General features: G+C 44.9%; 2 protein-coding genes across 2 annotated transcripts in view; one reads left to right on the top strand and one right to left on the bottom strand.

The window, feature by feature from the left end:
• LOC311230083 (uncharacterized protein) overlaps nucleotides 1–1,803 on the bottom strand; it is a 2,807-nt gene extending 1,004 nt beyond the window's left edge. Inside the window, exons 1-2 of the mRNA XM_084316233.1 lie at nucleotides 1,725–1,803; nucleotides 524–672 (exon numbers count right to left, since the gene is read on the bottom strand). Coding sequence (XP_084172359.1) covers nucleotides 524–672; nucleotides 1,725–1,785 — 210 coding nt within the window. The 5' untranslated portion in view covers nucleotides 1,786–1,803. The remainder of the gene's footprint in view (nucleotides 1–523; nucleotides 673–1,724) is intronic.
• A 62,510-nt stretch (nucleotides 1,804–64,313) lies between these two features.
• ccdc3b (coiled-coil domain containing 3b) lies at nucleotides 64,314–118,927 on the top strand. The gene is made up of 3 exons (XM_084317032.1): nucleotides 64,314–64,970; nucleotides 93,994–94,168; nucleotides 114,236–118,927. The coding sequence occupies exons 1-3, from the start codon at nucleotides 64,615–64,617 to the stop codon at nucleotides 114,530–114,532; spliced, it is 828 nt and encodes a 275-aa protein (XP_084173158.1). The 5' UTR covers nucleotides 64,314–64,614; the 3' UTR covers nucleotides 114,533–118,927.
• Nucleotides 118,928–144,179: the final 25,252 nt, after the last annotated feature.

Here is a 144,179-nt window from a genome sequence, read left to right as displayed (position 1 = left end):
GATTGGATTTGTTCACCCATGTAGTCGACATGTCCACTTAAAATAAATGTAAAGAGATTATTTTTTTCTAAAATCACAACATTGCTACGACCTTGGGACAGTACAGTCATAATGTGTGAACAAGAAAACAATGGGACTACTGTATATTGATGATGTCATCATACACCAATCTTGGAGCTGCTGTATTTGAGCTGCTTGTGAATGTCAGACTCAGCACTCAATTTTAATCAGGGGATATCGGAACATGGCCACAAGTTCTGCTTGATAGCAGTAGGACTGTAATCAAGTAAATATCAAGCAAAAAAAATAAGGGAAAAAAAGTCAGTCTCTGTGAAGCAGCTGCAGGTTTTGTCTCTCGATGACATCACAGATAAGACGTTTTTTTTTCTTTATTGAGTTGTCAAATGCTCACAAAATAATAGCATATAGAATAACAAGAATTCAGTTTTTAGGGAGGACGTCGCTCCTTGAATATACAAAATATAAAAAGAACAAAGTCAAAGTCATGACTGAACTGACTCACATCGTAGTCTAGGTTCACCTCCGGTACCTCGTCCATCTCCCTCTGAACTGACGAGTCCTCTGAACTGCAGCTGGCGTCAGAACACTCCGCAGAACGCTTCTCTCTCAGCGGCCGCAGGAAGTCTGCCGCTGAGGATTTCTTCAGCAGAGCTGCAAAACAAACAAATAGACAAATGTATAATTGAACCAGAATATCTCCATGACATTCAAGGTCAGCAAATCGTCCCCATGACACCTGAGGCCCCAAAGGAGCTACAATTATGAGATGATAGACATGTCCCTATTCATGGTGTGTATTTAATATAACCTAGAAATCTGATGAGGCTGTGATCCTCCTGCCCTGTTCAGGACCACAGTGGTCAGATGAACGCGGGTGAGAAAGTGTGGGAGCCAAACGTCCCACCTAGTTCCCTTCATCAGACAGTACAGATGTAAATCTGGTACAGTGTTTCTGGAGGTATTCCAGCTCATGGTTCTATTGTACAACTGGAATGCCCTCGTCACTAAGGCTGGCAATACAAGTTGAGAATGTGTTTGTTTAGTGCTGTGATAAAACACATACCTGTTTTACACTATCTGATATCATGCCAGTCATTTTCAACAGTTGATATTGTGTGCGTGTGTATTGTCTTGAACTACATTCAGTTAAATTATTAGTTTAACTACATTTCACTAACTACATTTAGTTGGGTGGTTGTTTTAACTACCTTCTAATCCTAGGACCCCCCCCCCCCCCCCCCGTAGTTAATAACTGTTTTTTGATCATGTGGTTTAAGGTAATTAATTACACACAACTACATATATCCCCCAAAACTAAAACGTACTCCCTGTCCCCACCTTAAAAACACACTCTCAGATGTGCCCAAGTGAGGATTGGCCTGCATTAGTCACTAAATTAAACACACCTATACACTTTACTCTGTGTCAGTTCAGTTGTTGCTCTGTGTACCTATAGGACATTCCGGACTCACACTGTTCTGGTTTTGCACAGTGTAGTTTGGCTGTAGTTTAAATACTTTTTCAAATTATCTTTTGTTTTACAAATAAAAGTATAGTTAAATGTAGTTTAGTAGCAGTAGCTAGTATGTTTGTTAAACTACAATTTTGGAGTAGTTTCCCCAACGTTGGTCTTGAAGCATGATCAATAAAGTTGTGGCCAGTTGAAGCGTATAGTGTGAAAAGGCTGGATGTGGACATCTTACCTCCGTGGCTGATGTAGGTCATCATGAGAAGCAGCAGCACCATATCCACACGAAGCCCCATAGTCTCTCAGTGTTGTGACCCTAACAGCCAGCAGCACTTTGTGTTACCTAAGGACTCACCACGCCCCCACCCCCTGCCTCCACCATCTCAATAACATGGTCCAGAGGAGAGCGGGGACCATGCCTGGATTACCAACCGGGCATACCGGGCAAACGCCCAGGGGCCCAGGTTTTGTGCCTAGAGATTAACCTGCTCCTTCTCACAGTGCCCATGCAAGCAAGGTTTCATTTGAGAGGTGCCCTAGTAGGCTACAGGGGTCCCCAATCTTTTTTGCACCACGGACCGGTTTAATGTAGGTATTATTTTCACCGACCGGCCTTCAAGGTGTGGCAGATAAATACAGCAAAAATAAAATAACACGACCGGCATAAAAACTAATGGTGCATGAAAAATACAACTCACCATAACGCTGAATCAGTGGGAGCCCTGGGCTTGTTTCTCTGCAACGACATGGTCCCACGTTTTTTCTTTAAAAAAAACTCCAAAGGATTATCTTTTAATCCAGGGTGCGGTCTCCATTTTCCGAAGCAGTTTTGAAGGCTTCATTGCTTCGTTTGCTAGCTTGTCACCACATATGCAGAGCGGACTTGGTGCGTGAGAGTCACCTGTTGTGATAAACCCGTATTTTAAGTATGACTCCTGGTATTGTCTGTTAAAATAAGCGCTCTTTTTCTTGGAGGTCGTAGGCTCCTCTTCTGGCTCCTCAGTTGGCCTTTTCCCCTTTGCAAAGAAGCTCTCCAAAGAATTTCTTTTTTTTGTGCTAGTTTGCAGGCTTATTTTTTGAGTAACACGTGACCGAGACAAGAGGCACAGGCGAATGTTACGTCAGAGAAAATTCGGTCCCTTTTAAAAATAAAACACCTTTCAGACTCTAATAATCAATACAACGGAAATTATATAAATTATTTATTCTTTCTGTGCGGCCCGGTAACAAATGCCTCACGGATCACGGTGGTTGGGGACCACTGCCCTAGTAGACTGTAGTACAAGGGCACCAATTCTGACAGATTTCAAAGGACCCCCTAGTTATGGGTGGTAGAGCAGTCGTCTGGCAATCCGGAGGTTCCCCGTTCGATTACCGCTCCTCCCGATGAGCAGGTTGGCACCTTGGATGGTTGCCTCCGTCGTCGGTGTGTGAATGTGAGTGAATGTGTGAGTGAATGGGTAAAATGTGAATAACAAATAAAAGCGCTATATAAAAAAGCAGCCATTTACCGCATGCCATTCTTATCTCCAAGAGGCCCTTCGACTCCAGCAGCTCCCTGGTTCGACCTTGGTCCAGGAATTTGTTTTGGCTGACTGACTGGCAACCTTTCTTCCAGCCACGTCACTTTAAATTTGATTTGAGTAGAGTGAAATATAACTCCGTTTTAACAACTCCGTCCAAATGACTGAATGCATTAGTCCAAGTGTCCAAGTGTCTTAGTCAGTTCATTTTGGTAGGTCCTGTGCGCGGTAAACAGATCCAAAATCTTCTTACGTGTGTGAGATAAGATAAGATAAGATAAGATCAAATGGATCTTCATTCATTCCTGTGGGGAAATCCGCGTGTCAAAGCACCAAACAGGAGAGGGAGAGAGGAGGTACATGCCGGGTCATAGAAATACAATAATATATTATAAGAATAAAAATATAGTAGGAAAATAATAAACAAAAAATACTAAAAGTGTGAACTGCACTGTATCTCTTTACAGGTTAGACATATATATATAGTCATACTCTATCAAGACATTATATAGTCTATGGCTGAACGTGCTCCTCATCATAGCTCCTAGGAGGGGTTCTCCAGGATAGCGTCCAGCTTCTTTCTCATTCTCCTCTCCACAACCACCTCCAGATTGTCCAGTTTGACTCCCACTATATGGAGCTAGCCTTCCTCACCAGCTTGTCCAGTTTGACTCCCACTATGGAGCTAGCCTGGGCCCTGTTCCTCGTACCTGGCTAACTGAGTTAGCCGGATAATTTTCAGGATAACTTGACTTAAGCCAGATCTTTCGGTTCCCCGACGCGTGATTGTCTAAATCACTATGGCAACAGATCGAAAAATTTGAACCTGCTGCAGAGCAGGTTTAGTTGAGTTAGCTGGATATAAGCTGGCCACTCCCTCGGAACAAAATGGCAGCTCCCTTCCTCAGAGATTGATTGATTGATTGGAAACTTTATTAACAGATTGCAGAATGGGGTACTACAATACAGTACGGCTCAATACACACAATTAAGGGGATGCAGACCCAGAGAAAGTCTTTCGTCTTGTTTACATCAGGGTCCCACATTTTCAATTCATAATGACATTTATGACATACACATACAGATATACAGATATATATCATGACATTTATGACATACATGACATACAGATATACAGTACTGTTACATTTATATATACAGATATATATCATGACATTTATGACATACATGACATACAAGATACAGTAGAGATCCTAACAGAAACTATATACATTCGAGGGGGAGGAAACTGTACATTAGGAGGGGGTTGGGTGGGGGGGGGGGGGGGTTTGGACATTTACGGGGGCCAGTTTCGAATTGCAGCCTCCCGTAGGTGCTCTTTGAGGGCGGTTTTGAAGGTGGGTAGGGATTCACATTATTTTACGGCTGTGGGTAGGGTGTTCCACATTGTTGTGGCATAATTGCGAAACGTGTTTAGTCCCTTGTTTGAGCCGAATCTGGGTTGAACATGATTTGTGGAACTCCCTCTGGTGTTGTGGTCGTGGAATTCATTGACCTTTGGGAAGTATTTCGACATGTACATGCGTATCTTAGTGGTGTAGTTTGTAGTGCATCTTGTAGACAAGGCCCATTGCAAGCTGCTGTACTCTGTCGTCTACTCTAAGCCATCCTAGGATGTCAAAATGTGCAGGGGTGAGGTGGGTTTTAGGAGTAAGGTCAAGCCGTAGTCTGACCAGTTTGTTTTGTGATGTTTGTAGTCTTGTTTTTAGTGCCTTTGAGGTGCTTTGGTACCATGAGGTGCAAGCATAGTCGTAGTACCCTTGAATGAGTGCTCCTGTTAGACTAGTGGTCACCAACCTTAAGCCCAATATCATTTTTTTTTTGGTGAAGGCAAGATCTACCTATTCAAGATTCAAGATTCAAGATTCAAGAGTTTTAATTGTCACGGCATACAGGTATACAATGAAATGCGGCTGGTCTTGCCCGCGACGATGTGCAATACAGTGGTACAACATATAATAGAATCCAATAAAATACAGTGGTACAACATATTAATAGAATCCAATAAAACAGTGCAATAAACAGGTACATGGTGTGCCATCTCGGTATCTGTACATTAGTATTTACAGAGCATATAGGACATGCTAGTTAGCTTTAGTAGTGCAATACACTGTTCCTGATGTTATACTATTTTAAGTGGCCTTTCCTCTGGCCATAAGTGTGCGTGTGTGCGGCATGAGTGTTAAAGTGGCTGCTAGTGTGTGAGCGTGCTCAGCGTGCGTGTCGTGTATGTACTTGTGTGTGGATAGTTCAGTTTCTGTGTCTCTCGATGTTCATTGTTCAAGGCTCTGATGGCCTGGGGGAAGAAGCTTAGCCTAAGCCTCTCCGTCTTAGTCTCTAGAATTCGCAGGCGTCTGCCTGACCTCAGCAGCTGGAACAGGCTGTTATTGGGGTGGTGGGGGTCTTTCATTATCCTGCAGGCTCTGGATTTGCACCTCTTGTTGTATAGAGCCTGCAGGGGAGGTAGCGCAATACCCGTGGTACGCTCGGCTGAGCGCACCACACTCTGTAGGGCCTTCTTGTCCTGTGCCGTGCTGTTCCCATACCAGGCAGTGATGTTTCCGGTCAAGATGCTCTCTACAGCTCCTGAGTAGAAGGACTGAAGTATCTTCCCCGATACTCTGAACTTCCTTAACTGTCTCAGGTGGTAGAGGCGCTGCTTCGCTTTCTTTACTACTGTGCCTATGTGTGTTGACCATGTCAGGTCCTCTGAGATGTGGACCCCCAGGTACTTGAAGCTGCTCACCCTGTCCACGGTAGCCCCGTTAATCCTCAGTGGTGTGTGTGTCTCCCGCTGTCCTCTCCTATAATCCACGATCAGCTCCTTGGTTTTACCAATGTTCAGGAGCAGGCTGTTGTCCTGGCACCAACGTTCCAGTACCTCAACCTCCTCCCGGTAGGCCTTCTCGTCGTTGTCCGAGATCAGCCCCACCACCACCGTGTCGTCGGCGAACTTCACAATGGAGTTGGAGCTGAACTTGGCCACACAGTCGTGTGTGTAGAGTGAGTACAGCAGGGGGCTTAGAACACAGCCCTGGGGGGACCCGATGCTCAGGGTGATGGTGTTGGAGGTCTGACCCCCCACCCTGACCGCCTGGGGTCTTTCACTCAGAAAGTCCAGTACCCAGGCGCTCAGGGCGGAGCTCAGGCCTAGCTCGATCAGCTTGTCCACCAGTCTGGTGGGGACTATGGTGTTGAACGCTGAGCTGTAGTCAATGAACAACAGTCTCACATAGCCCCCCTTCTGACGGTCAAGGTGGGAGAGAGTGCTGTGCAGTACCTGGGAGACAGCGTCATCAGTGGACCTGTTTGTCCTGTATGCAAATTGCATAGGGTCCATATCGCTGGGGAGAGAGGCACAAATGTGGTCCTTGACCAGCCTCTCGAAACATTTCATGACCACAGAGGTGAGTGCCACCGGTCTGTAATCATTTGGACATGTTGGGGAGGGTTTCTTCGGTACAGGGATGATGGTAGACATCTTGAAGCAGGCAGGGACTACTGACTCCGCCAGTGATTGATTAAATATGGCGGTGAACACCGGGGCAAGCTGGTTTGCACAGGACTTAAGTATGCGTCCTGTTATACCATCTGGGCCTGCAGCCTTCCTGGTGTTCACCTGCATAAATGCTCTTCTCACACTGTGTTCCGACAACGAGAGAGCGCCCCCGCCCCCCTGCGGTTGCCCCCCCCCCTCCACAACAGCCGGTGCGCCAGTGACGTCACTAGCCAGAGGGCTAGCGGCGACACTGTCTACACCGAACCGAGCGTAGAAGGAGTTGAGTTTGTCCGCTAGAGAGGCGTCGTCGCTCCCCATTGCGGGGGCGCTGACTTTGTAGTCAGTTATTGTCTTCAGTCCCCTCCACAAGCCTCTTGTGTCGTTTTGTGCCATTTGTGTCTCCAGTTTCTCAGCATATGTCCTCTTAGCAAGTTTAACAGCCTTGCGCAGAGTGTAGACTGAAGCCTTGTATTCTTCCATATTTCCTGACTCTCTGCCCAGGTTATAAGCCGTGGTGCGTGAGTTTAGGGCTGTTCTTATAGTGCTGTCCACCCAAGGTTTCTGGTTTGGGAAAGCCCGCGCCGTCTTTGTGGGGACAATGCCGTCTGCCACTGTTGTTATGTAGCTTACAACGGTATCAGCATACTCGCTGACGTCACTGGCGCTTCCTTCAAACATGTCCTATTGAAGCGTTGAGAGAAAAAGACAGCCAAGATTGTACTTTAAACTAAATGACTTTTATTTGCCTGTATTCTAATTACATGCAATGCTTTGGTCCAACATTAAAACGTCAAAGTAGAACTGTAATATGTACTTTCTCAGTCAGTGCTAAGTGCAGTCATCGTATGCAGCATCACTTTTCACATCAAAACAAAAGTAGAACTGTCATATTATTAACATTGACAAACATATTTACAATTAACATTTTATAAAGTAGAACTGTAATGTGTACTTTCTCAGTCAGTCCTAAGTGCAGTCATCTTATGCAGCATCACTTTTCACATCAAAACAAAAGTAGAACTGTAATGTGGACTCTCATATTATTAACATTATAATTGTAAAACGTTTGTCAAAGTAGAACTGTAATATGTACTTTCTCAGTCAGTGGTAAGTGCAGTCATCTTATGCAGCATCACTTTTCACATCAAAACAAAAGTAGAACTGTAATGTGTGTTGTGTGAGAATTTTTTTTCAGCAGAAGTCTCCACGTGTGCAGTCAACCAAAGTAATTAGCATTCGACATATAAAGAAAAAGACACGACCACATGGACTGAGTTTCATCTAGGCTAAGGGGCGTTTATTAGTGCGCATGCTCTTTTATATCACAACACCTTGTCTGTTGTACGCATGTACTGTGATGTCATACAGGAGCAGACACATGACTTTGTCCACCAATACAATATGCTCAACACTCCCACTCAAAGACATGTTGATTGCTCTCTCTACAGTGTTACACAAAATCAAAAATACACAACAACACCATCAACAACATCAATAAAATAACTCCGGCGTTGTTCAATTTACACCTGCAATTCACATTTCTCCCCCGAACAGATATCCTTTGAACTTGTCAAGTTTAGCCTTTGTCAGAGGCTTGGTTAGGACATCGGCTACCATGTTCTCAGTCAGTGGCGTCCTTTCAGTAAAAGGCAAGGTATGGCGAGGAGGGGGGGGGGGGTGAAGGGGGGGTTTCCCCCCCCTGGTAGATTTTTTTGTCAAATCAGTTGTGCAATAGTCACTTTTGGTGAGTTGTTTCTATACAATTCAGTTATATGACATTTCGGTATGACACAGGACTACACAAGCATTTTTAGTATAGAAATGTGTCAACAGACTAAAGCAGGGAACCACAATATTTTGCATACGAATTATGCAGAATGTAATATCATAACTGTCTATTACTTTTCTTGCAATTGAGCCAATTTTCCTTAGGTATGGTTTTGAGGTGTGTGTTCAACAGAATGTAGTATCAAAAACACATTCACAAAAAGTATGGGTTACTGAATGCTGAACTGCACTATTATAATCACTAAGCCAGACCTTACCTGTGTCCCTGTATCACTTGTCTCTGCTGCCCTTTGATAAAAAAACGTCCCTATGTCCATTTTCCTTTTTTTTGGGCATATTTCAGTTAGTCACAGTAAAAGTCACCTAAAAGTGAGATAATTGACAATATCAAAACATGCTAGGGCTGTACCGAATAGTTCGAAGCTTCGTTCATAATGTTGACATTCGAATTCTAAATCAACATAAAAAATTGTAAAAAATTTTTTTTTTTTTTTTTTTTTTACATTTTTATTTGCCAAGGTATGGCGAGTGCCATACCTTGCCATACCAAATGGACGCCCCTGTTCTCAGTAGGACAATATTCTATAGATATCTTCCCCTCAGCATGTGCAGACCGTATAAAGTGATACTTGATGTCCACATGCTTGCTTCTCTGTCTGCACACAGGGTTTTTGGATAGAGCTATTGCTCCTTGGTTGTCCTCGTATATCTTTACTGGTACAGTACATGTGGGCTATTACGGTCTACCCCTTTTAATAACTGTACAAGGTACATGCTCTCTTGAGTAGTAGCCGCTAATGCCATGTACTCCGCTTCGCAGGTTGAAAGCGCCACTGTTGGCTGCTTCCTGCTTTTCCAGGATATAACTGGACCAGTTTCAGTTAAGCTGAAACAATATCCAGTTGTGCTTCTCCTATCATCTTGATCGGCTGCCCAATCAGCATCACTGTATCCCTCAAGCTTTAGGCTTTCCTCACTTTTCCTGTAATGTAGCTCTTGATCTATAGTACCCTTTAGATACCTCAACAGGTGTTTTGCTGCAGCCCAATAGCTGTTTTGGTTCTGCTAAGTGTTGTGACAGTTTACTCACCACCAGCTCAGATCAGGCCTAGTACATGTCATAATGTATATCAAGCTACCTACTATCTCTCTGTATCCTGTTGAATCCATAACTTCTCCCTCGTTGTCAAAATGCAGCTTTTGCTCACATGGGGTTGACCTCGGTTTGCACTCTGACATGACAAACCTCTCTAGCATCTTTGCTATGTGTCTGTGTCATTTTGATCTCTGTGTGAAGTCAATACCTAGGAAGTGTTTGATTTCACCCAAATCTTTCATTTTAAACATCCTCTTCAGCATCTATTTGACGTCACTAAGCGAACTGGTGTTATTTGCCGCTATAAGTAGGTCATCTACCCAAATCAACAGAATGACCCTTTCGTTTTCAGACTCTCTGTTGTAGACACAGTGGTCAGCATCATTTTGCACAAACCCATTCTCTGTAAGGTGATCATGCAATAACTTGTTCCAGTTTCGCCCCGATTGCTTTAAGCCATACAATGACTTATTGAGTTTACACACCAAGTGTTCTCCTGTTTTTGATTTCACCTCAAAACCTTCAGGCTGTTCCATGTACACCTCGCAGTCTATTGGTGCATGGAGATAAGCGGTTTTTACATCCATTTGGTGTAAGATAAAATCCCCCTGTACAGCCACCTGAATCACTGCTCGTACAGAAGTCATATTGGCAGTCGGTGAAAAAGTCTCCTTGTAATCAATACCTTCTACTTGACCGTAGCCCTTTGCTACATATCTGGCTTTAAAAGTCTCAGATCCATCTGGGCTTTCTTTTACTGTATATACCCAATGACCTCCCACTGCTTGTTTATCCTTCGGCAGTGTGGTCAGACTGAAGGTCTCATTCTCTGTTAAAGAGTTCATCTCCTCTTTCATCGCATCAGCCCACCTTTTGGACTTCTTAGAACCTACAGCCTCCCTGTATGATTTAGGTACGCCATAAGCCACCCTGTAGAAGTAATCTACATTTTTGTTTTCATCTTTACACTCAGCCTTACACTGATACTCGCCTAAGTATCCTGGAGTATTCCTTAGTCTAGTGGGATAGCGTGGTGCACTCTCTCCCTGTTCTTTTTGAGTACCGTCTGTCTTGGTCTGACTAGCCTCAACAGTTTCTACACTTTCGGGCTGTATACCCACATCAGACTCTCTCCGACTATGGTTGACCCTTTTTGGCTCTGCTGGTGTCTCTGTTGGTGTTGCTGGAAAAATGTCCCCATAACTGTCATCCTCCATGCTACAACCTGTCTGAGTCTGACTATCTGTGCTACCCTTGGTGATACATTTCACCAGTCTATGTTTCAGGACCGTCCCTGTCTCAGGATAAAATACTCTGTATGCTGGACTATATTTGTCGTATCCCACAAAAATACCCTTTGCACATCTAGAGTCTAGCTTCTTCTTATCCTGCTTATACACATAGCATTCGGAGCCAAATATCATCATGTTGGACAAGTTGGGTGTTTTGCCAGTAAAAACACGGTATGGGGTCTGCTCTATAGACGCCTACAGTAACACCTGTTACGGATCTGTGCTGCTGTCTGTACAGCATGTGTCCATAGCTGTTTGGGGAGGTTACTCTCCAATAGCATGCAGCGAGACATCTCAAATAATGTCCTCCAACCTCTCTCGGCAGTTCCGTTCTGGTGAGGTGAGTAGGGTGCACTTGTCTCGTGCCTTATCCCGTTCCTCCTAAGTAAGGTTTGGAACTCATGCCCGGTGTATTCACCGCCATTGTCTGATTGTATGCACTTAATTTTCCCATAGGGAGCAATATCCGCTATGAATCTTTCAGTAGCTTTTGGTGTATCGCTCTTTGCTTTGATAAAGTAGGGAAAAATCATCCCACTATAATCATCAGTAAATTATATGGCATATCTATATCCGTCTTTATCTGCTGGTTCTATTGGACCGCATAGGTCTGTATGTACTAGCTCTAGCACCGCCTCAGCTTTGGCATCTGCCTGTCTGTTCCTGCTTTGAGTGAACTTGCCCTGTGTACATACTTCACAGTTATTAGACTTATCATGTTTCCCTTTGATAGACATCCCTTCAACCACTTTCTCTAATTTTGACACATCCTCAAAATTACAGTGACCAAGTATTTTATGCCATGTCTGGATGTCATGACAACCATTGCATTCATCAGTATCTTCATCATCTACTGTACTAAGGTAATATAGCCTACCATACACATCCATTTTGAATTTGGTACCATCGTGATGAACCAGCCAGTCATCACCATCTTTGAAATGAACCACAGTTCCACTAGATGTCGCCGCTTTCACCGAAAAAATTTCTTGTGGGAAAGATGGGATGTAAAGCGCTCGTTTGAGCCTCGTCTTCACTCGCCGTCCCTCGCTGTCGATTAAAGTCACTTCGGCGTCTCCCCTCATCTTCGCCATCCCGGTCGCTTTTGTCCCATCAGCCAGCTCTATCACGTGGTTCTCCGGTCGAAAGTCCTTATCGACTGTCTTGAACTTCGCACGGTCATTAATCATGTGGGTCGTGGCGCCACAGTCGACCATAAGACCTTTCTTATTTCCAGTCTGACAGTAACCCCTTCAACACCATGGCAATCTGCAACCCGTCACTGATATTTTCTTCTGCCCTTCTCAAAGACGTGAATATCGTCTCTGCTCGAATAACGTAGTCAGTGACCGTCTTGTTGCTTGCTTTGTGGAGGGAGGAGAGTTCACAGTACAGACTCACGACACGTGGTTTGTCCCTGCCTGCGTAGTGCTCACGGAGTAACGCCAACGCGCTTCTTCCATCCCCTGTCGCGTCTCTCATTACTAGAGATAAACTTTTATTATCCAGACACTGCACTAGTTCAGCATATGCTTCTGCATTCTTTGCTGCGTCTTCTTCAAGTACTTCTTCGTCATCATGGTGAATCTCCGGCTCTTCCAGGATAATTCCACTGAGCCCACACAGTTCCATGTGCGCCAAAAACCTCGTCTCCCATAACTCGAAGTTTTTCTCGTCGCCGTCGAATAACAATTTACGGGGTCCAGTTTCGAATTGCAGCCTCCCGTAGGTGCTCTTTGATCCCATTATACCATTCTGAATTAGAATCTTTTAATTTTTTTGCTAGATGATTTCCAGAATGTATTGATTTCATAGAATGTGTGAAATAGGCCTATAATTAAAAACAATTAAAATACAATAAACTGGTAAAAGAAATGCTTTTGAAATGTAAAATAATAGACCTAAAATGCTCATAATAAATCATATTCAGCCTATGGATTTCCTATACTGCACGACACCTGTTTGAGCTGCGGGATGAGGCGCGCTTGTTTCTGATGGAGAATGCGTCCCAGATCTTTGCCCACCTCCGATGCCGACTAGATATAAATTGAGGGGGAATACGCACAGCTATACCTACCTATTCGAAAAAAACATTATCTGCACTGACTTATATAAAAAATAAGTACAGATCATGTCTGAATGAATGTGGAGGATGATCTCCGAGTCGCTGTCTCCAAAATTAAACCCAGACTATGCCCATCCATCTCATTAGGTGCATTGAACATTATAGCCTTCTAAATGAAACACGCTATATGTATTCATTTTATGGTTGTTTGATTATTGTGTTATTTTGTGTAGTTATTGTGCGTGTTAAAAGCCTCCAATGCATATGTGTGCGTGTGAACGTTTGCATGTTTCAACCACCTCTATAATAGTGGGGGTCGCGGCTCTCTGACACCGTTATTTCGGGGGTCGCGTCCTGAAAACTTTAGGAACGATGTATTTATTATATTACATGATACCTAAGCGCATACAGTACAGATATCCTCATAAGTATCTATTAATTCGTATCAATTAGATATACTCTTTATCTTTGGGCTTGTTTTTGTATACTTATTCTGAAAGAGTTGAAATAATTGTTTTCGCTAGCAAGATCTCATTCGATTATTAAGTTAAATGCATAATCTATAGGCACATTTAAATAAATATAATCTGATTGATTGGGGTAATGAGGGATTTAAAATGTGCCTATAGATTATACATTTAACTTGTCAGCGAGGCGGCTATTGAGCCGTACTGTATTGTACCCATTCTGCAATCTTGTTAATAAAGTTTTAAATAAATCAATCAATCAATGCCGTTAGAAAATCAGGATTTCTGCGATCGACACCTGCTGTCTTTTCAGCTGAGGCGGCCGCGCGCACTTATCCTGAGTATCAAGTCTGGTTCGAATTAACGAGACTGAATCAGTGTTCGAGGAACAAGGAAAGCCTTGATTCAAACATCGGGTTAATTGAATCTGGATAATGGGACTTTTGATCGACTTAGTTGAACCAGGTACGGGGAATAGGGAAACAGAGTGGGCAACATGAACAACATGACAGAGAATACATTAAACATCACTTTCAGAGCTGACCTTGTTTACATTTTTACCCCGTTCAATGCCACCATCCACTTCAATGTTAGCGTTAAAAACGCCTAATCTATGTTTTAAATTATGGCTATGTGTCTAATCTGCCCGTCGCTTATCAATGACTCGTTTGCAGTCAACATTGTCAAAGCGGATTGTTTTTGTATCGGTTCATTTTCGTTTTATATCATTTTGAAAAGCCCTCGTTTTCAAGGAAAATATAAAGATTCCATGATAAAAGACATTTACTGGAATATTCTAGAATACACAAAAACGTTGTCATTTTTCGGCCTATTTATGAATCGTTTTCAAATAAACGCTAGATTATCGATAGTATATGTGTACATATGCACGCTATCGCGAGCTGAAAAATCGGTTCTCTTATTTCCTCATCAGCGATCACAGCCAAACAGCCACATCACACATAGGGCAAAAGCTTATATCTCCGTGAAAACAGGTCTGATTATCCTAAGACTGGTAAAATAGATTCCTTACCTGAGATCAGATGTTATCCAAAAAGAGTATTCCAATTCCTGATCGCCATTCCAAATATCGATCACGCTTATTGATTGATTATTCCTAATCAGTCTAAGCGACTGACCTGCAGTTACACAGGGATAGATGATAGGGGGCGCTTTTTTCCAATCTGAGCTCCTGTAGGGGCTGGTGTACCAACGGGAGACTCGGTTGATGAAATATGAATTCAGATCGCTAATAAACGAATAAAACGATATTTGTCGTCGTGGGCACCCAACGGGGGGGGCTGATAAAACGAGTTATGTCGTCCGTAGCACTGAAAGGGTTAAGGACATATTGAGAATACAAACATGAATGGCCACCAACAGCGGCAGTAGCGGGAAAAGTCCACTAGATGGCGGCACAGGCTTAGGGATAGGAGCAGGATGAGTAGGGAGCTGTCCAAGAGAGGCTGAGGGAAAGGGGGGTGCAGGGAAGGGTCTCTGAATTGGCGGGGGCACGTGGCCAGGCTGAACAGGCGGATTGTGACAGAACCCCCCCCTCCCACACACCACTCTGGCCTGTAGCCTACCTTCCAGTCTGTCCTTGTAGCTGTCCTTGGCTGCTCTAAGCTCCTTCTTGAGCTCCTTCTGGACAGCCTTGGCCCCTCGCCACGAAAGCCCTCTTTTTGCTATTCAGCAGGGTTTTAATGTCCCCATTAATCCACAGCTTATTATTGGGAAAGCAGTGTACCTTTTTAGTGGGTACAATGCTCTCCTCACAGAACCTGATGTCGTCTGTAACACAATGGGAGAGTCCATCGATGTCCTCACTGTGAACCCCCTCAAACGAGTCCCAGTCTGTTGTTCTGAAGGAGCACTCCCCCAGCTCCTCTTGAACATCAACAGACCACTGCTGGTGACTGGCTGTCTACTGATCATGCATTTACAATACGCACTTGTGTGTGTGTGTGTGTGTGTGTGTGTGTGTGTGTGTGTGTGTGTGTGTGAGTGAGTGTGTGTCTGTGTGTCCACTCTAATCCACTCTAGGTAGTTGGAAGGCATCCAATGAGAAAGCTCTAATTACCCAAGTGCTTCCCCCTGTTACCTATTAGGTGAGCTTTGAGCAGGTTTATGTCAAATTAAAGTGTTGGAAATCACTGGAAAGTTCACGTCATAGTTCAGTGCTTATCACAGCGTTAAACAAACTAGAAGTGGAAATCAAATATTCTGCTTTTATATTTGGTGACAAGAGTATATCACACGTGTATGACCGAGCTTCACGTGAGATCTGCAGTACATCCAGTGGTTCTGTACACACTATACACAGCGCTTAGCACTGTTGCCTCACAGTAAGAGGGTCGTGGGTTGGAACCCCCGGCGGGAGGCCTTTCTCATTCTGTGTGGAGTTTGAGTCTGTGTTCTCCACCTCGTGGGTTTCCTCCAGGTACTCTGGTCTCCTCCCACATAAAGACATGCATGTTAGGTACATACTCCGGCTGTTGCCCCTGACCAAGGCACTGGCATTAGAACTGGAGTTCTGATGCTAATGCTGGACTGTGCCGCCCACTGCTCCTAATGGGCAGAGGAATCCTTTCCCCACGGGGATTAATAACTTAACTCACTGTTCAAGATATAAACCTGTATTTTATGATGAAGGGATTTTAGAGGTTTGGCTCCCACGGTTTTTCCACCTGTTTTCACCTGACTGTGTGTTGCTGAGCATAAGTGAATGACAGTCTCACCGCTATGTGAAAATGTGGGGGTGGACCCAGTCCCAGATGGCGTCTCAGTTAAATGGGATTTAGCTGTAGATGTAATTTTCTTTTTAGGAAAAGAGAAAAAAAAAGTTTCCAAAATGTTAAGTTGAACATTTGAATCACGGTGGTTTTACTCATCTAGCAGGCTGTCATATGAAATTACAAAGGTTGTATTTTGTCATGATATCAAAATATGTGACGTTCAACACAGATATCATTAGTAGTTAGGCCAACTAAGTGACTAACTAGACTAAGTGACAGGAAAGGGTAGAGAGAGAAGAGAAGTTAGTTAATGTTCATTTGTTAGGTCTTATATGGGACAAGACAAACAAAGTATCCGTTTCATTTCCACATATGGTATAGCTTAGGATGCTCTTCTCCCAGAATCTTTCATCTCTTTATTTACATGAGCTACAACCTACATTGGTACAACAATAACATAGACTGTTATGTGACCTTTAACCTCTGCAACATTAATATTCACAGGAAGGGACAGAGGAGGACTGGAGACAGAGATAACGATACCAGACGTGTCACATGTTTCTTACAATTACGTCCATGACCCAACTCCCATTCCACTGAGATTGTGTCTGGGTCCACCGTTCTGCATATCACTAAAGCTCTCTATTAAATACACACTCTTGATTCAGGAATATGGTCATGTGTTCAGGTAGCGTCAATACTTTTACCAACTAACTTGCATTTTTCCGCGATCTGATTGGCCACTGACGTTTCTGGTCATGTGACATCTGCGCCAATCGTGTGACGCCTGTTTCTATCACTGGTTAAGCTTAGGCACTCTTTCGAAATTGGTTAAGGTTAGAGTTTGTCTTAGAGCAGGGCGATAGAACACCAGCCCTGATTCCAAACTCTAACCTTAACCAACTTCGAAAGAGTCGCCTAAGCTTAACCAGTGATATAACTAGGCGTTAGGTAGTTTGCAGGCTGTTAGAGGCGGAAATAGGCGCGGAAATAGGCGCAGAAACAGGCGTCACGCGATTGGCGCACATGTCACATGACCAGAAACGTCAGTGGCCAATCAGATTGCGCAAACTGAACGCGGAACTGGAAGTTAGTTGGTAAAAGTATAGACGCGTTCAGGTAGCCTGGTGGCGTCTATTCGAAAGGCAACCGGTTCATGCGTTTTGCGAATCTGATTGGCCACTGATGTTACTGGTCATGTGACATGTGCGCCCTATCGCGTGACACGCCCATTTCCGCCTCTACTAGCAGCAAACTACCTAACGCCTAGTTTATCACTGGTTAAGCTTAGGCGACTCTTTCGAAGTTGGTTAAGGTTAGAGTTTGGAATCAGGGCTGGCGTTCTATCGCCATGCTCTAAGACAAACTCTAACCTTAACCAACTTCGAAAGAGTGCCTAAGCTTAACCGGCGAAATAACTTGCCGTCACACGATTGGTGCGCCCAGAAACAGCAGTGGCCAATCAGAGCGCAAAACGCGAACGCGGAAGCATGAACCGGTTACCTTTCGAATAGACGCAGCCTGGTGTTTGTATGCTTTGTGGGGCTTTGAAAATCATCATGGAGACTATTTCCTGATTTTAAAGGAGCAATCTGCAATTGCAGTATGGCATCCTCTGTTGATTTTGTACATTCATTGTAATTTAATAATAATAATAATAATAATAATAATAATAATAATAATAATAATAATAATAATAATAATAATAATAATAATAATAATAATAGATTTAATTTATATAGCACACTTTAAACTCAGTGAGCTCTCAATGTGCTTCACAGCAGAAGGAAAACAAAATTAAAAATAGAATAAAAAGGTTTAAAACAAGAAAACATTCAAATGAATAGAAATTAAAAGATAAGAATAAAAAGGTTTAAAACATTAAAACATTTTAAATGAATAAAATAAAAATTTAATTAAATAAAATAGAATAAACATAGGAGCAGATAAAAAAAAAAAAAAAAAAAAAACAGGCCCAATTGGAAGGCAGAGCTAAACAAATGGGTTTTAAGGCCTTGAAGGCAGCAATGGAGATTGAGGCCTTGATGGACCCCGGCAGCTGATTCCACAGGCGCGGCCCCAGTGCGGAAAAAGCATGGTGCCCCATGGTCGACAGCCTAGTGTGTGGGATGGCGAGGAGGTTTTGGCTGCCAGACCCGAGTGACCTGGACGCAGGTTGATGGGAGATACTGAAGATATTTTTTCAATCTAAAATGTATTGTCTACCTCAGATGAATAACCATATAACTCTGTTTTACATTTTCAGAGGAACAATGTTTCACTCATAGTTTCAGACAGTAGAGGTTGAGTAGTTTTTGTCTAGATGTATCACATTCTGTAAGTAATCCAAAATATTTCAAAACGGATTTATATGGTTCTTCGGTGCAGGGTTAAATTTTATACAACGTCCTCAAATCTATGCAACACACCGGTTATTAGTTATTTCTTTCCCTGGACGGCTGGACCCAAACTGGATAGTAGATTAGGTAGGCTACTGCTATTTGGGGGCGACAGTGGCTCAGGAGGTAGAGCAGATTAGCACCTTGTATGGTCACCTCTGCTGTCGGTGTGTGTGAATGTGTGAGTGAATGGGTGAATGTGAGGCATACGTTTTAAAGCGCTTTGGATAAAAGCTCTATATAAATGCAGTCCAGGTAGGCATGTTCCTGGCTCCAAAAAGCAAATTGATTAATCAAAGCTAATTTATAGCAGAATGCTATTACATCACAAACTGCAATAATTCTGAACAACTTGTTTAGGCTTGTTAATCTGAGGATCAAACCCTGGCCAAATGGCAAGGCACATCCATGTCATTCCCCCCCAGCCAAATCCATACACTATCTAGGCAAAACCAATTTTCCATAATATCTATAATATTATAATATAGGCTATTATATACCTCTTTAACACACAGATGAATGCCACATGACAGCTACTGTAAGTATGAGTTGTACATTACTTTTACAGCTGTACAAAATCTGTTTATATTTATTGTAATGCTTGATTTTAAGAAAATGTTTGGTCATTCTGCGCAGCTTGTCTGAAAAGTCAGCTCAAGGAGTATCAAGGATACTCTCTTTGGTCTTATGAACCTATAACTAAATACTGTATAAACTAGCACAGGGGGATACAATATGACATACTATTTACTATTTACCAGAGAATGACAGACATTCTCATTCTGTCTATTCAATATTTGAGTTGCATAGGATTTTAAACCTGTCCTATTTGGCCTATATACTGTACATTGACTTTATATTGTGGTGACACTGCCACCTAGTGGCACATTTGGGCACTATTTTATGTGTGCTACATTCTGTTTGCTAACATGACATGTCACATCTGTACTAAAATAATATGAACTCCATATTACCACATATTACCAAGGATTTATAAACAAACTCGTTTTATGGTTAAATGTTTTATGGAACATGGTAACTTGATCATAAACGCAAACAAGGTAATCTGTAATAAAGCCTTACTTAATAGTTTACAAATGGTTTATAAATTGTTAGAGCTTGAAACACTTACATACTGTGTTATAAACTCATTCATAAATAGATTTGAAACAAATTAAAAACGAGTTCTACATTATTAATGCATAGTTTAAAAAAAGTTATTAAAGGCTATAACTTCATGGGACATGCTCAAGTTATTCATAAACTATAACTATTTTGAAATGTCTAACATATTAAAGGGATAGTTCACACTTTTTTAACCTTAAACCTATGTCCTACTTACCAATGATGACCCCATTTACTTTGCATTCGTTTGTGGCCAGGCGGCATCTTGCTGAGGGCAGCATGAGGAGGCATACCCCCCCCCCCCCCCCCCCCCCCATGAATGGTGACATTTGCGCGATCGGTTTTCTATTGCTCATTGCACAGGTAATTTAACCTTGTCGGAGTGTGCTTGCTTCCTGTTTGTGACTGTGATCTAGGCTGTGCCTGGGAAGGTCCCACTAGCCCTTTTCACACAGAACTCACAGAATTATACCGCAACATGGATTCCCTTTTTCTCCCCAATCTGCCAGCTTTGAGATGCAGCGTCGATAGAGACACTGGAGACGCATCATGGATAGAATAGATGCAGTGTGGATAGAATAGACGCAGCGTGGATATAATAGACGCTGCATGGATAGAATAGACGCAACGTGGATAGATAGAATAGATGCAGCGTGGGTAGAATAGATGCAGCGTGGGTAGAATAGATGCAGTGTGGAATAGATGCAGTGTGGATAGAATAGATGCAGCGTGGATAGAATAGTTGCAGTGTGGATAGAATAGATGCAGCGTGGATAGAATAGATGCAGTGTAGATAGATAGATGCAGTGTGGATAGAATAGACGCAGTGTGGATAGATAGATGCAGTGTGGATAGAATAGACGCAGTGTGGATAGAATAGACGCTGCATGGATAGAATAGATGCAGGATAGAATAGAATAGACGCATTGTGGATAGAATAGAATAGATGCAGCATGGATATAGAATAAACGCAGCATGCATAGAATAGATGCAGCATGGATAGAATAGATGCAGCATGGATAGAATAGACACAGCGTGGATAGAATAGATGCAGCGCATTCTGAAATAGGTATCCAAAGACGCACGCATGCAATGAAAAATATTATCAAATTTACATGCATAATGATAATGATAATGATAATGACATGCATAATGATAATGATAATGGCATGAATAATGATAATGATAATGACATGCATAATGATAATGATAATGACATGCATAATGTTATGATAATGGCCTGCATAATGATAATGATAATGACATGCATAATTATTTCACACTCTGCATACACAGACAACACACACACTCAATTCAATGGGCATGAGAAAACATGAGTTTACATTGCCAAAGCAAAAGTGGAACAATACAATCAAAAATCTTGTTAAATGTTAAATCTTAAAATGTAAAAAAATAAAAAATATATATATATTTTTTTAACTACATTTTGCTTTTGTTGCTGGTCGATTCTCCTCAGCTTCTCTCTGGTACTATAAGAGAATTAAGATAAATATAACACTTTTAAAACCCTTTGTTTATCTTTAGATCAGACATTTAAAAATAACTAAATGATCTAATCTTAGAAATTAAGTAAAGTTAATAGTACTGCATGTTAAGCATAACAGATTGATTGATTGAACATTTTATTAACAAATTGCAGAATGGGTACAAACCGTACAATACAGTACGGCTCAATACACACAATTGTTAAGGGGATGCAGACCAGAGAAAGACTTTCGTCTTGTTTACATCAGGGTCCCCCATTTTCAATTCATCATAACATTTGACATACAGATAAACAGTACTGTTACATCCAGCCATTTATGACATACAAGATATACAGTATTTAAGAGACAGAGTTTCTAAAAGAGAGTATATACAGTTAATTTACTTCTGACCATTATAGTCAAAGTATTTTCGTATGAACTGAAACTCATAAGACCACATAAGGCTAGCATCATTCAGTTACAGCTATATTGGCCAACATTAGCCAGCTATCTAGCCAGCTACTGCACCACGAACTGCCAGCCAGCCAGCTGGCTACCTTAACCCACAATACAACAGCTATCCAGCCAGCTACTGCACTACGAACTGCCAGCTTGATTGATTGAAAAGCTAGCCAGCTGGCTGATTGATTGATTGATTGATTAATTGAAAACTATTAACAGATTGCAGAATGGGTACAATACAGTCAGGCATGCAGTGGTGGTCAAACACGGTTAAACGCCGTTTAGGTTACGTCACTGAGGCAGAAGTGCGCGCATCCTATTATTATGCAAAGTCTAGGTGATAAGTGCCGGCCGGGGTATACGGCGCGACGACACAAAAATGACTCGTCGCGCCGTATACCCCGGCCGGCACTTATCACCTAGACTGTGTGTGTGTGTGTGTGTGTGTGTGTGTGCGTGTGTGTGTGTGTGTGTGTGTGTGTGTGTGTGTGTGTGTGTGTGTGTGTGCGTGTGTGTGGAGTGTTGGGCGTGTGTTATGTGACAAAAGACCGCCCGTCTCGTCCCCAGCTCCGCCTCATGAAAGAGGAGAGAGACATGTATGCGCGTGCGCGTGCACGTGGCGTTTTGGCCTTGGCCCATATTACGACTGCACCACTGAATACAGTACAGCTCAATACACACAATTGTTAAGGGGATGCAGACCAGAGAAAGACTTTCGTCTTGTTTACATCAGGGTCCCCCATTTTCAATTCATCAGGACATAATATATGACATACATGACATACAGATAGACAGTACTGCTACATCTATACATTTATGACATACCAGATTTGCAAATACAGTACTGTTTGTGATACAAAAAGAGTCCAGAAAAGAGAGTATATACATTTGACGTAAAAACTGTACATTGGAGGAGGTTGGGTGGGGTTGGGTGGGGTCGGGGGGGTTGGGTAGGAGGGGTTGGGGGGTCGGGGGGAACACTGTATAACTGTACAAGCAAAACTGTACATTGGAATATTGACAACCATACTAGGTAATTTACTGTACATTGGAGGGGGGGGGCGAAACACTGTACAAACAAGCAAAACTGTACATTGGAATATTGACAACCATACTAGGTAATTTACTGTACATTGGAGGGGGTTGGGTTGGGACATTTACAGGGGCCAGTTTCGAATTGCAGTCTCCCGTAGGTGTTCTTTGAGAGTGGTTTTGAAAGTGGGTAGTGATTCACATTCCTTTACAGCTTTAGGTAGTGGCCACCCCCAATCCAGCCAACGGTACAAATTACGGTCTCAGCCAATCACATCGATTTGTACAGTTAGTTAGCTAGCCATTCCATTGCGAATTAAAAGGTAGGCCAGTATTAGCTAGCTAGTAGCTAACGTTAGCCAACCGAGAACGATAGCTAGCTAACCAACAGCTGCAAGCCTGCAAACAACAACGCCGTTGATATAATGAGCTATCCGTAGTAGGGCTGACCTTCTAATTTTTTTGGGAATTCGAAGCTTTGGGGCCGAGATTCGATTTGAATTCGAAGCTTCGAGATACTTTTTTTAATTTTATTTAATTTTTTTATATAATATATTTTTTTAATGTTGTGGGACTTGTACAGCACTTTGTTCAACTTTGTCAGTGCTGTAAAGTTTAAACCTTTTTAAATCTTAGAAAAACAAAACACTTTGCTTTCATGAAATATTGTAAGACGTCATTTGAGGCTTTATAAAAGCACCACAATGAACACAAATCTGTCAGTGCCGAGTCCGGCCTCATCTTAAATAACAAACAGCATTGCTTGTTGTAGTTAACAAAGAGAGGCAGAGTTGATTTTGCAAAAAAATTTATTCTTTTAAATTTTTTTATAATCACATTTTATTAATCGAGATCTACTTGAAATCAGCCCGCAATCTACCTGTCGATCGCGATCGACTGGTTGGGCACCACTGGCCTATACCATAATGCTGGGATGTTCCTTATAGACAGACAGGGAGCTGAAACCATAGATATATATCACTAGATGACTCACCCACGCTGCTGGCCAACGGAGACCGACGTTGCCACACGGTGGCCATCTTGCGTCGTTGGAGCACACCCACTGTTACGGATGGTGTCCTTATGTATATGTATATGGGAGTTATGTATATGATCTGTTGTATATATAGGCATGTTTTGTTTGTTGTTGTTGTTTTGTCTCCCTCTTGTGTCTACATATCCCCATTCTCAGGTGTCTCCCAGTCTCAGTTCCAGCAGCAGCTGGTCAATCACCATCTCACTCCAGCAACCGCAGCAGCAGCAGCTGAGGCTCGTCAACAATCAAGCTCCACTCCCCTTCATATATCCCATTGTGTGCAGTGTTAGTTAGCTCTCTGGTTGATGGTTGTGGTAACTATCTCTGTGTCGTTTGCTATAGAGCCGTGGCTCTTTGGGGGTATGTTGGGTAGAGCTGGTGAAGGCTCTGGCACTTTGCGCTGTTAGTTAGTTTAGGAGATATCTTTTGTGTTCAGCATTATTATAAAACTGTGGCTTTTGGAGCATTATTGTAATTGTAGAGCTGTGTGCTTTTAAGTAGGACCTTTGGTGAATAGTTCTTTATTGGAATCCTTGTGTATTTTGGTGTTTGTAGTACATTTCTGTATTAATCCCAGTATATTTGTTCCCTTGTCACCCAGCCTATGGTGATTCCTTTTTTCTTGTGTATTAATATTTTGTTTTGCACACAGGGACATTGAGGACAGGAAGATACCCTGGGTCTACATTTTGCATCACGTAGGTGACCTGATGTTAAAGACACCAGCTTTAGAGTGAGCACCACCACCTGTACTTTTGGGCGCCAGCGCCTGGGGGGTTCATTTCCTTTTGGTATTTCATTTGGTGCCACTAGGTAGTCCTCCTTGCTCTCTGTGTTGCTGAGTTTTTTTTGTGTTTGTAGAAATAAATACTATTTTGCAAATTGTTTCCTTGGTTTTGTGTCACTGCACCCTCACCTACTCTGTCTGTGGCCTTGTGTTGCGTCTCCTTACTGGGGTACGTAACACCCACTCATAACATGCATGTCTATGGTGCATGTACAAATAACCATAGCTTGCTCAATTTTCAACAGTTTGGTTTGTTAAAAACGTCAGATGTAGTTATCATACTGCATACTTATAAACTTATAATGGACTTTCATATGAATTATTATTATTTTTATCTTTTTAGAATTCTTAGCCACGTTTTAAAATTCTTAGCCAGTTTATTAAATTCTTTAGAATTCATATTTGAATTCTTGTAACGTTTGGGTCTTTTACTCTATCCTAGGAGTGAAAGCCCTACACCCATCCTGGAGTACTTCACCCTGTCATTTGTTCTGATTGTTCCTGATTGCCAATTGTCACCTGTTGTGTGTTGTGTCTCCTTATAGTAAGTAGAAGTCAGATATCTCCTCGTCCTTTTTTATTGTTTGACATTTAGTTATTATTTCTCATGCTTTGTTACTTTTGTGTTTTGGTCTTATGACCGATTACTGCTCTCTAGTTGTTCAACAATAAAGAACACTTTTTTGAGAAGAGCAACCACCATCTCAGCCTCCTTCTTCCACTCTGCAAATTGAAGTCAATATTCTTACCTACTCGTAACAGAAGAACCGACCATCATGTCCTCAGCAGATGGAATCCGGGAGGAGCTGGAAGCGCAGAGGATCGAGCTGGGCATCGTTGCCCACCGCCAGCGGGAAGTGGAGGTCGAGCTTGGTCGCTTGGGGGCTCTCTCCATTGACTCCCAGACTACAGTAGCATCAGCATTAGCAACGGCTAACACAGAGTTAGCACAGGCTAACACAACCGCAGCCGCCGCTGTAGTGGCCAATAGGGTATATCTGCAGAGCCACAGAGCCCAACGTCTGGGCGGGGCTTCGTGGCGTGGACGGGTTTGAGGCGGGGCTTCGTATTGTGGCCTGGATAAGTATTTGCACTACTGCGGATGAGGGAGGGGGGGTCTCCTCTCTCTCTTTTGTCTTGTTTACATCAGGGTCCCCCATTTTCAATTCATCATAACATGACATGCAGATAGACAGTAATGTTACATCTAGACATTTATGGCATACCAGATCTACAAATATACTAGACATTTATGACATACAAAAAAAGTACATTAACCTGGCACACAACATACTTGTTCACATGTCATTTTTCTTTCACTCTAAAGGAAATATGTCTCACATACAGTAGACCCCCCAGTAGCCTACTTTGTGGAGACGAAGATGATGAGTACCAGTCTTCTCCTCAGACATATAAAATCAGTTTTTCAATACAAGTACGACTCAAGACACAGAACATTAGTATGCAAAATAAAAAATTAACACAGATTTGAGTGTGAATGAAAACTTTATTTTAAAAGATTGCAGAATGGGTACAATACAGTACGGCTCAATACACACAATTGTTAAGGGGATGCAGACCAGAGAAAGACGTTTGTCTTGTTTACATCAGGGTCCCCCATTTTCAATTCATATCGATTCATATGGAAGAAAAGAAGGAATGTTTCGAGGTCAATGAAAGAGGCCGAGGAGAAGAAGTCAAGATAAGACCTGGTTTATGACGTCCGTACCCATCGCAACTAAGGACGGGACAGTATCTGACTGTCTGAAGATAAGATGGATGGCCTCCCCCCCCCCCCCCCCCCCCTCCCCATCCTCACGCAAACCTCCCCCCCACGAGCACGACTGGCGACGTGCACGGAAGGAGGGGCGGATCCCTCGACTGCCTCACACGCCCAAAACCCTAAGCCACTACCCTCTCCTTAACTCCCACCTCCCACTCTCCGCCCTCCCTCCCATCCCCCAAATTCCCTCCCCCGAGGGTGCTTCCTGAAGCTCACTGACTTTCGACATAAATGAACATTGTATCAACAAATGTGCTTTGTTTTGTATTAATTTAGGGTTGTGCCATTATTATTATGCAAAGATAATAATTGTGATTAATTCTGTAATGAGTTGTGTGTTTCTAGCATCCTTGACACCCAAGGACAACGATGGAAATAAGTCAAGAGGCTTTTACGTTACTATCCTTGACAGCAATGTAAGCTGGATTAATGATCTGTTTATGTTGTGGAGTCTAAATAAAAACCTGAAACCTGAAACCTGACATAGGGACATACAGGTATTTAGTACCGATACATGTGACATATACGGTATTCAAATATACAGTACTGTAAGTTGCTGAGCCACAGTTTCTAACCTGTAACATATTCCTCAAGAAAAGGCACAAGGGTAGATCAAGGAGAACACTGTCGTTGAAGTTGTGTAGACCATCTTTCCATTCCTGGTAACGGTAATGCATTCTACATTGTTTGCAGTATTTGTAGTAGGTGAAAACATCTAGAGATGGAAATATGCAGCATTACACTTGATACAGTACTTTCTCACATGGTTGATTAAATTAACACTGTACATTTCAATATCATAATCAAAATACCTTGAATAATTTTGGTGCTAGTCAGGATTTTGGCCTTTGTAGTAATAAGGACAGGATCTGAGAGGGGCACATTGTCAAATGCATGACATAACAGCAAGGCATCACCTTACCAGTGAGTGCATAGATTCAAAGAATAGAATGTTCATAGTATTCAAGTCATTCCAGGGGGTGAGTACTCCAATGCATGTCGTGCAAAAATTTGGGGTGGAAAACATTGATGTTGGTTGTGAGTCACAGGAGTGCCAAAAAAATATGAAGTTGGCATGGCTGAGTGGATTCAACTCCTTCAAGTGTATACATCTGAGGTCACTTGACTACTGCACATCCAACGCTCCCATTGAAGTGCTAGCCGAAGAAACGCTCTCTAGGATGGTGAAAGAAAAATGGTTTGGTGAAGATAAGAAGAAGGACTGCCTTAATCATCAAAGCCTAGCCGTAGCCCAATATGTACCACTTTCTGTTTTTTCTAAAATTGCAATCCCTCCGTCAAAGAAGTACATTTCCGTATATGTGCCCAAAACGTCATGGTATAGCCGGCTTGGAAGAGTCATGGTTGTGTACGATACCAAGATCAATACGTGGCACTGTCCATGCGCCAAACCCAAAAAGTCATGTATCCACAACCACAAGTACATAGCAAAATGGCACTTGTTTCAAACGGACAGTCAATTGTTCAGGACAGCCAGAAGCACAGAGTTGGATCCAAGCACTGTACCACCACATGCATCACAGAATGAAGGTGATTGTGACATGTACTATATCCACCGAAAGACAAACTGCAGAGCATGGTTGAGTACATGCAGGAAAAAAAGATGATCCCCGCTGTGCTCCCAGAAAACTTGAGGCTTCCTTCAGTGGAAACTGTTTATCCACCATGCCTAGTTCTTGAGGAGATGATGTGCCAGCGATGCCCAGACAATGTGCCCCTCTCAGATCCTGTCCTTATTACTACAAAGGCCAAAATCCTGACTAGCACCAAAATTATTCAAGGTATTTTGATTATGATATTGAAATGTACAGTGTTAATTTAATCAACCATGTGAGAAAGTACTGTATCAAGTGTAATGCTGCATATTTCCATCTCTAGATGTTTTCACCTACTACAAATACTGCAAACAATGTAGAATGCATTACCGTTACCAGGAATGGAAAGATGGTCTACACAACTTCAACGACAGTGTTCTCCTTGATCTACCCTTGTGCCTTTTCTTGAGGAATATGTTACAGGTTAGAAACTGTGGCTCAGCAACTTACAGTACTGTATATTTGAATACCGTATATGTCACATGTATCGGTACTAAATACCTGTATGTCCCTATGTCGATATGAATTGAAAATGGGGGACCCTGATGTAAACAAGACAAACGTCTTTCTCTGGTCTGCATCCCCTTAACAATTGTGTGTATTGAGCCGTACTGTATTGTACCCATTCTGCAATCTGTTAAAATAAAGTTTTCATTCACACTCAAATCTGTGTTCATTTTTTATTTTGCATACTAATGTTCTGTGTCTTGAGTCGTACTTGTATTGAAAAACTGATTTTATATGTCTGAGGAGAAGACTGGTACTCATCATCTTCGTCTCCACAAAGTACTGGGGGGGGTCTACTGTATGTGAGACATATTTCCTTTAGAGTGAAAGAAAAATGACATGTGAACAAGTATGTTGTGTGCCAGGTTAATGTACTCTACTATTTTTGTATCACAAACAGTGCTGTATATGTACAGTTTATTCCCCCTCAAATGTATATACTCTATTATTACTATATATACTCTACTATTTTTGTATCACAAACAGTGCTGTATATTTGTAGATCTGGTATGTCATAAATGTCTAGTATATTTGTAGATCTGGTATGTCATAAATGTCTAGATGTAACATTACTGTCTATCTGTATGTCATGTTATGATGAATTGAAAATGGGGGACCCTGATGTAAACAAGACGAAAGTTGTGCATGTCATAAAGGAGAGAGAGAGAGAGAGAGAGAGAGAGAGAGAGAGAGAGAGAGAGAGCGAGCGAGCGAGAGAGCCCCCCCCCCCCCCTCATCCGCATGCGCAGTAGTGCAAATACTTGTCCAGGCCACAATACTTGTCCACGCCACAAAGCCCCGCCTCAAACCCGTCCACGCCACGAAGCCCCTTCCAGACGTTGGGCTCTGTGGCTCTGCAAATATACCCTACTCGTAGTGGCAGCAGCCGGGGCACCGCCCGCAACCAGGAAAGAGGGACTGGTACAACCGCCTATCCAAGGAGAGGTTCGGGAGCCCCGTCTTCCGTCTCCAGAGAGCTACGGGGGAGCTCCAGTGGGCTGCAGGGAGTTCGTCACGCAGTGCTCCTTGATATTTGAACTGCAGCCTTTTACTTTCCCTACTGACGTCTCCAAGGTAGCATATATTATTATGCTGCTAACAGGCCGTGCTCTCTCCTGGGCCACTGCGGAGTGGGAGGCTTGCTCTGCGATCTGCACCAGCGCGGCTACCTTCACCCGGGAGCTAAGGAGAGTCTTCGACACCTCCCGGGTGATTTCCATTTATGAGGCAGGCGGACGGCTCACGTCCTGCCGACAAGGTAGCCGCTCTGTGGCAGATTATGCCATTGAGTTCCGTATAGTGGCCCGGGAGACGGGTTGGCAAGAGGTCGCTGTCTGTGTGCTGTTCGTACAGGGGCTCGCTGAACAGTTGCAGGATGAGCTAGCTTCTCGGGAGCTGCCCAAGAACTTGGACAATGTCATCAACATGGCCATTCGGGTGGACAACCGGTGCAGAGAGCGAGGTCGGGAGTCGTCTTTACAGGTACCCTCCCGCCCTCCTCTCGGTAATGAGACATTCTTTCATCATCCACGAGAGAATTTAGGTGACGAGCCCATGCAGTTGGGAGCCATGCGCTTATCCGACGTTGAGAGGCAACAACGTATAGACCAAAAGCGCTGCTTTCACTGTGGCCGCACCGGCCACCGTTTCAATAACTGTCCTGGCCTATCGGGAAACGGGAGGGCTCGCTAGGCTGGGGAGGGCTTGTAGCGGGTGGGCATTTTTCTCCTGTCACCAAACATTCTTGTATTTTTTTTGATGTCACTGTTGGGTGGGGTGGTCATATTTAACAGGCACAGGCCTTAGTGGATTCTGGGGCAGCGGGGAATCTTATTCACGTTGGTTTAGCCCGGGAGTGGGGGGTCCCTCTAGAGAGGTTAGAGGAACCGATTCCGGTTCAGGCTCTTGACGGCCAACCACTGGGTGATGGCCTTATTACTGAGCGCACAGCGTTGGTGCGTCTCCAGGTGGCCAGGGGTGAGTGGGAATTGTTAAATTATTTTAGTTGTTTTTTCTCCTCATTCGCCTATTGTTTTGGGTCACCCTTGGCTGGCATCCAATAACCCGTGTTAACTGGTCGACGGGTGAGCTTTCGCTGGAGAAGGGCGTCGAGCCAGTCTCCATCGAAGGTTCACCCACTCTTCCTTCTTCTTTGTCTCCCTCCAGGATGGCTGTAGACGTTGCAGAATCTGCCTCTAATCCTAACCCCGATTTAACGGAGGTCCCAGAGTTTTATTGGGACCTGGCTGAGGTGTTTAGCTAAACTTGTGCCAATGAACTGCCACCTCATAGGCTATACGACTGCACTATCGATCTCCTGCCCAGTACCTCTCCACCTCGTGGTCGCATGTTCTCTCTCTGTCGCCCAGAGACGCTATCCATGAATAAATATATTCAGGAAGCACTGGCTGCGGGCCACATATGTCCTCCTGAAGATCACTACTACTCTTGGAGAGCCACAGTTCACTGCTTTCAGAGCGAGCCTCAGACGGAAGGTGCTCGACGACCATAGGCACGTTGCTTGCCCACTGGTGGACCTCAAACCCTCCCGTCTGTAGGTGGTGGCAGAGTTCATCGATGAGCCGCTTGGCCTCTTCAGCAGAGTGTGTGCTATGCAGACAGTTGTCAACATAGAAGGACTGCTCGACTGTCTTTATCAAGTTGGAATTGCCCTCTGTGTCGTTTTGGATGTGTTGCTGGAGGGCATAAATAGCGCAGCAGGGACTACAGGTTGTCCCGAATGGAAGTACCTGCCACTCATAGATGTCCGGCTCCTTCTCCCTCTCCATGTTCCTCCAGATAAAGCGCAGCACTGGCTTGTCAGTAGGCAGCAGGCGGATCTGGTGAAACATGCCTTTGATGTCACCACTGACTGCCACGGCGTGCTGACGAAACCTGAGGAGGACACCAAGCACGGTTGGCCCGAGTGTAGGTCCAGGAAGCAGAAGGTCATGGTACTGGAATGAACAGTTAAAAACAATCCTGTCCTTACTGTTGTGGGTCACCATATGGTGCGGAATGTAATAGGATTCTGCAGACTGGTCAGCTTCTGCTGGGGTTATCCTTGCCACATAACCAGCCTTCTCCAGTTTCTGTATCTCATTACAGTAGACCTCAGCTCGTTTTGGGTCCTTGGTAAGTCTTCTCTCTATGCTGCGGAGGCATGGCAGCACAGCTTCCTTAGGAGCATGTAGTGGAGTAGCATTTGCTTGCCGAAGCAGGGGAGTAGCGTAGTGCTGGACTCCGTCGACCTTGACCCTGGTGGTGAGTGCTTGGAGCACGACCATGGCTTGCTGATCTTGCTTGGAGCGAGTGACTACCTTCACACTGATGTAAGGGAGAGTGTCGACTTGCCAGAGACGCTCAACGTTCCTGAAGAGCTCTGTGGCTGGAGAGACGGTGGCGATGTGGAGGCACTGTGAAGAAGATGTAGTCTGGGCAAGGTTTGTAGGACCCTGGAGTGACCAACCTAGTCGGGTGCAAATGCCAACAGGACCGCCTGGTGGGCCTGCACGTACAGGCTGTACTGGGATCAGAAGGTGTGGCATATCTGAACCAATCAGAAGTAATGGCTGGGCATGGTCGACTGGTGGTAAGGGCAGGCCGTGGAGGTGCTTGTAGCGTTTCTGTAGTGCAGCCACAGGATAAGAGTGTTCGGCCACGGCATAGGTCTCCAAGGCTTGGTCCCCGTTCCTCAAGATGACCTTGATGACCTTTAACATAACCTGTTGTGGACGGTTGGGCCGGTCGAGGTATACCTTGGTGGGTGGTGTAGTGACCATGCAGACTTTGGTTACACCCTGCTATATGGAGTCGTGCAGAATGGTAAGGTGCTGTTCTTTGCATGTATTGCATGGGCGCTTCAGAGTACATGCTTCGGCAGAGTGGTTGCGGCCACACTTCCAGCACCGTTTCCCCTCTCTGATCCACTTCACGGCCTGGCTGGTAGATAGCATCTTGAAGTCGTCACAGGCATTTAAGAAGTGCTCCTTGTTGTCACAATAGGGGCAATACGGCTTGGACTTGAAAGGGGGTTTGTAGCGAGTAGGCTCTGGAGTACTAGCAGCTTCCCCAGCATTGAGAAGGATGGTTGTGGTCTTCTCCTTCTAATGAGTGACACGTTGGTCTTGCTTGGCTGGCTTGGGTGCGTCGCACTGATAAATCGCTGCAGCTCGACTTGAGAGGCGCTTAGCTTGTGACTTCATCTGAAGCCAGGCTGCCAGGTCAGGCAGGGTGTATGTCAGGTCTGACCCTGTCCGGAGAATGCCGCGGCTGAGACAGTATTCGATGAATCCGTCCCTGACTGAAGGAGGCATCTTGCTTAGGAGCCGGTCGATGTGGGATCCGCATCTCAACTCATACCCGTTTTGACCTTCAAGTGTCCCAAGCATGCCCACCAGAGACTGGATGGACAGGGCGAAGGAGTCGAAGGCTTCAGTGTCACCAAACTTGATGGTAGGTGAGTTGAGAATGACACCTAACTCTGATTGGACGAGCTGTCTGGGTTGACCGTACTTGTCTTGCAGGGCTTGCAATGCAGCGGTATACGGTCGAGGGTCATACATGTAGGCTCTGGCTAGGTGGAGAGCACTGGGGAGTTTCAAGTGGCCGAGGAGCACCTGGCACTTATACTGTTCAGGCAGGTGCCCGCGACTGCCCATCAAGTTATCCAAGGCTATCTTGAGTAGAGCAAAGTCACTTTCGCGGTCACGTTCAAAGACTGGCAGCATCGGCTGTGGGATGCCGTAGGGAGAGGTAATCAGCATCTCTGATCCTGGGTGCTGTAAATGCCCTGATATAATCTGTGGTGGGATAGGAGCCATGTGGGGTGCAGCAGGACTCACATTCTGGTATGGTTGAGCTGCAGTAGAGATGGTCACACCATAGGTAGGACTCTGGATACTGTGTGTAGCTACAGAAGCTTCATGTGAGATTGTAGGTTGCTCGATTGAACCAGGCATGTTGGGAGCTGGGTACCATGACACAGGGGGGGGCAGCAGAGCGAGACATCGCCTGTGCTGGATGGTGTATCACTGGAGTGATGGCGGCTGGATTAGCTGGCGGGGGATGCATGTTCTGTGGTATGGTAGGAAGTGCTAGAGGCACAGGTGCCACTACGTGGTGCTGTAGTCCAGGTGGTGGATAGGTCGGCTCAGATACTGCTGCAGGCACAAGAGGGGGTGCAGGGTGTAGATGAGAGATGGGTTGATGTGGTGAGCCTGCAGGAGCATTGGCAGGTGGAGCATGCATCACAGGTAGGGAGTAGAAGCTCCTGGGAGACAATGCACCACTACGTGGTCCCATCTCTGACTCTTGAAGAAGTGAGGTGACCAGTTTGGCTACTTGAAGTTCCTTCTCCTTCTTCTTAAGCCGCCTCTGCCTGTCAAGGTGTTTAGCAATAGCTTCCCGTGCATCTTGTGCTTCCTGCTGTAGGCGTTGTAAGCGTTGACACTCCAGGTCGGCGTTGCAGTCTTCTTGTACCTGGCACTGTAGCTCCTCAAGCTCCAGGCAGTGGATGTGCTCCTGAAGGATAGCTTCCTGGACTGGTGAGAGAGCATGTTGTGGGTGTACGCTTCCAGATTAACGATGGGAGTCAGCACCTGACCTTATGGTGGGTCTAGGAATTGACTGATGTGAGGACCTACTACCTTCAGATGGAGCCCTTGCCTCACTCGCCGGGTGTCTGGATGTGATCGACGGAGGTGGGTGCTTGCTTCTCATAGATGGGGTCCTCGTCTCGCTAGCCCGGCGCTGTGATGCGTGCGATAGGGCCTTTGGAGGTTCATCTTGTGGTTGAGGTTCATATCCCACTTCGAAGTCACGTAGGTGGCTTGGTAGGTGGCGCTCTCTCTGCGGATGAGCAGTGGTCTCTGTGGTGTCCTGGTCTGCCATAGCGTCTTGAAGGAGCTCTATCCGGTTCGAAGGACCAATGAAACGGAGGGCTAGGGCCTCCACAGGTGCGTTTGATAGAGCTGGCGGACACTATGGGGTTGTGACTCCGATTAAAGAATCACAGAGGCGTGCTGCAGTTAATGATTTGTATTTGGGAATTTGCGTGTGGTTGTCTACAAAGGAATACAATACAGTATACATTAGTAAACACAGTAGTGACGTACATAAACATAATGTCATAAACATGTGGTCTATAGCTACAATAATATTCATTAATAATATAATGCAACTAGTTTGATTGATTGATTGAAAACTTTATTAACAGATTGCAGAATGGGTACAGTACAGTACAGCTCAATACATACAATTGTTAAGGGGATGCAGACCAGAGAAAGACTTTCGTCTTGTTTACATCAGGGTCCCCCATTTTCAATTCATCGTAACATATGTGACATACATGACATACCGATAGACAGTACTGCTACATCTATACATTTATGACATACCAGATTTGCAATTACAGTACTGTTTGTGATACAGAAAGAGTCCAGAAAGAAAAGAGTATATACATTAGACGTAGAAACTGTACATTGGATTGGGTAGGTGGGGGTGGGGGGGGACTGTACATTGGAGGTGGATGGGTGGGTGGGGGGGGGGGGGGGGGGTTGGGTAGGAGTGGGGGGAGGGGGGGGGTAGGAGGGGTGGGGGGGGACACTGTACAACTGTACAAACAACACTGTACATTGGATTATTGACAAGACCATACTTGGTAATTTACTGTACATTGGAGGGGGTTGTGTTCGGACATTTACAGGGGCCAGTTTCGAGTTGCAGTCTCCCTTAGGTGTTTTTTGAGAGTGTTTTTGAAAGTGGGTAGTGATTCACATTCCTTTACAGCTTTGGGTAGGGCGTTCCACATTGATGTGGCATAATTGCGAAACGTGTTTAGTCCCTTGTTTGAGCCGAATCTGGGTTTAACATGATTTGTGGAGCTCCCTCTGGTGTTGTGATCGTGGTATTCACTGACCTTTGGGAAGTATTTTGTCATGTACATGGGTACCTTGGTCGTGTAGTGTATCTTGTAGACCAGGCCCATTGCAAGTTGCTGTACTCTGTCGTCTACTCTAAGCCATCCTAGGTTGTCAAAGTGGGCAGGGGTGAGGTGGGTTCTAGGAGTAAGGTCAAGCAGTAGTCTGACCAGTTTGTTTTGAGATGTTTGTAATTTTGTTTTTAGCGCCTTTGAGGTGCTTTGGTACCATGAGGTGCAAGCATAGTTGTTACAAAGGGTCAGATTAAACCGAATATATATATTTACTGATTGATATATATTGCATAATATTTGTATATCGTTTGATATCCCTTGTGTATTCTTTGTACATATACACGGAATATCCCTTTAACCTAGTACAGACCATAATATTCGTTCTCCTATTGGACAGCGTCTCCTAGGCGCCAGCGACCATGCCCCCAATGCCGAGTTCAAAGCCACCGTCAAGTCTGTACATGCCCGGCTTTGCCCAGGAATACGAGACAGAAATAAGGTTGGCACTAGATTATTCCCCGTACATATAAATATGGCGCAGGTGAATACAGAAGTAGTTCAGTTCAGTTCAGTTCAGTTCGAGTTCGAGTTCGAGTTACCCAAGTGAAGCCTCACCCACGATACGACGTGCGGTGAAGTAGGGCCCGTTTTGCCCCAAAATAGAGTCTTGTATTATCCTAATACGTTTGTTCAACGTATCGTTCGCTCCTTACTAGTAAAGCCTTCATCACGAGTCAACGACCAAGTGAAGTGAGCAACTGTGCGTCTAAATAGAGCACTTATAGCCGCGTGCGAATAGGATAGTAAAGTGTCAGAGCCTAGTTGAATAACGTCAAGTTCAACTTAGTTAATGTGAAGTACCGCGCACCGGAGGATCTACACCGGTGAATGCAGAGCCCTTTTCCGGCTGGATTATTATTATTATAGCTTTGGACCAGGCTGTTGGAGCGGAGAAGAATCGTCTACACCCACTGCTGTGGGATCTACCCGTGAGGAACATCACTCGAGCCCGTCTCTATTGGAGAGGCTGGCCGGCTTTCACCTGTGCTGCACGCATACTGGGATTACAGCTGCTGCTTTTCGTCTGCCGATCAGGGAGTAATATACCGCCTCCCATCGCAGGAGCTTATTGAGTCCCCGCTGATCCAGACTTTGCATTCGAACATTTCCTCCCCCTGCTGGCTTACAACCGGTGGGAACCCCCTACCAGAATCTCCCGCTGCCTCCCCAGAGTACTATAGATATAATTCCTAATATTTCAGGTTGTATTCTTACCTCCTGCGTAACCAGAGAATGGACATTCATTATTGATTTGCCTACGCACATTCCTTTGCCTTATAAGCGCATTCAAAGTAAAATAGAGAAGTATATTATGTACCTTTTGCTGCAATAAATACTTAATTACAACTTTGTGTGGAACCGATTTCATTGTAGGGAAGTGTTCATCATCATATACTTGTGTACGGTATGGCCAGTAGTAATGTACATAAGACGGTAGTGGTTTAATGATACCATACTTATTAATACAGTCAGGGAATTGTACCCCTCAGTTACAATTGGTCCTTCGAGCCCCGGATAAGAATTAGCGTAATATTAATATAATATTAATATTAACATGGCCGATGATGAACACTCCACAAACGGTTCTCCTAAGCTAGATCGCCCGGAGCGCAGACGGCAGCCACCTCTTCACCTAGAGGACTACGTTGTCAGTCCAATACCTAGCTTTAAAAGGAAGTTAAATACGGATAAAGTAACTAAAGCGGATAGTAAAATTATGTCCAACCCTACCGACCAGGCTACCCCGCCAGTAGAGACCCTAGTGGGTTCTCTAACGTAACTGACCAAGCTCACGGGGGGGACCAGGAGGGACATGACATGACTTTACCCACCGACAACGCCAACGGGACAGTCCCCGGAGAGCTCCAGGATAAAGAAATCGCTCCAGGGACGGAACCCGACCCACTACCAGAAGAGAAGCGCGCCCAGGAGACGGACCTCGAGGCGCGCCCAGAGAACAGATCTCCAACGAGCACTGCCGGAAGCCGATCACCTCCGCCGGTGTCTTCCCCCAGCGAAGCGGACAAGATGCTGGCGCAGGCACTCATCGCCACCCTGGCAGCCTCCACCGAACGCGATCGACTTCAAGCGCAACAGACGCGCGAGCGCGAACATTCTGCAACCGAGCGAGAGCGCTTCCAGGCGCAACAAAGGAGTGAAGACGACCGCATAAGACTGGAGACCAGACGCCTTCAGACGGAAGAGAACATTGAAAGAAGCCGCGCCGATGCACAGCACGCCGCCGCCAATGCACAGCGCGACGTCGCAAATGCACAGCTCCACGCCGCCCATGCCAGCGCCAATGCCCAGCGCGACGCCGCCAACGCACAGCGCGACGCCGCCCAGGCCAGCGCCAATGCCCAGCGCGACGCCGCCAATGCCCACCACGAAGCAGCGCGCGACGCAGCCCATGCCCAGCGCGAGGCAGAGCGCGACCGGCTGCAGGCGCAGCTGATGGACAAATTGGTTGCCATGGCGACACCCCCTCTCTCCGCACGGAGCTCCCGGAGATCGTCACGACAAGGGTCTAGGACGCATTCCCCTACCCGACCAAGCGACCCGGGACCCCGCCAACAGGAGGATCCTGTCCACGTCTCCGAACCCCCTCCCCGGCCGGTCCATACGAGACCCAGCAACCGGGAAGAACCGGACCACGCCGAGAGACTGAACAGAAGACTCCAGGTCCTAGCAGAGGAAGAGGAAGAGGAGGAATGTCAAGCCGACCAGCAGCAACGTACTCTGGACCAGGAGGCCCAGTACAGCCCCGACCAGCAGCAACGTACTCTGGACCAGGAGGTCCAGTACAGCCCAGATGTCAGCCCCGAGGCCCTGCGCTACAAACCCCAGACTCAACTCACGGGTGAGTTTGACGCACCGCCAGCCCCGAGGAACAGCACCTGGGTACCCGGCCCTTGGTACCCACCAAGTACCAGCCCAAGACGACACGTAAGAGGAGACTCGCCTAGGAGGCCTCTCCCCCAACGCTCACCGATGTGCCAGTCATCCATGGCATCGTACCTTGGCACACCGACGTTCCCGGACTTCACACACGAGAACAGAGCACAGTACACAGAGCTACGAATGTGCTTAGAGACTATGCTGTCCGACGTACCAGATGAACCGTACAAGTATGCTATCCTACTCAAGCACCTGAAGGTGCCCAGAGCGCACAATATAGCGCTGGCATATTCCAGCTCTACTACCCCATACACCGCGGCTCTAGTAGCCCTCGACCAACGTTATGGACGCATATGGGACTATGTGATACAGGAGATAAGAGACATTGACCGTCTCCCCCCAGCCAGAGACAACAGAGCATTAGATGACCTCTCTATCAAGGTACAGTCCCTGGTAGGGATGCTGGGGTCCCAAAAGGAAAAGGGGATCTATGAACTGTACGCTAACTCTAATGTAGAGAGGATACTAGAGAAGCTCCCTCCCGCCCGACAAGAGCGCTTTCGGCGGCAGAGAGACCACCGCGACCCCACCGGCCAGAGGCATCCCTCCTAGACCTATCTGAGTTCCTCGCCAGGGAAGTCAGTAGCCTACGACTCGACACGTTCGTATGGAGTGGACCAAGCCCAAGACTCGGACCTCGGGGAACAACAGATAACCGCCGGTTGGTGACCGTTATGCACCAAGCCGAATCAGTACCACAGCACAGGAACCACAACACCCCCTCGACGAAAGAGGACCAGTGGAAGATTGAGTGCCAGTACTGTGAGGGAGAACATCGGCTGTACCAATGCGACACTTTCGGGAAGCTGACCACGGACGAGGTGAGTCAGTGGATCAAGGACCACCGCCGCTGCTTCCGCTGCGCGCGCAGCCACCTAGCAGCTGAGTGCCGCTTGAAGAAGAAGTGCAGCAGGTGCGGTGGCACCCACTTGGAGGTCCTGCATGACATCAACAGGCGTCAGCCAGGACAACAGAGTGGGCCCGTCGCGGTAATGTACCATGCCGAGGCGGTGGCACCAGTACCGAAGAGCCACCAGACCGCTCCCTACTGTACCTACTGCGACGGCGGACACTGGCTGGCACAGTGCGCCGAATATAAGACACTGAACCCCGTCCAAGTTGACCAGTGGCGTGAGGCGGCCCAGGCGGGCGCCGCTTACCGCGCAGCACTGTGCAGAGCCCACCAGAAGATCCAAGGCAACCGACCAACAGGAGTGCTCCACATTGACCAGCATAGCGGGACCCCCCGAGTGCTCCTCAAAGTGGTCAGAGTGCTCCTGAGCTACGAGGACAAGGTCCTGGACACTTACGCCGTCCTGGACGATGGGTCTGAAAAGACTCTCCTCCTCGCTTCCGCAGCAGCCCAGTTGGGCCTGCGGGGTGTCAAAGATACCATGACCATACGCACCATCAGAAGGGACCAGAAGACCATAAAAGGTGAAAAGGTCTCCTTCAAGATGGCAGCGGTGGACCAGCCCGAGAAGCAGTATAGTATAACCAACGTCTTCACCAGCCACGACATAGGCTTGTCTCAGTACATCTACCCCATCCCACAGCTGATGGCTAAGTATGTGCACCTACGTCAACTACCTATACCGCTTATCGACGGCGCCACACCGACCCTGCTCATCGGCTCCGACCACACGGACCTCATTCTCCCAATTGAGGCGGCCCACATCGGACCCAAAGGATGCCCAGTCGCGGTTCAGACCCGACTGGGATGGACGCTCCAGGGCCCCCTCTACGGACTTGACAGTCAACCCACGTCTACACGCTGCCTACACACAAAGGCGAGCGACACCGGCCACTCCCTCGTACAGCAGAGGCTATTGACATTAAGCGAGAGGCCTGTGAGAGAACCGTGGGCACAAGAGGGAGTTCGGAACTCCACCCCCCTCAGCTGCGCTCCAGACGTAGCTGACCTCGAACCCAGCACCCCAAGCGACTCCTTGACGGGGCGGCCGGCACCGGCCCCTCCTCAGACGGGGTACAGAGCAAACAAGAGAAACAGACAGAGGAGGAGGAGGCACAGCCAAGCACAGATCAAAGCAGTCTCAGGCCCGCTTCCTCCTAAGCCCCCCTTCATCCCGTCCAGTCGTCATGACCATAGACCAGTCACTACCCCGAGCTGCGTGGCCGGCCGGCCGCGTACGCAAAGTGACCACTGGTGCCGACGGAAAGGTCAGAGCGGCAGAATTGCTCGTCCAAGGGCGGACCTACAACCGACCCGTGGCGAGGCTGATAGAGTCGCCAAGGCTCCCCGACTCGCTTAATGACGACCATGACCCATGACTTTGTGAACTGCCCTACCCCTCACAACAGACATTGAGTAGTGGACAGTGCGGTTAATCTGTCTCTGCTTAGCTAATTAGGTGGGACTAATTAGGAGGCGGCTGTTACAAAGGGTCAGATTAAACCGAATATATATATTTACTGATTGATATATATTGCATAATATTTGTATATCGTTTGATATCCCTTGTGTATTCTTTGTACATATACACGGAATATCCCTTTAACCTAGTACAGACCATAATATTCGTTCTCCTATTGGACAGCGTCTCCTAGGCGCCAGCGACCATGCCCCCAATGCCGAGTTCAAAGCCACCGTCAAGACATGTCTGTACATGCCCGGCTTTGCCCAGGAATACGAGACAGAAATAAGGTTGGCACTAGATTATTCCCCGTACACAGGGACGTGCACAGGACTTTAGAGGGGCAGGTGCTCAAAGGCTGAAAAGGGCACTACACTTGTGTATATATATTAAGCGAGCGCGCGTAGCGCGCGAGCGGGATTTTTAAGGGCCCTTTTCGGGCGGGGGGCCCCCTTTTTATGCTTTTTGGGGGGTTTTGGTGATCAAATATTGAATATTGAACTATAATAATCAGTGCAGGAGCTCACTTATCCTTGAAAGACACTTTTATCACTGACTTAAAAGGCCCATACATCTCCATAAATGTTCAGGGGGGAGGGAATAAGTGCTTACCCTACAGACCCCAAGAAGTGCTGTATATTCTGTATTGTTTAATGCATTTTTTATTCCAATCCCGATTTGTATTTGAGATTCCCAAATCCCATCGGACTTGACTTCTTTGTGTCCCTCAATGAGTGTAATACCAGCATTCAACAGCGGTTTCTATCATGATCATCATCACCACCCACGCTATGCATAAAATATATAGGTCCGCGGAGAGGCATGCTGAGGAGGCCGTGCAAACTGCAATGGAATATGGGGCATCTCTCTCTCTTTACCTAATATTTTGATTCTATCCTGACATTTTTCAGTTGGAAGGGCAGTCTATATGCGTAACAGTAAAAAAAAAAAAAAAAAAAAAAATTATATTTTTTTTCAAAAAGGGCACTTTTTTGATGAGGCTCAAAAAGGCAGGTGCTCAGGCACCCCTTGGCCTCTATGTGTGCACGTGCCTGCCCGTACATATAAATATGGCGCAGGTGAATACAGAAGTAGTTCAGTTCAGTTCAGTTCAGTTCAGTTCAGTTCAGTTCGAGTTCGAGTTCGAGTTACCCAAGTGAAGCCTCACCCACGATACGACGTGCGGTGAAGTAGGGCCCGTTTTGCCCCAAAATAGAGTCTTGTATTATCCTAATACGTTTGTTCAACGTATCGTTCGCTCCTTACTAGTAAAGCCTTCATCACGAGTCAACGACCAAGTGAAGTGAGCAACTGTGCGTCTAAATAGAGCACTTATAGCCGCGTGCGAATAGGATAGTAAAGTGTCAGAGCCTAGTTGAATAACGTCAAGTTCAACTTAGTTAATGTGAAGTACCGCGCACCGGAGGATCTACACCGGTGAATGCAGAGCCCTTTTCCGGCTGGATTATTATTATTATAGCTTTGGACCAGGCTGTTGGAGCGGAGAAGAATCGTCTACACCCACTGCTGTGGGATCTACCCGTGAGGAACATCACTCGAGCCCGTCTCTATTGGAGAGGCTGGCCGGCTTTCACCTGTGCTGCACGCATACTGGGATTACAGCTGCTGCTTTTCGTCTGCCGATCAGGGAGTAATATACCGCCTCCCATCGCAGGAGCTTATTGAGTCCCCGCTGATCCAGACTTTGCATTCGAACATTTCCTCCCCCTGCTGGCTTACAACCGGTGGGAACCCCCTACCAGAATCTCCCGCTGCCTCCCCAGAGTACCATAGATATAATTCCTAATATTTCAGGTTGTATTCTTACCTCCTGCGTAACCAGAGAATGGACATTCATTATTGATTTGCCTACGCACATTCCTTTGCCTTATAAGCGCATTCAAAGTAAAATAGAGAAGTATATTATGTACCTTTTGCTGCAATAAATACTTAATTACAACTTTGTGTGGAACCGATTTCATTGTGGGGAAGTGTTCATCATCATATACTTGTGTACGGTATGGCCAGTAGTAATGTACATAAGACGGTAGTGGTTTAATGATACCATACTTATTAATACAGTCAGGGAATTGTACCCCTCAGTTACAATAGTCGTAGTACCCTTGAATGAGTGCTCCTGCTAGAGTCTTCAGGGTATTCTTGTTTACCAGTGAGGAGATCCGGTACAAGAATCGAGTTCGTTGGTTGACTTTTTTTATTACATTGGATGCCATTTTGTCACAGGAAAGATTTGCCTCTAGGATGGAACCCAGGTAGGTAATATCTTCTTTCCTTGTGACAATATTGTCACCCACTGTAACTGAGAAGCCGTCGGTCTTGCTGAGTTTGTTATTTGAACCGAAGAGAATGGACTCTGTTTTGCCCATGTGTAATGATAGTTTGTTATCAGTAACTAAGACAATCACTTAACCGGAGTTATTATATAACCTACATAGACTATGCAGGGAAATTACTCATGCAGTACATGTAAACAATATAAGTAGGCAGACTGTAAACCAAGTGTAAAGATACATTCAATTCACTAACAGTAATGAGTGAGTTATATTTATGTAGCCTAGGCTAGCTAACATGCAGCTAAGCTAACCAACATAGCATAGCAGCATCTCAATAGCAGAGAGAAACAACATCGACAGAAATGGATCAATGTGAACATACTGTAAGTGTAGAGTAAGCTGAATGAATGAATTAGGCAGGAACTAAACATAAATACTGTACTTACGTCTGTCATTGACGCACACTTTCCCCAAAGGGACAGAAGTAACTACTGCCTACCGTCAGACACCTGAACTGAGACCAAACCTGCGCGAGGTTAGAAAAAACTCTTAAAGGGCCAGTAACCTTATCAGCAGACCAGAATGTGACACTAGCTGGAGCACATCACACTGAACGATTACACTGGCATAAATCAATTACCCTTTCCTGTCAACAACAACATATTAAAGGGCTATTACAGAACAAAGTAATCTTATTAACAGGGGCTTTCCTACAACGCTACATATCCACGCCGCTATACAGAGAACGAGATCACGGACGACGGTGTTGACAATACCATTGAACATTCTTGTTAAAGTAGTTTGGAGATCCAATGCAAACCTTGAATTATTGTAACCATTCAGTGTTTTTGAGCAACAGCAAGAGTTATTAAGAAGCAGTTACTGTGTGCCTTGGTTAATAAACTTGCAAGAGAAACCAGGAGCGCATCACTGGACATCCATTTCTACCAAGAAGGGTACAGTTGGGTTGATACCAACTCGGGTACATAGAACATAGTATCTTTATTATACTACAAACGTCAGGTGCCGTTCGTCGGGGGGGATACTGTAACGTTTGGGTCTTTTACTCTATCCTAGGAGTGAAAGCCCTACAGCCATCCTGGAGTACTTCACCCTGTCATTTGTTCTGATTGTTCCTGATTGCTAATTGTCACCTGCTGTGTGTTGTGTCTCCTTATAGTAACCACTGTCTCCCTTCTCAGTTGTCAGTTCTTCAGCAGTGTTACTGTGAGCAGTCGTCCCGAGGAGAAGTCGGATATCTCCTCGTCCTTATTTATTGTTTGACATTTAGTTATTATTTCTCATGCTTTGTTACTTTTGTGTTTTGGTCTTATGACCGATTACTGCTCTCTAGTTGTTCAACAATAAAAAACACTATTTTTGAGAAGAGCAACCACCATCTCAGCCTCCTTCTTCCCCTCTCCAAATTGAAGTCAACATTCTTACCTACTCGTAACAGCCACTAGCTTTCGCCATCTGCACTGTTTGGCGCTAGCGTTAACACATTGACTGCCACGCTTCTATCCATCAATGTATGATCACTGCCACCAGTCTAAGCCTATGGAGATGTTCACCTTCTTTGCAGGGCTATAACTTTTTAAATTGTATTGCTAAATTGACATTACTATGGCCCATTCAACATCGATTATCTATCGTTCAGGATGTAGGAACGTTATACTTTTTCATTCATAGATTCATACGAAAATACCGTCTAGAATATAAGTATGTTTTTATCGTTTTCTGCAGTAATTCCTAGAACGCTAGTTATAGGCCTAAACGCATAATATAGATTATCGATTGCAGTTTATTCGCGATACACGCTATATTAAAAAATCCAACTGAATACGATCCTAAACGTTATGACTCATCATGCGTGGATGAAAGGGGGGGGGGGGTTGTTTATAATTCCGTGATCGTCAGTAAATGCTTTATGTAGTATGGGTGATATATTGATCAGAGCGGTTTGCATTGAAAAGAATAAACAATCAAGCTGAAAGTAACGTTACTGTCCTCTTACCGTTCGCTGATAAGACTGGAGGAAAAAGATCCCACTTATTTGACGTCGATCAACTAGATCCATTTCCGGTTTGTATGTAAGTAAGTATTTATAAAGCACCTTTCATACATGTCATGTAGCTCAAAGTGCTGTACACAATTATAGGCATATATAACGATAAAAGCAATAAAGTCATAGTGATCAGTTAAGATCAAAAACACGCCTTCAGCTCAGAAGCTGAGGCGTGTCAAAAACTTTTGAAAAACTGGAGGCGTGTCTCCTATTGTACCCATTCCTTCATCTAAAAAGTTTGAAAGTTTGGGAGGTCCGCAAAAACACGCCTTCAGCTCAGAAGCTGAGGTGTGTCAAAAACGTTTGAAAAACTGGAGGCGTGTCTCCTATTGTACCCATTCCTTCATCTAAAAAGTTTGAAAGTTTGGGAGGTCCGCAAAAACACGCCTTCAGCTCAGAAGCTGAGGCGTGTCAAAACTTTTGAAAAACTGGAGGCGTGTCTCCTATGTACCCGTTCCTTCATCTAAAAAGTTGGGTCCACAAGGCTTATCCTAGCCTCATGGATCCATCAGGTTTTTCCAAGCCATAACTATTTGTAAGCTAGACTGTATAGGTACGTTTTTAATTTTCCTTTAAAAATGTGTATAGAGCTGGTGTTTCTGATGTGTGTTGGTAGTGTGTTCCATAGTTTTGGGGCATAGTTGGCAAATGCCATACTTCCTATCCTTTTTTGGTTTTTGGGCGTGTCTAGTAAACCTGTGGTGGATGACCGTAGCGTTCTTGAGGGCAGATAACTAACTAGGGAATTTGCTATGTATTTTGGGCCTTGCTCATTAAGAGCTTTATATGTTAGGAAAAGGACCTTAAAATCAATTCTATGAGTTATTGGAAGCCAGTGCAGAGTGGCCAGGACTGGAGTGATATGTTCTCTTCTCCTTGTATGAGTTAGTAATCGAGCTGCAGAGTTTTGGATAAGCTGAAGCTTCCCAATGGTTGCTTTGGGAAGACCAGTGACCAGTGCATTACAATAGTCAAGCCGACTTGATACAAAAGCATGAATAAGTTTCTCTGCATCCTTTTTATTTACGAAAGGTCTTACTTTCGCTATGTTTCTTAGGTGGAAGAATGACGTTTTCATGGCCTTATTTATATGAGACTTAAAGGTCAGGTCTGAGTCCAAGATGACACCTAGGCTTGTAACCTCAGTCTTTACATAGGATGACAGACTCCCCAGGTTTTTACAAAGCACTTCCCTTTTCGCTTTTGGGCCGATCAATAGGATTTCGGTCTTGCTTTCGTTTAATTTTAGGAAGTTATTGTTCATCCACTTGTTTATTGCTAACAGACAATTTGTAATGGACTGTATGGCTGTAGTGTTATTTGGTTCTGCGGAGATATATAGTTGTGTATCATCAGCATAACTATGGAAGCATACATTGTGGTCTCGAATGATGTCCCCGAGGGGCAGCATATATAGTGAGAAGAGTAATGGACCAAGGCAGCTTCCTTGTGCGACTCCAAAATTGCTGTTATGTTCCTCGGATACATTGTCTCCAAGCTTAACATAGAACCTTCTCCCCTTAATGTATGTTATGAGCCAATTTAGTACATGATCGGAAAAGCCAACCAGTCTTTCTAGACGACTGATCAAGATATTATGGTCAATCGTATCGAACGCTGCACTAAGGTCCAATAGGACAAGAATTGAGACTTTGCCAGCATCGGTGTTTAGCCTGAGGTCGCTAACTATTTTGGTAAGGGCAGTTTCAGTGCTGTGATTTGTTCTGAAACCTGATTGTAGTTCATCCATGATGTTATTATCTTTGAGAAAGGAGTTTATTTGTACTGAGACTATCTTTTCTAATATCTTGCTGATAAATGGAAGGTTCGATATTGGCCTATAGCTTTTTAGTTCGTTTACATCTAAGTTTGTTTTCTTTAGTAGTGGTTTTACTACAGCTGTTTTAAATGCATCTGGAAAAGTGCCTGTTTGAAGAGACATATTTATGATTTCAAGGACATGATTTGAGACACTATCAAACACCCGCTTGAGAAATGCTGTTGGTATAGGATCGAGGCAGGAGGTGGCGGAATTACACTCAGAGACAATCTTACAGAGGTCAGGTAATGTAATACATGTGAATTCCCCCATAGTTATCTCAGGTGGGGTTTCACTCATAGCCAGATCCATATCAGCGGTAATGCTTGCTCTAATCAATGATATTTTTTCATTAAAGAAAACTGCGAACTCTTCACATTTTGTGGCTGATTGCTGCGGTATATGGGGGGGTGGTATGTTAATCAGTCGGTCAATGGTGGAAAAAAGTACCCTCGAGTTACCCATATTTTCTGAGATCATTTTGGAAAAATATTCCTTTCTCGCAAGTTGTATTGCCTTATTGTATGCGCCCATGGCGTCTTTGTATAAATTAAAGTGAGCTGTGAGTTTGAGTTTCCTCCATTTTCGCTCGGCTATCCTACATTTTCTCTTGTTATCTTTAACATTGGTTTTATTTAGCCATGGAGAGATTCTATCAGTTTTTACCTTTTTAACCTTTAGAGGGGCAACAGTATCTAACACAGTTGACAAGGTGCTGTGGAAGTTTTGCACTTGCTGATTTAAGGAGGATTTACTGCATTGGTCGTATGATTTCATCATACTAGAGAATTTTGCTTCAGCTCTAGCGTCCAGAAGCCTTCTGTGAACTAGGAATTCGCTTCTGGTCTTATGTAATATTAGGCTTGTACCATAGAACACACAATAATGGTCAGAAATTGGAATTTGTTTTACTGATATATTCTCAATGTTTAGCCCTGTTGTTATTAGTAGGTCCAGAGTGTTGCCATGTTGGTGGGTGGCCTCGTGAACATGTTGCATCAGTCCAAAACTGTCCAGTAGGTTCAGAAACTCACAACCCCTGGGGTCATCCTTTTTGTTGATATGAATATTTAGATCTCCATTAAGAATGATTCTATCATACCTGGTAATGCAGATCAATATGAGTTCTGAAAATTCCTGTATGAAGAGTGGCGAGTACCTTGGTGGTCGATACAATGTCACACATATTACTGGCATTTCTGTTTTCAATACAATAGCAAGGTATTCAAATGATAAAAATGTTCCCAGGTCAATATCATTGCACACAAATTGAGTGGAGATGATTGCTGCTATTCCTCCTCCCCTCCCACTCTGTCTGTTTGATTGATAGAATTTAAAATTGGAAGGGCAGGTCTCAATCAGTGTTGCTACACCAGTGATATTGTCTAACCATGTCTCTACTAAAAACATACAATGTACACCATGTTTTACTATGAGTTCATTTATCAGAAATGATTTTTGTTTCAGCGCTCTAACGTTGAACAGTGCTAGTTTTAGCTGTACGGGTTCTGTAGTGGGGTGTGAGATAGTCTGTGGTTGAACACTGATATTGATAAGGTTAGATTTACATATGGGACGTGATAATGAGTAATTGATTAGTCTTTTGGTGATCAGAATCGGGATGACACTCAACGTGTTTTTTTGTAGTTTAGGCTGCTTCTGTATATAGTCTACAGAGCTAGATATGGTTGGTTGTCAGGCCAGTGATGCTATACTTTGTATGACGTTATGTATTAGCACATTTACCCCTGATATGTTTGGATGGATGCCATCGGGTCTGTAATGGTCTTTCCTGGACCAGAGCAGATCAAAGTTATTTATATAGCAAAGTCCTATAGTAGTACAGTGGGTCTGTAGCCATTTGTGCAACCAGAACAGACGGCTAAATCGCTCAGATCCACGACCTATGGATGGAATGGGGCCAGACACAATGCATATTTTACCCAGGCTTTCAATAGTGAGTATTAGTGATTCAAAGTCAGATTGGAGTTTAACGGATTGTCTAGCCATTACGTCATTTGCTCCGATATGAATAATAACGGTGTGGGCGGACGGATATCTCTCGATGATTTCGGGAGTACACTCCAGTAAGTCAGTAACTTTTGGCGCAATAAACGGCCAAATCATATCGATTATTGAGTTATGGCAGCGATCCACAGAAGCGTAGCTGGGGGGGGGGGTAGCTTAGGATGATTCCAAGGGCCCAGCACTGGGGGGGGGCCCAAATTTTTTTTTTTTTTTTTTACTAGACATCACTCAGGTGTATTATTGATGCTCTCATTGATACTATGTTTGTTTCTGAAGTGTGTGTGTGTGTGTGTGTGTGTGTGTGTGTGTGTGTGTGTGTGTGTGTGTGTGTGTGTGTGTGTGTGTGTGTGTGTGTGTGTGTGTGTGTGTGTGTGTGTGTGTGTGTGTGAGATATATAGAGAGAGAGGGGGGGCTTTGGTAGACTATTGCATTGGTCCATTCATCGAAGATGAACGCAATGCGACATCCTTTACTAGGCTCACCCACCAACAGTGCAGGTGCTGAACTGCTGATCCGAATGTATAGGTAAAAACTATATTATGCGTTTTCATCAACAAAAAAATTGCCAAAAACAATTCCGCACGCGCGCCTACGTGCGCTCGCATTCACTGGGGGCCTACAAATACATTCTTTCATGGGGTCCAGAATCTGGAGCTACACCCCTGGCGATCCATATACACGGATGTGTGTCTAGAGTCCCGCAACAATATGTGACTGCCGGACGGATTTCCCAGATGCACCGAGATCACCAGATCCATTTCCGGTTGCAATTCGCCCGATCATCCACCAGGCGGCGGTATTGAAGCGTTGCACGGTTGTGCAGAGTCCCACTGTCTCAGCAGAGGCTGGGTGGCGGAATTATGAATACCATGGCGAAAAAATTAAATATGATCTCAATAACGTCGTACGCCGTGGCTTGGCAGAATTCGCATGACCAGCAAACCCGTCGTACAACGTTATTGGCGGTCAATGTGTTAATGACCATTTTAGCGATGTTTGCAGACCCATCGCGTGTTCTGTATTATAGCTATCGAGACAATAGTATAGTATAGCTCATTTTACAGGCATTGTTCATAGTCCATTACTGACTAATCAGTTCATTTCTACACACAGTTTGTTACACGCTACACGCTAGACATCGCCCCATTTCCGAAATAATCCAGTCTTTTTCCATATGTAGCAACCTGAATATGTCTGGCTATTATTCAGGTTGGCTAACGTAATCTTTTGCATTCCCTGTGTTCACGTGGACGTTGTAACCAGCAGCACCTGCCCCAGCGACCACTCCGCCCCGCTGGCTGTTATCGCGGGATCTCCGTCGGCCATCTTAGCACCCGGACTAGCGGTGCTGAGTTTGGGCCCACCATCTTGGATAAGTAGCAGCGCTCTGAGTGTTGAAACGTGTTCGGTAGACAGTACACTGTGGGGAGCGAGCTCTATAAGAGTGAAGATAAACAGTGATTTGAATGCACACTGGAGAGCAGTGTAAAGGGGCACCCCAACCATTACAGCCGGCTTTATATAGGAGTTTATTTGCTAAATGTGGGCCCACTGTTAATTTCTTTTGAGTGTAATAATATGTGTGTTCCTTTATAAAATTCCCATTCAGTAACCCCTTTTATCCCTTCCCTTTTCCTCCCCTCTCTCCCCACCTATAGAGTAGTGGAACAGTATATAAACCCTTAAAGGGAAGGTCTTGTTACTGTGTCTAGCTCAGTGTGGGAAGCACTTTAGTCTGTGTTACAGAGCGAGAGCACGTGGTGCCCAGGGCGTAATTAACTTGAATCAGACTGTGTTTAATTGTAACTGGAATTAGACTGCTTCACTAAACAAATACTGAACGGGAGCACTGTGTGTGTGTCTGTTACTGAGTCTGTTGTCTTAACCGTTTTCTGCCCGGGTAATGCTCATTATTATTTAACCCTTTCTCCACCCCTGCCTATAGTTTATGGTTAACGGTCTCTACAGGTCATTAAGGAAGGGTACTGCTTTGGGGAGCGAAAACATTATTCATCTTACTGCCATCAGGTGTGGGAGGGCTCAGGAAATATTGGGGGAAGTGGGGGTGTGTAGAGAGCTACTGCTGATCGCCCTGGAAGGCAAGAAGGACCAGAGTACCATCCCTAGGTCAGTGAATCCTAGGCCCCATCCGCTCCTGCTGCTTGACCTCCATTTCGACATTCCTGGCCTACAGCCGGGGGTCCAGCTAGACTCAGCTCTGCTGCATCCCGCTACCAGGTGGCCGTGTACAACCACTCCCATAAAGCAGGGATAATCCACCCTGCTACACATAGATTGCGAGATATGACACATTATATACAATAAGCCCAAATCGTTCTGGTTGATCCCCTGAAGCCCCAAATACTCCCAAATCAAAGGTAAGTCAAGTCAAGTCTAGTAATTTATTTATAGAGCACATTTAAAAGCTCGAGAGCCAACCAAAGTGCTGTACAGTACAGTCAAAGCATAAAATCAATGTCCTATAAAATACACAAATACAAAAAGGCACAACAGGACAGGACAGTACATTCAGAAAATAGGACAAGCGGTTAGGGGAGCACAAAGTACAGTATAGCACACAGGGGACAGAGGAGCACAAGAAGAGATACAAGAGGGAGGGGGCAGGATAAAATTGCATGGGAGCGTGTGGGTTAGGGCGTGGGAGAATCAGGATTAATCGAAGGCTAGGGAATAAAAGTGGGTTTTTAAACGGGCCTTAAATGTCTCCAGCGTGGGGGCAGATCGAATCTCCAGGGGAAGCTGGTTCCATAGTTTGGGGGCCACGGCCTTGAAGGAGCGATCGCCTCTCTTTTTTAGTCTGGTGCGGGGGGGGGGGGACCAGCCGAGCCTGGTTGGAGGATCTTAGTGACCTGGGTTCTGCGTAAGGGGTGATGAGCTCGGTGATGTATAGGGGTGCTGCACCCGATAGTGCCTTGAAGGTGAGGATGAGGATTTTGAAATCTATTCTAAGTGGGACTGGGAGCCAGTGGAGGGAGGCTAGGACTGGTGTGATATGCTCTCTCTTTCTGGTGCCGGTAAGGAACCTAGCTGCAGAGTGCTGGACCATTTTGAGGCGGGACATGGCTGCCTGACTGATGCCGGTGTAGAGGGCATTGCAGTAGTCAAGGTGTGATGTGATGAATGCAGGGCCGCCTGGGAGAAATGCGAGGCCCTGTGCGAGATTTAAACGCGAGCCCCCCCCCCGCTTTTTTTCATACAGTCAACATATTCTTAAATAATAGCGCTGCCCGAGGCTGGGCATGATACAGTCAACATATAGCAAGAGAGAGAGCGAGAGAGTGAGAGAGAGCTCCCGTTCTACAGTCAATATACAGTGTTATCGCTGCACAGACCCGGCAATGCCCCCTGACCCTCCACCAGAGCAAGGCCAGAGAGAGAGAGAGAGAGAGAGAGAGAGAGAGAGAGAGAGAGAGAGAGACACATTGGAAAGAAACAACCCAAAACCAGAGCAAATTGAAATGCTATTTGGCCCTAAACAGAGAGTACACAGTGGCAGAATACCTGAGCACTGTGACTGACCCAATACTAAGAAGATCCTTGACTAGGTACAGACTCAGCGAGCACAGCCTAGCCATCGAGAAAGGCCGCCATAGGCAGACCTGGCTCCCAAGTGAAGACAGACCCACTGCACACAAGATGAGGTGGAAACCGAGCTCCACTTCTTAACAACCTGCCCACTATACCAAGACATATACTTCCCACAAATTGCAAACACCCAAAGAGACTTTGAAAACATGGACAATAACTCAAAACTCCCATACCTACTGGGAGAAATACAAGAATGTGAAATAAAGCCCATTTGAATTGAAGAGAGAGAGATAGATAGAGCATGTCTGTGTGTGTTAGAAAGAGAGAGATAGAGAGAGAGAGCATGTCTGTTTGTGTGTGTGTGTTAGAGAGAGAGCATGTATATGTGTGTTAGAAAGAGAGAGAAATATAGAGAGAGAGAACATGTCATTTTGTGTGTTAGAAAGAGATATAGAGCATGTCTGTGTGTGTTAGAAAGAGAGAGAGAGAGAGAGAGAGAGAGCATGTGTGTTTGTGTGTTAGAGAGAGAGAGCATGTCTGTGTGTGTGTTAGAGAGAGAGCATGTATGAGAGAGATAAGCAAGACAGCTAAGATGAGCCCCTAAAGGATATTCAACTTTTAATGGAAGAACAAAACAGAAGGAAAAGATAACTTCACAAAGGCAACATGAATATACATAGATCCAAAAGGACAAAGATCAACACTTAATTCCAAAGAGAAGAGGGTCTATACCAGAGAAAACAAAGTAGCAAGGAGCCAACGGCCGACATCAGCTAAATAGGCTGCAAATAGAGTAGCCAGGTACTGACACCAGGTACACACCGTTAGCTACAACAGCTAGCCGGCCCGTTTGGCTCAATATAACGTTAGCTACGTTAGCTAGCCGGCCCGCTTTGGCTCAATATAACATTAGCTACAACAGCTAGCCGGCCCGTTTGGCTCAATATAACGTTAGCTACATTAGCTAGCCGGCCCGCTTGGCTCAATATAACATTCGCTACAACAGCTAGCCGGCCCGTTTGGCTCAATATAACGTTAGCTACGTTAGCTAGCCGGCCCGCTTGGCTCAACATAACGTTAGCCAACATAACGTTAGCCTTAGCCACGATAGCTAGCCGGCCCGAGAGAGAGAGAGAGAGAGAGATATATCCACAGCGGGAATAGAATAGAGTGCATTAAAAACTCACCAAACGTCCAAGAGGATGGAGACAACCGCGTGGAGTTGACGAAGTTCATCTGCCGAATGACCGTCCTCTTCATCTTGGCATAACAATGCTGCACGCGCTCTCTCTAGGTTAGCTAACGCTAGTTAGCCTTTAGCTAAGCTAGCTACTAGCCGACATCATCATGGCTATCCCGACTGAACCACACGTTAGCACTCGATATTATAACGTAGCTAAAGCTAACTAGCTGTCCCTGCCTTTAGCTAAGCCGACATGGCTAGCCTGACTGAACTGTCTAACATGCAACAACTTTCATCTTCAGTCCATCTGCCGAATGACCGTCCTCTTCGTCTTGGCTGGCATAACTAAGCATAACCTCCAATGCTGCACGCGCGAAATAGTCAAACGCAGCTGACGCATGCCGGCCGACTGTACACATGTAACCCCTCCCTTCGTTGAAACCAATAGTATGTCTGCTGCAGAGCCCCAGAGCTCCAATAGTGAGTATGTCTGCTGCAGAGCCAGGAACAAGTCAGACACATTCTACAAACGTGTCTAATGTGAAATATATAAGCATATAAGCAAAACTAGATTTTAGGTATGTGATGAAAAAGGGCCTCGCGGGAAGGGAGGCCTCGCACAAAATAAATAAATAAATAATAAAAAAAATAATAAATAAAAGTTTTTTTTTTTTTTTTGTGCGAGGCCCCGCGAGGCCCTGTGCGACCGCACTGCTCGCACACCCCCTGAGGCGGCCCTGGATGAATGCATTGACTACTGTTTCCAGGTCGACGGGTGAAAGGATTGTTTTTATTTTACTGATGTTGCGGAGTTGGAAGAAGCATGACTTGACTACGGCATTTACCTGCCGGTCGAATTTGAGCTCTGGGTCAAAGATTACACCCAGGCTCTTGACGTGGGGTTTGAGGTGGGTGGAGAGTTGTCCTAGGCTGTTGGAGAGTGTTTTGGTGGAAGAGGGGGGGGCCAAACAAAATGATCTCTGTTTTATTTTCATTTAGCTGTAGGAAGTTGAGGGCCATCCAGCTTTTTATGTCCCTAAGACAGTTTTTAAGAGAGTCTAGGTTAGCTGTGTCAGAGGGGTTGAGGGGAAGGTATTTGGGAGTCATCGGCATAAAAGTGATATGAAATGTTGTGTCTGGATGATTTCGGCCAGGGGGAGCATGTAGATGGAGAAGAGTATGGGGGCCAGGATGGAACCTTGGGGGACCCCATACGGTAGACTAGCTGTGGGGAAGGAGTGTCCACCCAAACTGACCGAAAAGGAGCGGCGCTCAAGTAGGATGCGAACCAGGGGCGGATTTAGGATTGTAGGAGATCCGGGGCTTAGCCCAGATAGGTGCCCTTTATTTTTAATTTTTTTCTTTTTTTTAATTTTTTAAATTTTTTTTTTTTTTTGTTAATTTCTTTTTGGCAGGCAAGGGGTGGTTTGGAGGGGGTCCGGCACGAACCCCTCCACGGCAGATTTCTTTTGAATTTAATGAACCTGTACGTGCAATTTCCTGCAATATAGAGCCTTCAATCTTGACCAATAAAGCTGCTCTTTTCACTATAAAACTCAGTTAACCATAACGTAGATTTATATATTGGGGGGGGATATATCATATTTTTCATATAATCAAAAAGTGGTGGAGCAAGATCATACCTTTGCTCCCCCAAGTTCAATAGTGGGAGAGCAGAGATGCTCCGAATGCTCTTATGGCCAGGCGTCTATGATTCACTGATACAAAGTAAAATAGTGCAGTGCAATAAAATAGTCAAGTCAAGAGTTTTATTTGTCACGGCATACAAAATAGTTAGTAAAATAGAATAAAATAATGCAATAGTGCATTGCAATAAAATAGTTATCATCGTATTTTTTCGGGAGGCCGGTAAGGAGTGCATTACAGTAGTCGAGTTGGCTTGAGATAAAGGCATGGATCTGGTTTTCAGCGTCATTTTGATTTATAAATGGCCGTACTTTAGCTATGTTTCTAAGGTGGAAGAATTAAGTTTTTGTCAACTTGTTGATTGTGATTTAAAGCTTAGGTCTGAGTCTACCATAACACCAAGACTTAACTCACTCAAATACAGTTAGCAGCTGGATAGACCACAGATGGAAATTAGCCTCTGCTGAATCTGGTGCAAACATATTTTCATGTAACAATGATGAATTGTAATTTTTTTTTTTTTTTTTTTTTTTATAAATAGATTCGGGGCTTTTCAGAATACATTCGGGGCTTGAGCCCAAGTAGCCACCCCCTAGCCCCGCCCCTGATGCGAACCAGTTTAGGGCAGACCCCCCAAAACCTAGCCTGTGTTCGAGACGATCGACCAGGGTGGAATGGTCGACCGTGTCGAACGCGGCGGAGAGGTCCAGGAGGAGGAGCATGGCACAGCTACCTGAGTCGATGGTGAGAAGCAGGTCATTGTACATTTTGACTAGCGCTGTCTCAGTGCTGTGTCCTGCCCTGAAACCTGACTGGAATTTGTCTAGGAGGTTGTTTTGATGTAGGAAGGGGAGGAGTTGTGCCAGGACAGCCTTTTCTAAAATCTTAGATAGGAAGGGTAGTTTGGATATGGGCCTGTAATTATTGAAAAGAGCAGGGTCTAGGTTAGGTTTTTTTTTAGGAGGGGCTCAAGGGAGCTTAAGGGAGGAGGGAACAGAGCCAGATTCCAGAGAGCTGTTTATGATAGACAAAATACTGGGGCCTACTATGTCCATGGACTCTTTTAGAAGATGGGTAGGGAGGGCATCAAGGGGGGATGTGACAGTCCGCATGCCTGCCACCAGCTCTCTGAGTGGTTAGAGAGATGGGTTGGAAGTTGTTCAAAAGAGCTGGGCAGGAGGGGTGGGAGAGAGGGGGAAGTGGGCAGGAGGGCTGGGCAGGAGGGGGGGCCAGACAGGGGGGCTGGGTAGGAGGGGGGGGGTGGAGGAGGACGATGAGATGGCTACTCTGATGGTAGGTATGGCAGAATGCAGCATCACATTTGACCCTCCATTCCATGTTCGTTCCTTTCACACAGAATGGCATGCTGGCATAATGGGGTACGATTCCCGGCTTTAACGGGCAATGTGAAAGGGGTTACTCACTCTAATATAATTGATGACTTTGCATCAACACTAAGATGAATACAGATACAGCCTGTTGTTTGAAATGGAATTGTTTAATAAAAGTATTTGTTTGATAAAGGATTTGACCAATGTAGCATTAATTATGCAATAGTTTAAGGGTGAAACTTGTTGGTGGATGAAAACAAAAAAAGGTGCGGCATATAAGCCTAATGCCCAGGGCAATATATAAGCTAGGAACGCCACTGTCCTGGTCGAAGAATAGCACTGTGTTAAAAAACAACCGATCGACCGGTTCCTCCACATCTCAAGCTGGCCGTGGGGGTGACGGGGTTCTGGATGAGAGAGGCCCAGCCGGTGCCCTCGCCGCCCCAGGTCCAGGCTCTGCTGCTGGGCATGGTCTACGGAGAGCTGGCCTGGAACAACCAGCCTGGAGTGCCGCAGTCGGGTTGGGCCACAGAGCGCAGCGTTTGGGCCGGGCTGGACCGACTCCGGGTCAGGCCCGGGGAGAGGCGGGGCATGGACGTAGGAGTGGCACACGGTTTCAGCCAATGGCAGGCCTGCTTCTGGAGCGCACTGTGTCTTAACCAGCTACTGTTGCTGCCTCTGCCTGAGCCACTCATGTCATGGATGTTCAGTGGCTCCTTGGTACACGGCCTGATCAAGGCTCTGCAAAGCGGCCGGCCTGCTGACTCCTTCCTGCCCCAGGGATCTCTCTCTGGACAACTATACTGCACTCTGGTGGACGCGGTGCGGAACTGCAACTCCACAACACCCCACCGCCCCGCGTGAATATTTTAGGCAACCAACTTGTGTTTAGCGTTTCTCTGATTGGCCACTACGCCCATGTGACCGCGGCAGGGGGGAGGAGGAAGAGAGGGGACCGCAGGGGGAGGAGAGGAGGAGGAGGAGGAGGAGGAGGAGGAGGAGGAGGAGGAGGGGAGAGAGGGACTGAGGAGATTAACAATAGGTTTGCTCTCCTGATGAGTGAGGAGGAGTTTGATGATGATTGTTTGGTGTTCGCTATCAAGTATGACACTGATGGTATTCAGTTGTGTACTTTATTGAACACTCGCATCAAGTCCAGCTACTAGCATACCATGCATATCATTCAGTCTCCTTCTACAGTCTCTACATATGACTCGCCTCTCTCAGGTGGAGAGCGCCCTCTCCTGGCCTGGTGGAGGTATCGTAACATCTCTCTTTACATAACAAATTGAAAGCATACTGGGTTATGATAACTTCATATGCCCTTAACCTTAAACTTATACATCACTAACATTTTGATGAAAACTCTTAACATTGTAATAACATTGTTCAACGCTCTCGCCCCTTGTCTTTGTTCTCTCTTTATGTTACATAGTCTTTTGAGTATCTCACAGGTCTCTGAATGTTGGATCTGGTTCTAGTGTGTTTTGGGGTTTGGGTGTCTTGGTGATATTCTGACTCCCCCCTTGCGACCTGTGGTTCTCTATTCTCTGGTGTGTCTGTATCAGTCTCTGTATCCCAGTCGATTAGTTCTTCCCCAGGGGATATATGGATCTTTTCTGTCACTGGCCGGATGTCCTTTCGGTTCCGGCGGTATTTCCTTCCCTTTACCAGAACGATGTAAGAGCGGTCACTGTGTTGATCGATGCATGTTCCGAGTGACCATCTACTGTCTGGGTCTTTGGGGTGAAGCAGGACTCTCACAGTTTGTCCTTGGATGATCACAGGCATGTCCCGTGCTTGTGTGTCATATTGGCGTTTCATTGTCACTGTTTTGGCTTGCTTCCGTTCAATGACATTCCTCACCACGGTGGGCTTCATCTGCGTGTCCCTGGTGGGCAGGAGTGTCCGTGTCCTCCTGGACATGAGTCTCTGCACTGGAGAGCTCCCTAGACCCTCTGTTGGAGTGTTCCTCCATGCCAGGATGGCTTTCCATGGGTCTTCTCCATCCAGGATGGTCTTCTTCAGCAGAGTCTTTGCTATTTTCACTGCCGCCTCTGCTTTGCCGTTGCTCTGACTGTGGTAGGGTGATGATGTCTTGTGGCTGAAATCCCATTCCTGCGCAAAACATTGAAAGTCTATTCCTGAAAACGGAGGCCCATTGTCCGTGAACACAATGTGAGGGATTCCATGTCTGCTGAAGTGCTTTTTGCAGCATTCCATAACGGTAGATGATGTGTAGTCTGCCAGCTCGTCTAGTTCCCAGTAATCTGAGTAGTAATCCACCATGATGAGGTATGTGGACTTGTTGACTGTGAGCAAGTCCATTCCCACCTTTGACCATGGGATGTGAGGGATTGGTTGGGGAATCAGTGTTTCCCTTTGTTGTCTTCGTTGGACTGCGTTGCATGTGGAGCAGTCATTGACAAAGTTCTTTACGTCGTTCGTTATGCCTGGCCAGAAGACTGTCTCTCTGGCTTTCCTGAGGCTGGCTTCTACGCCTGAGTGGCCTGTGTGAATCTTTGATAAGAACATGGGGTGTAACACTGTAGGAATGAGTACTCTGTCCCCTTTAAAAATAAGTCCATTTTCGACCGTGAGTTCCTCTTTGTAGGTCCAGAATGGATGTAGTAAGTGGCCTACGTCCTGTTTGTACTCTGGCCATCCCTTGATGACTCTCGCTTGTAGTGTTTGAAACACTGGGTCTTGTGCTGACTGAGTTTTGATGGTTTTCAGCGTCTGTGTGGAGATGTTGATGTTACTTGCGTGCTCTACGTGTTCTATTTCCTTCGTAGTGAGGCCCATGGCATAGATCGTGGTTGGTGTCTGCATCTCTGTGTGCACCGTGTTGGGTAGTGGCGCCCTGGATAGGAAGTCGGCCACATGTAGGTCTTTGCCTTGTTTGTATATCACCTGTAGTTGGTATCTCTGTAGTCTGAGCAGCATCCTCTGTAGCCTCTTGGGTGCTGAAAGTAAAGACTTTTTAAAGATGATTTCCAGTGGTTTGTGATCAGTGTGTATTGTGATATAGTCTCTGCCATGTATGTACTGGTCGAACTTGTCGCACGCGAACACAATGGCTAGGCATTCCTTCTCTATCTGTGCATACCTTTGTTCTGTGGGCGTCAGCGTCCTGGAGGTGAATGCTACAGGTTGTCCATGTTGTAGGAGGACTGCTCCTAGGCCTGTCTCGCTGGCGTCACACTGGAGGGTGACCTCTTCCTTGAGATCGTAGTATTTGAGTACTGGGTGGTGTGTGACCAAGTGTTTTATGTTCTCTAGTGCTGCGTCATGTTTCGGTAACCATGTCCATTCTATGTCTTTATCGGTCAGTCGTCGCAGTGGTTCGCATACGTCTGATAGACTAGGTAGGAACCTTGACAGATAGTTAACAAACCCCAACAGCCGTTGGAGTGACTTGACATCTGTCGGCGTCTGCATGTTCTGGATGGCAGTGATTTTCTCCGGATCTGGACACAAACCTTCTGCCGTGAGACGATGACCCATGTATGTCACGCTGGGAAGCTTCAGCCTGAGTTTCTTCTTGTTGAGTTTCAAGTTGGACTCTCTGGCTCTCTGCAGCAGGGCTCTGAGATTTCCGTCGTGGTCAGCCATCGCTTCTTCATTGGTGTTTCCACATCCGTACACCAAAATGTCATCTGCTATCACACTCACCCCCTTTAGGCCCACCAATATTTCATGCTGCCTCCTTTGATATTCTTCTGCTGCTGGTTTTATACCAAAAGGCATCCTCAGCCATCTGTATCGTCCTTCGGGAGTCCAGAATGTGGTTAGATGACTGCTCGCTTCATCTAGCTTCACCTGCCAGTATCCATCTTTGGCGTCCAGCACCGAAAATATTTTTGCATTTGCTATGTCTGGTAACACTTCTTCTACCGTGGGCATCTGGTAATGTGACCTCAACAAAGCCTTGTTTAGTGCACCTGGGTCAAGGCATATGCGCAGTTTGTCCTTCTTCTCTGTGACCACCATGTTGCTGATCCATGGCGTCGGCTCTGTGACCTTGGTTATGATGGCTCCCTGTTCCATTGCTCTTATGGCTTTGATTACCCTCTCTCTTATTGGAATAGGCGTCCGTCGTGGCAGTTGTTGTACTGGCTGCACTTTGGGGTCTATTTCCAGGTGTAACTCTCCTGGTAGACAGCCAAGCCCCTCAAAGACATCTTCATATTTAGAAATAATCTCTTCTGCTGTCTGGGGATTATCTGTGTTCGGCTGGCTCTGGATGTCAACACTGTGAATTACATGTTTATGATTCACATTGATCAGGTTCAGTCTCATGCAGGTTTCCGCTGAGAGCAGTGGGGTCTGCTCTGTATCCATTATCTGAAATCTGAGGTTGTATATCGTCCCTTCGTGATCTGCTTTGAGTTCATATTCTCCTCTGGGCTTTATCAGTGTGCCATCATATAGCTTCAGTGTGGCTTCGCTGTGTAGTAGGTTCGGGTTCCCGTCCTGTAGGATGCGTTGTAGGTCAGTGAAGCCCATTACATTGACTGTAGATCCTGTGTCAAGCTGACACTTCAGAGTCTCGCTGGTATCATAACTCAATGGTTTATCCGTCTGTGCTGTTAGTTTGAGATTAATGAACCATTTGTTTGTAGCGTTTTCAAGTGAGTTCACTTGAGAGATATACCACATTTCCTCTGATTGTTCATCCGAGTCTCCCTCTTTGTCCATCATGTGTAGTTGAGGTTTGTGTTGGTCCTTCTTACACACTCGGGCAAAGTGATTCCGTTTGCCACATGCTTTACAGGTGACCCCATATGCTGGGCATTTGGCCTTCTCATGCATTGATCCACAGTAGTGGCAGAGAGAGTCTTTTTGTGGTCTGTGTTTGGTGTCACTGTAAGTATTGGGTTGCCTATACGTCTTCTGGGTACGTGGTTCTGACTGACGTCCTCGTGAGGTATAGCTTGATTCAAAGCTGCGTCCCCGGGAAGCGTAATGTACAGCTTCCTGTTCTCCTCCTATTTTCTTAATTTGGATTTGTGTCTGTTCACTGGATCTACACGCGTCTATTGCTTTCATTAGTGTGAGTTTTGGTTCTCTCAGCATTCGTGCTTGTGCACTGGAATCTTTGGTGCCCATGACTATCCTGTCTCGAATGAGCTCTTCTTTTAGTGCATTAAATTCACATGTGTCTGCTAGCTTCCTCAATTTGGCTACATATTGGTCTGACGTTTCACATTGGCTTTGTTTACAGTCATTAAACAGAAATCGTTCATATATTACATTCCTGTTTGGTTCAAAATGTGCCTGTAATGCCTGTAGTATTTTCACTACGTCATCCCTGTCTTCATCTTGCATGTGTAGGTGTCGTTGTAGCTGATGGCATTCTTTACCCATAATAGTCAGTAGAGTAGCCACTCGTATCTTCATTTCCTTTTTATCTCGTCCCGTGGCTATTTCATAGTTTTCCCATTGTGCGCGAAAAAACGTCCAGTTATTGTAGACGTCTCCTTTCATGTCCATTGGTTCTGGAACTGGGATGTTGTACGTCGTCATGTTAGCCACTTAGCTGTCCGTGTCGTTACCTTAGCAAGTTAGCTGTTCGTGCGGCTACTGGTTAGGTTATCGTTCGACGTATTTTTAATTTCTTTTTTTCATCTTTATCCTTGTCTTACTTGTCCTCTTGGCATGGTTCTGGCTTCTGACACCATGTTTGGTGTTCGCTATCAAGTATGACACTGATGGTATTCAGTTGTGTACTTTATTGAACACTCGCATCAAGTCCAGCTACTAGCATACCATGCATATCATTCAGTCTCCTTCTACAGTCTCTACATATGACTCGCCTCTCTCAGGTGGAGAGCGCCCTCTCCTGGCCTGGTGGAGGTATCGTAACAATGATAAGTGATGATGAGGAAGAGAGAGGAGGGAGAAAGAGAGACTTTTATAGAAGCAGGATGTTCATTCTAGTGGATTTTATTACAACTGTACTCAGGGAAAGTCACGCACGTGAGTGACTTGTCGATGACATCATCGAAGAAAACATTTTATTAAAGGAGCACTTCACCAAAAAACAATGCTGATTTATTTGACAGATAATCTCACACACACATCCCCCAACACGTTTTTAATTTGCGCACATTAATTCATTGAGTCATTGAGAGTAAATGATAAATCGGTGCATTGACTCCTTGTGTTAATTACAGCTGTAAATGAATCAAGCAACACCTTGTCTTATAGGGATCGACAGCTACCTTGTCATTTAATTGAGCTGTATTTAACAACACAATGATTCAATGTCCACAGTACTGTATATTTGCATATCATATGTCACAAATGTACCAGTACTATATACCTGTAATATGTCATGTATGTCCCTATGCCATAAATGTCATGATGTCATGTATGTTGTGTAGATGTCATAAATGTCATTATGAATTGAAAATGGGGGACCCTGGTGTAAACAAGACGAAAGTCTTTCTCTGGTCTGCATCCCCTTAACAATTGTATGTATTGAGCCGTACTGTACCCATTCTGCAATCTGTTAAATAAAGTTTTCATTCATTCATTCATTCATTCATCGACAACGTCATTGTTAAGAAGGAAATATGGCTAGGGTTCAACATTTGTGAACTATCCCTTTAACTTGCCGGTAAACGTTTCACTCTTTCTTCACTCTTTCTTCACTCTTTCGTCACTCTGCTGTTAATGTCCTCAGACCTGTCTCTTTGATGGAGTTGCGCTTAGGGGTCCTGCAGTTCATTTCAACGCAACCATAAATTAGGGGACGAATAGGTATTTTTTTCTAAACTTAGGTATGCTGCAGTGAAAATAGCTTAAAGCTTTTTCTTTACCGGCAATTCCAACTTCAATGGCTGGTAAACCAATTGTGAAAAACAATGCATGTTACCTGCATGGTGCATAGACCTGAAGCTGGTCTTAACACCTTAACATGCGGGTCTATCTGAAAAGTGCAGATAGACCTCCCTTACACAAGAATTTCCATGGTGGTAGTGACCGAAGAATGATGGCATTGTTTAACTTGGATTATACGTACCGTGGTGGGCTATTATTTAAGTACAAAAGTGGTACCATGACGATGTATAACCTTTACCGTTGCAGTACCATGGTGAAATAATGGCCGGTACGGTACCATGGTAAAACTGAAATGAGAATGAAACGACCACAATACATTTTCATAGGGGCTCATTATGTGACCTTCCCTTAAAATAATAATAATAATAATAATAATAATAATAATAATAATAATAATAATAATAATAATAATAATAATAATAATAATAATAATAATAATAATAATAATAATAATAATAATAATAATAATAATAATAATAATAATAATAATAATAATAATAATAATAATAATAATAAATTTAATTTATATAGTGCTTTTCAAGAACCCAAATACGCTGGATTCCCTTGCATTGCCACTAGGGGCCAGCAATGCTCTTTCATTATATACCCCTTTGCTTTTGAAATATCAATTCAATATACAGTATAGGCATAGCCGCCTGTATATGCCTATTTTATGTAGTAGACTTCAAACCATTGCCATTATGATTAATGATGCTGCCGCCTAATTTCACAACTTCAGATGTTCAAGTCATAACCACCAATCGATCAACCAACCAATACTCTGCCAAAATATAATAGCCTTGATTTATTTTAATAATACACCATTTTGCTAGGGCTTTAGGTTGATTTCATTACATAATTACATCATATTACTACCTATAATTATAACGTTTGTTCCCTTTGGTGCGCGAGCCTGTGAGGTAATAATAGCCTAATTCGCAGAGGATGCTGGAGGAACGGGTAGCCTGATGGTCTTGTTGGCTCACACCACAGTGTAGGAACTCACAGGAGGGGATGAGGGAGGGAAGCAAGACTACAAGAAAACTTAGTCATTGATCAACTGTCAAGATATTTTAAAGTGATATATGTAGTCACCTGCGGGGTGTTACTCTCCAATCTAATTTACTGTGCGCCTTATTTGGAATTCGTTTCGGCTTTGACGTGAGTGCATTTTACGCGCAGGCATTTATGGAGTAGTAGGATACACTTTTGGTAACGGTCTGCTCAACGTGCGGCGATAGAAGTTCGCAACCATCAACTCCCTAAACCCGTGTTTCGTTGGGGGCAACTCAGAAGTGTAGTCACTTGTCATGTGCATTATTTTGGCGTTGATTTGGGCAGCGACTAGTCTTGGTGTTTGGGGATGCCAGTTGCCCCACGACTGGAGACCGCAGACAGAAGCATGCCGCGCGGAATTGGCGGAGATAATAGTTTACGCCAAGGTTCTCGCCCTGCACAAGGACTCCTACAGTGTCTATAACTACTTGCCGTGGCAGTATGACACAGACCTGTTCTTCTCCGCCGAGATTGAGCTGCTATGCGACCAGGCGTGGGGCAGCATGCTGGAGGTCCCCACCGGCTCCCGGTTCAATGTCACCGGGCTGGGCTACTTCCCCTGCTTCTCCTACAGTGTCACCGAGAACAACTCGTACTACTTTTTCCTGAGGTAAGAGAGACAGTGATGTCCTGACATTTACTACCATTCATCCCGGCCTGTTCGGCGACAATTCGTCAACAATCAAGTCACCTGCGTCTTGTCACACTTCTTGACATGGAAGTTCAGGTGGAATACTAAAGCGTAACATTACCAGGCTGACTAATGTTTGAAGATTGTCTTTTGGATATATGTAAGGTTAGGTAGGCTATTGGAGGCTGGGATCTGTACTGTACATTAATATCTCTTTGCGACTGTTGCCACACTTGTACCCGTGCGTAAAACGCATTGGTTCAGTGACAGAATGCGTTTCGCCGATGGAAGTGATTGACAGCTAGGGTTAGCCAGATTATCTCTGTCCTATAGAAATATGGTAGATTATTAAACACAAGTTTAACGTTGCTCTTTGCAAAGCAGTATGACATAATGTTGAATCAAAAGCATGTGAATTAATTGTCATGAAACCCAGCTAAATGTATGAAAAAAAATTGATTTAATATCTTTGTTCAGATAAAAAATAAACTAAAAATAAAAGCTTCTTCAGATGTCCATACACACTATAAATAAATATGTTGATTCAACATATGTTCACAAGTAATCCAGCTGTATAAATGTGAACATTTGGGAAGAATACATAGCCTAAATACAGGGTGATGGGGGCCCAAAAGAGGGATCCTTCCCTAACCTTGAGTGAATAGTGCCCACATGGCAATTCCTGCATCTGAGCCCCTATATGCCTTTGCTTGCATCCCATGCATATGGTCTTGTAGTTTGTCATTCAGGTCAACATTGTGATCCAAGAAAGTGAAGAAACAGAGCTGTTGGGTAAGGACAGCTTGATGTGCACTGTGTTTATCTCTCTGAGACTCAAACATTGTTGTAATTGTGTGTGTTTTGTTTTTTGTTTTTATTAAGGATAATACATTGTGCTATAGCAGCCAGCTGGTCTTCAGCATCCACATAAAGCACATACAGAAACAATCACAAGTAAAACCATACAATAGCAAATACAAAAGATAAAAACCAGAACTCAACACAGATAATAAAACTGAACCCTTGCACTGAAGAACCATAAAATCTTTTGGACAGCCCATGTATTTGCAGTTGTAAAGTTAATCTAAATGTGAATGTGATACAACATATCACAAGCAATTACTCAACCTCTACTGTCTTTAACACAACACTCTAACTTACCATCTTTAGTTTATAAACTTTGAAAACATTGTTCCTCTGAAAACTTAAAACTGACTTATGTGGTTCTTCATCTGAGGTACTCAGATGGTACTGAGATGACATAACAAAAGGGAGGGGGGTGAGGGGGGATACAAGGTCAACAGCAGATGCCACATACGTAGAAATGATATACAGTATACAGCATCTGAAAGCTGGGGCCCTGAAGAATAATTTGAGATGCAGCTTTGCACAGTGTGTACGTTTGCTGCAGCAGGTTTTGGGTTGATGCCATTCATGTTAGTTAAACAGATTTGGTGCATTACTGATCCATTTTCCACTGCATTTTTTCTTCTTAAAATGGCAATGCATTTAGAAAAACCATATACTCTTTTATTGGCTCAGCCGCTCAGGACTATATAGGTGTAAAGTGTCATGGTGCTGTGTTTACCCTAGAGCCTAGAGGGCACAAAGTCGTTTTGTACAGTGAGGTCCACAGTATGCAGTAATAGCAATTTTTTCTTTCTTTTCCAAAAGCGAAAATAACATCTTTGTAGTGCATGCAAAAACTGCACGGGTTTGACCCCAAACTACATGGGACTAGCATCAATTGAGCATGAATGTAATGGTGAGACTCCATTGAGCCCATTGGCATTCAGATGCCTTGAGTTGAAAGGTCAAGAGACTTCTTTGAATATGTCCATGCCAATTCTTCACCTCAAAATCTTGGAACAATATCTACGCCCCTTTGGCCCTACATGGTTGGTATATCTACAGATGCCTACTGTCTTTAGATTCATATGATACCACTACTGTACCATCACTCTACAGTAGCTTTAAAATTACTGCTACAACCTCTGAGAGATGATAATGTTGACCCGTCTTGCCGGTGGTCTCAGAGGATTAATGTCAATCTGATGGGAGTTATAGTTTAGCAAAGAAGTTGTGAATTGTGACCTTTAATTATAGCACCACCATCTGGCAATTTGGGGTAATATCTGTTCTCCATGTGCCATCCAACAGCAAACAACTTTAATCTCCACCAGGCAGTAGCCTGGAGGCGTGAATATTAAAGGCAACCAACTTGTGTTCAGCTTTTCGTTCAGCGTTTCTCTGATTGGCCACACGGCCACGTGACCGCCCTAGCACACGCCCTTTTCCGCTGAGAGACGCGGCAGAAGTCGAACCAACGCGCTGGTCGAACCAGTTCAGACAGAGGTGTTTATTTATATTAATAAACATATCTACTAGAAACACTGGTGTTCTGTTGTGTGACTGTACTAAACTCTTCCACCACATGACCGACATTTGACATACAGTACACCTCCTATCTATAACGCTGCCACCACACACTTCAATGACAGAGCTCTCATATTTGCGAATGCATAAACTATATCTTAAATTATGGCGATGTGTCTAATATGGCTGTCGCGAAGTCATTGATAAGCGACAGCCATATTAGACACATAGCCATAATTTAAGATATAGTTTATGCATTCGCAAAATATGAGAGCTCTGTCATTGAAGGGCTTCTACAACGGAGCGCGGCCGCTGCTGCTGCTGGAGCTGGATCAAGCCGCGGGCGGCGCACGGAAGCCGGGGAAAAAACAACCGCGTCGCCCCGCTGGCGCTTCAGCAAGCAGCCTCCACAGCTCCAGTTAACCTAATTTATACCGTAATGAATCATTAAAAAATATACCGTTAACTGGAATATGTTGTTTCTTTACACATATGTTGGATTATGTAATTGGGTTGTCATGACAAAACAATAAAAATCGCTACTTTACATCAGGGTGAACGCTGTTACACTGCCACCACCCACTTCAATGACAGAGCTCTCATATTTGCGAATGCATAAACTATATCTTAAATTATGGCTATGTGTCTAATATGGCTGTCGCGAAGTCATTGATAAGCGACAGCCATATTAGACACATAGCCATAATTTAAGATATAGTTTATGCATTCGCAAAATATGAGAGCTCTGTCATTGAAGGGCTTCGTTCTACAACGGAGCACGGTCGCTGCTGCTGGACCGAGTAGAGCCGGCGGCGGTGCACGGAAGCCGGGGACAAACCACCGCATCGCCCCGCTGACGTTAAAAACACGAAATAACGTTACAGCTTACAGTTCCACACTGATGTACAGTGACACCCAGAGTTTCTAGTTACAGTAGTGACGCGTGAATCGAGATAGTCCTAACACTGTAACAGTGTTTATTATTAAGAGTCAGATAGTCCTAACAGTGTTTATAGTCCTAACACAGTGTTTATTAGTAAGAGTCAGATAGTCCTAACAGTGTTTATTATTAAGAGTCAGATAGTCGTAACAGTGTTTATTATTAAGAGTCCTAACAGTGTTTATTATTAATTAACGTCATAAACGAACTACCAGATGTATTTTCTAGTTCAGCGCATTTCATAACTGTATGGGCTTTGTTTATACATGTACAGTGACGAGTGAATCTACCGTTGGTTGTTAAAAACGCGAAACATAATAATCAGTCAGCAGCGCTCCACTGCTACCGCAGCTGAACACAAGTTGGTTGGTACAGCAGGTGAACACAAGTTGGTTGGTACACAAGTTGGTTGCCCGCGCTGCCGCGCTTGCTCCTTGGATTTCATTTGGGACGTGGGACGGCTGCGCTTGTTTATTATTTTTTTTTATTTTTTTTTGCGAGGCCCCCCTTCCCGCGAGGCCCTTTTTCATAACAGACCTAAAATCTAGTTTTGCTTATATGCTTATATATTTCACATTAGACACGTTTGTAGAATGTGTCTGACTTGTTCCTGGCTCTGCCGCTCTGCAGCAGACATACTATTGGTTTCAACGAAGGGAGGGGTTACATGTGTACAGTTGGCCGGCGTGCGTCAGCTGCGTTTGACTATTTCGCGCGTGCAGCATTGGAGGTTATGCTTAGTTATCCCAGCCAAGACGAAGAGGACGGTCATTCGGCAGATGGACTGAAGATGAAAGTTGTTGCATGTTAGACAGTTCAGTCAGGCTAGCCATGTCGGCTTAGCTAAAGGCAGGGACAGCTAGTTAGCTTTAGCTACGTTATAATATCGAGTGCTAACGTGTGGTTCAGTCGGGATAGCCATGATGATGTCGGCTAGTAGCTAGCTTAGCTAAAGGCTAACTAGCGTTAGCTAACCTAGAGAGAGCGCGTGCAGCATTGTTATGCCAAGATGAAGAGGACGGTCATTCGGCAGATGAACTTCGTCAACTCCACGCTGTTGTCTCCATCCTCTTGGACGTTTGGTGAGTTTTTAATGCACTATTCTATTCCCGCCGTGGATATATCTCTCTCTCTCTCTCTCGGGCCGGCTAGCTATCGTGGCTAAGGCTAACGTTATGTTGGCTAACGTTATGTTGAGCCAAGCGGGCCGGCTAGCTAACGTAGCTAACGTTATATTGAGCCAAACGGGCCGGCTAGCTGTTGTAGCTAATGTTATATTGAGCCAAGCGGGCCGGCTAGCTAACGTAGCTAATGCTATATTGAGCCAAACGGGCTGGCTAGCTGTTGTAGCTAATGTTATATTGAGCCAAAGCGGGCCGGCTAGCTAACGTAGCTAACGTTATATTGAGCCAAACGGGCCGGCTAGCTGTTGTAGCTAACGGTGTGTACCTGGTGTCAGTACCTGGCTACTCTATTTGCAGTTAGCCTATTTAGCTGATGTCGGCCGTTGGCTCCTTGCTACTTTGTTTTCTCTCGTATAGACCCTCTTCTCTTTGGATTTAAGTGTTGATCTTTGTCCTTTTGGATCTATGTATATTCATGTTGCCTTTGTTTTTTTGTATTTTATTTTTTTATTATTTTTTAAACAAACACATAAACAAACATGACAACACACGATTAGATATACAAGCATTGTAAAACAGTGTACATCCGTTAACTCATCGTTTGGATAAATGTCTTATACAAGATATACCCCTAATACCTGCTATCTATTCCCCTACATACATATGCTCTTGCTCGCACCCCCCGCCCTGGACCCCCCCATGGATAATCCGTCCATTATCCTTCGCTCCTAACCAGACATTACCATTAAATGCTAGCTTTTATTCTCTCCACCACTTCTAACCACATTGTCAATTTGGATTCATTGAGACCCAAAATTCTTGCTGTAGATATTTCTAGATAAATCACATCGAGATATGTAAGAATCCAGACCTTTCGGCAAATTTTTTCCGGTTGAAACCATCGTGATGCTATCAGTTTTTTAGCCACTGTAATACCAGATAAAACCAATCTCTTTTGTTGAATAGGTACTGCATATTCATGTTGCCTTTGTGAAGTTATCTTTTCCTTCTGTTTTGTTCTTCCATTAAAAGTTGAATATCCTTTAGGGGCTCATCTTAGCTGTCTTGCTTATCTCTCTCATACATGCTCTCTCTCTAACACACACACAGACATGTTCTCTCTCTCTAACACACAAACACACATGCGCTCTCTCTCTTTCTAACACACACAGACATGCTCTATATCTCTCTCTAACACACAAAATGACATGCTCTCTCTCTCTATATTTCTCTCTCTTTCTAACACACATATACATGCTCTCTCTCTAACACACACACAAACAGACATGCTCTCTCTCTATCTCTCTCTTTCTAACACACACAGACATGCTCTATCTATCTCTCTCTCTTCAATTCAAATGGGCTTTATTTCACATTCTTGTATTTCTCCCAGTAGGTATGGGAGTTTTGAGTTATTGTCCATGTTTTCAAAGTCTCTTTGGGTGTTTGCAATTTGTGGGAAGTATATGTCTTGGTATAGTGGGCAGGTTGTTAAGAAGTGGAGCTCGTTTTCCACCTCATCTTGTGTGCAGTGGGTCGGTCTTCGCTTGGGAGCCAGGTCTGCCTATGGCGGCCTTTCTCGATGGCTAGGCTGTGCTCGCTGAGTCTGTACCTAGTCAAGGATCTTCTTAGTATTGGGTCAGTCACAGTGCTCAGGTGTACTCAGGTGCCACTGTGTACTCTCTGTTTACGGCCAAATAGCATTTCAATTTGCTCTGGTTTTGGGTTGTTTCTTTCCAATGTGTCTCTCTCTCTCTCTCTCTCTCTCTCTCTCTCTCTCTCTCTCTCTCTCTCTCTCTCTCTCTCTCTCTCTCTCTCTCTCTCTCTCTTCTCTCTCTCTCTCTGGCCTTGCTCTGGTGGAGGGTCAGGGGGCATTGCCGGGTCTGTGCAGCGATAACACTGTATATTGACTGTAGAACGGGAGCTCTCTCTCGCTCTCTCGCTCTCTCTCTTGCTATATGTTGACTGTATCATGCCCAGCCTCGGGCAGCGCTATTATTTAAGAATATGTTGACTGTATGAAAAAAAAAAAAAAATTATATATATATTTTTTTATACCTTTTGGGGGGGGGGGGCTCGCGTTTAAATCTCGCACAGGACCTCGCATTTCTCCCAAGCGGCCCTGCTGGCATGTACTGTAAGGTTACTCACCCTACTCATGTATAGTAGGCATCCACTCCACACTACACAGCATTTACAGACAAATAAACTTCATGGCTCATCTCCTACTCTGGGTATTCCGTAGGTGTGTCAGAGAGGCAACTATACCCATGTGACCTAAGGATAGTACCGCACTTGAAAAACACTCAATAAGTCAATAATTTTGAAATGTTCAATTGCAAATTGAATCAACAGTTTTTCTGGTCAATTAATCGTTTCGATTAATCAACGAATCGATAAAATAATCGACAGATTAATAACAAAATAATCTTTAGTTGCAGCCCTAGCAGATTAGATTATATTAGATTCAAATGTATAATAATCATACAGCACAAGTACAGTATCTAACCAGAGTGCAAGGTAACAGTAAAGTGCATTAACAATATACAGTGTGATTAAATGTAAATTAAATGTGAGTAATATGCTAATATGATGTATGTACAATATTATTATGTACAGTGATATAAGTATAAATACACTATGGTAGTAAGCCATACGAACCAGTGGTAACTAATAAGAGTAAGTGACGAGTGGCAAACCACGTAACGCGCTGCGTCGCAGCACGGCCGACCCGGGTTCGATTCCCGGACCCGGTGTTCTTTGCCGAATGTTTTCCCCTGCTCTGTCTCCCATTCTTCCTCTTTCTCTCTCTCTCTCTCTACCGGACTGCCCCGGTAGTAAAAACCAATAAAAAAAATCTACCAAAAATAAAATAAAGAAAAAGAGTAGGTATGGGATATATACAGATATAGATATAGTATACAGTGTGTATATAAACAGGAATATATATATTAACAGGAATATATGCAGGAAGTGATACTGTGCATCTATGGAGTCAATAGAAGTCATGGAGAGAGGAGAAGGTTACTGAAGGGATTCAAACCACATGCCAGCAGGGAATCACTCTGCTCCAGAAGGCTCTTGCACCATCACTAAAAAAATACACTTTTTATTAGTACAGTTTTGCAACATTCACTTCAAATACTTCACAGAATTCACTCTCTACAGTCGGATCAATCACAGCGGAACTATGCTTTATGTCTCTCTCTACGCACAAATCTTCCTAAAATGACTGACGGGTTAATACTCATATCCATCTCGGTGTTGTGTTGGACAGGAAACCTCTATTGCATTCCAACCCAGGGTAATTACAGAGGCAGACACTTCCCAGCAGCATGGAGTTTGACCCTCAAAGAGCTCACACTCAGGGGGTGTTCCCCTGCGCGCCGACGGTAGGGTATGGTACGTAGTTCCGTCAGAGTCATCTTGTGAGAGGATGAACCTGTGCCGACAGGTCTCTCTGGTGTTTCTCACACAGCCCAGTTACTCCCCAGCAGATAAGCTAGTCACAAACACAAAAGGGGGTCTCTTTCGAAAGGCATTCCAGAACTCAGAAGCGAAATGTTGGGTTATCCCACATGGCGGTCTGCAGGCAGCAGCACTGCCAAGAACAATAATAATATCACTGTGTTTTGATTGTCGGTGTGCGTAGCGGGGAGGGGCTGTCTCAGAGCTCTGGACAGCAGTATTGGCAATTGTTGGCAACACACGCATGCATATACATACACACACGTGCACGCACGCACGCACGCACACACGCACACACACACACACACACACACACACACACACACACACACACACACACACACACACACACACACACACACACACACACACACACACACACACACACACACACACACTATAAGATTGCTGTAATTGGAAAGACAAATTATTTTGTTATTCCCTCTAGGTGCAGTACTTAATGTGATGCTAAAATCAGACAGGGGACCACATGTCAAAGCACTGGCCCATTTAAATGAGCCATGCCATGGAGGATCCAGTAGTGACAACTGAAAAATGTAAATATACATACAAGATTGTAAATATTTGCACGAGAGAACCAGGTTGTTCAGAGGAAATACTGACCAAGTCCTGTTGTTTTGGCCTTTTCTGCTAACCAAGACTGTTGACAAGACGGTTGTAAACCTAGAACAGATGAGTTTAGGAGTTCACGTAACAGTAACTGTTGTGGCTGTTATGCAACGCTGGGTCTCGGACGCTAGTATCAGAAAAGCCGGCGGTTTCGACGTGGTCTCCGGTGGGCTTCCATTTCCTGTTAAAAAGCCCCAACAACATTGTTTCACGCCAAAAAAACCTGCCCCAATCAATCATGTGTATGAGTGCTCAGGCTGGGTCAATTCGGAGTAAGGATCTCCCTAAGGATCCTTTAAACCAGACTGATTGAGTGGTCTGCCTGTCTGTGCCATATGTTAGCGCATACACAATGTAAACCCACATCTCCCTCGTTATTGTTGAGAACAATTAAAGAAAAAAAGGGTTACCGAAACCCAAATAATGGCGGCAACTGAGCTGCCTGTGACTGTAGGAGTTGAAATCCTTCTGTTGCCAGTGTTTACAGAGCCGTCAGAGAATCCCTGACCACTTCCTGGTGCATGTAGTGAGAGACATACAGTAAGTGGTGGTCCTTTGGGACGCGTGAGATACAAGTTGCACTGTTTCGGGACACGTATAAATTGAGGATTTTCAAATGCTGAACTTGCACTTTTCCCCCTCTTTCTCGCTCCCTACGCTGCATTCAAGGAGTGAGTGTGAAATTCTCGGACGGCTTATTCACTGGTGTTAATCCAGAAGAAAGTTGCCAATACCTCAGAGGAAGACTGGTGTCAAAGTGTTGTCTTTTTAATCAATCATCTTCATGTCAACGCTACGATTGTGCGACAACTTTCTTTCACATTGTTGCATTTAGCCATGGTTTTTTCTTCTCCAATACCGGTGTGCGTTCAAATCAAATCAAATCAAATGTATTTGTAAGGCCCGACAACACACGTTAATGTCCCCATGGGCTGGACACATCTTCTTTAAACAAGTCAAGAAGAAACATTACAATAAGTCAAGAACAAAACAAGAACACCATAAGGTCCAACAAATTTAAAATAAATGCAAAATAAATGAGTGCAACAGACATACCCCACGTGAAGGTAAGGAAAAACTCACTAAAACCTAGCAATAGGAAAAAATGCACCACAGGCAATGTGGAAGAGAGAAACCTTAGAAGGGCCGTTCAAGGGGGGATCTCCCTTCTTAGATGTCGGTGATAGTAGTGTTACAGACGGACAGTTGGTAAGCATGCACTCGTGCGTAGTGAAACACAGATGAGTGTATGCAATAGCAACTGAACATTAACATTCAACCCTTTTCTCCTTGGTTCCACTTGGTAAACGTTACACACACGCAGAGAATCTATTCCGCGTCTTTGACCAGCGATGTCAGTAACTCACGCAGTAACTCACCTACTCACGGTTAGCCGCTCTGCCCCTAGTGGTAGCTCAAAGGAAATGCTTTGCGTAATATGACACTGTGGCCATGTTATTTCTAGGCTTTGTGTGCCGAGAATTGATGGGGCTGCAGTTCTGAGATTCTCTTGGTGATGAGTCTGTTATATCCGTTAGTGCGTCCTCTTGTTCTTATTTAATTGTTGTTATTGAGTCTATTTCTGCTATATCTGCACTTATGGCTGCTGTGTTTATTCTACTAACATTAACTTTACCGTGAGGAACCAATCAGCGGTTAGAACGAAGTCCCAGATTGGCTTCGATCACATTGCAATTTCTGGAAATTGATATGGAATACGAGGAAGGCCAGTCTGTATTGCAAAAGTAGAATTTCTTTGTTTTGCGAGAGGCTGGCCTCCAGGCTAGTTCCTCAGTACTTCCTAGGTACATAAAGTGTTACGGATGACTCCTTGGTTGGCCAGGCTTCACTTTTATCTAGCCAGTGGAAGTGAAAGGGTCTTGACAGCCATTCATTCTCAACACACAAGGTACTACTTCCACAGATTTAGCCTATAAATCTGCATGTGCTGGAGGTGCATGGAGGAGTTTTAAAAGCTTGACTTTTCCCTTGTGAGGGCTACTGGAACTAGACTGGGGTCTCTAATAGTCTGGACCTAGACTAGGGTCTCTAATAGTCTGGAACTAGATGATCAGATGACTAGATGATCATCAGATTCCTGATGAATTGAAAATGGGGAACCCCGATGTAAACAAGATGAAAGTCTTTTTCTGGTCTGCATCCTCTTAGCAGTTGTTTTGTATTGAGCCGTACTGTATTGTACCCGTTCTGCAATCTGTTAATAAAGTTTTCAATCAGTCAATCAAAACTAGACTGGGGTCTCTAATAGTCTGGAACTAGACTGGGGTCTCTAATAGTCTGGAACTAGACTGGTATCTCTTTGGGACCAGATGGTTAGAGACTTGTTTTTGTTCCAACAGCCCCCCCCCCCCTAATAACCGATAACTGTGAACAGGTTTTTACCATCAAAGTCACTGGAAAAGAGCAGAATGAATTTCCCCAAATCATCTCAAAATCTAATTTGATCTATTCCTTACAGTATTTGCAAAGTATTTCACAGCTTAGTTTTTCCTTTTATATCTAAAAGCTATTTGTCATCAATATGATTTGTGACACTTTTTCACGAACATGTGATGCGCAAAATGGTTCTAATGAGAAGCAGATGCGTCATGGGGGATGATGTAATGATGTAGGGGAAAACATCTGAAAATGAGACTATTAAGGCAAAACACACTGGCTCTGCCGATACTTGCAGTGCCATGGAAACATGCACATGGACTAGATTTGCCTCTATGTAGCGTAATCTGTGCTATATACTGTATGTGCAAGTCCAGTTACACAGATGGGATAAATCAATCAAACCTCATACTGTATAGCAGTGGGTTCTCTGGACCTTTTGTCAAAAGAAAGAAATCCAAATACCTCCCTCTGGCCAATATCAAGTGTGCATTTAGGAAGCAGAGGTCCTTGCTAGTGTAAACTACTAACGAGTCGTCACAGTCAACCAGCCAGGGGCGTCCATTTGGTATGGCAAGGTATGGCACTCGCCATACCTTGCCAAATATTATATGTTACAATTTTTTATGTTGATTTAGAATTTAAATGTCAACATTATGAACGAAGCTTCGAACTATTCGGTACAGCCCTAGCATGTTTTGATATTGTCAATTATCTCACTTTTACTAGGTGACTTTTACTGTGACTAACTGAAATATGCCAAAAAAAAAGGAAAATGGACATAGGGAAGTTTTTTTTATCAAAGGGCAGCAGAGACAAGTGATACAGGGACACAGGTAAGGTCTGGCTTAGTGATTATAACAGTGCAGTTCAGCATTCAGTAACCCATACTTTTTGTGAATGTGTTTTTGATACTACATTCTGTTGAACACACACCTCAAAACCGTACCTAAGGAAAATTGGCTCAATTGCAAGAAAAGTAATAGACAGTTATGATATTACATTCTGCATAATTCATATGCAAAATATTGTGGTTCCCTGCTTTAGTCTGTTGACACATTTCTATACTAAAAATGCTTGTGTAGTCCTGTGTCATACCTAAATGTCATATAACTGAATTGTATAGAAACAACTCACCAAAAGTGACTATTGCACAACTGATTTGACAAAAAAAATCCACCAAAAATCACCCCCCCCCCCCCTCCTCGCCATACCTTGCCTTTTACTGAAAGGACGCCACTGCAACCAGCACCTGCTAACGGGTCAGACCCTTTAGCTCAGCTGGGTTAGTGTGGCTGCCTGTGGATCCTATACTCCCAGGTTCAAATTCACTCAGTTACATTGGTGGCAGCGGATGGGATCTCACTGCCTTGTGAATAGTTATTTCCAGGTTCAGGTAGCAATGGGGGTGGGATCTCTCAGTGGCGTCTATACTTTCCGTAGCCGCATTTCTGGCAGACGCTCTCTGATTGGCCACTGTTGCCCAATCGCGTGACGAGCTGTGTCTTTGCCCATTTCCGCATCGAACAGCCTGCAAACTACCTGGCGTTCTATCGCCATGCTCTAAGACAAACTCTAACCTTAACCAACTTCGAAAGAGTGCCTAAGCTTAACCGTCAAAAGAACTTGCCGCCACGCTCTAAGACAAACTCTAACCTTAACCAACTTCAAAAGAGTGCCTAAGCTTAACCAGTGTAGAAACAGGCGTCGGCCAATCAGAGAGCGTCTTGCCAGAAATGCGGCTACGGAAAGTATAGACACACCTCAGTGCCTTAACCCTGGGAAAGTGCGCGCATGGACGAAATAATGAGCGAGGACGTACTTCTCGGGAGTACACCTTCTGTCTGTCTGTCTGTCTGTCTGTCTGTCTGTCTGTCTGTCTGTCTGTCTGTCTGTCTGTCTGTCTGTCTGTCTGTCTGTCTGTCTGTCTGTCTGTCTGTCTGTCTGTCTGTCTGTCTGTCTGTCTGTCTGTCTGTCTGTCTGTCTGTCTGTCTGTCTGTCTGTCTGTCACACTCTCACCCACGTGCACACACACACACAGACACACACACAAACAAATAAACAAACGTGTACACACACACACACACACAAACAGTCTGATGGACAGGGATGTGATAATCTGGCTTGTTGATGTTCCTCAGGGGACACAAGATAGACTCCAGATGCAGGCTGAAGCATGGGGCTGAACCAGACACCTCACATAGCAGAAGAACATAGAAACCACACACCTCACATAGCAGAAGAACATAGAAACCACACACCTCACATAGCAGAAGAACATAGAAACCACACACCTCACATAGCAGAAGAACATAGAAAACACACACCTCACATAGCAGAAGAACATAGAAACCACACACCTCACATAGCAGAAGAACATAGAAACCACACACCTCACATAGCAGAAGAACATAGAAACCACACACCTCACATAGCAGAAGAACATAGGAAGCAGACACCTTACATAGCAGAAGAACATAGAAACCACACACCTCACATAGCAGAAGAACATAGAAACCACACACCTCACATAGCAGAAGAACATAGGAAGCAGACACCTTACATAGCAGAAGAACATATATAGGAACCACACACCTCACATAGCAGGAGAACATAGGAACCAGACTGAAAACATTACCTTTCACTGGTTTGACGCCGCAACTGAGTGCTTGAAGTGGAATTTTGTCAAATATGTCATATCAGCAACTCTAAGAATAATCTACTTGTCCTTGTCTTTGCCTCAGTTAAACCAGTGTTTTTCAAAGTGTGGTTTGGGACTGACATGTGGGTCTTAGGTAGATTCAGGCCTTGTCCAGACTAAAACGATTTAGATCTTTTTCGCTTCGTTTTCATTTAAAAAAAGGTTTCCGTAAAAACGAAACCATCTAAAGATAATAAGTACGTGCCACAAATTTACAAAATAAATGTCTTTCCTGTTTTAGACGTCACTCTTTTATTTAGAAAACCCCTGACCGGAAGTGTTATAGTGTCTGTTGCTAGCAGCTTAACTTGTGTCGGCCGGTTCTGTGCTTTTTCGAGCTAACGTAGCATTTTCCAAAAGAGAGGAGAGAAAAACCGCGGCTCACATGCAGCTCAAACTACCTGTTGGAATAAATTAATTGATTGATGTTTAACTTGTCCCTGTGTGTGTCCAGTCATTTCGACTAGCAAACGTTGTCTTAACGTTACCTCAGGATACCACTGTCTATTGTATTTAGTTAGCTATTTAGCTAATGTGGATAGCATTTTGAATAGCATCAATGCTAGCTGGCTGGCTACAGCTTTATTTACTAAATTATGGAGGCTTTTTAATCGTCAAGGCAGGGGAGGAAATTAGGCCACTTTACTCGCCAAATGCGAGTATTTTTTACGTTTGGCGAGTGATTCATGAAGACCACTCGCCAGTCTGGCGAGTTGACAGTGCCACGAGAGCACTGCACAAGACCCGCGGACATATATAATGTTTAATAAAAGTTCCCGCAGTACTGGCCAACCCGCGGACATATATAATGTTTAATAAAAGTTCCCGCAGTACTGGCCAACCCGCGGACATATATAATGTTTAATAAAAGTTCCCGCAGTACTGGCCAACCCGCGGACATATATAATGTTTAATAAAAGTTCCTGCAGTACTGGCCAACCCGCGGAAATATAGAATGTTGAATAAAAGTCCTGTGGTACTGGCCATCAGTCAAGGAAGCACTCGCAAACAGATAACGTTAAACACAGAAGATGGAAAACAGACAGACTGAGCAACGGGGAACTGCATCCAACCCTAGTACAACTCTCGAGTCCAAGGCAAGGACACATTTAAATTACAGAGGTGTATGTTTGTTAGTCTATTGCGCACCGGACTACGACGTAAGGTTAGACATTTTATTTCATGCTCAAAAGCCCCTGGCTTGCACATCGCAGTCACGAAACGAAAGGGGCTAGCTCAACCAGTGCACAACAGCAGACCAACCCAAATGACCACAACACTTGACGGTACTTCACAGCACTGTCGTAAGGCCACCGTGCCGTCTTAAAGGCACAGTGAACACTCGGATGCATACACAACATTGACGTGGCTTGACAACCGAGTTTCAAAGTTAACTTGATTGACTGATTGAAAACTTTATTAACAGATTGCAGAATGGGTACAATACAGTACGGCTCAATACACACAATTGTTAAGGGGATGCAGACCAGAGAAAGACTTTCGTCTTGTTTACATCAGGGTCCCCCATTTTCAATTCATCATAACATATGACATACACGACATACAGATAGACAGTACTGCTACATCTATACATTTCACATCTATCTATCTATACACTTCACAACATACTTTGGTTTTTTTCTTTCACTGCCCAACCCAGTCCAACCCAGCATCTTTCACTGCCCAGTTCAGCCCAACCCAGTCCAGAATAGATCCCTCTTTCATGTTAATATGTGTTATGCTAATATTGTGAAGAGTAGAGACTGTTATTAATGTTTTATGCTACTAAATATTTTAAAGAGTAGAGACACGGTGTGATTATTACTATGATTGAAAATCAATTTAGACGAAGACATACAAAGAAGTCATTATCACAATTAGCGATTTTTTTTGGCTGGTAAAAAATCAGTTTGTCTGGTAAAAAAAATCAGATACTCGCCAGTTGGCTGGTAAGCCAAAAAGTTAGTTTCCTCCCCTGCGTCAAGGTAAGAGAGGATTTGTCATGATCAACTGAAGGCGTATGCTATGGAACAATATGTGCTTGGGTTTTCAGAAAAAGGCCAGCTATGTGACGCTAATCTCTAGTTAGTATCGTGTATTGCATCACAGTAGCCTCCCGATCAAGCTCGCATGTGTGTGCGCCTCGGTCGGGAGTGTGTGTACTGTAAGCACAGCAGAGCCCCGCTCCGCTTCAGACAGATAGAGAGAGCACAGCATATGTAAAGCTGTAAAAGCCCAATCAAGCTCAATAGCTTCTGTAACACAAATGCAACTACTCTGTACATGCCATTGTTGTTGTGATGTTTTCACACGCGGGGTAAGGGAGAGGTGGGCTATCGCGTCATCGGTTCAGGAGAAGACGCGTTTCGCTTGTAAAGATGGTGACGCAATGGGGGGCGTCTTCAGGCGTCTTCAGAATTGCGCACTCTGAAAGCTGGTATCAGAAAGTAGCATCTTCAGGCTGCCAGAATGCAGTTCCGTGTGGCTGAAAGGTGCAAACGATCAAATACTTTGCCTGATATGACCGAAATCGTTTTAGTCTGGACATGGCCTAAAATGGGTCCAAAAAGTATTCTCTGCAAGTATCATATGATGCCAAAGGCCTCTCAAGTCTAATGAAAAATAAACATGCTGTCCTTTATTTTGCCATGTAGCCCAAATAACCTGCTAAATCAGCTTTGGGTCGTAAGAGTATTCATTCTTAAAATGTGGTTACCCTGAAAAAAAATAATTTAGAAATGTTTTGAAAACCACTGAGTGAAACCATAGTAAATATGTTGGGCTGGGATCATGAAAGAGCCTGAAAGTATAATGACAGTAGGCAGAACATTTGGAGAAGTATAGCATCAGAAGCAGCAGAATCCAACATGTTGACCAAGGATCTCCAGAAGGGAGTGATTTAAAGGTGCACCATTTCAGGGGAGGGAAGGGGAGGGGTTGTTACATCTGCATTTAGTTTACAAAACACATTCAGACTGACTTGGAATTATTCTATCATATGTCATTACAAATCAAAACAAAATAGTTTTGATGAACCAAGTGTAAACCTAGAATATATTTGTAAGCTAAATCGCAGGCACTGCCTTTATAAACAACAAACAGTGAAACAGCAATGTTTCTGGAAGCGTTCCAGGTTCAAACAGTGTTTCCAGGGACTACGGTTTGTTTATTCAGTTATGAAAATATTAGTGCTGTCAATAGATACATTTTTTTTTACTAATTAATGTCACAATTTTCTGTAATTAATCTAGATAAAAAAATAGCATTTTTCTACTTAAGACCGAAGCTTGTAACAGATAGTTACTTGAGTAAAATCATGGAATTAATGTAGAATCAACACAAAGAAAGTATATTTAGATTCAAAGACTATTTTAATAGCTTTCTTTGATCTTTGAATACAGTTTCTCTCCTGTGAAATACGAATGTTCAACAAAACCATCAACATTGACTCAGCTTTAAAGACCTCTTTCTTATATCCGCGGCGCTAACAGAAATAAAAACAACCCAGGCTATGTTAAAGTGCAGATTGGCTTAGAGGACGATAAGGTCTTGTATGAACTACCAGTAATATAAATCATATTAACAACAGAAATGTGTTCCATCTTCATGTCGGATGATTTCCAAAAAGGTGCATGAGTCTATGCAAAAAAGAACATGCAAAGATACTGCTGAAAGTTCAGAACGTTGAACATTTTTCACTCCATAGATTAATCTAGATACATTTTTTTAACGCTTATATAATTTAAATGAATCTCCAAAGTTAAAGCATTAACTTTGACAGCCCTAGAAAATATACTTTACAATTCTTTCACTTCTTCTGACTCTGCCCAAAACTTGGTAGTGCACCTTTAACCATTTTGAGATTATAGCCTAAGGGCGCGTTCACACCTACTCTGTTTGGTCCACTTTAAGTGGACCATGGTCCCTTTAAGTGGACCATGGTCCCTTTAGATCGATAGTCCGTTTGGTTTGTACAGGTATGAACGCAAACCGAACTATAATGAGGACCAAACAACCGAACCATGGTCCTCTTGAAAAGTTGGGACTCGGTTCGTTTCAATCGAACTATAGTACCTAATCCAGGAAGTACAGTAGCCTACTCCTCTCTAGACTGGCGCCGCACGCGGACAGTCTCTCTCTTCCTCCCTCTCCTCTCTAGACGCAGTCTCTTTCTTCCTCTCTCTCTCTCTACTCTAGACTCGCGCCGCGCGCGGACCCCCAAACTTTCTCCGGAGGACATTCGCGGACATTCTCTCAGATAAAGAAAAAAAAAAGCTTACGCAGGAAGGAAAGGTCTCTCTCTCTCTCTCTCTCCCTCTCTCTCTCCCCCTCTCTCTCTCTCTCTCTCCCTCTCTCTCTCTCCCTCCCTCTCTCCTCTCCTCTCCTCTCCTCTCCTCTCTAGTCGACTAGCGCCGGCCCGTGCTCATAATAGTATCTCTCTCATTACGCTGCCGGCAACTGATTACGTTTGTGAGTGCTATAGACTAGTCCAATAGATGCGACAGCATGTCCTTTGTTTACAAATTAGATCCGCACCAAACAGGGTAGTGTGAACGCAGACCAAATTAAACAATGTATCATTTTCACATTTGGTGCGGATCTAATTTGTAAACAAATTAGAAAGTCCGGACTATCCCTGGACTTTCAGATGTGAACACACCCTAAAATAATACAGTTACATTTTGTTACTTGCTCCCGTTCTGCTCTGCTATGGGAAGTATACCACGTATACCACGTTACTTGAAAGATTCCGCTACATGCACTTTACACTTGCCTGGCCACGCCCCTGTCCGCCTACATGTATATATGCGAGGGGTGTGACCGTACATCATCCGCCTTCCCGTTTCTTTCATTCTAGGAAGTGTTTACTACAGGCACACGGCAAGCGGGTGATTTAGTTAGGTTTTAGATTCGTTTTTTGTGTTGCCTTTTTGTAAACGAGAATGGCATCACCACCGGGTCCCGGGAAACGCTTTTATGGGCTCCACCAGCGGTTCACCGTCGCAACCTCCTCCGTGCGCCGTGGGGGTTCCCTGATCCCACGCTTGTGTCAGTCTCTTTGATGGGTGACGACTTGCGGCGCAAGCTCTCCGCTTCTGCTCGCTCCCGCCGTCCAGCGGTGAGCGAGTGGTCTGGCGACGGAGTGCAGTACGCAGGACCGGAGGCATTCGGTTCTGCGGAACAGCTGGCACCGGAGGCCGGTTTCCTCTCCATTGCATCCGATGGAGACCGAGGATTATATGGAGGGGGCGGGGGAATTGCTTTTCGATGTCCTGGCTGCACCCCCGAACCGTCCCCCTGGTCCGCCTGCCCGAGGGGGCAAACGAGGTCGCATCACGCGTGGCGGGCTCTGTTCCCCCTCTACCTCTCTCTCCTGCTCTGCACTTAACCCCCTATTCTCCCCCCCCCCCCCCCTAAAAATACTATGTTTTAAATAAAAAGTCCCTCTAAGAGAGTGGCAAGTTTTTGTTGTAACAAACGTGTGATTATTCACTGTGTATTTTTGGGTATGCCTCTTACGAAATAAACAATGGGGGCCCGCTATCTTTCTGATGCAGTTAAGGTTGGCAGGCGGCATTTCTTGTGTGTGAGGAGAGCTACGGGATTCATGGGTGAAGACGTTTTTATTTATTATGGGTTTTGGCTTTTCAAAGCAATGTACATCAGCACATGGCCAAGGGCACTGCCCCTCTCTTCTCCCCATCTGTGTTGTTGCTTTACATGATAAGGTGAAAACATGGCGGGCGTCAAGTTTTTTGCTTATGAAACGGAGCCGTGGGTTTCCGGGTGGACGCGTCTTTTAAACAGACGTAACCCCTGACCCCGCGGTCAGGTTAGCTGTTGTGTTGGTTGTTCAAAGCAATAAAGCGAGCACACGCTTGCATGTGTCTTTCGTTTGTAACACAACGCACGGCTAGTAGGCCGCTCCTTGTTTTCGCCTCAAATTTGTTTTTCGTTTTTAGGTGAGGTTGGTTGGGGGGGGGGGGGGATAAACCCTCCTGTTATATCCTTGTTAAAATGCTGACGGTAGGTGGTGAGGACGTGGCTTAAAATGAGCGCGCCTTTTTTACTCTGGCATCCCTCGTACGCATTAGCGTCGTCACGCAAGTACGTGGGATTCCGCCCCGTCAGCTCCCTCGACGTCAGGGCAAATATTTGCGTCAGGGGGTCCTCGCGGCGTGCCAGGTGGAGAAGGGCCTTCACCTGTTGTGCCCTGTCCGATGCGCTGGCGGTGTAAAGAGTGGTGTCATGGGCACGGCCTCGTTGACCTCACCAGGTCCCTTTTGTCAGGTCCTGGCTCCTGGGCCCTCATTTATCAATGGTGCGTACGCACAGATATGTGCGTAACCCGTGCGTACGATCATTTATAAGCAAAGTGTGGGACTTATCAATTTGAACGTGTGCTTGACTTTGTGCGTATATTTAAGCACAGCTCCGACCGTGCGTACCTGGCGCCCGGTGGTAGAATATGAAGACTGCAGGCTGCAACGCGGAAATAAGCTTCCGTGCATTAGTTTCAACACTGGCGTGTTCAACTTCTGTATGACCCGTAATTCATTATAGTTCATTGTAAAATAGCGACAGTAGTGTAATTATTGTCAAACCCTATAAATATAGCATTTGGAATAGGTCTTTCTTTCCGAATGAATGCAGCATGGTTTAGGGTTATCGGAATAAATGGGGTGCACTGACTGGGCTCCGCAGGGAACTGTTTTCAGAGATAGCAGATACGAATGAATGAATGAATGAATGAGGGGCAGTCTAATTGCAGAGAGAACAAAATATTAACTAGAGTCCGCTATACCCGAGACACCTCCTTCATTTGTACCGCAATTTAAGACCGAAATTGGAGCGTGGAACAAAACACACAAATGCCATCCCCGTGCACATTCAAGTGCCACCGGCACAGTCCATCGTGATATTGGAGATGGATCGAGCAATAGACTGTTACTAACTGTACCACCCATGTAGCTGTCAAAGCTCCATCACAAATGCAATTATGTGAATAGAAAGGGATTCCACTCAGTGATGCGCATTTGCCTGATACATGGCGATGCTGCATGTTTTCAATTCATTAAATAAAACGGATACTTTCTGCAAGGGTTTACTGACTGTCATACAAATAATCAACCAACTACATACTGTAACTTTTCAGTGCACGTTTTTATTTACATTGTGACAACAGCCTTGTGAGCTCCCGCACACAGACATGATGGAATTCAAGTTCAAGTTTGTATTGATCACATTATAGGCAGGCTACATGGCAGTGAGATTCATTGTTCTTGTATATGCTCTCGTATTATTGTTTATATAGGCTACCTAATACCGACATCAAAATAGATTGTATGCCTCTACAAATCATATGCAGGTAGAAAATTGACGGAGAACTTTAATCCCTGGGTATTAATCGAACGAAACGAAGAAAAGGCATATTCCAGCATATTGAAATTATATTGAAATTATTTGATTGGGAAAACCACATTGAGATACAGTATCTCGTTTTCGAGAGGGTCCCACATTTTGAATCAGAACACATGACATACAACAACAACAAAAAAATTAAATAAATAAAGGACACATACAAAAACACAACAGAACAAGTACACATTGTAAGATGATATGTCTCCTTATAAGAGGATAAGAGGATATGTCTCAATCTCCATCATAATAGGCCCACTCCACGGCAGTCACATGATGGTGCCACCGCAGGGCAAACAAATATGCTTACCCCGCGATGACACCGCCAGGCAGCCGCCGCGAGAAAGGCCCAAGAAAACATTCAAAGGGTGAGTAGAATACAGGATGTAATAGATATTGAGCTCCAGGACTGGCAGGAGAGGAGGAGCAATCAACCTGCCCAACGAGCGCCCCAAATCAACCAATCGGCCCCCCCTGTCTAAAAATAGGAGTAGAGCCGACTAGCTAACCCGTAACACCTGCATAAAGGACGGCTGTGCCCCACGTCCCCTCACCAGCGCAGGAGCCCCACCAAGGAAGCATGTACACTTGACCATAAAATTAGAACAAAGAGCATTTTTAAAGAGGTAAAATGAAGATATGGATCGAATGGTCACCGGAAGGTTGTTCCAGTCCGAAGGGGCTTTGAACATGAAGTTTCTTGGCCATTGCTTTTGAAAATGGAGAAACTGTGAAAAAATACTGTACAGAGTGTCTTAGACGATAAGTGCAAGAAAAAGGGACCATCAACTGTTTCAGATAAGCAGGATAGTCAGAATGGATACATTTGAAAATCAATTGCAGCCAATGTCTTTGTCTTCTTAAAGTAGGAGAAGGCCAGTCTAAGGTTTGATACATAGTACAATGGTGGGTTGTGAACGGACAGTCAAGAACAAATCTGCATAGTCTATTGTAAGCCACATTTAGAGGTGATAAATGGGTTTTGGAGGCAGCTTGATAGACAACATCAGCATAGTCCATTAATGGCTAAATAAGTTGTTCTGCAAGTTTCTTTCTAACAGTGAAGGAAAAACAATGTCTAGCTCTATAAAGGGCTCCAATGCTGCGATTCATTTTAATAACAGTAGAGGTAATATGGAAATTGAATGAGAGTTCGGGGTCAAGCCATACTCCCAAATACTTGATGCGTTCAGCTTTTTGCAGAGGTGTATTATCGGCACATGCATAAGATAACGCATGCCTTAGATTCGGTTGCCTTCAGTTTTTTCCGAGTACCAAAAACCATAAAGTACGATTTGGTTTTGTTTAGTATTAGTTTATTTTCAGCAAGCCATTTCTGTAGTGTCTTAAAGTCAGATTGTAAGGCTGATTGAATCTGTGCTACATTATTTCTGGATGTATACAACACTGTATCGTCTGCGTAAAGATGAATGCTGCAATCCGAACAAACGGAAGGTATATTATTTATAAATGTTGAAAAAAGAAGTGGACCAAGGGTTGAACCTTGCGGCACACCACGTTCTTGGACCATTGTATCCGATTGGAACCCTTGGATGACAACACATTGGTTCATACATACCTTCATAATAGAAAACAGAGTAATGCATTGCGTGATAGGCCAACAGAGTGAAGTTTATCTAGAAGTAGGTGGTGGTCAACTAAGTCGAAAGCTTTGCTCAGATCGATAAAAATTGCACCAGTTAATTTACCATCGTTAGTTGCAGAAAATATGTCATTTGTGAGCTTTAATAGAGCTGTTGATTTTTGAATTAATTTTTAACTAAAACCAGATTGATGAGGTGAAAAAATATTGTACTTAATAGAGAGCTGATTATATATCAATTTCTCAAACACTTTGGCAATAGAACAAATAATTGCGAAGCATGGTTATTATTGACACCAATGGCAAACAGTGGTTAACAGTCTTTATTAGTGTTTGCGCTGCCCAGGCAGCAATGGTCTTAGATATCATATCCGACATCACCGTACGTGTAGCCTACACGTCTGTCAGCCTGTCGCGTATTTCTCCCATAACACGCTTCGCTCGGCTTAGTCCACTTTTCCACATTTCATGGAGGTGTTTCATGACCATATATGGTTAATTACGGGCGGTGCTATATGCAAATACTTAAAATCGTGCACGAGCGCGGAGCGTAGAACAAATGGTATTTATCAACACGGAGTGTGCGTACGACCCGTGTACGCACGTGTGATAAATCCCGATTTTTCTGTGCATACACACATTCTAAATTCTGTAAATAAAAAAATAATAGAACACTTTCTAAGAATTGTTGATAAATGAGGGCCCTGGACTCAGCGGTAAGCCTGCCTTGAGTGGTTCATGGGGCTGGGACGTCCTCCGTGCCCCGCTGCTAAGGCTTCGCCTACGGGTCAGGGTTCGGAACCCGACCCACGGGACGCCTCGCGGCGGCATCAGGGTTCAACGACCCCGACCCCACGAGGTGTGGGAGCGGTAACACAGGCTTATGCTTCGCGTACGTTTCCCTGGTGGCAAGCGGGATGCACGGTGGGGTAGACGCGGGGCAGTGGGGTACCGGTAGACAGGTAGACGCTGTCCCGCGGTCTACTCACCTTGTGCGTCTTTTGGGTGCTGCCCCCTTTTTTCGTGAGAGACACTGGTATCGAATCCGGCTGTCAGCGTTGCCTCCGGCTTGGCCGGCCGTCATACTGGCTCAATTAGCAGAGTCAGCGGGAGGGAAGCCGGTGGGTGGTAATCTGGTCATTGTAAACAGCGACTCCTACAGGTCAGTCAGGGCGCCTGCACAGCGAGGAAGGGAGATGGTGAGGGTAGTGTGAGCCTCCCACACGTTACACCTCACGAATGAGAGTCCGCGCTGGCAGGTGAAAAGAAGTGGCTGGCTGACTCCGCATGTATCGGAGGAGACATGTGATAGTATGTATCAACCCTCCCTAGACCGACCAGTGGGGGGCACATGCGAGCAACGACCAGGAAGGGGAGGGGGGGAATTGGCATGACTAAATTGGGATGGGAGAAAAATCACAGAAAAACAGGAGGAGAAAAAGTGGATAAAAAAAATAACGAGGTATACGTGGTATACTTCCCATAGCAGAGCAGAACGCTCGCAAGCACTCATGTAACTATGGTTATAGGATAACCTTTGTTATTTGCTAACATTCCATTGGCCAAAACATCAACTTAAACAACAAGAGGAAGACCAGCTGGCCCTGGGCCAAGGAGTTTAGTTAAAACAAACAAACAAACAAAAATATCTGTAGCTACTATTTTCGGCTGTCATATCAAATTGAGATGTTTTTCTCCGATATGTCATCAACTGTTGAACCAGTCTCCATGCTTTTCCATCCAATCTGGGTGAAGACCATGCCTTTTAGAGGTCACTTTGAGTCTTCCACATGTCATTGAGTTCCTCTATTTTTCACCAATGAGTGAATCTATTCTGCTCCTTGCATACTGTACACATGCGTATAGGGAGAGTCACCAGGGACATTCTGGATGAAAGTACCAACATGGGTTGAGTCTAAAGAGGCATTTTGATGGTTTTTAAACTTAATATACTGCCGTTTTGGTTGTGAGGAGGACATGGTAATTGCAGATAAAACGTACTTGTATTCTGTGTCTCGAGAGATAAAACTTACCAATGTGTCCTGTGTTTCGAGAGACATACAACTTACCAACGTGCCCGGTGTCTCGAGAGACATAAAACGTACCAACGTGTTCTATGTTTGTGTTGCACTGCCATTCAGGCCAAGTACATGGCTTTGATCTAACAACTAGAATACACAACTCAGAATGGTAACAGCTCTGAAAATAACCACAGAGAGGCCAGAAATAGGCCTATTATATGGCTTATCCACCACACAATACAGACATACAATCCAAACAATCCAAAGCTCTAGACATACCATATAACTCATATAAAAGGAACAATGTTTTCAAACGTAATTATCTAGAGATGGTTAGTTAGGAGTATTGTGTTTGTTCATAGTCAAAGATAGTAGAGGTTGAATACTTTCTGGTGGTCGCATTTACACTCCAAGTGATTTTAATAACAGCAAATAGATGAGCTGTACCAGAAACATCAAAGCAGAGTTATATGGTTCTTCCGTTGAAAGCTAAACATGGGGGCAACAGTGGCTCAGGAGATAGAGCAGTTGTCTAATCAGAAGGTTCCCGGTTCGATTCCTGCTCCAGCTCTCCCTGGCAGCGTGTTGAAGTGTCCCTGAGCAAGACACTAACTTAGTGTAACCCTAACTGCTCCCAATGAACAGGTTGGCACCTTGCATGGTTGCGTCTGCCATCGGTGTGTGAATGTGTGAGTGAGCGGGTGAATGTGAGACATAAGTTGTAAAGCGCTTTGGATAAAAGATATATATAAATGCAGTCCATTTACCATTGTTTCTATGCAGTTATAGCAGCACAGAGTAGGAGGCACAGTTATCACCCTCATACGGTTGTCTTTATTTCCAAACGATGTACCCTCCATAATGATGCAGCCTTAGCCTTGTCAACATCTCAGTTGAGTAGCGCTCTGTTTCCATACGAACATAATCAAGAACATGATGTTTTTAGCATCAGTGACAGTGAGAACAAAGCCGTGCATGCTCGCAATTTCAAATTACATCATTGGCCCCGTGGGATGAGGCTGGTTCCCATGCTTCGGGAGGACAATATTCCTTCCCTCCCTTACCTCACCACAACATACGCGTGATGATTTCAAAGTCACCGGGCCGTTAAGTGTGTGTACCCGTTGGAAGTGGGGAAGTGCAAACATAATAAATGTAATGTCTAGTTTGATCTTGCAAGCTGGCTTTGGAGCCAGGCCAAAGCTCACATTGGAGAAAGGGAATACTGGCCTTAAAGGAGGCTGAGTGCTTGTTTCCCCCTCCTCTGTGCCCAGGGTAACCACTGTGTTGTGTTCATATTTCTCCTGTCACCCCGAGAGACCCAGATAACAGGTTGCCTTAATTTCCCACCATTGCAGGGAGTGTAACACACACACACACACACACACACACACACACACACACACACACACACACACACACACACACACACACACACACACACACACACACACACACACACACACACACACAACACACATGCTGCATTTGCTCACACACAAACAGTCACTTTAAACAAAATGGAAAGGACACTTTAAAGGAAAGAGGAAAATAAAGGTCACTTTAAGGAAAGAACTGATGTGGTTCTTGTATAGTATAGTTTAGAAATAGCAAGTATAGCGTAAGGATATAGAGTAAAAACTGTATATTGTATAGTAGTGTACATAGGACCCAGTGCCTTAATCCGTAGCTAACGTTGTATTGCACTATCTCAGGACTTTAGCATGTCTATTTTATCATGTCTATTTTATGTCTATTTTATTACCTGTTTATTATGTCTATTTTATTATTTAGTATTATTGCACAATCAAAGCGGGCATGGCCACCCGCATTTCACTGTACGCCCTGGTATGTATGTGACAAATAAACATCTTGAATCTTGACTCTAACCCAGGGGTCGGGAACCTATGGCTCGCGAGCCATATATGGCTCTTCTGGTGACAGCATATGGCTCCCAGAATTTTTTGAGTAAAAAAAAAAAAAAAAAAAAAAAACGTTTTTTTTTTTTTTTTTTTTTTTTTTTTTATAAATACTTGTAATATTTCTTAATAATACTGTGTCATTTTAAAGTAAACAGAATTAGTTTTGAAGATACAGCTAATAGTATCTGTAGCTGAATATATAGCGAGCAGAGCTGGCGAGGGAACACAAGCGGACAGAAATTAAAAATCTTCAACCTGAAGACCAGCTGATTCTTAAAACTTGGAACGAGCTTCCTGTGACATACCACACAATGCAGTGTGAGTATTGCCGTATTGACCATGTTTGGCTCTACATATGCATGTGGGCAGTCATTCTCGCATATGAGGAACATTAAGACCAACCTACGCTCACGTTTAACTGATGGAAGCCTCAATGCCTGCATGAAGCTCAATCTCACCACGTATGAACCAGATTACAAGGCCATCAGCAAAACATGCAGCACCAGAAGTCGCATTAAAAGTAAGACATATTTAATTTATTATATGTTAAAAATACTATATGGCTCTCAATGAAATATATTTAGAAATATTTGGCTTTTATGGCTCTCCCAGTCAAAAAGGTTCCTGACCCCTGCTCTAACCATTTCAAATGGGGGCCTGTGTGTGTGTGTGTGTGTGTGTGTGTGTGTGTGTGTGTGTGTGTGTGTGTGTGTGTGTGTGTGTGTGTGTGTGTGTGTGTGTGTGTGTGTGTGTGTGTGTGTGTGTGTGTGTGTGTGTGTGTGTGTGTGTGTGTGTGTGTGTGTGTGTGTGTGTGTGTGTGTGTGTGTGTGGGTGCGCGTGCGCGGCATGTGTAGATGTTGGGTTATTCAATGATATACTGTATACACACTATAAATAAAGGAGAAAACAATTGATTTGTGAAGATCGATTGGAAAACAGGTTGGGATCTATAAACCTTCAATCGCATACACACTTTAGCCTAGTCTATTCATTCAAACATTTACTAACAGCTGTGTGTGCTGCTTAGAGATAATGAGCTTCCTTTACTCTGTCAGCTCGAATTAGATCTTCTTCACTAGTGTAGTTCAGAGTTAATCATTGAATTGTTATCCAAACATGGAAAAAACACACAGAATGTGACAACCACATGCCGTCAACAGACAGTTAATGTGTAATGGGGAGGATGTATTTCCCCTTTCAAGCAATATGAAAATGCATCAAATAAATTTGGACTGGAAAGCCATGTATGTACAGTATATTCTGATGTGATCACAAAAATAATTTTGTGGTAATTTTAAAGCAGATCACTGATGGACACTGAATGGTATGGATCCACAGATACTGGTATCGTATATTAAGCTGATACTATAGGATAAAACAGGTTATCGGTGTTGGAGAACCGATACTAACATCTGATATACTAAGAACCATGTGCAATGTGGGAAGTCAAAGCAATGCTACTTGATTCTCTGTATTTCTTGTCGTACAAAACTTGTAAGTCGCTTTGGATAAAAGCGTCAGCTAAATGACAAAATGTAATGTAAAAATGTAATGTTATATAGTATGTACTGTGTCTCTCATTGAGAATCTTATTTTGAATAATCTCCTTCCAGCACAGTGACCCCTTGCTGGTTCCTGGCTGTATAAGTAGGCTACGCTTTGCTTGCTTCATATCACAGCCGGGCAAATGAACATAGACTGAAATTAGAAATGAGATCTTCCCGGAGATTGCGTTCGTCACCAACACCGGAGACGCTGGATTCGCCTGTTCGAATCCAGCTCACAGCTCCGATGTTGTCACCAGCTTGGCTGGCCGTTCACACTAATACAATTGGCTGTATTAGAGGGTGGGAAAACTGGTGGGGTGGGTCCGGGTCGGGGCGCCTCCTCAGCGCGGATAGGATCTAAGGGGGGTAGTGTGATCCTTCCACACGTTACACCCTCTCAGTGAGAGTCCGCGCTGCCAGGTGAAAAGAAGCGGTTGATTGGCTAGACGTGTGTCGGAGGACGTGATAGCCTCCACTCTCCCAGACCGACTGTGGGGGGTAAGTGCGCAGCGACCAGGAAGGGGATTGGGAATTGGCATAACGACTAACATTGGGATGGGAGAAAATCGGAGGAAAAAGGAGGGGGAAAAAGATATAAAAAAAAAAAAAAAAAAAAAAAAAAAAAATGAGATCTTCCAGGGTCCAATTTAATTGGAGATTCTGTCTGTTTACTGGGGTCTGACATTTTGATTAGAATGTAAAGTGGCATTTGATTTAATCATGGCAGTGCCCAGTAAACAGAAAGAAATTTTGAGAAGTTAGACCATTTCAACAACTTCAGCGTAAGTGTTATAATAAGTGGCCCAGATTTTGAACGGTTTCTCACAAGATCACATTTCTCTCTCTCACCCTAGGATGGATGAGAACTACAGCATCATCCCTCACGGTGTCAACTTTCAGGATCCCATCTTCCCCGACACCGCGGAGAACCACCGCATGTTCGCCAGTCTTTTCCAGTTCTCCAACTGCACGGCCGGGACCCAGGTCCACACCTACACCCCAGACTGGGAGGCTCAGGAGGACAGCCGGGTACGCAGACAGCCATGGCTTTTGATGTTAAAGGATAATTTAGATTATTCTTAAACTAGACTGTATTTTTCAACCATCTGGCATCAATTCTGAACCAAAATCTCCTTCAAATGAACCACGGATGATGTTGAAAGGTAGTATTTTACTGGTTGCTCAGTTGGCTGCAGTTCTCATCTGCAATTCAATCCAAGAGGGTAACTGCAAAACTTTCCAAAGATTTCCACAAAAGCAACTAAATATGTATTTTTTTTCTTTCTTTTTTTACTCTGATATGACTTTGAAATGACATATTTGGATCCAGAACGCCCCAGTGACTCTCCTCACTTGCGTGTCTGTTGCACTGCCATTCAGGACAAGTATATAGCTTTGATCTAACAACTAGAATACACAACTGAGAATGGTAACAGCTCTGAAAATAACCACACAGGCCAGAAATAGGCCTATTATATGGCTTATCCACTACACAATACAGACATACAATCCAACGCTCTAGACATAGAACCATATAACTCCCTTTTACATTTTCAGAGAAACTATGTTTTCAAACGTAATTATCTAAAGATGGTTAGTTAAGTTAAGTTGTGTTCATTCATAGTCAAAGACAGTAGAGGTTGAATACTTTCTGGTGGTCGCATTCACACTTTTAATAACCGCAAATAGATGAGTTGTTCCAAAAATGTCAAAGCAGAGTTACTATATGGTTCTTCCTCTGAAAGGTAAACCACGTTAACCATGTCAATTATATATTTTATTTGAAAAGATCATAATTTTTCTATGCAGTTTCAGCAGGGGATTTGCAGCTGGTTACTGGTTGGAAAGGAAATTATTTTGTGTACTTTCGTTGTCTGTTTTATGGTTGCCTTGTTGAATTAAACTGCAGCCCAGGAGAGCTGCCTGCAGTCATCTGGAGTGGCCAGAAAAACACAACTCTTACTTGTGTAATTAATGGAGCAGCCTGAGATTTTTTTTTGTTATACCATGGTAGGCACAACCAATCTGACATATCGACATATCTGAATTATATGTTGAAAAGTCTCCTTGTAGTAACTTTAAATAATCAATATCACCATTTAACAAGGCCATAGGCTTTTGTTTAACTAATTAATATGAATAGATTATTAAGAGGTTTATAGATGTTGCTGTCAAGCACAAGACTATATTAATACTCCCTCTGGTCCAGTTTGCCTTCTTATGGACTTCATCAGCTGACAGGATCCTTTACACTGGAAGGTCCCCCTCTATCACTCAAGAGTCTAGACTTCATTGCTTTGACTTGAAGGACGAACATAATACTATTTTTGCTTGACTTCCCCTGAATGGCCAAGCAGGAAACCTCAGCGATCACAGATAGGATCACAATCTGAGCCCCCCTGTTCACAGGGTCTCAAATCGTACCCAGAAAGAATTGAACTTTACACTCAAGGCTAAAAGCTGTCATCAAAGGAAGGCTCTGGAGGGGCTTGCGATGGAAATGTACACTTTGTGGCTGGGCAACGAAAAAAAAGCATGTTTGTGGCTGGCAACCAAAGCAGCATGTTTGTGGTTGGCTCTGACCAATGACTTATTATGGTCGAGGAACCCTAAGGCTAGAATTGCTTCTCTATGTTGAATGTTGATAGAAGCATCATAGTGATTACATTTCGGTGCACCTCAGGCCGGCATTACACAGAAAACTATAGGCTGAATTAGTTATAGTTGCGGGTTGCAGATGATGTCATTTTCAGGGGAATTATGTTGGTTGCATGGGGTGTTATGCTATGCAATTCAGAAGCACTTCAGTTGCATGAATGTATGAATGAATGAATCATTGCATTTATATAGTGCTTTTCGATTATCAAAGTGCTTTACAATGTACTGTAGAGTGGAAATTACGTCCACCACCAATGTGTAGCATCCAACCTTGGGCTATGTGGGCTTGATGGCTGCCATAGAGCGGCACCAGGCACACAACACAGGTACACAATGGCTGAAATAAAATACTATTTAATGCATGTACCCAAGTTACATGTAAAAGTTGCACATGTAACAACAACAGATTTGTAAAGTTTGTCACAGCAGTAACCACACCTGTGGTATACCTGGGAGAATTATCAAAGCTTGTTCGCACATCGACACCTTAGAAAAACATCTTCAGGTGTCTCTTGTCAAGTCAAGTGTTCCTTTATTAATCCCCTTGGGGAAATGCAGGTGTCATAGCAGCATGGGGGAGGGGGGAGGGGAGGTACAGCCAGGAAAAAAGATAATAATATAAATAGTAATAATGATAGTAAATACATGAGTAGAACATAATAATAATAGTAGTCGTTCTTCTCCATGACATCAACACAGTCCATCTCGGAATCTGGTCTTTTAGAAGATTAACACCATCACAGGGAAACCTGCCTTACCCCAGTTTAACCCTTTCAGATGTACGATCACAGTGGTTTGATGACTTGATAACGTAACATTTTAATGATGATGTCACCATTGAAAGCTATAGTGTTAGAATTCTAACATGGAATTCCAAGGAAGAAAAACTCACATCTGGAAGGGTTAACAACCTAATACTTTACTCTCTCATTTCGGCACACTTTCATTCATTGTTTCGTTTTACATCAGTCCTCTCCGCTCTGTTTCCAATGACTTGCTGGCTGCACATGAAATCAAATCTGTCATAGTTACAGACTAAAAAACCTGGTTTGCGTTTCCATTAATGAGCAGCTCTTCGGTCCGGCCTGTAATCAGAAGTGCAAGGCTACAGTTACAGCGCTATCAGAGCAGCGGGAAGCCGGCCAGCCTCCCTACATCATTCTCATGATTAGGCCGAACCACTTAGCGAAGAACAGACCTTGTTTTCACTGGCACCGTGCAGGCATCGGTTGAAGAACTGACCTAAACTCATAACAGAACAGCTCGCGCTCGCCCGTATCTACCGAACACATTTATCATGAATGAATCTACAGTGTCAGGCCCACCTGTGAAACACACAACTGGCAGGTACTCGCTCCTCGTGATGTAACTTAGAGACGAAAATAAAGCCTTTCTTTTCCTCGCCACTCTGTTGTGAATCTGAATCTGAATCAGATTCATGGGGGCCTGGAAGTAAATAAATCAGAGAACCGTGTCAAAATCAGCCACAGCAGCAGTTCGAGTGGTGATGATCCTTTTCCATGTGTAGGCAATAATACAAAAAAGAAAAAGAAAAAATTTGTCACAGTGACAACATGGAGTAGATCAGCCTGGAGAAACACAACCAGCTGGAACCAACTCTCACCACCCTGAAGCACAGAATGTTTAGATGCTGTCATCATACACACACACACACGGGCGCACACACACACACACGCGCGCACACACGCACGTGCACACGCACACGCACACGCACACACACACACACACAGGTTCCAAATTACTGCCATCCATGCTCAGGACAGACTTTGAATCTTCACATGCTCAGCATGTGGTGTTTGTTGCTCACATCATGTAGTGATTACGGCTGTTGATTAATTTAGTCAGACGTAGTTTGCACTAGAAGCACGGGGGGGGGGGTATACTCTGAGACGCCCGTCTGTTTTCACTCAAAATGTTCTTGGACGGATCTTATTCTGGGAGAAGGTAAGATGCCACAGTGAGACAGGGAACTAGGGAAGTCAGGCTCTCGTACAGAATGCATGAGTTTCTAAATGTGGGAATGAGGAATGATCCAAGTAGTTATCAAAGAAATACATCATCTGGTACTGGATATTTACTTCATTAGATGTTTGGTGTACTTTACAGTGTATTTTACATGTTTTTATAGCATTGAGTTTGGAAATAGGATGCTGTGTAATGCAATAGTTTATTACCTCTGCAAAGGAGGTTGTGTTTTCGATCCCATTTGTCTGTCTGTCTGCTTGTAATCAAGATATCTCGAAAAGCTATGGCTAGATTGCCATAACATTTGATATGAACATTCATGGCCCCGAATGCAAGACACCTATTGATTTGGGTGAGATTTTAGGTCCGGTAAAATAGGACACTGTGAATGTTACAGAAACATGTTTCAGGTTTGGTAAAATAGACATAGGGGGTCCTTACCTTAGCCAGAAGGTACTCCAAAAAGAATAATTCCAATGATCCCAGCAGCGATCATGATTACTCGTTTATATGTAATTACACGTGTTTACGGGAAACAAAGGTTATCCTATAACCCTAGTTATATGAGTAGATAGCGAGCGCTCTGCTCTATGGGAATCCCCTTTAGCATAGGGCTACTTGAAAGAATTTAGCTACCAATGCACCTGCACCTGTCCGGCCACGCCCACTCTCGCCCATGCACTTAAGAGAGGGGTGTGACCGTACTTCCGCTCTTCCCTAGTCTTGACCGTTATCTGGAAGACAATTAGGGGTCCTCAATGATTGAGGAGCAGACCCCGACTCCGGACCTCGACTCCGCCAGTATGCTGACCTCGCCACAAACCCTGACCCCCGCCAATCTATTAATCCCACAGGGTCGGGGTTCAGAGAAAGAGTTTGACACAATTGGCAGATGTCATAAAATCTGCGGGGCAGACCCTCGAGGAACCGGAGCCGGACCCAGGCTCCGTCAGAGAGTTGACTCCGCTATCGGCATGCCAAGGAGACAACCATCCCAACAGAAAAAGGTTGCTCCCTTAACCCATAAAAAAAACGGGAAACACAACTGCACGTATATACAGGCTATATAATGCAGTTTAAGGCGTTTCAGGCTTAAAAAAGGGTTAACCCAGGCCAACAGGTAACAAGGACAAGGCCCGACCCGTGCCTGGAGGACCGGGAACTACACAGGAGCGCTCAGAGGGGCTGACTGATAATAAGAAGCCCCCCGACGGCCCGCGGGGGGGGGAGGGGTGAAATGAATGGAGAAAGGAAAACCTACCTAACAGTTTGCAGAAAGGGTACAATAATATAGTACGGTTCAATGCACACAACTGTTAAGGGGATGTAGATCAGAGGAAGACGTTTGTCTTGCCTACATCGGGGTCCCCCATTTTCAACTCGTAGTGGCATTTTTATGACACACAACATTCAGGACATCAGCCCCTGTGGCATCCGGCCCGCCCTGGCATTTTCCCCCCGGAAAAGCTCAGGGCCCTTCGGGTTAACAGAACATATCTGTGACCCGGCTGGCACCGGGTTGAACTGATCTAGTCTGGCGCGACCAGGATGACTCCTGTGCCCTTTCACTTTCACGGATAGGTACACGTTTCGATCAAAAAACATCACAGGGGGCGCCACCAAGACGGTCTGTATACGCAAATGCACAGCTCCAGGTGGCCCACCTAACGGTCGTGAAACCCCCATGTAGAAGCAGAAATCGACTTGGTGGATTTGTATTGTTTAAATTAGAATTTATATTGTTTAGACTAGAGGTTGTATTTATGTTTGAACACTAGGGGGCACACCACCTCCATTATAGCACCTCCATTATAAAGGTCCTTGCTAATCAGTGTAATTTATGCACCTGCTGGAGTAACGCTTTCAAACCTGTTAACACTGTTGTAACTGCTTACCTAAACAAACAATTGACAACTGTTCTGTTAACCATTCATTCATTACTATTCTTTTGGACAATAAACCCTGCAAACTACATCAGTCGCAGCTTGGACATTCAACCTTTATCAACCATCCACAACTTTGTTATTGAGTTAAGAAATATCTAAGTGGGTGCATCATGATGTCAATACCTTTGGGGAGTGACAAGCGGCCACTACACCCCCCGTTGATGTTTGATCTACCCCGTCACTTCCCCCCGGAAATTCACGCGAGCTCTTGAGCTAGCCTAGTGAGCTGGCGCTCGGTAGAGAAAAAAAACCTTCCCGGCCGACCGCATAAAAAATGCTGTTTATGCCGTTGGACAGACCAGGGCGCACTGTTTCAAATAAACACCTGAGAACACGCCCGGGCCAGACACTGAAACCGGTCCCGTAAGACCAAGTGCTGATATTGAATGGCATGCGGGCACGTAAAACCTAGTAGTGGGCGAATTCTGACAAGAAAAGAGCCCCCACAACGTTTCTCCCCCCTGTCTGGGTAGAACAGGTGGGAGCCGGTCCCCGAAAGGACCTGACACAGGGTTTATATACAGAGCCTGGGGGAAAAAACATCCGTCACAAATTCCGCTCACACGAGAGGGGAAAACGCCAGGTTTATCCCGGAGAGACCTCCCAATTGACATTGTGAGTTGGGACCTGCCACGCAGACTCACGGATATATCTCTCGAGCCAATAAGAAAATGCGAAGCCTGCGCCGTTTTTCAATGGCCGCATGGGGTTTACACACAGAGCCTGAGGACTCATATGACTAGGGTTACAGAATAAACCTTGTTATACCCCGTTTCAGGTGCACGTCCAAACATATTCGGGCGACATCGCTGAAATATTGGGAGTAAGCACTACCTATCGCAACAATGGTCTGCTTGCCAACAGAGATTGAATCTCGTCGGCCAGGGCTGTCGTTGCCGCGGACTCCGATAATAGAGTCTGTTTCAGAACCCAAAAACGGAGGGCGAGGGTGTACAAATTGCCACACGAGCCCCGCTCTCAACGTTCCCTCCATCCACATGACATGTGGTACTGCTGTAGCCACACGCGGTAAGAATCACAAAGCGGCCTCGCAGCCAACTGGCACTGGCCTGCTAAGAATCGTAGATAGGTAACCCGGTCCCTCCTGCTGTGCTTTGCGAACCCTGGCTTCGCCGACGAGGGGTCCCGGGGGGGTGGGGTTCCTCCCAACTGTGCCAGGAAGGTATCTCGTGGGGTTGGGGTTTCGTACCCTGACTCAGCCAACAAGGCTGGGGTCGGGGCAATTGCACCCAAGGGGGGGGGGGACAGAAAGGGTGGTTTGAAACGGGGGGAGCAGCAGTCACTACCCCTGGTAAATGAGGCGGTTCCCCCGCTGAGCAGTGTCCCATTTCAGCCAAGCGATTAGCCCGCTGGGGACGCTGGACAAGCATAATGTGTGGTCTTCACTCTGTCTTGGGTGAAAAAACTCCCCACATACCGGCATCGCCAGTCCCGCGCAGACTACAAAGGGAAAAAACATACGCCCTACGACTTCATCCCACAAGATAGATATTTGTCTACTTGACATGAATTCTTATAACTAGAGTTATAGAATAACCCTTGTTATATCCCGTTTCAGGCGCATGTCCAAACATGTTTGGGTGACATTGCTACACGTTTGTTCCAACCAAACAATGACCTGGGTGCCTGTGACGTTTTACAATGGCCGGGAATCCCAGCCCCCCCCCCCCTTCCCCACGACGAGCAGGGTATGCAAATTGTTGCCCTAACGTCGGGGGAGCAGACTGAGTGGAATCCTACGTACCAGCGTGACGCTAACGGAGGATCCCCAAATGAAGAAAGGCGCGCTTGTTTTGAGCGGCGTCGTCCCCCTCTGTCGCCAGTATTATCCGGGATACAAATATCCCAAGGGGAGGGTTTATCCTCACCCCCCCCCCCCCCCCCAACCAGCCTCACGTAAAATGAAAGCATGTATGAGGCGAAACAAGAAACGGCGCCACTAGCCGTGCGCTGTGTTTACAATGAACAGACACATATAAGCGTGTGCATGCCTTATCGTCTTGAAAACACCCAAAACACACCAGCTAACCAGCTAACCACCAAACCGGGGCTAGGCGGCCGTGCCTGTTTAAAAGACACGTCCACTTAGAGCCCGGCTGTTTCATAAGCGAAAAACTTGTCACACGTCATGTGTCTTTACCTTAGCACGTAAGGTAACACACAGATGGGCTCTGGGGAGAGGGGTAGCGCCCTTGGTTGCACGTTAACACAAAGTAGCAAAACCACTCGCTGATTCAAGGTATACGACTGTTTAGAAGACACATTCCCATATTAATCAAGCAATCTCTCCTCACAAGAGAAACGCTGCTCGCCAGCCCTTAGCTTTTCAACAGAAGGACAGCGAGCCCTCATAGGCAATATCCCAAAATACACAGTGAATAATCACACACTTCATTTGAAACGTAGTATTTCGAGGAGGGAGGGGAGAAGAACAGGAGGTTAACTAAGACAGGGGCATGAGCCCTGCCCTTTTTTACCCGTCTTTCTACGTTTTGAGGTATACAGTACACAACACATTCAGTGAAAAATGTTTTACACATTGCTTCAATAAAAACACACCCTACGAGGGTCTCTACATTGAAGGAAACGTAGTTGCATTCTTCAAGGGGGAATATGGAGGTTTTTAGGCATAAGAGCTGAAAAACACCAGAGGGAGAGATAAGGAATTAAAGGGGAATACGGCTCACAGCCTGTCCCCCCTACCTGACGGCGTGTATCGCCCGAGATTCGTCCAGCTGCCGTGTCTCTCTCTCTCTGGCGTGCCGCTGCCGACATGAGCTCAGGACGAGAGCCTCCTCTACCGTCCGCTCGCAACTCTTGTGATCGGGGCCATTCCCCTTGGTAGGTGGTGGTTGCCCCGACACTGCAAGAGCCTCGTCAGACCACCCGCCTAGCCGCTTCACCACCGATGGTGGCAAGCACAGAGAGACTCAGAAGGAGCTTCTATCCCCAGGCCATCAGGATGCTCAATGAACAATGAACAATAAGCAAACCATCAACACAACCACAGCACACATACACTCACTTTAAATAAACAACACACTGTAGCACCCACTTTACTACTTTAGACACACTTTACACTTTATATTTATATTATTGGTAAGGAAATTGCACATCATTCTCATTCCTTATTGCACCTTACCACTACAAGGTGGCACCACAAGCTAAGCTATACCTCACTTTTTGTTTGTACCAGCTGTACATACTGTATATATAGATACACTGAACAATTTTGTTGTTTACACTTGTTTACGTACATGACTTCTTGACTTTCTATTTTATACTTATTATACTTATTTTATACTATCTTGTTATTATCTAGCACACTCTCAGGAGCAACACAGAAAGAAACATTTCATGCAAAGTATTCTGTATTCTGTATGACAACTAATAAAGAAACTTGAAACTAGAAACTTGAGCAGAGGCGGGGGGTTTGCACCTGCAATCATGCGGCGCGCGCCCAGCTCCGCACGGGGTTCACCACCTCACCACAAGCATGGGATTAGGGAGCCCTGTGGCGTATGTAGGAGGTTGTGACGGTGACCGCTGGCGTTTCCCAGGCGGTGGTGATGCCATTTTGACAAAAATAGCAACACAAGAATCTAAACAAAAATAAACTAACTATCACTGCTGACGTGTGCCTGTAGCAAAAATACTTCTGTTGTGAAAGAATAGGGAAGAGCGGAAGTACGGTCACACCCCTCTCTTAACACTTTGAGTGCCACGGACGCGTTTTGTCGTTAGTTCATGCCGCCAGTTGAATGCCAGCAACGCTATATAGTGTTTGTTTGTCGTCTTTTTTTTTATTAGCGATTTGAATTCATAAATTATTTCATCAATCGAGCCTCACGCTAGTGCTGCAGACTCTCTCTGAGCTCCATTGGGAAAATACCGCCCCCTATCGTCTCTCCCTGTGTAACTGCACCCCATTGGATTAGACTGATGGGGGGGGGGGGGAGGTCCAGCCTTATTTGAAAACGATTCATAAATAGGCCGAAAAATTACAACGTTTTTTGTGTATGCCAGAATATTCCAGTAAATGCCGTTTATCACGGAATCTATATATTTTCCTATAAAACGAGGGCTTTTCAAAATGCTATAAAACGGAAATGAACCGATTAAAAAAAACAATCCGTTTCGACAATGTTGACTGCAAACAAGTCATTGATAAACGACGGGCAGATTAGACACATAGCCATAATTTAAGACAGAGATTATGCGTTCACAACGCTATCATTGAAGTGGGTGCTGGCATTCAACCACGTTTTACCATGTTAACAAGTGGCAACCAAAGTGTTAAGTTCATGGGCGAGAGTGGGCGTGGCCGGACAGGTGCAGGTGCATTGGTAGCTAAATTCTTTCAATTAGCCCTATGCTAAAGGGGATTCCCATAGAGCAGAGCATAAGCTATCTATGAAATATAACTATAGGTTTTGAGGCGAGCAGATCTCCTAGCGATTTCTCTGCAAGAGCTCCTCCCCCTCAGAGTGAGTCTTGACAGTCCAGTTCAGCCATTGTGTGAGGTTCGCCTGTTCCCTGGACCTTTAATTCCCTGTCTCCTCACCTCACCAGCCCCCACCCTCGCGTTGTTTACTCTCCTCTGCTCTTCAACAGCCCACACCCTTGGACTACCTTTCACAGCTGTGATAAGTTATGATTAGCGCCCCAGAGGGCTTTAAATACCTGGACTTCCCCTCCAGTCCTGGTCGGGTCGTTCTGTAACAGTTTCTGTATCTTATGCTACCATCTACCGCCGCGCTCCTGGTGAGACATCGTCATCGCTCTCTATTCTTCCACGGGAGGATTCCTTTGTTCTCACTGGGAGACGTTGTGCCATTCATCACCACCTGTCGCCGTTTGCCTGGAGTGGGACACAGACTGCGCTCTCTAATTCTCTACGGGAGGTTTTCCAGTGTCCCACTCCAGACGTCTAGCCGGCGCGCTCCAACTCCAGACGCGCTCCACTCCAGACGTCTAGCCGGCGCGCTCCAACTCCAGACGCGCTCCACTCCAGACGTCTAGCCGGCGCGCTCCAACTCCAGACGCGCTCCTACTCCAGACGCGCTCCAACTCCAGACGCGCTCCTACTCCAGATGCGCTCCTACTCCAGACGCGCTCCACTCCAGACCCCGAGCCGGCGCGCTCTCTTCGAGCCGGCGCGCTCCTTTGCCTGGAGTGGGACACAGACTGCGCTCTCTAATTCTCTACGGGAGGTTTTCCAGTGTCCCACTCCAGACGTCTAGCCGGCGCGCTCCAACTCCAGACGCGCTCCTACTCCAGACGCGCTCCAACTCCAGACGCGCTCCTACTCCAGACGCGCTCCTACTCGAGACGCGCTCCACTCCAGACCCCGAGCCGGCGCGCTCTTCAAGCCGGCGCGCTCCTACTCCAGACACGCATCGCTTCCTAATCCTCTACGGGAGGATGCGTCTCTCCGAGCCGGCGCGCTCTTCTAGCCGGCGCGCTCCTACTCCAGACGCGCTCCACTCCAGACCCCGAGCCGGCGCGCTCTTCTAGCCGGCGCGCTCCTACTCCAGACGCGCATCGCTTCCTAATCCTCTACGGGAGGATGCATCTCTTCGCTTCCGAGGAGGATCTCCTTGCCAGGCCTCCGTCGTCTGAACCCTGCCTTCCCTGTAAGCAGCTCTGGCCCTCGCCCTGTCCAAGGCCTTAACCCTGTTTTCTCTGTCCCTGTCTCCAGCCCGCCTCCCCGGGCCTCTGTCCCTGTTCCCCTCTCCAGTGCCCCTGTTCCTGCCCTGTCCTTTTGCCCTGGCCCTGTCCCTTAGCCTTCCCCTTAGCCTGCTCGCCTCTTAAAGGCACAGTGCCACATTTTTCCCTATTTCTTTGTTCCAGTGTTTTTGTGTTCTCCCTTAAAGGGACAGTGCCGCTTTTTGTTTGTGTTGAATAAATGCCCTGTTTTGGCTTACTCTCATACCTGTCTTGTGTTGTGCGATTGGGGTCGGTTACAAACCATAACAGTACGACCCGACCCGTCGACGACCCCAGCCAGCACAGACAGTGTATGTTGAGTTTGCCCTTTTTAGTTCCCTCTAACCCACTCTAGCTCCCCTGTTAGCCTGTTAGCTCCCCTGTTAGCCTGTTAGCTCCCCTGTTAGCTTCCCTGTTAGCCTTGTTAGCTTCCCTGTTGCCTCGTTAGCTCCCCTGCAGCTTGCCAGGCCTCTACTACCAGCTTGGCCCCAGTCTGCTAGCTTAGCCCCGGCTGCTAGCACAGCATCTATGTTAATGCAGCCCTTGCAGCTAGCATAGGCCCTGTAGCTAGCCATGCCCAGGCAGCTAACCCGGTCCCTCTGCATGGCCTCCACTTTTTGTGTAGCTTTCCCACTGCTAGGACTGCCCCTTCAGCTAGCAAGGTCAGTTTTCCCCACTGCTAGGACTGCCCCTTCAGCTAGCAAGGTCAGTTTCCCCACAGCTAGGACTGTCCTTCCAGCTAGCTTGTTCTCTCATGCTGGTCCAGCCCTGTCTGCTAGCCTAGCTCCGGCAGCTAGCGCAGCCTCTATGTTAATGTAGCAGTACAGCTAGCATAGGCCCTGTAGCTAGCAGTGCCCTGGCAGCTACCCTGTCCCTCTGCTGGCCCCACTTTTGGTGTAGCTTCCCCTGCTAGCATGGCCCAATTTTTTTGTTTGTTGCCTTGTCATGTCCCCTGCCCCTCTGTCTGAATTTTAGGGCCCCCTGGTGGCTCCCGTGGAGGGGGGGGTACTGTGAGGTTCGCCTGTTCCCTGGACCTTTAATTCCCTGTCTCCTCACCTCACCAGCCCCCACCCTCGCATTGTTTACTCTCCTCTGCTCTTCAACAGCCCACACCCTTGGACTACCTTTCACAGCTGTGATAAATTATGATTAGCGCCCCAGAGGGCTTTAAATACCTGGACTTCCCCTCCAGTCCTGGTCGGGTCGTTCTGTAACAGTTTCTGTATCTTATGCTACCATCTACCGCCGCGCTCCTGGTGAGACATCGTCATCGCTCTCTATTCTTCCACGGGAGGATTCCTTTGTTCTCACTGGGAGACGTTGTGCCATTCATCACCACCTGTCGCCGTTTGCCTGGAGTGGGACACAGACTGCGCTCTCTAATTCTCTACGGGAGGTTTTCCAGTGTCCCACTCCAGACGTCTAGCCGGCGCGCTCCAATTCCAGACGCGCTCCACTCCAGACGTCTAGCCGGCGCGCTCCAACTCCAGACGTGCTCCACTCCAGACGTCTAGCCGGCGCGCTCCAACTCCAGACGCGCTCCTACTCCAGACGCGCTCCAACTCCAGACGCGCTCCTACTCCAGACGCGCTCCTACTCCAGACGCGCTCTACTCCAGACCCCGAGCCGGCGCGCTCTCTTCGAGCCGGCGCGCTCCTTTGCCTGGAGTGGGACACAGACTGCGCTCTCTAATTCTCTACGGGAGGTTTTCCAGTGTCCCACTCCAGACGTCTAGCCGGCGCGCTCCTACTCCAGACGCGCTCCACTCCAGACCCCGAGCCGGCGCGCTCTTCTAGCCGGCGCGCTCCTACTCCAGACGCGCATCGCTTCCTAATCCTCTACGGGAGGATGCGTCTCTTTGCTTCCGAGGAGGATCTCCTTGCCAGGCCTCCATCGTCTGAACCCTGCCTTCCCTGTAAGCAGCTCTGGCCCTCGCCCTGTCCAAGGCCTTAACCCTGTTTTCTCTGTCCCTGTCTCCAGCCCGCCTCCCCGGGCCTCTGTCCCTGTTCCCCTCTCCAGTGCCCCTGTTCCTGCCCTGTCCTTTTGCCCTGGCCCTGTCCCTTAGCCTTCCCCTTAGCCTGCTCGCCTCTTAAAGGCACAGTGCCACATTTTTCCCTATTTCTTTGTTCCAGTGTTTTTGTGTTCTCCCTTAAAGGGACAGTGCCGCTTTTTGTTTGTGTTGAATAAATGCCCTGTTTTGGCTTACTCTCATACCTGTCTTGTGTTGTGCGATTGGGGTCGGTTACAAACCATAACACATTGTCTCTGATCCATTTCTATCAGAGTTCAAAAGGTAGGCGATACTGCCACCTGGTGAAATTCGATCAGCATTGCAATTCCAATGTAGGCAAATGAGCCAGGGACGGCTAGAGTGATCCGGATGATCGTTTAGAACGGGGAACAAAGGGAAAAGATCAAAGGATCGAAAAACTAGTTTACTCGTTATTGGCGCTCAAGCATTGGCGGCGAAACACGAGTTTATTCGTTATTGGCCACCAATGAGTTAAGATAGTTGATAGGCCATGGCAATATAGACAACTCTCGTTTCTGTCATCTACCCAGTAGAGTGACAGTGTGTAGTCAGGGCTGTACACTGCGACGAGATGATCGCGAATTGCCCCTTTAATTGGCCGTTGCGATTGGTAAATATTATCTGGGGCCGGGCTTGCGAGTAGTGCTTTCAAGCCTTGCATTCGCATTTCACTCCTAAATTATCCAAGGCGTGTGATGACGCGATGATGTCACTCACGCGATCTGAGCAGTGAGCACTCAGCAGGTATGATCAGCGGGAACAATCGACTGAGCACTCACTCTGATAGACTGGCTGACTGTCTGATTCATTTAGCTATGAAGAAAAGTAAAGTTAGTATTGCTTCATATTTTCGACGCGTTCGACCTCCTATAGTGAGCCGAACTGAACTGAACTCAGACACACGGAGAGAGCTGCGGCGTCGGCTGCTCCTCCTCCCTCCCGCACCCGTGGCTGTTGTAAACACTAGTCTCTAGTGGGACACTGGGACCTCGGTGAGCCTGCCAGCCGGCTAGCTACTGATATCAACAAATGCTCCAGCAAGTCTAGTAGTGCATGATAGCTCGCGTTAGCTCACTGTTCAAAACGAAACGTCCCATTAAACTAAATAGCTACAGATAGCTCCTGATATCAATGTCTTATAACACTGAGTCGATGCGAATTCGAGCTGAGGGCACGCTGAATATAGTCAATAGGGTCCAGCTGCAGCGCCGGAGAATCCTGGCCGTAGCTGGAGGCTACAGCATAGGGTCCAGCTGCAGCCCCGGAGAATCCTGGCCGTAGCTGGAGGCTACTCGAGTACACACAGACAGTGGAGCTGGTTGCATATAGCGAGCATTTTTACTTGTTGCGTGGTGGCGATGTCTCGCAGATAATACAACTACAAGTATGATTATATAATATATATATTTTATTAAAAAAAATTATATAAAATAAATTTTTTTTAATCAAAAACAATCGATACAAATAATGGTAAAATTGTTATTAAAAAATTTGCCCCTAAAAAATATTTTTTTCCCCTAAATTTCTCATTTAGGGGCAAGTGTTCCCCTAGTGAAAAAGCTTAGCGTACAGCCCTGGTAGTGTGTAGATTGTTAAGTCTTGGTGGAGGTCTGCACTCTACCACATGCATTATTTTAGTTTGGGTTGTTATTCAGTCAATAAATTGCAGTGTTTTCAATTTCACAATGGCTTCTACAATACATCTATGATAGGTTGTTAGCTTTACCTAAATAAATCACCCACAAAACATGAAGTTCAACAAATACTGGACAGAAGAGCCAGTCTCTAGCATTTCACATGTCACAAGACCTTTTCTCAAGACATGCTATACTTTATCTTACATAACTAACCCTGTTATACCCTACTTCCTGCTGGGAATGTCATTGACAAAGGATGGAGTTCAGGTGTAAAGAGCACTACATGGTGGCTGATCAGATCTTAATCTCGCCTTCAGGCTTATTTTTTCCCAGGGACAATTACCCAAGTATTTGTCCACAGCGGCGCTTACACCGGAAAAGCTGTGGTAGATGTGGAACCCACTATAGGTGTCTGTACTCGTGTGAAATTCATACCTGCGTGAAACGCATAATGCAGGACCATTTTACACACTCTGGTTTACTTCATTTGAATGCACTCTCTTTGGAAATTTGTAGAATTATCTTGGACACAAACAACATGGAGGGAAAATGCACGGCTAGTATTACCTCAGCCATAGAGCAATCTACGGTGGTTAGAAAGGACCTCCCCTTGTATATCGGCGAACATAAGTTCCTTCGTTACACCTATGATGGCTTCCACAGAGTTTTGATGATGTCGTCATGGAAATTAGCATTGTTTTCATGTGTGGCCAGAGAGCTATGACACTTGGAAAGTTGGAATGTTCATAACTGCCACTGGAATGTCCTATGGGTTAACACATCAACCTTCTGAGGAAACTTAAGAAAACAGACAAGAGATAATTGCAGTTTGTTTTTAAGGAATTTTATTATTATTATATTATTATTTATACATTAGAGTAAGAGAGATTAGAGTAAATATATTGATAACCCTGGTGATATGCTAGCTCTCGCTGCCTATCTATCTACATGTTGGGTTGTGGTGGCTATGTAACATTGGCATTGTCAATACCTGGAGCTCACATTTGAACCATTTCCTCCTACACCCACACCGCTTACCCTAAACCGGGTTTGTATCCTACCCTCCCCAAGCACAAGTACAAAAAAATTAAGTTGGCATCTAACCAAAGTACAAAGGAGCAGAAAAGTGCATTGCAGTATACAGTATAACATGTGAATATATGGAGTAGCCTATAAGCTAAGAGTAAATATGTTAAACAAATGTACTGTATGCATAGACGCCTACGTATAAGAGCAGGCGAAGCGGGTGCTCTACCAGTATTGAACTTGGTGGAGCAAACTTGTCTCTTTGCTCCCTCACTTTTTGATCATTGATATATCCCCCCCCCAATATATAAATATTATCTAACCATAACTACGTAATTTCAATCAAATTAATAATACGCAATGACACTTAAAGGGGAACTCCACTTTTTTTGGAAATTATTTAACATCTTCCCTGGAGTTAGACAAGAAGATGCATACCTTTTTTGTCTCTGTGCGTGCATTTTAGCTTTGGGAATAGATGCTCCGTTAGCATAGCTTAGCTTCATCACTGGAAGTGAGGCAGGACAGTAGCCTTACAGTGCCTTACAGTGTATTGCAAGGTCTGACATTGACCAACCTTGATATGCATGACCTTGGTGGGCTCTAGGTCAACTCCTGAAAAGGGGGTCAATGTCAGACCTTGCAATCAAAAGTTAGGGGGCGCACTGAAATTATGGCAAGGGTTATTAGCCCCCTAACTTTTGATTGCAAAGTCTGACATTGACCCCCTTTTCAGGAGTTGACCTAGGCACACTGTAAGGCACTGTAAGGCTACTGTCCTGCCTCACTTCCAGTGATGAAGCTAAGCTATGCTAACGGAGCGTCTATTCCCAAAGCTAAAATGCACGCACAGAGACAAAAAAGGTATGCATCTTCTTGTCTAACTCCAGGGAAGATGTTAAATAAGCTAATTTCCAAAAAAAGTGGAGTTCCCCTTTAATAGCAAGTTTTTAAGTTTCCAAAGATTGTGTGACCCCCCACTTTAATGGTTTGATCCAGTGCCCACGGGCCACGGTTCGTCGGCATGACGTATACGACATGTTGGGGGAGGCGGCTTTTTCGAAAGCCCTTGAAAAATTCAGGCTGGATATTGGATAACATTGTGAGGATTATTCTTCGGCGTTTACATCAAAATGGAGCAAATCATCACGTAAGTCGAACACTGTGACTGTATACTAAATGTGCAAACAGATTGAAACTGAATATTTCTCGTATGGTGAGCCTCGGCGCTGCACCGAGTGAATCCGGAGATACGGGATGGTGCGCAGGCGCTGTGATCACCCAACGGCGGAAATAATGCCGCTTTGAGCAGTTTATAAAAAAATATTAAAAATATTTATTAGCAACGCCGAGCTTTCAAACCATCCCGTATCTCTGTGCGAACCCCTCGTGCAACTGTGAGCACCTTTTGTAATGTCTCTGTGATACTTGTATAACGAACGGTTCGGCCAGAACCAGTCCTTCATGGTAAATCTAGGTTGGTTTCCCATTGAGGAGCAAGTGACTGTGGATTCACTCGGTGCTGAGCACAGTCACGAAAGTATGGACCCTGATGTAAACAAGACAAACGTCTTTCTCTGGTCTGCATCCCCTTAACAATTGTGTGTATTGAGCCGTACTGTATTGTACCCATTCTGCAATCTGTTAAATAAAGTTTTCATTCATTCATTCATTCAGCCGCCGCGCTCACTGGGGCTATTGATAGCGTCAATTAGTTGTTGTTGTTGTTGTTGGTGCTGCGGATGAGAACGGGGCCGGAGGGGCTTTGGGAGGATGGGAAAGTTATTATTATTATTATTATAATAGTAATTGGCTATCATACGTGCCTAGCTAGCGTTAGCTAAAAGAGCCCTCGCAGTGAAGTTATTATTATTATAGCTATCATACTGCAATATAAACTGAGTTTTATAGTGAAAAGAGCAGCTTTATTTTGGTCAAGATTGCCCCGGAATAAAAAAAAAGTTGTAACTTTTAAAAGTACATTTAAAAGTAGAAACTTTTAGACTTTTACTAAAGTGTATTTTTAGACAGATACTCTGACTTTTACGATTTTGAGACGGTACCCATACTTTCACTTAAGTATAATTTCTGGGTACTTTTTACACCCCTACTGGCCAGACGGACAGACGTATCCATCAGTTCCCAAAGCTTCACCCGTCTGAACTCTCTCCGTCTGTCAAGACAGATACAAACCTGGCGGAGACGAATGTGTCAATAGCCTCGCCGTCCAACGAAACAGACGAAAAATTATTACAAACAGATGTGGATGGTCAGAGACACAACAGATCATTGTGTGCCAGACCGACACCGTTTTCCATTGGCAAAATTATCGAGCATTTCTACGGCAGCCATTTTATCGCGTCTCTCAAGCCAAAATGACCGTTTGAGAACGTCGACTTGAACGGGAACGACCCCGTCTATCGATCACGTTCCATGACCTCAGCTAATGCACTAACCAGGGATGAGGGATGGCAGCCGACAGCACATTTTTTACATTTCCTCTGGAACCCTCTGCGCTAGTTATCAGACGTCAGGGCATTTCTATCGATGTTTCACTCAGAGCCACGTGGCTCTCCGAGGCTCCACCGCCAGGGAGACAGATGTATGCTGGGAAGCATCTGGGACTCATTCTTCACCCAGGGAGGAAAAAAACAATGTCTTGGCATAATGGGCTTCGTCAAGTAGCAATGCTGGTTTCACCTCCCCATGTCAGTCTCTTCACTGGAAGAGAGGGAATACGGTGGGGGGAGACCTTTCTGTTTACTTGAGATCTGTGCAAGCTGTATGTCGTCTGCCTTAAAGGGACACTTCAGCAAAGAACAATGCTGATTTATCGTTGCACACATAATCTCACGCACAAATGAGTTTGAATATGGCCACCAGTGATGTCATCAGCGACATTGAATCATTGTGTTGTGTTAATTACAGCTTCATGAAATGATGTAGATGAAAATAATAGCAATACCTTGTCTTATAGGGACTGCTACCTTATTATGTGTGCGTGCGTGCGTGCGTGCGTGCGTGCGTGCGTGCGTGCGTGTGTGTGTGTCCATATCTGGGAAAAAAGGCACACATTTCTAATCCGAGCTCAACCCTGGTGGATAGGTTTCCTGACAGACGTCTGCACTATTGAATTTATTTGTATTTATTTATTTTCCAAAAGGATGGATGGCACAGATCAAGATCGATATTTATACTGTTCAACCCAATGTTTTCATCAGACAATATACACTTGGGAATCGAGCCACTCTAAACGTTGATTTTGTGTTGAAAGATAGCACATCCAGTGTTCAGTGTGTGGGTTTTCCTTCGTTTTCTTCTAGGGTTATGGCAATTAGCCTACAATTACAATTACACGGTCATAAGTTGATGAGAAAATCCTACACATAAATTATTTTGATTGCTTGAGGCTTGCAATTAGTTTATTTTATCAGACAATTGAGTAGCCTTACAAAATAGACGCATCACTTGCCAAAATAGATATATCAGCCTCGATTTATTTTGCACATAGTTTACGCACACATTGAATTTGTTTGACAGTAATTGAGAGTTAATGGGTATGAATGTGTCATCACAGTGATGTCATCGGAGGACACTGAATCCTTGTGGTGTGTTAATCATTTCAGCTCAATGAAATGATGTGGGTGAAAAGAAAAATCCCGTTAATTTACATCACTTCCAGTTTCTCGTCAAGGAAACTATAAAAGAAGGAATGGTCATTACCTCAGAATACCAGCATTCTATGCTCTGCTTGGTGCCAGACTTTGGTGTCAGTTCTATTTAAGTTTGTATTCAAATTCTAAATATACAAGCTATCTGAGCAAATATACATCAATCAACCAGGACTATGTCAAATGTTAGCTAGTTAACAATGCAACAGATTGCAGATGATTCTGACATCCGAGGTAATAACCTGTTTAAATGACAGGTCATAAACGAGGAGATGGTTGATCCCATTCAACTCAATGTCGGCTGTACTGAAAGTTTCCGCACTCTGCACCAATGTGTGTTCCCGCGCTACACAGTAACGCGATGACCCTTCCTTCTTTTATAGTTTCCTTGTTTCCCCTTTTCATTCCAGCTGCTCTGTTCCGCGGTGCAGAAGGCTCTGTTTGAGGAGGAGGAGCAGGTGAGGACTCTCTCCCAGAAGGTCCGCGTTCTGGAGAAGGCCAACAACCACCTGAAGGACAAGGTGAAGAACATGAAGCGTCTGCTGCGCCTGGCCCGGCGAGACACCAGCAAGGAGCAGCAGACCCTCAGCCTCAAACAGCTCCAGGACTCAGAGTCCCAACTGCAGGTCCACCTGGATCAGGACACCGCCCAGGACCAGAAGATACCAACCCTGAAAAAGATCCTTAATAAGAAGCTGAAAGACTAAGAGTGCCCTATAGCTCGTCCCACCCCCCACTCACTCCCTTTTACATGTACACCCACTTCCTGTCTCCCTATTTACAATCCTAAACATATCGGACATGGAGTGGCTGTGTTGGAAGGACTGCGTGTGAAAAGATGCGAGAGGTAACAGTGTAGTAACATAAGACGTAGGGGTAACAGTGTAGTAACATCAGACGTAGTTAACAGTGTAGTAACATCAGACGTAGGGGTAACAGTGTAGTAACATCAGACGTAGGGGTAACAGTGTAGTAACATCAGACGTAGTTAACAGTGTAGTAACATCAGACGTAGGGGTAACAGTGTAGTAACATCAGACGTAGGGGTAACAGTGTAGTAACATCAGACGTAGGGGTAACAGTGTAGTAACATCAGACGTAGGGGTAACAGTGTAGTAACATCAGACGTAGTTAACAGTGTAGTAACATACATCAGACGTAGTTAACAGTGTAGTAACATCAGACGTAGTTAACAGTGTAGTAACATCAGACGTAGGGCTGTCCCCTCTTAGTTGACAGAGGATTCCTTAGTTGATTTAGTCGTTTATTTTATGTTGTTTTTTGCTCCATGCCGAAGGACTTATTCCCTGAAAGATTATATATAAGTATATAATTATAAGCACATCTCTGGTTTAAAAAAAGAGGTCTTTCTGCATCATCATTGTGATCGTGAACTATCAGCGGACTAACCATATCGTAGTCGAGGAGGACAGACCTATTCATAAAGTGAGGTGACAGACGTGCGCGAGAGACGTTGTAAATTGTCCGAGACCCAAGTCTGACTCATGGGCTCAATGCAACAGGAGTGCAGAAGAAATGTAACATGTATACTTTATCTACTTTAGTTCTGTACAGCTCTCTTATAAGATTACAAAGTAGAACCAACTTCCCTTGTCATTACAACGACATGGTTCCACCACGTTACTCCCACAGAATGTTGCAGGATCGCTCCAGTTGGCTCTAAGATCTGTGTCTCAGGGAGCCGGCACACTCATCCGTCACAAAATGGAGGAAAAAGCGAATGGAGCGCATCATTTGTTGCGTTCGCAGGAACAACAGCACTGCCAACATAACATATCCTCATAGCGGTCGACCAAAACTGATCTGTCAGTTCCTGAAGGGTCATCCTGTCTGTCTGTCAGTTAACCCTTTCACTACCACACTACTACCAAAGGGTTAACCCTTTCACTGCGACAATACAGATGGTTAACACTTTCACTACCACACGACAAAGGGTTAAACCTTTTACAACCACACTACAGAAGGTTAACCTTTCACTACCACACTACAGACAGTTAACCGGTAGTGAAAGGGTTAAAACGGACTGGTGCTTTACCAGCCATGTCCGACGAACGGACAGTCCTTCTTGAAAGATAATTAAAAACAGATGTCGACGGACAGACACAATGGATCAGTGTGGTCGCTCCACACGCTCTCATACTCCTGCCTTATTCTTACTGTTTGGATTAACTACAGCTTGATTTCACTCCTGCCATTTTGCATGCGTACAGTTCAGACGCTTGGGGATATGATAATTGAGAACCTCGAAGATGAAGAACCATCTACTGTAACTCTGTTTTAGGTTTTCAGAGATGGACATTCAAACCTTATTATCTAATGATGTTCGTTCATAGTTAAAGACAGTAGAGGTTGAGTATTTTCTGTTGATATATCACATTCACACTCCACAAGTGATGTGGCTTGATTTGTACAATTGCAAATACATGGGCTGTTTCAAAACCTTTCAAAACGGAGTTAGACTATGGTTCTTCAGCGCAAGGGTTCAATGATCAAAACCTTATTTTCTGTCAGTAGCTTCAACTTAATCCCGCCCTCCCTCAGGATTTATTTTTTAGGCCCTGAATGAACAGGAACTACAACATAGAATAGATTATAATTGGCAGATGTTAAATCTATTAGGAACTTAGTAAATAGGCTAAATGTATTGTTAGTTTTTTCTGTGCTGGACACATTATAGATCTACACTGTGTGTTTATGTAATATGGGGCTCTTTTTATTACAGTTCCAATTTTGGAGATAATAACACCATCATTTATGAAAATCAAGGTTTTTGAATGTATGCGATTGACAACAACAACAACAACAACAACAACAACAACAACAACAACAACAACAACAACAACAACAGCATTATCATGTGATGTAACACAAGAATTACAGTTTAGGGTTTAACGGTTTGGTTTAGTTTAATGGGAGGATTATGAGACACACACACACGTACACACACACACACACACGCACACACACATGCACACTCACACACACTTATCCCTTGACACACAAAAGGCAAAACACGTATTAGTTCCAGTCTCTATGCCAGGTGAAATGTTGCCAAAGTAACTAACACTTTGCTTGCTACTGTAGTCTACCAGTCAATAAGTGTTGATGCCCAAGGTGATACCGCTGCGTTCCAAGGAAGGACCTCTCATTGTGATGTGCTCCTACCCTAGACCTGATGCTGGAACAGCCGTCTGCCCCGGCTCTATATTTAACCACAGGACTTAACCGCAAATAAAGAAGAAAGAGGCCACACATGTCCTGCTCCAACTCTCGTTTTACTGGATTGATTCAGACCTGTGGAAGAGCCATTAGGCTCCAGACGTTGTCCAGTGCCAGCAGGCAGGGAGGCACTGATACCGGTGTGGGATACCGGTCCCATACCAGGCTAAAACGGGGCTTTATATACTAACATCTGATACCAAGAGACATGTAACATGCTATAAATCAAAACAAAGTTACACTTTTTTTCTGCATTTTTTATATACAGAAGCATGTTAGATCTCTCTAATGGTGAAGAATTTGATTATATATCTCAATCATTTGTTGTCAAATGACTGCAAACTGATGGTCTTAAGTCAGATCGGTACTTGGTGTTGACCGATACTGAAGGTTTAGGAGTCTGAATCGGTATCGACAGTGAAGAGGTGGTATCATGACCCCTACCAGCCAGGGAGCAGGACAGTGAAGAGGTGGTATCATGACCCCTACCAGCCAGGGAGCAGGACAGTGAAGAGGTGGTATCATGACCCCTACCAGCCAGGGAGCAGGACAGTGAAGAGGTGGTATCATGACCCCTACCAGCCAGGGAGCAGGACAGTGAAGAGGTGGTATCATGACCCCTACCAGCCAGGGAGCAGGACAGTGAAGAGGTGGTATCATGACCCCTACCAGCCAGGGAGCAGGACAGTGAAGAGGTGGTATTATGACCCCTACCAGCCAGGGAGCAGGACAGTGAAGAGGTGGTATCATGACCCCTACCAGCCAGGGAGCAGGACAGTGAAGAGGTGGTATCATGACCCCTACCAGCCAGGGAGCAGGACAGTGAAGAGGTGGTATCATGACCCCTACCAGCCAGGGAGCAGGACAGTGAAAAGGTGGTATCATGACCCTTACCAGCCAGGGAGCAGGACAGTGAAGAGGTGGTATTATGACCCTTACCAGCCAGGGAGCAGGACAGTGAAGAGGTGGTATTATGACCCCTACCAGCCAGGGAGCAGGACAGTGAAGAGGTGCTATCATGACCCCTACCAGCCAGGGAGCAGGACAGTGAAGAGCAATGCAATTAATTTCTTTATTTGTGGTATTTTCAGCCCAGCACCTACCAAGGAATATGCGTCTTTTCCTCTCATTATAACTGTTAAACTGACTGCTCACTCAGTAAGAATATGCAAACACTGGCAACATTATAAGGAGCTAATCTGTTTCAAAACCCAGCAACTGAAAGAAAAAATCTGTCTGAAAAAGTAAGAAAGTAAGCTGATATTTTGACTTAAGCGCCAGCGCTCAAACTTATTTCGACTGCAAGTTCGGGGACTCTTGTGAAAATCCAGTAGGCTTGTATGCGTTGTCATTGGAAAATATAACGTTATATTTCATAGAACCTTTAAAAAGGGAAGTAGTTCTGCTGTATTAAGTTAGAGGCAACAGGGTTTGGGGGTTGGATGTGGCGGTGGGCCCCAGTGCCACATCAGGAGCTTCCAGCTCCTGCCAGTACCTTTCTCACTGAGGCAATTACATTTCTTGTAAATGCCCAGCTGTTTTTCATTTAATTACTTATAATATTTTTATTGGCAGAAAACCTTACCCCCAAAGTGTAGCGTTATTTGTTTTAAAGTGTCCTGCTTTTTGTAGGTGGATTTTATACACGCTACACTGAGTGAAAATGTAATTTTTATATTTGAAACTAGGGTGCTGAGCACTCGTTAAGTACAGCCAGCGGCCAGTGAAGCTAGCGTGGTGCCGTGAATAGGCTTTTCTGTGTCAGAAATTAAAAGAGCCCCTCCTGTTTTCTCTCATTGTGAATATTGTATTTGGCTTTCATTTCTATGTTGCTCTCTGTGAACAATAAACACCTGGCTTTCTTTTTGACCATTGCCTATTCATACGTGTAAGTATAACAAACGTTGAAAAAATAAATGTGTACATAACTTTTTTGCAGTTTTGTTTTGCATGTGGCTCTTACCTCATAGTGAGAGTCGAAAGAGATCTATGCCATTTAAGACCACTCCGGAGTGACATTGCCCCGATGTCTGCGTCACCCAACGGCATAGCAACAGGACAGTCCGGTGAAGCTGGTGATGGGAGGATCAAAGAAAAGAGGGCAGGTTTTGAGATGTACATATTATTATAGTTGTCTTCATGCAATCATAGGATATTTTTTCGTTCGTTCGTTGTTTCTTTCTTTTTGTGTCTTTCTGTCTGTCTTTCTTTCTTTTTTTCTGCAGGGGGTGACAGACAGTACAGGCACATGTACAATATGTTCCTCCAGTTTTTATTCGCCGGTTTGAAAAGAACAGAACTATCTGCAGAGAAATCAGTATTAAATCCTCAGATTATCACCTCCCATTCCTGAGGAGCTACAGAAGACAGGAACTGATATGTAGACATGATAACGTCTCCAGCCAGGAAGCTTTCAGCAACATATCACACAAAATGAGTTCCATGTTATGCAGTTTGTTGGGAGTTGCCTCCTCTCTCCAACACCACTCTGGGAGGATTTGTCATTTTTAATACCTGAAGGAACAAATCCATTGAACAGTACAGAGGCTTTATAGTCAAACCCATGCAGAGCCACTTGTTAAGATCTTCACTTACTAATAAAATAATAATAGCTTGGATTTATATAGTGCCTTTCATGAAACCCAAGGACACTTTACAAAGCAACAAAAAGACAAATAAAACATAAGCAGAAGAAAAAGGGAGACAGGGAGATGATTAGAGGTCATAGGCCTTCATGAACAGGTTGGTTTCCAGGGCTGTCTTCCAGAGTCCAGGATGTGACAGAGTGGATCTTGGCCAGGAGAGAGTTCCAGATGGTGGGGGCCGCCACGCTAAAGGTTCTGTCCCCAAATGTTCGTAGGCAGGTATTTCATCCAGTTTTTGGTTTCACATTTTCAATTCGTTTTTGCATTGCTTTGAACAAGGTTGATAACCAAATAAAAAGAAACAATCAGATCTGTGGAGAGGTTGGCAGGAGGAGAATGTGAACGAGTGTGAATGTGAGTGAACGAGTGTGAATGGGAGTGAATGTAAGTTAACAAGTGTGAATGTGAGTGAACGAGTGTGAATGGGAGTGAATTTAAGTTAACAAGTGTGAATGTAAGTGAACGAGTGTGAATGTGAGTGAACGAGTGTGAATGTGAGTGCACAAGTGTGAATGTGAGTGAACGAGTGTGAATGTAAGTGAACGAGTGTGAATGTAAGTGACCAAGTGTGAATGTGAGTGAATGAGTGAACGAGTGTGAATGTGAGTGAACAAGTGTAAATGTGAGTGAACGAGTGTGAATGTGAGTGAATGAGTGTGCATGGGAGTGAATGTAAGTGAACAAGTGTGAATGTGAGTGAATGTAAGTGAACAATGTAAATGTGAGTGAATGAGTGTGAATGTGAGTGAATGTAAATGTACACCTTACTGTAAATTGTACCTCATCCCATTTCTGCTTTGCACTATATAGTACTGTACATTAGTACTGTTCTGAAGGATCAGATTAAACCGAATATATATATTTATTTATATATATATATTTAATTGTATTTGTATATCCCCTGATATCCCTTGTATATTCCTTGTACAATATGCATTGAATATCCCTTCTAGTCTACTGAACATCCCATAATAGTCTCCATTCTACCATTGGACGAGACCTTGGTGCCAGGTCGCCATACCCCTCAGACCAGGTTCAATCGTACCGCTCAACATGTATGGACAAGTCCTAGTTCCGCGTAGGAATATGTCTACCGCACCACTAATGGTACTATTTGTTCATAGTGCGTATATATACTGCGCTATTAAAGTAGAGCTTTCTTTTAGTCCAGTTCCTTACCCTCCAACAGAGTGACAGACGCAAAAGCCTCCCCGCGAACCACGTGTGGGCAGTAAGGCCAATTCGGCCCAGTATCGGCATTGAGACATCGTGTATATTAATATTTGAATAGTCATATTTGGCACTATATCGTCGAGTTGGACGTATTCTATTAAGCTAATAATAGTCTATTCATATGTAGTGCCTCGTGCGGTAAGAGTTCTATAGTAATCAGCACCCCCATCGTTTCGGGCATCAGCTGGACGCTTATCCAGGGTGGTTGACCCCACGTGAAGCTGCACCCGAGGAGCTCCAGGCCAAAGAGCGAGTGGACCTGTATATAGAGCTGCCGCGATAACCGCATTACCGCGGTATCGCTGTTGCATCACGCTCACCGCAGAGTTAGGCTGAATACCGCGTCACCGCTGTTTTTTATCATAATAATAAAGTTGGCTTGCGGCTTGCGGCTCTGCAGATATACCCTACTCGGTTCCAAGCGACCCTATTGGTCCAGCCTGGCTCTGCGGCTCTGCAGATACCCCCTACTCGACGCGTCACACTTTGTAGCCTCTGAACGAAAACAGAACGCCGCGCCGCCATCTTTACTGCCTCGCTAAGGATGCATTTCATTCAGGATTTGTTTGCGACAGAACCAAGTGCAATAAACAAAAAAGAATGGATTCACTGTGTATTCTGCCTTATTTATTGATGAAACAAAACCAACATCAACCCAATTTACCACAGAGCGGAGAGTTTAGTGTCACAACAAGATCGCTGATGTGTTAAGTTTGTTGTTGTTATTAGCCTAATGCTACCGTCAGCCGATATGTACACGAGAGGTAACGTTAAACCCGGGTTTGCTTGGTAGAATACACAATGAGAGGTAACGTTAGCTTTGGCAGAATAGACGCAACGAGAGTCTGGTTAATGTTGTTATTGATTGATTGATTGATTGAAACTGTGTTAAACTCTGGCTTGCTGCAAGCCCTCGGACATCTATGCCCACGGAGCTTTCAGTGTACACAAGCGGCGCCGCCTGCGTCCCCACACGGAGACAAACGGAGTAGTATCTGGCTGCAGTGGAAAAGGAACGAAGTACCAGGTGCCTAAAGCGGGTCGAGTCGAGTAGGTACTATGCAGTGGAAAAGCGCCATTAGACTAGAGGCAGGCTATAAGAGTAGACTACTAAAAAAAAAAAAAATGCATTCAAATTTTTATTTTTTTGTGCGCACTGTGCGGTAATACCGCGGCGGTAGAAAATATTTCGCAAATTCGTGCGGTAAGGAAAATATCAATACCGCGGCAGCTCTACCTGTATATTGGATTATTCTACCGACGACGGCTAGCCTTCCCCGGCTTGGATTATGCTTTGAGTACTTTGATTATTCTATGGATAAAGGCCAACACTGCGGTGTGTTGGAAATACCCCCCCCGGAGAGGACGACAGGTGAGAAGACGCTCTACACGACGAGGTCGCCTCACGTCTCTCCATCGTGGACCGGAGGACGCCGGCCACAGAGAGTCCAACTGCTTTCATCTGTGGATCGAGGATCGCTGGGCACCGGGTCGCACGACTGTGGGCTCTCCCAGGATACCCTCGGCCAGACGGGATACAGCCAGACTCTACCCCCCCCCCCCCCTCCAGCTGTCCTACAAGCAGTCGGAACCTTCCCCTAGTGTATCCAGCTATATAATCATTCAAGTATCATTGCTATTGTTCCCTAAATATTCCAGGTTGTATATTTGCTTCCTGCGCAATCAGAGATTGGACATTCGATATTGATCTACCTACGAATACTCATTTGCCATAAAAGTGCATACTATTTCAAATCATAAATGTAATTAAGTGATCGTTGTACATACCTTTTGCTATGTATTATTATTAAACGCAGACTTTCGACTTGGTACATTTGTGTTGGATCCGTTTCATCAGGTGGGAGTGTTTATCATAATTATTTATACCTAGTACTGGGTGGCCAGAGTCTAAAGTACAAGAGGTAGTGGTAGTAAGTATCATATCTAACAATACAGTCAGGGAATTGTACCCCTCAGTTAGAATTGGTCCTTCGAGCCGGAGGGTAATCAGTGTAATATTAATATAGTGTTATTAATATTAAAATGGCCTATGATGAACACTCCACGAAACGATCCTCCTAACCAACAACGCCCACGGCGCAAACGACAGCTCCCTCAGTACCTAGAGGCTTACGCTGTCAGTCAACAACCTAGTCTTCTACCAACAGTAAACGCGGTAAAACTAGAAAGTAAAATTATGTCTAACCCTAACGACCAGGCTACCCCGACCATAGAGGCCCCTATGGGTTCTAACGTAACTGACCCAGCTCACGGTGGGGACCAGGGGGAACCAGACATGACTTTACACCCCGCCAATACCGAAGAAGTAGTCCCCGACGAGTCCCGGGAGGAAGACAACACTACAGAGAGAGAACTCGGCACGGAAGAAGATGAGGAGAGCACCGTGGAGATAGAGCTCCAAGACTCTGCACGGAGTACCCCAAGGGACGGCTCCCCTATACAACCGTCTTCTCCCAGCGAGGCAGAGAGGACACTACAGCAGGCATTCCTCGTCAGCCTGAAAGCCTCTACTGAACACGATAGACTCCAGGGTGAACGCGATCGATTGCAGATACAGCAACGGAGCGAAGAAGAGCACATACGCCTGGAAATAAGACGCATTCAGATGGAAGAGAATATGGCAAGAGACCGGGCCGACGCCCAGCGCGCCGCCACCGGTGCCCAAAGAGAATCGGATCTCACCAAACGCGAAGCCGAGCGCGACAGAGCACAAGCGCAACTAATAGAACAGCTGATCAGAAGGACAACACCCCCTCCCTCCACCAGAGGCTCCAGGAACTCGTCTAGACATCACTCCAGGGCGGCATCCCCTAGCCGAGTAAGCGACCCTGAACTTGACCAACAGACGAGGTTTATACCCCCCGCAGACCCCCTTCCCCAACCGGTCCAAGCGAGACCCAGCCACCGGGAAGGAGCAGCATACACTGCGGAGAGGCTAAATCAGAGACTACAAGCCCTGGATGACCTAACGGAAGACGAAGAGGAAGAGGAGGAGAACCACGCCCGACGACAGCACAGTACTCTACCGGACCAGGAGGTCCAGTACAGCCCAGGCTATACCCCCGCGGAGCTGCGCTACAGACCCCCGACGCTATTCACGGGTGAGCACGACGCACGACCCGCACCGAGGAACAGCACCTGGACCAGCGGGCCATGGTACACAGCCGGTACCAGCCCACGCCAAGGAGCAGGAGGAGACTCGCCTAGGAGGCCTCTCCCCCAACGCTCGCCGATGTATCAACAATCCGCGTCATACATTGGCACACCTATGGTACCAGACTTCACCCAGGAGAACCGGGCCCAGTATACGGAGCTCCGCATGTGTCTGGAGACAATGTTGGTGGATGTCATTGATGAACGCCATAAATACGCGATACTACTGAAGCATTTAAAGGTACCCCGCGCGCACAACATATCGCTCGCCTACGCCACTTCCACGACCCCATACACCGCAGCGCTGGTAGCGTTGGACCAGAGATATGGACGTATATGGGATTACGTGATCCAGGAGATCAGGCACATCGACCGCCTACCCCCAGCAACAGACAATCGAGCACTGGACGACCTGTCCATCAGAGTGCAGTCCCTAGTAGGGATGCTGGGAGCGCAGAGGGAAAAGGGTAGGCATGAACTATACGCCAACTCAAATGTAGAGAGGATCTTGGAGAAGCTACCGCCCGCCCGACAGGAGCGCTTTAGGCGGCAGAGAGACCACCGAGACCCTAATGGCCCCGAACCGAACCTCCTCGATCTAGCCGACTTCCTGGCGAGAGAAGTCAGCAGCTTACGGCTAGATACATTCGGACGGAGCACCCCTGGCTCCAGAGAAGGAACCAGGAGACTAAATGATGGAAGAAGATCGGTGACTGTCATGCACCAATCGGAGTCAGTGCCAAGCAGTAGGAGCCACAGTACCCCCTCAAGAAAGGAGAAGTGGAAGATAGTGTGCCCCTACTGTGAGAAAGAACACTGGCTGTCACAATGTGACTCATTCCCCAAGATGAATGCGGAGGAAACGAGTCAATGGATAAAGTCCAACAGACGCTGTTTTCGCTGTGCGCGATCACACATGGCAGCTGAATGCCGCTTAGAGAAAAGGTGCAGTCGGTGCGATGGAGCCCATCTGGACATACTCCACGACAGTAACAGACGGCGGCCTCCACCCGCACCATCAAGCAGCAAAGCAAGCGTCATGTACATCGACCCCGCCAGCAGCAGCGGAGCCAGAGTGCTCTTAAAGGTAGTCCGTGTGACATTGAGCTACCAGAATAAAGTCATGGACACTTACGCCGTCCTTGATGACGGGTCAGAGAAGACCCTTCTGCTCGCGTCCGCTGCGGCCCAGCTAGGGCTGCGGGGGAGCGAAAACCAAATGACAATTCGGACAATAAGAAGAGATTTGAAAACGATAAAGGGCGAGAATGTCTCATTCTCTATCGCAGCAAGCGGCCAGCCCGAGCGACGGTACAGGATTACAGACGCTTTCACCAGCCAAGAAATAGGACTCTCGCGGTACACATACCCCGTAGCCAAGCTGATGGAGAAATATGTACATCTACGCAAGCTACCGATCCCACTCATAGACGGTGCTACCCCGACACTGTTGATAGGCTCCGACCATGCAGACCTCATTGTCCCGATAGACCGGGTTCATACCGGACCCAGAGGCTGTCCTGCAGCAGTCGAGACCCGCCTAGGATGGACTCTCCAAGGCCCACTCGCCAAATCTCTCAACCGAACCACAGCCACTAGCTGTCTCCACTCCCGAGTCACAGAGGGAGACACCGCACTCCTGCAGCATGTAGAGAGGCTATGGACCTTAGAACAAATGCCCTTTAAGAACGAAAAGAAAGACATTCGCTCTAAAGACGACATCTACGCCATTAACCTCCTCGAGACGGGAACAAAGAGAGTCCCAGTCAGCGGCGTGTTGATATACGCCACGCCACTCCTGCGGCGGTAAGGGATGCCTACCTTTCACGCAAAGAAAGACGCCACAGAGCGGTACCTACTAAACACAGAGCGGCGTTTAGCCAAGGACCCCGCCCAAGAAAGTGTATACCGCGCTGAGATTGAGAAGCTCATCACAGCGGGACACGTCACAAAGATTGACATTAAAGAGGCCGACCAGACGACTGAATCGTGGTACGTGCCCCACCACAAGGTTCATCACAACGGCAAAGACCGCATCGTGTTTAACTGCAGCTACCAGATCGGATCCCAAAATCTGAATAAAGAGCTATTGCCCGGTCCTACACTCGGCCCCTCCCTACTAGGCGTACTACTCCGCTTCCGCCAGGACAAGGTGGCTATCAGCAGGGATATCAAAGGGATGTTCCTGCAGGTGAGATTAGTAGAGGAGGACAAGCCCCTGTTGCGGTTCCTATGGAGAGAGAGGCCAGGAGATGAGCACCCAGCCATCTACCAATGGGAAGTCCTCCCTTTCGGAACTACATGCAGCCCATGCTGTGCTACATTTGCACTACAGAGACATGTCGCAGAGGACCCAGCAGCGGACGAAGAGGTCCGACACAGTGTGAAGAACAGCTTCTACGTAGATAACTGTCTACAAAGCGTTTCGACCCAGGAAGAAGCCGAGGCTCTCCTACATAAACTCCGCGCCTCTCTGATCAAAGGCGGCTTTGATCTCAGGCAGTGGGCCAGCAGCGATCCGCACGTACTGCGCAGCCTCTCCTCCGAGGACAAGGCAGCGAGCAGCGAGACCTGGATGGCCACAATCCCAGGAGAAGCCCAAGAGATGACACTAGGACTAGTGTGGCGCTTCAAAACAGATTCGCTCCACTATAGACACAAACCCCTGACCACGGAGCAGGGAAGGTCGACGGCAATACCGACCACCAGACGGAGTGTGTACAGAACACTCGCCCGACAATATGACCCGTTAGGATGTATACTACCGTACACCACCAGGGCAAAGATGATTGTACGAGCATTGTGGGACAAGGACCAGGGCTGGGACGACCCCATTCCCGCACACCTTGCATCCACCTGGAGAGAGTGGGAGATGGAACTCCACTCACTCCCAGGCGTTAATATACGCCGAAGCTACTTCCCACCCACGGTGAGGCCAGAGACATGTAAAATGGATCTACATGTCTTCAGTGACGCCTCCGAGGTCGCCTACGGATCAGTAGCCTACTTGCGGGCCCAAGAAGAGGGGGGAGAGATCTACACAGCATTCATCCTCGCCCGCTCGAGAATAGCCCCATGCAAGCAACAGTCTATCCCACGTCTAGAGCTCTGCGCAGCCCTCGCAGGAGCGCATCTAGCCACGCTCATCCAACGTGAGCTCACCATTCCGGTGCATAGAACAATCCTGTGGTCAGATTCCACGACAGTACTCGCCTGGATCAAATCGGATTCATGCAAATACAAAGTCTTCGTGGGAGTCAGAGTCACTGAGATTCAAGAGTTAACCGGAGAGTTAACCGGAGAAGCAAACTGGCGCTATGTTGATACAAAACACAACCCAGCTGACGTCATCACCCAGGGAATGTCCCTGGATGACTTAACCCGTCATAACATCTACAGTGACGGACCTCAAGCTCCCGGAAGGAGATTGGCCCACGCCCACCCCGAGGGAAGCAAGTGACGAGGAGGCTGAGAATAAGAAACCCATGTTCTGTGGATTGAGCACTGTTGTCTCCGCAGACCCCAACATAGACGATTGCATTACCATAGAGAGTGCGCAGCAACGGACATTCCTGCGGCACCACCCAGAGATTAAGTCCCCCGCTGATATGTCAGCAGCTGACTACGAGGAAGCAGAACTGCTTCTACTGCAACGAGCCCAGAGAGACTCGTTCCCCGATGAACTAGACTGTCTACAGGGAGGAAAGCCCGTCCCATCAGACAGCAGATTGATTCATCTGGCCCCCGAGAGTGACACACATACCCTCATCAGAGTGGGTGGTCGCCTGCGGAGAGCCCCCAATTTACCGGATGACATTAAGTACCCGATCGTATTGAACAGCCGACACAAGGTCACAGAGCTGATTATAAAGAAATACGACGAGGATGTACACCACGCAGGAGCAGAGAGAGTCTTCGCGGAAATCAGACGTCGTTACTGGATACTTCAAGGAAGAGAGGCGGTGCGACGCTTCCAGCGAACCTGTCTAGACTGCCGAAAGTGGCGCGCGCAGCCCAGCATACCACGGATGGCTGACCTACCTCCATGTCGCCTCCGACTCGGCGACAAGCCATTCCACTCAACAGGCATGGACTGTTTTGGCCCGCTGCACATAAAGAAAGGAAGAGGCACCGAGAAGCGGTGGGGTATTGTATTCAAATGCATGACCACCAGAGCGATACATATCGAGCTCCTTCCGACCATGAGCGCAGACTCATTCCTTATGGCCTTCCGAAGATTCACATCACGGAAAGGAAAACCGTCTACATTATTGTCCGATCACGGGACAAACTTCAAAGGCGGAGAAAGAGAGCTGAGGGAGAGCTTCCAAGCTATGGGCCCAGAACTTAAGACCCACCTCGCTCCAGCCCAGATTGACTTCCAATTCAACCCCCCAAACGCACCCCACTTCGGTGGAACTTGGGAACGAGAAGTACGTTCTATAAAGACAGCCCTGTACGCAGTACTTGGGGCCCAGACTGTGGCGGAAGAAGTCCTAATGACAGTGAGGGAGTATTGAACTCAAAGCCCCTCGGTTACGTCTCCAGTGATGTAGCAGATGTCGACCCAGTCACCCCCAACACCCTCCTGATGGGGCGGCTAGATCCCGCGTTACCCCAGACAATGTACCGGCCTGAAGAAGCGAACGGCCGACGAATGTGGAGGTACAGCCAAGTATTAGCCGACAAGTTTTGGAGCAGTTTCCTACTGCACTACCTACCGTCTCTACAGACCCGCCAGAAGTGGGTAAAAGAGAGAGACAATTTGACGGAAGGAACAGTCGTCATGATTATTGACCAGTCACTACCCAGAGCTATGTGGCCGGCTGGCCGCGTAAGCAAAGTGATCACCGGTGCCGACGGCAAGGTCCGAGCAGCTGAAGTACTCGTCCAGGGGCGCATTTACACCCGTCCTGTGGCGAGGCTCATAGAACTGCCCCGACTCCCAGACACAATCGATGATGACCATGACCCTATGACTTTGTGAGTTGACTGACCATTACAGCGAACCCTTGAGTGGTAGACAGGATCAGATTAAACCGAATATATATATTTATTTATATATATATATTTAATTGTATTTGTATATCCCCTGATATCCCTTGTATATTCCTTGTACAATATGCATTGAATATCCCTTCTAGTCTACTGAACATCCCATAATAGTCTCCATTCTACCATTGGACGAGACCTTGGTGCCAGGTCGCCATACCCCTCAGACCAGGTTCAATCGTACCGCTCAACATGTATGGACAAGTCCTAGTTCCGCGTAGGAATATGTCTACCGCACCACTAATGGTACTATTTGTTCATAGTGCGTATATATACTGCGCTATTAAAGTAGAGCTTTCTTTTAGTCCAGTTGCTTACCCTCCAACAGAGTGACAGACGCAAAAGCCTCCCCGCGAACCACGTGTGGGCAGTAAGGCCAATTCGGCCCAGTATCGGCATTGAGACATCGTGTATATTAATATTTGAATAGTCATATTTGGCACTATATCGTTGAGTTGGACGTATTCTATTAAGCTAATAATAGTCTATTCATATGTAGTGCCTCGTGCGGTAAGAGTTCTATAGTAATCAGCACCCCCATCGTTTCGGGCATCAGCTGGACGCTTATCCAGGGTGGTTGACCCCACGTGAAGCTGCACCCGAGGAGCTCCAGGCCAAAGAGCGAGTGGACCTGTATATTGGATTATTCTACCGACGACGGCTAGCCTTCCCCGGCTTGGATTATGCTTTGAGTACTTTGATTATTCTATGGATAAAGGCCAACACTGCGGTGTGTTGGAAATACCCCCCCCGGAGAGGACGACAGGTGAGAAGACGCTCTACACGACGAGGTCGCCTCACGTCTCTCCATCGTGGACCGGAGGACGCCGGCCACAGAGAGTCCAACTGCTTTCATCTGTGGATCGAGGATCGCTGGGCACCGGGTCGCACGACTGTGGGCTCTCCCAGGATACCCTCGGCCAGACGGGATACAGCCAGACTCTACCCCCCCCCCCCCCCCTCCAGCTGTCCTACAAGCAGTCGGAACCTTCCCCTAGTGTATCCAGCTATATAATCATTCAAGTATCATTGCTATTGTTCCCTAAATATTCCAGGTTGTATATTTGCTTCCTGCGCAATCAGAGATTGGACATTCGATATTGATCTACCTACGAATACTCATTTGCCATAAAAGTGCATACTATTTCAAATCATAAATGTAATTAAGTGATCGTTGTACATACCTTTTGCTATGTATTATTATTAAACGCAGACTTTCGACTTGGTACATTTGTGTTGGATCCGTTTCATCAGGTGGGAGTGTTTATCATAATTATTTATACCTAGTACTGGGTGGCCAGAGTCTAAAGTACAAGAGGTAGTGGTAGTAAGTATCATATCTAACAATACAGTCAGGGAATTGTACCCCTCAGTTACAAGTACACTGCATAGTATTGTATATTATATGGTAACTCAGAACATTGTACATATGTCTATACCGAACACTGTGACCTCATTTTCTTCTTCTAAATTACATGCTATACTATGTTATTTGATACTATCTTGTCTAGCACAGTCTCTGGAGCGTAACAGTAAGAAGCATTTTGTATGAAAGTATTCTGTACTTCTGTATGACAACTATTAAAGAAACTTGAAGAAACTTGAAACTTGAAACTTGAATGTAAGTGAACAAGTGTGAATGTGAGTGAATGTAAGTGAACAAGTGTGAATGTGAGTGAATGTGAGTGAACAAGTGTGAATGTGAGTGAATGTAAGTGAACAAGTGTGAATGTGAGTGAATGTGAGTGAACAAGTGTGAATGTGAGTGAATGTAAGTGAACAAGTGTGAATGCGAGTGAATGTGAGTGAACTTTCCACAAATACGACTCAGATCGCAATCGCACAGATGAGACGTTTCCTGGTTCCTCTTTATGATCTTTGTGATGATGGATTCCTTCTGTCATTTACGACGATATCTTCAATGTGATACAACGGTAATAAATCAAAGCTCTCCTCAAATCACTGCAAATGCAAAAGAAAGATTATAAAAATAGCAGCCCAGATTGTGAACTTCTCCTAAAGCTTTTGTTCAGTCTGCAAAGGGCATAGCCAGAAAGCGTAAAGGACCATTTAAAATGTGAAATAGTCTTGGCAGACTGTCCTCTATTAAATTTTCAACACAATTTCCAGGAGGGAACTCAACCAAATTTCTTCCATATGGCGCGGTGTTTCATAAAACAGGCGGAATGAGAGACAGGGAGGTGCATGTCGAGCAGAGAAACAGACAAAAAATGGACACATTTCAAACACATTTTACAGAGTGTGTAACCCTCTAGGAGTTACAGAAACAGAGCTCTATCGCAGGGTACATTTACAAGCTCCCTCTCCACATCCTGGGCCTCGGTCAGCCTCGCTTGACCTCATGAGAGTAGGAAGAGACTGTTGGAGAATATACTATAACTCCCTCCCCTCTTCTGCTACTCCTCTCTCTCTCTCTCTCTCTCTCTCTCTCTCTCTCTCTCTCTCTCTCTCTCTCTCTCTCTCTCTCTCTGAAGGCTTTGTATCAGACAACCTTGCCTGAAGGCATTTGTCAAAGTCTCCATGGCTTTGGGCCAAAGATGATATACACACACTGCCTTCTCAACATAAACGATGGTGCTCACTGCCCAGCCAAGCTGCAAAACAGATGTCAGGCGATACGACTGCATAGTGGTGGTCCTCTCCAGAGGATCTGGGCTAATTGCAGACATGCTTTATTAGGGTGCAAGCCCCGATAACTGCAGATCCGTTAAGAAATGCCAGAGATACAGCCATTTACATTTTTCACATGAAACACCCAGAGTGTCTCATTCATTTTAAGGGTAAATTCTCTTCACTTAATAACTCTGCCATAAATGCCTCGATTTCGATGCGGTTTGGCATGAAGACAATGCCAAGCCATACCGCCACAGAAATACATTGACAGGCGTTGAAAATCGCAAATACAAATGGCCGTATCTCATGAACCATACAGTAGAGATGTGAAACTGAACCCTAAACAGTAGAGGTGTGAAACTGAACCATAAACAGTAGAGATGTGAAACTGAACCATATACAGTAGAGATGTGAAACTGAACCATATACAGTAGAGATGTGAAACTGAACCATAAACAGTAGAGATGTGAAACTGAACCATATACAGTAGAGATGTGAAACTGAACCATAAACAGTAGAGATGTGAAACTGAACCATATACAGTAGAGGTGTGAAACTGAACCATATACAGTAGAGGTGTGAAACTGAACCATATACAGTAGAGGTGTGAAACTGAACCATATAAAGTAGAGATGTGAAACTGAACACAGTAGAGATGTGAAACTGAGCCATATAAAGTAGAGATGTGAAACTGAATAATACTGTTATACATTTATAAGGTATATGTAGATAATGAACTAATCATGAACAAAGCATTTATATACATTCATAAATGATTATTAAATCATTTATAACTATATTTGTATAACATTTACAAATTAGTTCTACATTATTTATAACTCATTATCAACATTGTTTGTACTTGATTTGTTCATCATTAAATAATGTTGTTTAATGTGTAGTAACACATTTGTAGATGCTTTGAAAAATGGATATGAAAAAACTACTATACTGTATCTCCATTTATTTTTCATGTTCAACAAATGATTTGTTAAGACATTCATAAAACATCTATAAATCATTTGCAGATGCTATTGTGTGCCCTAATCTGAAGTGAAGCCTATTCATCATTAACAAATGTCTAATACAGTTAATTATTTGTTTACTTTTTCATCACCTGTTACAAATGTTGTAGCTTTCGGATACACCCTTCTTTGTGACATCAAACAGTGACAGAATTAGGACTATAGATAAATGCAATTTTATTAACATATACAATACATGTGCATGACATATAGTGTAACAAGGTGGGGCACTAGGATGAAAAAGTAAACAAATAATTAACTGTATTAGACATTTGTTAATGATGAATAGGCTTCACTTCAGATTAGGGCACACAATAGCATCTGCAAATGATTTATAGATGTTTTATGAATGTCTTAACAAATCATTTGTTGGACATGAAAAATAAATGGAGATACAGTATAGTAGTTTTTTATATCCATTTTTCAAAGCGTCTACAAATGTGTTACTACACATTAAACAACATTATTTAATGATGAACAAATCAAGTACAAACAATGTTGATAATGAGTTATAAATAATGTAGAACTAATTTGTAAATGTTATACAAATATAGTTATAAATGATTTAATAATAATTTACGAATGTATATAAATGATTTATAGTTCATTATCTACAAATACCTTATAAATGTATTATAACAGGGTGTTATTATAAAGTACTACCGAGATGTGAAACTGAACCATATAAAGTAGAGATGTGAAACTGAACCAGATAGAGATGTGAAACTGAACCATATACAGTAGAGATGTGAAACTGAACACAGTAGAGAATAGAGATGTGAAACTGAGCCATATAAAGTAGAGATGTGAAACTGAACACAGTAGAGATGTGAAACTGAACCATATAAAGTAGAGATGTGAAATTGAACCAGATACAGTAGAGATGTGAAACTGAAACAGATACAATTACATTTACATTTAGTCATTTAACTGATGCTTTTATCCAAAGCGACTTACAAGTTCTGTACGACAAGTCAGCAGGAAGGGCATACTCTTTCAGCTGAGTAATGGCGCTCCCATAGTCCAGCAGACTGTACACAGAGCAGACTCCGCAGAGGTCCGCGCGGACTCTTTGAGCCTTCATAGTCGAGCGGACCTCCGCGGAGTCTGCTCTGTGTACAGTCTGCTCGACTATGGGAGCGCCTTAACAATGTTCATCAAACAGTGTTGAAACGTGGGTGCTGCAGTGTTGAGTGTATAGTAGTAGAGACATATTAGTATAGTAGGAGTAATATAGGCAAGGAAGATTATTTAGTGGAAAAGTGCATGATAGTAGTTTCAAGTTTTCAAGTTTGTTTATTATTTGTCACATATAAAATACACATGCTTTATGGTGAAATGCTTGGTTCTGTATGAGCCCCTGAGAGTGTGCTTCATACAGTAAGAAAGTAAGTAAAAAAGTAAGTAAAAGAGGAATATACAATATACAATACAATATACAATCTAAAGTACAACCTAAGTACAATCTAAGTACAATGAGTACAAATGAGTAAAAATGCAGACAATGAGGCACAAATGCAGACAATGAGGTACAAAACTTTAAGGTAAGGTGCAAATGCAAATGAGGTATGAATGTACTGCAAATCTCTTTAATAAATAGATAAATATAATGCTGTGTTAAATTGTCTAAAGTGAGTGTTAAGGTGAGTGTTTGTTTAAAGTGAGTGTGTGCATGTGGATGTGTGTGCAATGAGTGATGATGGGTTGTTAGGTTACATAGAGTCATTGAGCATCCTGATGGCCTGGGCCCAGCCCAGGAGTTCAAAACGTCTAATTCCTATCTGATCCGATCAGATTTTTAAATCCCCTTTTTTGTGATCCAGGATCAGACAACTCTGACAGATTTTGTCCCGGTATTTCAAAGCAATCCAGGATAGGATCACCCTGATCCAAATTCAGACTTTTCAAGATTACTAGATCCTGAATATCAGTGCTTTAATCCTACCGATCTCCATCTAGTGGATATGAAAAAGAATACAAGGAAGACAAGAGACCACATTGCAGAGACATCTATAATGTCTAATTATATTGTTAAATACATAAAGGACATAAAATCATAATGAAATTGTCATTAAAAGGAATACTCCCACTAGGGTAACAACAAAAACACATTCATTCAAAGGCATCTGATCATCCAGGCGTGCTTTGAGGAGCTGAATTCTAAGTGAGGTTTCAGTTTGCTGAAGGTGCACGACAGATGATGGACTTTTTTTTTGTTGAAGACAATTCTTCTTTAATCTAAATTACATTTGTGATTGACAATCTTTGTTGTGATACTTTTATGAGCATAAACATTTATGTCATCAACATTTGGTTGAAAACAAAATAGGCCACCACAAATGTGAACAAACAATTTAAAATAAAACGTATTTGCCATGAAGGCAAACATTTTTGTATTATTTCAGTTAACAAACTTTGCCATCTTATTTATATTGAAACATATTTTTTAATAAATTGTATAGTACATTTTGCTCTGGTAACCCACTGGAAACCCACCCCTCTGGTGGGATCAAGATAATCCAGTTTTTTGGGATCAAACTGATCCCAATCCTGTGTTGTCGGTTTGAACTACCCGTTTTGAAGATTTGATCCAGATTAAAATTTGGATTTGATTTCCTGATCTGATCAGATATCAAAGTGACTCCTGGGCCCTGGGGATAGAAGCTCCTTCTGAGTCTCTCTGTACTGGCCATGAGACTCCGGTAGCGCTTGCCTGACCGCAGCAGTTCAAAGAGGCAGTTGTTTGGGTGACTAGAGTCTTTGGTTATTCTCTTAGCCTTGGCCCTGCAACGCTTGGTATAAATGTCCTGGAGAGTGGGAAGCCAACCTCCAATTGTGCGTTCGGCTGAACGGGCCACTCTCTGTAGTCTGCTGCGGTCATGTGCAGTGCTATTCCCAAACCAGGAGGTGATGTTATCAGTCAGGATGCTCTCTATTGTGCATGAGTAGAAGTTCTTAACCTCTTAAGCCCGGAGCCATATTTTCTGAAAATCCGCCTAAAATACATACCGTAAATGGAATATTGCTCCACTTCTACAAGGTCCATTTGCATGTTCTTGGTATCTAGGGACATCTATGGACCTCAGTGAATGTATTCCCAGTGTCATAAATATTGTGTCTATTACTAGGCTTGCTTAAATTGTGATGAAACAAAGGAGAATATTAATTATGATTTTTCTTTGCATCTTTGACAGTGAATAACACCATGCTAAAAAGACATGAAAAGCTGCCACTGAGCTCGTTCAGTATCTTCTTGAGATCATGTGTACAACAAATCTAAGGAAATAAATAAAGGGAAGATGATTAAACAGAAGGTTTTGTAGATACAGTACTGAATTCTCCCATCCGGACCAATGCAATTTGAAATATTATTATAGAATAGCAGGCTTATAAATTACCTTATTATAGCCAATTCGCACATTTATGGATTGTGCCAAATCTTATCTTTCAAATGCCCGAGTTCAATTTGGATTTAGTATCACCAGGCATGCATAAGAACAGATAATGAAATCTACTGTAAGTACAGTAGCTTTCTTATTTTTGCCAGAGTGCCGCCATTTTGAAACTAATTTCAAATCTGATTGTTGCTCAATGCTAAAAATAGGGGAGACAAACTAACTGCGCTCCAATATATGCCAATAATGTTAAGTTTTGTGGTATATTATCCCAAGTAATAAGAGATAATAAAAAGATTCATACAGAACCCATTTGCTTTTTTTGACCTAGAGGCCTCTGGGTAGGGTGTTTCTGAAAAATGCCAACTTTCATTGAAAGCTCCCGATGTCCTCTTCAAAATGGCGTAACAAAACTACAATTACCAATGGTAAATCGTTCAAAATGGCAGACTTTCGCGATAAAAACAACACGAAAACGAATACTAAAATCGCACTAATAACACTTTAACCTATTGGTAAACTAACGTATTGATGATAATATACATTATAACTGCTGTTCTGAAATGGTTATGATGTTTATACTTGAATACGTTTGACAATATTTTTTTTTAAATTTTGTCAAACAGTCTGGAGAGATTGATTTATGACGTGATGTCATTTGCAGTCCGGCCCTGGACGCCTATATTCGAATACCAACGGAGTTGTGCGTTTTGCGAATCTGATTGGCCACTGACGTTTCTGGTCATGTCATATGTGCACCAATCGTGTGACAGCAAGTTCTTTCGACGGTTAAGCTTAGGCACTTTTTCGAAGTTGGTTAAGGTTAGAGTTTGTCTTAGAGCATGGCGATAGAACGCCAGCCCTGATTCCAAACTCTAACCTTAACCAACTTCGAAAGAGTCGCCTAAACTTAACCAGTGATAAACTAGGCGTTAGGTAGTTTGCAGTCTGTTCGACGCGAAAATGGGCAAAGACACAGCTCGTCACGCGATTGGGCGCACATGTCACATGACCAGAAACGTCAGTGGCCAATCAGATTCGCAAAACGCACAACTCTGTTGGTATTCGAATAGACGCGCCCTGGACCGCACGGCCGGAAGAGGTTAAGGATCTTCTGACTCACTTTGAACTTCCTTAGGCGTCTAAGGAAGTAGAGGCGCTGCCGTGCCTTCTTTATTACACTGTCAATGTGTGTGGTCCATGTCAAGTCCCTAGTCCCTGGCCCCCGACCTCCTAAAGTCCACAATCATCTCTTTCATTTAGCTGACGTTCAGGGAGAGGCTGTTCTCCCGGCACCACAGCGTCAGGTTCTCTACCTCTCCCAGGTAGGCCCTCTCGTCGTTTGCAGAGGCATCAGGCCCACCACAACTGTGTTGTCAGCTAACTTGATGATTGTGTTGCTGTTTTGCTGTGCCACACTGTCATGCAGAGGTCGTAGTTCAAGCCCAGGTCTCTGAGCTTGACTACGAGCTTGGAAGGGATTATGGTATTGAATCCTGAGCTGTAGTCAATAAATAGCATTCTCACATAGTTCCCCTGCCTCTTGTCCAAGTGTGATGCTGCTGTGTGCAGCACATGGGCTATGGCGTCCTCCGTGGACATGGTGGGGCGATATGAAAATTGCAGGGGGTCCAAGGTGTTGGGGAGGGAGGAACAGATGTAGCCCTTCACTAGCTTCTCAAAGCACTTCATGGCTATGGAGGTGAGAGCTACAGGGCGATAGTCGCTGAGGCAAGCGGGCATGGATTTTTTGGGTACAGGGACAATAGTGGACTTTTTCAGACAGGTGGGGATGACAGACTGTTCTAAGGACAGGTTGAATATGTCATTGAATACCGGGGCCAGTTGGTCGGCACAGACTTTTAGGACTTGTAGGCTGTTGTTGTAATTTACAGCCTCAAACCGTGCATAGAAGGTATTAAGCTTGTTTGCCAGGGAGACATCATTACTCAGCATGGGGGCAGTGCCTTTGTAGTCTGTCATAATTCTGAGACCCTGCCATATACCTCTGGATCAGCCTGTTCCACTGAAGTTCCACCTTATCCCTGTATTGCCTTTTTGCCTCTATTACTGTTCTACTTAAATTGTAGCGCGCCGCCTTGTGCGTGTTCATGTTGCCTGTCACGAGCCCGGTGTTATAGGCTGACGTGCGCGCATTCAGTGCCTCACGGACGGATTTGTCTACCCAAGGCTTTTGGTTTTGGAAAACTCTAATTGTGGTGGAGGGGATTATTTCTTCTACCACAGTACCAACAAAGTCTAGCACTGTTTCAGTAGAATCATTTATGTTGTCTGTGTTTTCACGAAACACGCTCCATTCTATGCAATCAAGTGTAGCTTGGAGCATGTTCTCTGAGTCCACAGACCACGTTTCCATGGGAACGTGCTTGAGACTGTTTGTATTTTGGTATAAGAAAGATGGTGTCGTGATCAGATCTGTAGAAGAAGTCTTTTTTTTCCTCCTTCATTTCAGATATTGATTGAAGAAGTGTGTTTTTAGTCGGCAGCGAAAGATTGATTGGGTTTCGGCTGTCCTAACTGTGGTGGGAAGTTCGTTCCACCATTGTGGAGCAAGGACAGAGAATAGCCGGCTTCTCTTTGATGACCCTCCCGGAGCTTGGATAGGAGCGGGTCTGAGGTGGCCAGAAGATGTAGAGCGGAGGGGTTATAATGGTGTGTAGTTAGAGACCATTGACTGGAGGTAGGCAGGAGCTGTTCCCCTCACTGCGCGATATGCAAGGTCATGGACCTTGAGGTGGATTTGTGCGGCGATGGGGAGCCAGTGCAGCTCTCTAAGATGTGGGGTAACATGGGCTGACTTTGGTAGGTTGGAGATCAGGCGGGCCACTGCGTTCTGTATGAGTTGAAGTGGCTTGGTGGTGGTGGTCGGTAGACCAGCAAGCAGTGCATTGCAGTAGTCGAGGCGAGACGTGACAGTTGATTGCACAAGGAGTTGAGTGTCTTTTTTTGTCAGGAAGGGGCGGATCCTTCTGACGTTGCTCAGGAGGAATCTGCATGTTCTGGTTGTTGCTGCGGATGTGAGCGGAGCCGGTCGTCAAGGACTACATCTAGGTTCTTGGTGGTTGGGGACAAAGCCACAGCTACATTCTCCACTGTGATGGAAAGGTCTGTCAGCTGGGAGGATTTGGACCGGCAGGTGAAGCAACTCTGTTTTGCTTAGGTAAAATCTTAGGTGGTTGGTTGTCATCCAGGCGGAGATGTCGGACAGGCAGGTGTAGAAGGAGAAGAGGAGGGGTCCAAGGACCAAGCCCTGGGGGACACCAGTCTGAAAGGGGTGACAGGGTCCCTCTCCATGATACTTGGTAGGAGCGGTAGTCGAGGTAGGATGACAGCCAGGCCAGCGCAGAGCCTACAACTCCCATTCCTGCGAGGGATGCGAGGAGGATCTGATGGTTGACTGTGTCGAAGTGAAGAGCCTCTGTGACTGCTATGAGGGCCATCTCTGTGGAGTGACCAGTCCTGAAGCCTGACTGATTAGGGTCTAGGAGGTCATTTTGTAATAGATAATCAGTAAGTTGGTTGGATACAGCACGTTCAAGTGATTTAGAAAGGAAGGACAGAAGAGAGACAGGGTGATAGTTATCTATGATGGTGGGGTTCATGGTTGGGTTTTTTATGAGGTGTGACTCTGGCTTGTTTTAGGGAGGTGGGAACCACCCCTGAGTTGAGGGAGGAGTTGATGGTTGCAGTTAGGAATGAGAGGATGTCTGGTGCTATGGTCTGGAGGAGTGGGGAGGGTATCGGGTCCAGCTGGCATGTAGTGGGACGGTTCAACGTTACCAGTGTCAACGCATCGGTGTCTCTAATGGGAGAGAAAGATGACAGAGTAAAAGATGAGGTTCTCGATTCCACATTCGGAATGGGTGGGGATTGGGAGACGCAGCTGCGGATGTTCTCTACTTTTTTCTCAAAGAACATGGCTTCGGCAGAGAGAGAGGATGGGGGAGGGGGTGAAGGGGGAGTGAGGAGGGAGGAGGGAGGACATGGTGGTGTGCAGTTTGCTGAGGTTCTTAGCCGAGGCCTCAATCTTATGGTGGAAGAAAGAAGCTTTGACAGTGGTAATGTTTTTGGAGAAAGCTAAGAAGAGGTTGTGATAGGTAGTGATGTCACTAGTGAGGCGTGTCTTTTTATACTTCCTCTCGGCCGCTCTCAGGACCTGTCTTTCTTCTCTCACTGCATCTGACAGCCATGGACTGGGTGTGGAACGGCGGGCAGGCTTCTCGGCGAGGGGAACGAGCTTGTTGAAGGAGGTTGAGAGGGCTGAGAGGAGGGTGGACTTTGCCGTATCTGGGGGGCGAGCAGAGAAAGTCTCACTCAAGGTAGAGCGGATAGGATGTCGGAGGAGAGGCTGGAGGGCGATAGGGAGTGTACTGTAGGTTGCGTCTGAATGAGACAGTTTGGGCTGGAGTGGATGTTTTGGGGTTAAGCATAAGAGTTAGTGAGAATGATATAAAGACGTTTCTGATAAATGGAGGGGAGTTACCATGGTGTTACTTATGTTGGAGTCACAGGAGAATATGAGATCCAAGAAGCTGCCTGCTTTGTGAGTGGGAAGCATGACAGTGGGAGTCAGGTCAAAGTAGAGACCACTGTGTCCGACTGAGATGAGTCAGGCAGGTTGAAGTATGAAAGCAACATAAAGCCATTATTTATATTACAGAAGAGAGCAGTAAGAATAGTTCACAATGTAGATTCAAGAGAACATACCAACGAATTATTTATTAAATCCAGACTATTGAAACTTAAAGAGTTAGCTGAAATACAGACTTTATTAGTTTTGTTTAGAGCAAAATGCAGAGTATTACCAGCAAATATACAGAGGTTGTTCGTTCCCTGTCCAGATGACAGCAGAAGGAAATTAAATTTTAAACACCAATTTGCACGAACAACCTTAAAACAAAGGTGCACCTCAGTTATAGGTATCAAACTATGGAACTCTTTGCAGAACGATGAAAAGAGTTCCAATAATATATTTCACTTCAAAAGGTTGTGCAAAGAAAAGAGACAGTATAGCACAGTTTAGTATAATATTGCAGTTTAGCGTGTCAGGATGACGTAGCATAGAGTTGTAGTGTAGGCCAGTATGAGTATAGTAATATAGTATATAGCAGCGTAACATAGAATAATAATATATTAAAATATTGTATAATACTGTACCAATATGGTGTAGAATAAATAGTATGATTTAGTTATATTATAATAAAATAGAAATTAGATAGTATATAGAAGTATAATACATTATATAAGTGTGTGTGGGGGTGTGTGTGTGTGTAAATGAATTAACCTAAATATGTAGTTTGACTGATAGATAGACAAAATGGGTTTATTTATGTTGATTTAATTTGGTTGTGTTGATGTTAAATTTATTTTGCAAAATGGGTATATTCTGTTTGGTTTTACACAATATGTCTATCGGTGTGTTGTGTGTGTGTAGGGGCAGGTATATATACGATTTTTTCTTCTTCCTGTTGCTTTCGGCCATGGTATTTTTGGTGAATTATATGAATATGTACTGTTGGACTGTGGTAATTCCATGTACGAATAAATAAATGATGATGATGATGATGATGATGATGATGATGATGATGAAGTCACCCATTAGGAGAAAAGGGGTGCCATCTTCTGGAAAAGAGCTTAGAAGCATGTCCAGCTTGTCTGGGAAGTGTTCGACAGGACCTGGAGGGCGATAGAGAGTAACAATGGTGAGATTGAATGGACTAGAGCAGGGGTTCTCAAACTTTTTTATACTAGGACCCCATTTTATTTAGGATTTTTTTGGCAACCCCACACTTAATCTATCGCGTAATTTCAACATGGAATTAAGGAATATCAAAATAAAAGCACACGTTGTTGAACTTGATCATGCACATTTATTAGAGCGTTTAACTACAGCACTATGTTATCAATACACATTTATAAATAAACTTACAAAAAAATTTGCCAATGCACTGTCACCTACCCATGACCCCACTTTGGGTTGCAACCCGTAGGTTGAGAACTGCTGGACGAGAGACAGATACTGCATGGTATTTGAGAGAGGAGAGTGACAGAGCTGGAAATGATATTACATTTGTATGAGGGAGAGGTAAAAAAAAACAGCGACTCCACCACATCTGGAAGGTTTGTTTGTTTGTTTGTTTGTTTGTTTATTAACACAGTTAAACAGAAGTAAAAACAATACATAATAAGTTATAACGATTGTGAAGGAGAAGTTAGAAGCCTAGAGGCTTATCAAGAACGTCCCCTGTTTTATAAAATCAAACATACAAAAATACAAAAATATGCATATTATAAAATACCAGAATACATTAAAAGATTCGTGTTAATACAAACATACATACACACAGTACATACATGGATATACTGTGTACATAATAATATATAACAACCCACCCACCTGCCTATAAACCTACCCACCCACATAACCAAATGCATACCTACATGTATGACCTGTTATCTATCTACTACTTTTGGATGAGAATTTTTTTGTAGTTTGCTTGAGGGAGGGAGAGGTAAAAAAAAACAGCGACTCCACCACATCTGGAAGGTTGTAGTGTGTGAGTGAAGTTATAGTTTGTAAATAAGGTTGGGGGTGTTGTTGAGTTATCTGGTGTTATCCAGGTGTCACGACTAGGCGTATTGAACCCAATATGCAGACAAAGAGAAATGGCAGACAGGTCTTGTTAAAACCCGGTATGGATATATTTAATACAATAGTAAAGACAGGTATCCAGGCAGAGGTCGATTTACACGGGGGGAGAATCTCATACAGTCCTGGGGCGTGCGCAGGACAGGGCAGTCTGACAGGCAGGGGTCAATAGCATAACGGGTCTCTCGTACAGTCCAGGGAGTGTGTGCAGGGGCAGAATAGTCAGACAGGCAGGGGTCGATACACGGGTTACAGGGTAATCAGCCAGGCAGGGGTCAAAACGAGTACAGGTCCTCCGGGAAAAGGCATGGAGAGTTGTCAGGCAGGCGGAGGTCAGAGAGAGCCAGAGATCAGGGCGGAGAGCCAGGTATAGGACTGCGGGTAAAGGAGGACAACAAAGGGTTAGGCACGGTCAGAGAACAACAGACTAAAACTATACGAGAGCAGAATAACACGACTAACTGGGAAACACAAAGTTACAATCTGGCAGCATCATGACATCTGAGGCAGGGTTATATCACTGACGTAATCGGCCCACAGACGTCAATCAGCTGCTCCGCTGACAGCAGCACACCTGAACTCCATACCTGACTAACAAGAGAGAGAGAGAGAGAGAGAGAGAGAGAGAGAGAGAGAGAGAGAGAGAGAGAGAGAGAGAGAGAGAGAGAGAGAGAGAGAGAGAGAGAGAGAGAGAGAGAGCGAGAGCGAGAGCGAGAGCGAGAGCGAGAGAGAGAGAGAAGACAGAGAGGAGTAGCAGAAGAGGGGAGGGAGTTATAGTACAGAATATTCTCCAACAGTCTTCCTACTCTCATGAGGTCAAGCGAGGCTGAGGATGTGGAGAGAGAGAGGGAGTAGCCAGGCAGAGACTGTGACACCATTTCTCAGTAAGAGCCAGAGCTGGAGGTTTTGACTATGAGTGTAGGCAGTAATGAAGTCTGCTTTCCTGACGGCTGATTGACAATTCCATAAGCCTCCACGTACAGTGACAGGTATTATTTGTGGGCGTAGGCAGGAAGCAGAGGTTGGCAGGGTTGCTGCCAAACTGGTGTGGATGGCTTGAAGTTGGTCTGGAGGAGGGTAGGGTAGGGATGGGTAGGAAGCACATTGTTGAAGGGGATATGTGTAAGTAGCAGTGTTGGGCAAGTTACTTTAAAAAAGTAACTAGTTACAGTTACTAGTTACTTCTTCCAAAAAGTAACTAAATTACTTACTCAGTTACAAATTATAAAAGTAACTAGTTACTTCAGAAAGTAACTATTGCGTTACTTTCAAGTAAAATCTTAACA

Source organism: Notolepis coatsorum (assembly GCF_963971535.1).
Source record: "Notolepis coatsorum genome assembly, chromosome: 6".
NCBI classification, from domain to species: Eukaryota; Metazoa; Chordata; class Actinopteri; order Aulopiformes; family Paralepididae; genus Notolepis; species Notolepis coatsorum.
This window is presented reverse-complemented; position numbering and strand designations above follow the sequence as displayed.

Bases quoted from the DNA above. Each gene is read 5' to 3' on its own strand.
- ccdc3b (XM_084317032.1), top strand. From the start codon at position 64,615: ATGTGCATTATTTTGGCGTTGATTTGGGCAGCGACTAGTCTTGGTGTT. The intron at 64,971-93,993 runs GTAAGAGAGACA...CTCTCACCCTAG, and splicing joins TCGTACTACTTTTTCCTGAG to GATGGATGAGAACTACAGCA. The intron at 94,169-114,235 runs GTACGCAGACAG...TTTTCATTCCAG, and splicing joins AGGCTCAGGAGGACAGCCGG to CTGCTCTGTTCCGCGGTGCA.